The 141,814-nt window shown below is 37.2% G+C and overlaps 15 protein-coding genes and 2 long non-coding RNA genes across 20 annotated transcripts; 8 read left to right on the plus strand and 9 right to left on the minus strand.

The window, feature by feature from the left end:
• Window positions 1-2,504: 2,504 nt before the first annotated feature.
• On the plus strand, window positions 2,505-2,844 carry LOC141905144 (uncharacterized). Its single transcript, XR_012619243.1, has 3 exons — window positions 2,505-2,542; window positions 2,628-2,717; window positions 2,821-2,844. It is a non-coding gene; the product is annotated as an uncharacterized LOC141905144 (long non-coding RNA).
• Window positions 2,845-12,943: 10,099 nt separating this feature from the next.
• LOC141905693 (uncharacterized) lies at window positions 12,944-13,345 on the plus strand. The gene is made up of 3 exons (XR_012619272.1): window positions 12,944-13,023; window positions 13,111-13,206; window positions 13,289-13,345. It is a non-coding gene; the product is annotated as an uncharacterized LOC141905693 (long non-coding RNA).
• Window positions 13,346-14,271: 926 nt separating this feature from the next.
• On the minus strand, window positions 14,272-16,177 carry LOC141905692 (uncharacterized). Of its 2 annotated transcripts, none has more exons than XM_074794667.1 (5): window positions 16,069-16,177; window positions 15,830-15,984; window positions 15,510-15,595; window positions 15,338-15,425; window positions 14,272-15,218 (listed from the first exon to the last, which is right to left on the minus strand). In XM_074794667.1, exons 1-5 carry the CDS (start codon window positions 16,086-16,088, stop codon window positions 15,007-15,009), a joined length of 561 nt encoding a protein of 186 aa, XP_074650768.1. In that variant the 5' UTR covers window positions 16,089-16,177; the 3' UTR covers window positions 14,272-15,006. The 2 variants fall into 2 exon arrangements, with proteins under 2 accessions (XP_074650768.1, XP_074650769.1); XM_074794668.1 differs by having other exon boundaries at window positions 15,830-15,967; window positions 16,069-16,164.
• A 2,243-nt stretch (window positions 16,178-18,420) lies between these two features.
• On the minus strand, window positions 18,421-54,749 carry LOC141905310 (gamma-aminobutyric acid receptor subunit beta-like). Its single transcript, XM_074794147.1, has 9 exons — window positions 54,535-54,749; window positions 24,261-24,361; window positions 24,062-24,129; window positions 20,778-20,998; window positions 20,373-20,455; window positions 20,040-20,177; window positions 18,844-19,400; window positions 18,714-18,738; window positions 18,421-18,644 (listed from the first exon to the last, which is right to left on the minus strand). Exons 1-9 carry the CDS (start codon window positions 54,747-54,749, stop codon window positions 18,421-18,423), a joined length of 1,632 nt encoding a protein of 543 aa, XP_074650248.1.
• Window positions 54,750-56,998: 2,249 nt separating this feature from the next.
• On the minus strand, window positions 56,999-59,131 carry LOC141904966 (pyroglutamyl-peptidase 1-like). Of its 2 annotated transcripts, XM_074793618.1 has the most exons (5): window positions 59,092-59,130; window positions 58,918-59,007; window positions 58,332-58,507; window positions 57,789-58,027; window positions 56,999-57,573 (listed from the first exon to the last, which is right to left on the minus strand). In XM_074793618.1, the coding sequence occupies exons 2-5, from the start codon at window positions 58,949-58,951 to the stop codon at window positions 57,405-57,407; spliced, it is 618 nt and encodes a 205-aa protein (XP_074649719.1). In that variant the 5' UTR covers window positions 58,952-59,007; window positions 59,092-59,130; the 3' UTR covers window positions 56,999-57,404. The 2 variants fall into 2 exon arrangements, with proteins under 2 accessions (XP_074649719.1, XP_074649718.1); XM_074793617.1 differs by having other exon boundaries at window positions 58,918-59,131.
• Window positions 59,132-59,418: 287 nt separating this feature from the next.
• Window positions 59,419-73,008, plus strand: LOC141904965 (high affinity cAMP-specific and IBMX-insensitive 3',5'-cyclic phosphodiesterase 8B-like). The gene is made up of 21 exons (XM_074793616.1): window positions 59,419-59,543; window positions 60,355-60,721; window positions 66,991-67,047; window positions 67,166-67,356; window positions 67,805-67,864; window positions 67,952-68,009; window positions 68,145-68,312; window positions 68,615-68,755; window positions 68,968-69,056; window positions 69,135-69,226; window positions 69,611-69,690; window positions 70,025-70,192; window positions 70,276-70,330; window positions 70,410-70,545; window positions 70,661-70,859; window positions 70,946-71,076; window positions 71,267-71,353; window positions 71,435-71,576; window positions 71,666-71,839; window positions 71,932-72,061; window positions 72,499-73,008. Exons 2-21 carry the CDS (start codon window positions 60,569-60,571, stop codon window positions 72,663-72,665), a joined length of 2,478 nt encoding a protein of 825 aa, XP_074649717.1. The 5' UTR covers window positions 59,419-59,543; window positions 60,355-60,568; the 3' UTR covers window positions 72,666-73,008.
• Window positions 73,009-76,572: 3,564 nt separating this feature from the next.
• On the minus strand, window positions 76,573-83,105 carry LOC141905636 (ubiquilin-4-like). The gene is made up of 17 exons (XM_074794595.1): window positions 82,974-83,105; window positions 82,343-82,495; window positions 81,864-81,953; window positions 81,636-81,674; window positions 81,158-81,301; window positions 80,954-81,079; window positions 80,811-80,861; window positions 80,651-80,728; window positions 80,367-80,493; window positions 80,120-80,275; window positions 79,906-80,033; window positions 79,555-79,638; window positions 79,337-79,470; window positions 78,835-79,060; window positions 78,586-78,670; window positions 78,396-78,441; window positions 76,573-77,988 (listed from the first exon to the last, which is right to left on the minus strand). The coding sequence occupies exons 1-17, from the start codon at window positions 83,076-83,078 to the stop codon at window positions 77,943-77,945; spliced, it is 1,818 nt and encodes a 605-aa protein (XP_074650696.1). The 5' UTR covers window positions 83,079-83,105; the 3' UTR covers window positions 76,573-77,942.
• Window positions 83,106-83,996: 891 nt separating this feature from the next.
• LOC141905312 (uncharacterized) lies at window positions 83,997-88,931 on the plus strand. Its single transcript, XM_074794150.1, has 18 exons — window positions 83,997-84,051; window positions 84,140-84,236; window positions 84,385-84,526; window positions 84,837-84,948; window positions 85,027-85,115; window positions 85,198-85,297; window positions 85,390-85,540; window positions 85,631-85,760; window positions 85,837-85,983; window positions 86,060-86,123; window positions 86,289-86,545; window positions 86,633-86,713; window positions 86,834-86,969; window positions 87,059-87,158; window positions 87,235-87,335; window positions 87,416-87,498; window positions 87,591-87,669; window positions 87,759-88,931. Exons 1-18 carry the CDS (start codon window positions 83,997-83,999, stop codon window positions 88,802-88,804), a joined length of 2,970 nt encoding a protein of 989 aa, XP_074650251.1. The 3' UTR covers window positions 88,805-88,931.
• A 1,508-nt stretch (window positions 88,932-90,439) lies between these two features.
• Window positions 90,440-92,532, plus strand: LOC141905804 (leucine-rich repeat-containing protein 51-like). Its single transcript, XM_074794845.1, has 5 exons — window positions 90,440-90,562; window positions 90,688-90,824; window positions 91,050-91,297; window positions 91,673-91,813; window positions 91,902-92,532. Exons 2-5 carry the CDS (start codon window positions 90,716-90,718, stop codon window positions 92,046-92,048), a joined length of 645 nt encoding a protein of 214 aa, XP_074650946.1. The 5' UTR covers window positions 90,440-90,562; window positions 90,688-90,715; the 3' UTR covers window positions 92,049-92,532.
• Window positions 92,533-92,912: 380 nt separating this feature from the next.
• LOC141905125 (dolichyl-diphosphooligosaccharide--protein glycosyltransferase subunit KCP2-like) lies at window positions 92,913-94,068 on the plus strand. Its single transcript, XM_074793894.1, has 5 exons — window positions 92,913-93,027; window positions 93,177-93,331; window positions 93,557-93,620; window positions 93,698-93,764; window positions 93,848-94,068. The coding sequence occupies exons 1-5, from the start codon at window positions 93,024-93,026 to the stop codon at window positions 93,960-93,962; spliced, it is 405 nt and encodes a 134-aa protein (XP_074649995.1). The 5' UTR covers window positions 92,913-93,023; the 3' UTR covers window positions 93,963-94,068.
• Window positions 94,069-94,215: 147 nt separating this feature from the next.
• Window positions 94,216-95,622, minus strand: LOC141905123 (C-signal-like). Its single transcript, XM_074793892.1, has 5 exons — window positions 95,271-95,622; window positions 95,126-95,177; window positions 94,864-95,051; window positions 94,633-94,779; window positions 94,216-94,555 (listed from the first exon to the last, which is right to left on the minus strand). The coding sequence occupies exons 1-5, from the start codon at window positions 95,406-95,408 to the stop codon at window positions 94,331-94,333; spliced, it is 750 nt and encodes a 249-aa protein (XP_074649993.1). The 5' UTR covers window positions 95,409-95,622; the 3' UTR covers window positions 94,216-94,330.
• A 175-nt stretch (window positions 95,623-95,797) lies between these two features.
• On the minus strand, window positions 95,798-97,674 carry LOC141905313 (histamine H2 receptor-like). The gene is made up of 3 exons (XM_074794151.1): window positions 97,576-97,674; window positions 97,260-97,495; window positions 95,798-96,785 (listed from the first exon to the last, which is right to left on the minus strand). Exons 1-3 carry the CDS (start codon window positions 97,672-97,674, stop codon window positions 95,798-95,800), a joined length of 1,323 nt encoding a protein of 440 aa, XP_074650252.1.
• A 3,044-nt stretch (window positions 97,675-100,718) lies between these two features.
• On the plus strand, window positions 100,719-102,538 carry LOC141905821 (epoxide hydrolase 1-like). Its single transcript, XM_074794871.1, has 6 exons — window positions 100,719-100,990; window positions 101,103-101,227; window positions 101,323-101,435; window positions 101,505-101,673; window positions 101,770-101,945; window positions 102,044-102,538. Exons 1-6 carry the CDS (start codon window positions 100,799-100,801, stop codon window positions 102,298-102,300), a joined length of 1,032 nt encoding a protein of 343 aa, XP_074650972.1. The 5' UTR covers window positions 100,719-100,798; the 3' UTR covers window positions 102,301-102,538.
• Window positions 102,505-106,019, minus strand: LOC141905820 (small ribosomal subunit protein mS29-like). The gene is made up of 13 exons (XM_074794870.1): window positions 105,971-106,019; window positions 105,628-105,788; window positions 105,448-105,549; window positions 105,256-105,364; window positions 105,019-105,111; window positions 104,800-104,936; window positions 104,434-104,514; window positions 104,269-104,348; window positions 104,115-104,193; window positions 103,808-103,867; window positions 103,626-103,718; window positions 102,817-102,931; window positions 102,505-102,743 (listed from the first exon to the last, which is right to left on the minus strand). The coding sequence occupies exons 1-13, from the start codon at window positions 106,008-106,010 to the stop codon at window positions 102,655-102,657; spliced, it is 1,239 nt and encodes a 412-aa protein (XP_074650971.1). The 5' UTR covers window positions 106,011-106,019; the 3' UTR covers window positions 102,505-102,654.
• Window positions 106,020-106,305: 286 nt separating this feature from the next.
• On the minus strand, window positions 106,306-111,235 carry LOC141906035 (uncharacterized). Its single transcript, XM_074795184.1, has 9 exons — window positions 111,069-111,235; window positions 110,608-110,852; window positions 110,279-110,502; window positions 109,588-109,773; window positions 109,039-109,337; window positions 108,858-108,949; window positions 108,656-108,779; window positions 108,069-108,303; window positions 106,306-107,784 (listed from the first exon to the last, which is right to left on the minus strand). Exons 2-9 carry the CDS (start codon window positions 110,841-110,843, stop codon window positions 107,624-107,626), a joined length of 1,557 nt encoding a protein of 518 aa, XP_074651285.1. The 5' UTR covers window positions 110,844-110,852; window positions 111,069-111,235; the 3' UTR covers window positions 106,306-107,623.
• Window positions 111,236-114,399: 3,164 nt separating this feature from the next.
• Window positions 114,400-116,743, minus strand: LOC141905282 (folate receptor gamma-like). Of its 2 annotated transcripts, none has more exons than XM_074794112.1 (5): window positions 116,664-116,743; window positions 115,851-116,036; window positions 115,378-115,569; window positions 115,106-115,244; window positions 114,400-115,018 (listed from the first exon to the last, which is right to left on the minus strand). In XM_074794112.1, the coding sequence occupies exons 2-5, from the start codon at window positions 116,025-116,027 to the stop codon at window positions 114,720-114,722; spliced, it is 807 nt and encodes a 268-aa protein (XP_074650213.1). In that variant the 5' UTR covers window positions 116,028-116,036; window positions 116,664-116,743; the 3' UTR covers window positions 114,400-114,719. The 2 variants fall into 2 exon arrangements, with proteins under 2 accessions (XP_074650213.1, XP_074650212.1); XM_074794111.1 differs by lacking the exon at window positions 116,664-116,743 and adding an exon at window positions 116,174-116,297.
• Window positions 116,511-118,383, plus strand: LOC141905284 (RNA polymerase II transcriptional coactivator-like). Its single transcript, XM_074794113.1, has 4 exons — window positions 116,511-116,634; window positions 117,212-117,334; window positions 117,551-117,656; window positions 117,750-118,383. Exons 1-4 carry the CDS (start codon window positions 116,578-116,580, stop codon window positions 117,827-117,829), a joined length of 366 nt encoding a protein of 121 aa, XP_074650214.1. The 5' UTR covers window positions 116,511-116,577; the 3' UTR covers window positions 117,830-118,383.
• The last annotated feature ends 23,431 nt before the right edge of the window (window positions 118,384-141,814 follow it).

Genomic DNA, 141,814 nt, shown 5'->3' on the forward strand with positions numbered 1-141,814 from the left:
AGCTTGTAAATCAGTCAGATGCCCTAGTAGTTGCAAGCACGGCAAGATCAGAAAGCATAAATTTGGATGTCTCGTCCGCTGTAAATGCAGACGTAAGTCTTGAATAATTTTTCACTATTCAATATGTCTGATTATTACAATATTTGAAAGATTCAAAGCCTTTAGGGCATGTCAGTTGAATTTTGATTATAGGGATATGTAAATTTCATAAAACGCACTTAATGATGTTTCAGGATGCAGAAAGATTAGATGCTCTAAGCTTTGTCATCATGGATACAAGAAGAAATACAACAAACATGGCTGCCTCAAAGCATGTACTTGTAAGGGTAAGTAATAATCCATTATATACCAAATGTTTTGTTACATGTAAGTTGCCTGTTCCATATAAATCATGCATGCATTAAAATATTGTGTAGAATGTAAGAACCGTAGATGCCCAGGACGTTGCCCACATGGCAAAATAAGAAAGTATTTCCATGGCTGCTTAGTTCGCTGTAAATGCAGAGGTAAAGGCTATGATCTTATCTTTTTGGACTTGTCATTTTGCTTTCACTTCATGCATATAAAAATCATGAGATATTTTTTAGTTTGTGGACCAAGGCCACGATGTGGAAAGAGTGGAAAACGTTGCCATTTCGGACGTATTTACCGATACAACAAACACGGTTGCAGAGTCGGGTGCCGATGCAAACGTAAATAGTGATTTTAGAATCTAATATCATTAATCCTTTCATGTGAAAACATTATGTAAACACATCTTCGTTATCTGCGTTTCCTAGATAGATCTTAACATTTCTTTTAGCATGCTCGATCATTCGTAAGATCTGTCCACGATGCAGACATGGTGTAATCAGAAAAATGAAACATGGATGCCAAGTTGGATGCCGATGCAAGCCATGTCGCCCAGTCAAATGTCCATTGTGTCTGTGGGGAGCACCAAAGAAAAAGTATAGGAGAGGCTGCCTTATTTCATGCAAATGTCCAAGCTGTTTCCCAAGAAGATGTCCAAAGAACTGTAAACATGGCAAAATCAAGCGTTTCAAGCACAAGTGCTTGATTAGCTGTAAATGCAAACGTTAGTAGAGTGAGAATTTTCAGAAAGAAAATACCTCATAGAATTAGCCATAAACAACATAAACTATTTCATTTTAGCATGCAAACGAGCGAAATGTCCAAGACTCTGTTACTTTGGAAGGAAGAAGACCTATAGACATGGTTGCCGCATTCGCTGCCGTTGCAAGAGTAAGTGACTCGTGTACAGCAAATGTCAAAATCGTTTTCTTGATTTTTCGTAATGGGAAATCGGCAATATTGCTATTTATTGCTTCTAGAATGCAAACCAGCTCCATGTCCACGACGTTGCTACTGGGGACGTGTGAAGAAATTCCGACACGAATGCCGCATTCGCTGCAGTTGCAAACCATGTAGAGCAGCCAAATGTCCACGCCGTTGCCACTGGGGAAAGATAAGGAAGATCAAACACGGATGTGTCAGGAGCTGTAAATGCAAAGAATGTAAACCAGCTAACTGTCCAAGACGTTGCAGATACGGTCGAATCAGGAAATATAGACATAAATGTCGTGTTGCTTGCCGATGCAGAAGTAAGTTAGCATTAAGTATATTACAAATAATGCTCCAAGAAATACTGCTGATTCTGTCTTTAAATCAAATATATATGTATAATTCAATGGGTTCAAAAAATTAAGTATTTTACTTGAATATTATTTCAGTATGCCGAAAAGCTAAATGTCCAAAACGATGTCCATTCGGTTTCATGAAGAAACGAAGAAGAGGTTGCCTAATTGGGTGCAGATGCAGACGTAAGTCATTACACTCTCCATTTTTGAAATTTTGAAGTTTCTATAATCGGTATCATGTCCGCACCTATTCATATGTCAATCGTATTATATAGCATGCCGCATGGTGAGACGTCGTTGTCCACGGGGTTGTAAATATGGTACGATCAAACGATTCAGACATAAGTGTTTGATCAGATGTAAATGCAGACGTAAGTTAAAACGATTTCTTAATATCCACGTCAATACAAATATAGCAATGAATGATATGGTTAAATCGGTCAAATTCAAAATATTTTTAGCTTGCAAACCAGTACGATGTAAACGTTTCTGTCCACTTGGGTACATGTACAGACGCCGAAATGGATGTAAACTCTCATGTAAATGCAAAAGTAAGTATCACCAACATCATGCAACTCGTACATTAACGCTGGTTAAAAAGATTTCACTTCATGAATCACTATTTTTTCCAGAGTGTCACCACTTGAATGTCAGATGTCCGCGATTCTGTCCTCACGGATACAAGAAAACTAGAAAGAACAAATGTGTCACCAAATGTGTATGCAGACGTAAGTTAAATTCCCTTTTAAAACGTATTGTTCCATTAGCTCGAAATCCAATTCACTTTTAATCATCCATTTGATACACATGCTTAGGTTGTCGACCAGCAAGATGCCCAAGATATTGTCCATTCGGTTACAGGAAGAGACGCAGACACAGTTGTAGGGTCCATTGTAAATGCAAGGGTAAGTAACTCAATCCAATTCTGTCAGATGATCCCTTTGGCGCTATTTGAAATAATAAATGTATGTATCTTTTCCTCTTATTTAGGATGCAAACCAGCCAAATGTCCACGTGGTTGCAAGTACGGAAAATTGAGAACATTTAAACGCGGATGCTTGACAAGCTGCAAATGCAAGAGTGAGTTATTTTTAACACTGGAACATAAGTAAATTCATTGTAACATGCACATTGAAAGTTAAAAGAAATTTCCCTGATTAAATGAAATTTTATAATGTAATAGGATGTAGAAAGTCGCCATGCCCATTACGTTGTCCATGGGGATACAAAAAGCGGTACACTTATGGATGTCGCACAAGATGCAGCTGTAAATGTAAGTCACAGTACGATTGTTTTCCCGATTCTTTATTTCTATTCGGATGCCATTTGTTCAAGTAAGTACAATTTGTATTTTTCAGCCTGCAAACCTGCTTCATGCCCACGTCATTGTCCCTGGAATAGAATCAAGAAATTCAGATACAAGTGTCGCATCAGTTGTAAATGCAAGGAGTGTAGACCAGCCCGCTGTCCAAGGTTCTGTCCGTTTGGAAAGATCAAGCGACGCCGACATGGATGTCTCAGAAGCTGTAAATGCAAACGTACGCAAATCCTATGATAGCATTTTTCTATAGATTTCCTTAGTTTATTTAAAATTGAATTCACACCTAAATTCTTCTCTCTCAGCATGCAAACGAGTACGTTGCCCGAAAGGATGCAGATATGGTAAGACAAAAAAATACAGACATAAATGTCGCATCAGCTGTAGATGTAGACCATGTAGAATGGCCAGGTGTCCATCCAGACGTCATTGCGGTTACCGTGGATTCATCAAGAAACACAACAAACATGGATGTCGCAGAAGCTGTAGATGTAAACGTATGTATCTCAACAAAAAGACATTTAGTATAATACGTTCTTTATCAATAGAATTAGTGGTCGAATCATACGATTTAATTTGTAGCATGCAGGCCAGCTCGTTGTCCACGTCACTGCCCCTCGGGTCGTGTGAAAAAATACAGATACAGATGTCGCTACAGCTGTAAATGCAAAAGTAAGAATAAAATGCATATATATACAAATTGGTAAAAGCTTTGAGAGTTTTTAGAAATGTATAGGAATTTGATTTCAAGGAAGATTTCATTTTTCGTTTTCATTCAACATCATACATGTAAGTTGAACTTAACTGTATTTTCCTGTTATTCATAGAGTGTAAACCACGCAGATGTCCAAAGAACTGTCACTTCGGTGTAAAGAGAACGCGTAAATTTGGCTGCCGCATTCGATGCAGATGTAGACGTAAGGATAGATACGAACTAGTTTTTAACGGATGAAAGGATATAATCATACAAACGTGTATTTTATCTTTTTTTTGTAGCATGCTCTTATGTACGCAAATCGTGCCCACGTAACTGTAGACATGGATTTATCAAAACAAAGAAACATGGTTGCCAGATAGCATGCAGATGTCGACGATGCAAACCAGCGCTTTGTCCACCTCGCTGTCACTGGGGACGTGTCATGAAATACAAGCGAAGATGTCTTATCAAGTGTAGATGTAAATCATGTAAACCAGCACGCTGTCCTAGATTCTGTCCATGGGGCAAAATCAAGAAACGTAGATACGGATGCCTCAGAAAGTGCTCGTGTAAACCATGCAATCCAGCTCGTTGTCCAAAATCGTGTCGACATGGAAAGATTAAGAAATTCAAGTACAAATGTCGTGTCAGCTGCAAGTGTAGACCGTGCAGACGTGCTCCTTGTCCATCAAGACGTGCTTGTGGTGGTCGTGGTTACATCAAGAAATTCAACAAACATGGATGTCGCATCAGATGTAGATGCAAACGTATGTCTTCAATATACTAATATATCACTAAGATTTGATAACCACTTTTGCCTCGTAAAATTATCATCAATTACGTTTTTATTATGAATGATATTCTTCATACAGCTTGCAGACCTGCCCGTTGTCCAAGGCGCTGTCGATATGGCAAGGTCAAGAATTTCAAACGTGGTTGTCTTGTTCGATGCAGATGTAGAGGTAAGTTATTTTTATTTTCCTAATAATCTGTATATTGCTAACATGTTTGACTAACATCGCGTTTTATCCAACTGACAGTACCGAACTGTAGCCATCCAAAGAAAGTCGGACCAGGAAGAGCCAGTTTCAAACGCTATTACTATGACCATCGTCTGAAAGACTGTAAGAAGTTCCACTGGGGTGGATTGAAAGCAAATGGTAACAACTTCAGATCATTGAGAGCTTGTCGCAAGAAGTGTGTCCGTAAGTATAGAAAATTATTACAATTACAAGAATCTCGGGCCGCAAACTGATAAATAATATTTACCCTATTAATTATTTCTCGAAAACAGGTTGCAGACCAGCTTCTTGTCCAAGAAATTGCAGACATGGAAAGGTTCAGAAATACAAACGAAAATGCCGCTACAGCTGTCGTTGCAGAGTATGCAGACGGGTCAGATGTCCACGTAAATGCCACTGGGGAGTCCAGAAAAAACATAACAAATATGGCTGCGTTCGAAATTGCAAATGCAAACGTAAGGACGGATCCTTTATGTGTGGTGAAGTGTTTATGATTATTTGATTGATTTGGAGATTTATGCTGACATTCTTTGTTTTATTTTCAGCATGTCGTCCAAAACGATGTCCACGTTTCTGTCCATTTGGAGCACGAAGGAAATTCAAACACAACTGTATGACCGGCTGTCGATGCAAACGTACGTTCTATCAAATTAGTACTTATAGTAGTAATCTATGGAAGAGTCCGTTCCCTTAAATCAAGTTCATATTTTCATTCTGTCAGGTTGCAAACCAAAGAAATGTCCAACATTCTGTCCATTTGGCGTTAAGACGAAATACTATCACAAGTGCCTGTTCAAGTGTCACTGTATCAGTAAGTAACCTATGTATTACCTTGTATTGTTATTTATTGTGTTAACACAATTCATTGTAGTACGGAGGAATTGTTTTTACAAGGCACACATTTTTTCACAATGGTTATGGAATTGTACATTTTAGAATGTAAACCAGCTAGGTGCCCACGATACTGTAAACATGGTTACGTCAAGAAGATCTACCATGGATGCATGACCAAATGTCGTTGCAGACGTAAGTACATGAAATAATATTTGCTCATGAGACACTTACCCTTTGCATATGTTTAAGCGAGTTAAAGAATGTCCTTTTCTCTTCGACCAGGATGCTATCCAGCAACTTGTCCAAAGGGTTGTCATTGGGGACGTGTGAAACGTTACAATAAACACCGTTGCAGAAAGTCATGCAAGTGCAAGCGTAAGTATATTGTCCCTCTATCAGTTGGAATACTGGGTCTTTATCATGTGGTGCATCTAACTATCTTATATCAATAGGTTGTAAACCTGCTCCATGCCCTCGTCGATGTCGCTATGGCATGATCAAGCGTGTAAGATATGGCTGCAGAAGAAGCTGTAAATGCAGACGTAAGATGGATCTTCTGCAATTTTTTTAATACATATTCTAGGGTCATCCAAGATTATTTTTTATCTACCGTTTCCGTCAACTTTCTTACAGAATGCAAACCTGGAAGGTGTCCAAGTCGAATTGTATGCCGCTATGGTTACATTAAAATACGTAAACATGGATGTCCAGTCAAATGCAAGTGCAGACGTAAGTGCTAATTTTCGTTGGAATAAAGGTTTCTTTCATCCAGCATAGAATCGTTCAGCTCTGTGAAATTCTACATCTAATCAATCGTCCATTCATTAATCCGACAGGCTGTAGACCTGCCAAATGTCCAAAATGTTACTTTGGTTATAAGAAGAAACACAACAAACATGGATGTAGGACGTACTGTCGTTGTCGTCGTAAGTTATTTTATGATTCACCGTAGCTAAGTGATCTAAAACAACATATGTTTGTGAAGTCATGTCATTTTTTTATCTCATTCAATTATAGGTTGTAGACCAGCAAAATGCAACAAGAGATGCCATTTCGGCACCAAATACCATTACAAACATGGATGCAAGGTCGGATGTTCCTGTAAACGTAAGTTCTTTCAATATTTTCCAATTTTGATTCTTACTTCAGAAAAAAATTATCATCACTCATTTTAAACAATCTTTATTAGCATGTCCAAGGAGAAAGCCATGCAGACTCAGACCAGGCTGTTACAGAATGAAGAAAATCTTCCGCCATGGATGTCGTGTAGGTTGCAAATGTGTTGGATGTCCACGAATCCACTGTCCACGTCAATGTAAATTTGGACTGTTGCGTAAACACCGCAGGAAATGCGTTGTCAGTTGTAAATGTAAACGTATGTATCATTATTATTGGATTGGTTACGGAAAATCGCATACGATTTACATTTCAGCACAATGTCATGTCACATTTCTATGTCTATCTACTTACATAGGCTGCTCTCATGTCCGTAAATCATGTCCACGTAACTGTCGTTATGGAGTCAAGAAACGTATCGTCCGTGGCTGTCAACTTGGATGCAAGTGCAAACGTAAGAATCTTATCTCTTTCGCCATATACATTTTTGCGTTATCTTTATAACGTTTCATTTGTGTTATTTATGGCATAGCAAAATATTGAGATGTCTTAGAGCATATGACAATGCTTAGTGTGAAAATGTATGTTATTTTATAGACTGCAATCGAGCTAAATGCCCAAGACGTTGTGCATTCGGGCGAATCAAAAAATTCAAACGTGGATGTAGATATTCTTGTCGATGCAGACGTAAGTGTTACTTCCAAACTTATTGGGTTAACTAATAAAACTTTAGATTAGAATATGACTATGTCGTAAAAATTTAACTGAATTTAACGTATCCCCATTTTTCAGCATGTTCCAGTGTCAGAAAATCTTGTCCTCCGAGACGTGTCTGCAAACATGGTTATATAAGGAAGCGTAGACATGGCTGCCAGGTTGGATGTAGATGTAAACCATGCAGACCAGCTCGTTGTCCAAGTCGATGCTACCACGGAAAGATCAAGAAACTGAGACGAGGATGTCGAATCAGCTGTAAATGCAGACGTAAGCTACATATCATTGTTCATCGTTCTTTTGAATGGGATGGTGACTCTGTCAAAGGTAACAATATATTCTGCTTAATTTCCTAAGGATGCAAACCGAAGAAATGTAACTGTGGACCAAGACAATTTGCCGTCAAGAAGTACAACAAACACCGCTGCTTGATTCGTTGCCGTTGCAAAGACCGTAAGTGTGTCGTATGGAATATTTCTCAAATTTTGTGACATCGATATTACATCGAGTGATAAAGTTTACGACATTTTAAGGCAGTACTTTAATGCTTATCAAATATTACAGATTGTGGCCCACGCGCTCGCTGTCCGAAATTCTGTCCATGGGGATACAAGAAGCGTAGAACCGGTCGACATCGATGTCTTGTATCGTGCAAGTGTAAATGTAAGTTGAGATGAATTGATTTTGTATCCAGCTATTCTAGCAGAATGCAGTTAACATACTCTGGGTTCATGATTACAGCATGTAGACCAGCCCGCTGTCCGAAGTTCTGTCCTCTTGGAACGATGAAGAAACGAAAGTACAACTGTGTTGTCAAATGCAAATGTCGACGTAAGTATTGTACATTTAACTTTCACCTGATGTAACACAAGGAATAGCTGTATCTATCGATAAATTCAACTACAGGTTGCAGTCCAGCACGATGTCCCAGAAAGTGTAAATTCGGATATAAACGAAAATACAGACATAAGTGTCTTAGACATTGTAAATGTAAACGTAAGTATGAACATCCGTAATTGTTAGCCATCATTCCCCGACGATAGCAAGATCGATAAAAGGAATTTTCTTTTCTAGGCTGTAAACCTGCTAAGTGTCCGCGTAAATGCCGATTTGGTCGAGTTAAACATTACAAACGCAAATGCCGCGTGGCATGCAGATGCAGGAGTAAGTGAAACTATCTGATGACAAATAACGGGTAGTCACCATAATCTTCATACATTCATATCATATTCATATTCAATTATAGAATGTAAACCTGCCAAGTGTCCAAGACGTTGTAGATACGGTTTCGTGAAGATCCGCAAGCACCGTTGCCTTGTTGGATGCAAATGCAAACGTAAGCATACATTACGCTAGATTGTAATGATAATCAAGGTTGTTGCATTGGTAACCAATTTTCTATAATTTTGTGTAACTAACAGGTTGCAAGCCGGCTCGATGCCCAAGAAAATGTGCTCACGGCCGCGTCAAGAAATATAGAGGAAAATGTAGAATAAGCTGCAAATGTAAACGTATGTAGCAGCAGTGTTCTACTTAAAACAAAACAATTTTTGATTCATTTTTACGTAACTTGACTATTGAATGACCTTGATTACAGCATGCAAACCTGCTAAATGTCCACGATGTCTACATGGCTATAGAAAGAAGAAGGTCCGCGGTTGTCTCGTCAGATGTAAATGTAAACGTTGTAAGCGAGCTCGCTGTCCGCGTAACTGTCCATTCGGAAAGGTTAAGAAATACAGACGCAAATGTAGAGTATCTTGTAAATGCAAACGTAAGTGATCAGTATAAAAAACACTCTGAAATGAAACATTCCTAAATTTCTATTTAATTCTACGAACTATGAAGATGTCATCAGTAGGGTCAGATAATTGGTGAATGAGAACCCACCGCACTGAGTTCGTTTAAACAATAGCATCTTTTTCCGCATTTTACAAAGAAACTTCTGATTTAGAATAAAAATTGCAGTGAAATGATAAAAAATCAACTTCAACGAACTATGAAGATTTATCTAAGGGCCATATTTCATATGAATGAAAACCCATCACACTGAGTTCGTTGAGGTTCCTTATAAGTAGTATAAATCCTGATATGTAATAAGAGCACTATTAATAGCATATTTCTGATTCCAATTTTCTAGCATGTTCCTCGGTGCGAGTGAAATGCCCAAGACGTTGTTATACTCATCCGATTCGAAAGTATAAACATAGCTGTCTTGTTATGTGTAAATGTCCAAGTAAGTGATTAACAGTCTTGAATTAACATGTCTAGCACTGTTAACTAGTTTATATACATCTCATTACTGGCCTTTTTTCAATTGCCTCTAGGATGTCGCCCAGCCCGTTGTCCACGTGGTTGCAACTTCGGCTATCTGAAGAAATACAGAAAATGGTGTCGCATAGGTTGTAAATGCAGACGTAAGTACAAGCTATGTTACAAGCACATACAAAAAAGCGTGATATATTTCTAACATATATTTCTATCACATATTTATTTGTAAATTCAGCTTGTCGTAAAGCCAGATGTCCAAAACGTTGTCGTTATGGACGAATCATGAAACATAGACACGGATGCCGAGTCAGATGCAGATGCAAGAGTAAGTTCTTTTTTCATACAAAATGTGTTTGTATTATTGCCTTTTCAATGTAAGAAACTAAATGCTTATTATGCCTGTGTTAGGATGTCATCGTGCTGCCTGTCCAAAGAAATGCCGCTACGGAATGAAGAAGAGATTCATCGGTAAATGCCGTGTTAGCTGCAGATGTAGAAGTAAGTATGCAATTGTTATCTACCTGCATCAGATCAAATAAATAGATATCGTGAGAAGGAGCTACATGAAATGAGTCTTACAGTCGCTTAAACGATTGTAGTAGAATTTCTGCTAAAATGATTTATCTTTTATGATAGCGTGTAAGATGTTCAGATGTCGCCGTAAATGTCATCATGGAAAGACTAGAGTATTCAACAAACACGGTTGTCAAGTTGGCTGTAAATGCAAACGTAAGAATTTGATTCAGAATTAGTAAAACATGTTACTTTTGAATCATTTGATAAACCATAATTCATTATTACGTGTTAATAGCTTGTAAACCACAACGATGTCCGAGACACTGTAGATACGGATTGAAGAAGAAACACAGCTACAAATGTCGTGTCAATTGTCGCTGTAGACGTATGTCTCTTTATTCTTAAATCCCGCAATTTGGTTGATGTTTTCGATTGTTTTTATACATTATAGTCAATTCTTCCGTCTGATTTCAGAATGCCGACCAGCTAAATGCCCAACTCACTGTCGCCATGGACGATGGAAGAAAATAGACAGACATGGATGTCGCAGATCATGTGGTTGCAGAAGTACGTTAAATTCAACTCAATTTCATAATTCCAGTATTATCAGTATCATGTACAAGATACTCACCTATCTGTTTTTATATGCTCATCATAATTTACCATTTCCTTGTGATATTTCATCTAGAATGTAAGATGGCTAAATGTCCACATAGTTGTCCACATGGTCGTATGAAGAAATGGCGTGGCAAGTGCTTGGTTAAATGCAAGTGTAAACGTAAGGATTATTTCAATCAAAATCATTCATTCCATTGAAATTTCAAAAAAACATTCAACATTTGAAACACAATTTTTTCTACTTTGTTTTCATTAGGATGTCACAAAGCACCATGCCCTGCGTCGTGTCCGTACGGTTACATAAAACGATCCAAGCGAGGTTGCCGCAGAGTCTGTAAATGCAAACGTAAGTCGTATATACTCATTGAAATAATCAGAAAGTATTTACTGTAAGAAAACTTCAAATCTGTCATATTATATAACATTACTTTCTCTAGCATGTAAATCAGTTCGTTGTCCAAGAAGCTGTAAATATGGTCGCGTCAAGAAATATAAACACACTTGCAGAATCGCTTGCAGATGCAAAAGTAAGTTCTACAAAATATATAGATTAATGCAAAGTTCAGTCTAAATGGTGTTAGTCATCATCCTATCATAACGAAGCAGGCTGTTATCGAGCGAAAGAAAAGGGGCAATAAGTCTGAATGGGTCATAAAATACAATTTTAAAAGACAATGGCAAACAAAGAACTTTTTAGAGGCATCTACTACTGGATCAGATTTCACATTGTCGAAGTCTTATTCGTCATATGATGCTGTTCACCCCTACCAAAGTAAACCGAAGTTGTCAGAAGCAAGTATTCTGTCAGAAGAGAGCATTAAGGATTGAATCAATTATTTCAGAATGTCATCCAGCCAGATGCCCACGACGTTGTCGACATGGAAGAAAGAAGATATTCCACGATGGTTGCCTCAGGAAATGTAAATGCAAACGTAAGTTATTTGTTATCATGCGTGTATCCATGTTCATTTTGTATTCATATTTATTTGGGAGATACTTTATACGTGTTAACAAGGCGTCCAAATAGTATAAAGATAAATCTGATCGCTGATTGAAATAATCTATTACCATTTTAGGTTGTCATCAAGCTAAATGTCCTCGAAACTGTGCACATGGATTATTCAAGGCTTACAGAAAGAATTGTCGTATCAAATGCAGATGCAGAAGTAAATATGCCATTTTGGCGTCAATATTTAATCTTTGATTTGAAAGCCTTATCCATTTACCTAAACTCAGCTTAGTCGTGATATCGACTATAGAAAGATTATTTCTGGCGTGACCAATGATGATATTGTAGGCTAGAGTCATGAAGTTTAGATGTTGACTACATGAGACAAGTCAGAGATCATCCAGAAAATAATCCTAATTATTTGTGTTTTGTATATATTGAAAGGCTTTTCTCACAAATCATTAGCACCCGTTTAATTCGGAAATAATCGTCTGTGGGAACAATGAAGAACATTTACGGTGCCATAATTCATATTTGAATGACAACGCCATCCATTCTGAGTTCATCCTTCATAACATGCTTTAAAAACGGAAGAACATATAGAGTCAAACTAGCCGATAATTGATGAAAGACTTCGTTGTGATATAAACAAGAATCTAAAACATAACTATCTTAAAATATGATAAAGCTTATCTGAAATGGATAACAATTTATGTTTCATGTTTTTCAGCGTGCAGACCAGCTTCATGTCCACACAAATGTAGACACGGGTACAAGAAGAGAGTTAAGAACGGCTGCCTTATCAACTGTCGATGCAGAAGTGAGTCAGCTGATTTAGATCATAAAAAGAATCAGATTGAATGAATAACAAGATCTGAAACATGAAGAATAGTGTTTGCTAAATGATGAATTTGATTACAATTTATCACTGCTGCGGTCTGATTGGTTCTTGTCACAATACCGATGATGACTTAACCGCTTCAACATAAAAAAACTGATCTTATGATTTATCACAAATTACTTTTCAGAATGCCGCCCATCTGCCTGTCCAAAATGCAGACATGGAAAACTCATTAAACGTTACCGCAAAAAATGCAGAATCTCATGTAAATGCAAGCGAAAGAGTAAGTTAACAAGCTTTTTTTATAAATCACAGTTGTCGACCTGGTATTTTCTTCTAAGGGTTGATTTTAGATTTTAGATCTAATTTGTTGTTTTTAAAAAATTCTCTTCAACAGTCTGTAAGCCTGCCCGTTGTCCAAGACAGTGTCGCTTCTTCAAATGCCATAAAGTGTATCGCCGTGGTTGCCTTATCAAATGCAAGAAGACACGTAAGTCATTGTTAACTGTTGCATAAATGTTTTCAAATTAATGCAGCCAGTACCGACATCTATTCACGTGTGATTCCAATTCCATAGATTGTCCACTTGTCCGATGCCCAAGAAAATGTAGACACGGAACAGTGAAAAAGATCAGACGAGGTTGTGTCGTCAGTTGCAAGTGTAAACGTCCAAGTAAGTCCATTCTGAATGCATTGACTGTATGTGGTGTAAGTAACGATTAGCAGGATCGCTAATGGTCGGTATGCTCTTTCAGTTTGCAAACGTGTCAGGTGTCCACGAAGATGTAAACATGGTCATAAGAAGATCTACAAGAAGCATTCGAAATGCCCATACAAGTGTGTTTGCAGAAAGGGTAAGTATTGAATTTGAAATAAAAAAGCAGCATAACAGGCACGTGTTTCGATAACAAAGCGTTCATGCCATCCGGATAGAAAACTGAACAGTTACATTGATGTATATTGCAGGTTGTAGACGTAATGTTAGATGCCCAAGTTTCTGTCCACTTGGTTACCACAGGAAATGGAGCAAACATGGATGCTTGAAATCGTGTCGCTGCAAGAGAAGAAAGGGTGAGGGAATATATATGAAATACATTTGGTATTAATACACTCGGGAGATTGTTTAGAATAAGTGACAGGTGTCAGTGGATCTATGAGTTACAATGCGTTTACAATATCTATTCCATTCTTTTCCCGAAATAAGACAACGATAAGACAACGATTTAACCGTACAATATAACTTTCCTTTACAGACTGTCCAAAGATCAGATGCATGATGTACTGCAAGTTTGGCTTCAAACGAAACAAGTATGGCTGCGAAATATGCAAGTGCAAACGTAAGTTATTACATTCTAGCAGCCTGTGATGAAAAACCCTGAAATAAAGAATTCGAGTCTGTAACAAATGATCTTGTTTCCGTTTCAGGTCCACCAATTGCCTGGGTAATAAAGGAATTCGTCAAGAAGTTCGGTTACAACGTAGATATTGAGAAACTCACCAAGTGTGTCAAACGTGGTAAGTTTATTTCTTTACTAACTATATGTATGTTTCCATTCGTATTACATTATTTTGAATAAGTTCTTAATTATGCGTTCTTTCTCCAGCCATTATTTACAAGAAGAAACGCAAAATATACTGGAAAGTAAAAGGCGTTTGGAAGAGATGGTACGGAAGAGGCAAACCTCCCAAAGGAGCTAAACGTTACAACCCTGATAAACATGGACCACTTCCAGGCGGCCCCTAAAGGTAAATCGCCAATGTAAATACCTTTAATGATCTATTGACCATCGATTTTCTCCTAATGAATTGTAAACTTTTATTCTTAATTTTTCAGGATGAGAAACTGAAGCAGCCAACAACCACACAGTCAGCAGTCTTTTTAGATTAGATTAAGATTTTCTTCATAACTTTTTCTCTTTGTTGTAAAATACTGTCGTCATGTGGGCAATTAATGTGATAATAATAGAGGCCAGAATTATACTATATTACTGGGAATTCTAAGAGTTGCCCATTTTCTCTTATGACAGTTTAATGTTTATTGTTTATTCAACTTTCATCGTTCTATCATTAATCTACATTTTATCGATGCTGCTGCTACTATTACTGCTGCTGCCTTTCATTTCTGTAATGGTGGATACGCAAGAAAACGGACTTACGAATATCGACTCAATCTTACTTATTCCTAATTCTAATGTTCAACCCTCCTAAGCATAAATAAAATACAAAAAAAATATTTCATTAACAGCACATTGACTCTTTCTTTTACTCAATTCTCATTTGGCTTTCTTGTTTATTGGTCAAGAATCATTACATACTTCAATTGAATAATTGGATTCATAAGTTATTAGTAATTTCATAAGTTGGATCCATATGCCGCAAACACGGAGCCTGCGCATTTTATTTGTATCCGAGTAAGGATTCGAATGCACCAGCCACAGATGTAAATGTATTTACCGAAAAATTACTTATGCTGTTATGATTGATTAAAATGAATCGTAGCAATTGTAACTGTAAATATGGACAATGAGAATGTATTCAGAGCAGATCCACCACTTGCCCTAACTTCAGAACATGACTGCAATCCATCCAAGAGACTGAGAATGTCTTTCGGGATCAAAGAACTCTTTTCGACGAACGAGCGACATCTATGCGCGATGGCTGTACCGTTTTTCTTGTTGAACAGGCCTATAAACAAACGGATTAAATGGTTGAGCCTTGGTTGGCGTGGTTGATACAAAGCAGATAGCACTTAAAGGGATATTTTGACGAATCGAACTCTAGGATTGCAAAATATTCTGACATACCAGTGAGGATTACTCGAGTCCCGACGTAGTTACCGAGCGATTCCATTGGGCATCTTTCATCATCCAATACCGTATTGAAATAAGTTCCCTTCAAGGCAACAATATACAGTATTCTGTACGTCATACAACTGATTTTTTAACATACTCATCTGATGTCAAAATCAAGTGATACCTGGTATATTTTTGTGTCTGACGAAAGCAGATACATGAATTTTCCATTCGTTCCGGCGGCTCTATGCAGTAACGTACCAACTATAACTTAGAACAATTGATGAATTCCATTATCTAATTAGCAATTCATTTTCTTTTTATTACTTTCGGTTTGAATCCATAGATCCTTGTATATGTTACATCGATATAAATATATAGCAGAGTTGGTATATATTTGTCGGGTTCTTATGGAAATGCATACATTGTATTGACTATTATATGATATGATAATTTGTGATAAATCTAAAAATCTCATTCACATTTATCACATGAAATAAATACCGAAATGATCCGCTCGACAGAAACTCGATTGCAGCATCGGTCTTGTATCATTTCCACAGGAACAAGGAGCAGTCTGTCCTGCAGCCAGTGAACTGGCCAACAGTAATGTCATTAGTATCTTGAATGTCATAAAGAATACTTTAGGAAGAAAAGAACTGTAATGATAATGAATTAATAAACCAAAGGACTGAATGATATAGAAATAAACTCATCTATCAGATTAATTTGTTACTACTTACGCGATGTAGTTTAATCTCATCTGCTGATCGAATGATATTCTGCGCAGTATGAAAAACAGGAAGTTTCTTAATGTCAGAAAAAACAGGAAGTTTCTTAATGTCACCTCACTATACCTTTCATTGAAAATGTGAAGAATTTGTTTATTGTTGTGCCTGAATTGACCTTCACAAATATAAAACAGGAATTCTATTGAAAACATTCGCAGTAGTTCGTTGAATAAATTTTTTGTGTCATGTTATCCTGATTTGCCTGTTATATCTTATTTGAGATTCAAATCTACTGGCAGCTGAACGATGTGAATTTATTTGAAACCACGAAGAGAACGTATCTGCATCCGTAGAAAAAATATTTGATTAACGAAGATGCTGCTTTGGTTTGGCCTGAGCTTGGGCTATGATAGCGGCATGGAACGAGTTTTAACCAGAGATCTGTTAACCATAACGAAATAACTTCATGTGGAAATGTTTCCTCAATTTCTCCTTTCCTCGACGGAAATATTTATTCTTGATACAATCTTGCTGTCGTTTCCCCCACTGCAGAATGATGTGCTATCAGATTTGAGGTGTATTCGAGACGATCTTCTCGACAACAGACAAGAGGCGAAAACAATTTTTCATTGCAAAAAAGATCTTATTTTCTTCAATGAATGTACAGCTCTATACAATAAGTATGCATGGCGTCTTTGTTTTCCAGAAGTTATTGAAGCGAAAGCTAGTTGTGAATAGAATATCTTTTTCCTTCAGACATCATTTATTGCGAAATAGAATTACAACTACGTTGCTTAGACAGTTATATAACCCTTGACAAGTTCTTATTATGTGCAGGGAGTGCCCAGGAACTTGATTCCGACCAGGAACTTAATTCAGAAATCATTATTATTTTTGCTTGCTTTCTTAATGAATCATTTAGAAATATTGTATTCGCAGCTTCATCTACGAAATTAAACGAAATTAATCAACAGTTTCGTCATTCATCGCTACTCATCAAACACATAATCGCACTGTTAGCTAAAACAATTTGAAAGTATTTTCCTAGTTTGGGGTAATGCTGATTCAAATTACACGTTCACACAAACAACACTTCCTACTAGCATGCATTCAAATATTTATCCTGTTCGTAGACATAATATTGTAATCAATTTATGTCACAGCTTTTAAAATCTTTATGGCTTTTCATTTCAACGCTTCACTGAATATGAAACGACATAAACATTATATCTATACTGATCGTGTATTTTTCCCCAGAAAATCTATGACCTACTGAAAATAATTGCCATTTAATGATACCGAATTGTTTGATATTCGATATCTCAATGGAATATGCCTATCTCAATGATACCTTTCACAAACAACTCACTTCTCAATCACTCACAGCCACACTTATTAGCAATGCATAAAACTAGTAATTAGTAATGGAGTCGCCACTGATATGGGAAAAGCCAAAATACGAATAAAGAAAACATGAAACGAAAGATATATGATGTATGTATTTTTCCAAAATATTCTGTTGTTTTGAAATGATTAAGTAAAAATTTGATTAAGTTTTTTGGTGAATCTGAATATTTGTGTGGAAATTGTTGATTTATGTAATATATGAGAGCCAGTCATTATCACATGAATGTCAACCTAAGATTGATAATATGCAAATCGATTCTCAATATTTACATAAGTATATACATATTTACACGTAAAGCCGATTGACATACACGCATATATCAGGTGAGTAATATTTTGTACATTCATATTTGCAAATTACATGGCCACAATTGACATAAACAACCATATAAGGAATTCAACGATCGTTCGACGAAGTTGTTGCATTAGCTTTATCAAAACATTGGTGTATATTGCATTGACATCAATTTTTTTCAGACAAGATAGTCATGCCTTAGTAGAACAAGTCGGTATTGCTACTTAATGTTAATATGTATTTTTAGATTAATAGTCAATAAGCACACCGATTCACCAATGAAAGCTGTTATCTCAAGAGAAATTCGATCAATGTCACTCTAACGAACGAATACACATCGCTACGGTCAATTGATGTGGTCATCAAATATATCTCGAACCTTATCAAAACTTGTTACTTCTCCCGCATCACATATGGTTAATTATAAGTATGTACATCGATCTGAGAAAGAAAACGTTTTCAATTCGAAAAAGGAGCTCGGTTATGACCATCACTAACTTGAGCAGACATTTCACAAAGTTTACCCTTTTACCTCCTATCATAGAGCAGCAACGTATCTATAATTAGGAAGTAGATCAACGCTTTATTTTCATTGTCGATTGGCTGAAAGTATTCTCAAATATTAATGAATAATTAAGATGTAACGGGTTTTATGTTGCGTTCTACACGTGATGTCGATGTTCATCTTCGTTGAACAATTTCACCAAATACACGTAAGTGACCCAATACAAAACATTGAAACAAACGAACACAAGCGGAAAAGCTACGCGCGAATATTTGTCGATTGTACTCGGGCGAACGACGCAACATTCTCGACAAGACACTCGCCGTCTTCTGGGCTTCTCCGATCTAGGGTTAGGGTCAAGGTCACAGGCGTTCGCGTTATCTGCCAGCGAATCGTACGTACAAGACTGGGTAAGATTGGTGTTCACCAAGCTACATTCGGTTTGTAAACACTGAGGTGTTGTGAGACGTATTTCCTGAAAATAAACAGTGTTAGAATTACTTTTGTTTTTCGTTGGTAATTGTATATACTTTCAAAGCTTTCGGATTTAATTTTAAACAGTGCTTGATAAGATAGTTACCGTAGGAAAGTGTCTCAATTCGGGATTTGAATTTTTCCTCCTCCAGACCATTCCGTTACTATTATGCATTTCTTCCACAGTGCCGAATGTTCTACTTGTTGGAACGCGAATTTGGTTTGTAGCGCTATGCTGTAGATTATTCACAGATAGATTTATATTACTGTAATTATTCAGTTTTTCCTGTCTGGATTTTTGTCTGTTCAGTAATTCTTTGTTGGCGCAATTAGTGTTAGTGTTACACCGTTTCGCTATGTAACTGACGGCGGCGTATTCCAACAACGAAGCGAACACCATCACAAAACACGTTACTAGATAAACATCTATACTTTTGAGATAGGAGATTTTCGGCAAAGACGCGTTCGTGCTTGAGATTAGAGTTGTCATCGTAAGCACCGTGGTGATTCCGAGAGCGACACGGGCAGGTACAGCGCTGCGACATAACCAGAAACTTACCCACGATAACACGACGATAAGCGTCGACGGTATATAAATTTGTATCAAATAATAACCCATACTCCGTTCGAAGAATATCTCACATGAAAGACGCGAATAATTTCCTGTAAAACAAGCGTAGTCGTTATTCAAACGGAGAAAAAAAATGAATAAGATTTATACAAGATTCGGGTAATTTTTGCAAGCATATTTCTATCAAACAATTATATCCAACATTAAATCTAGAAGGTGAGACAAACTCGACAAACGTGATTTCGTATCGTTCGTAAATTATACTCTGACACGCGAATTTTGTGTGTTATATTTTTTCTGAGATGTTGATGGTTTTATAAATCAGTTGAAAAGTGTTTATTACCGGTAAGAGCACACTCTCTACCAGTTGGCGACACTTAAGTTAATTTACGCTGGCCGTCGACAAACAAAGAGACATCGAGCGCAAACACTTGATGACAATACCGCCGGTTTTCGGCTTACCGGATATATCGAAAAAAAACTTGTTTCTCAATTTGCAGTGAATCTCAGACGGCGGTAGAATTTAACACGCAATTTCGCGAAAGTAGCGTCATTAATTGAGTTGGAAAAAGTTGACGGAAACCCTATCATCTGCGAGTAGGCAGACCTCTGTCGGACTTAATGTTCACGTCTTTAAGCGGCAGCAGGACAAGTGGTGTGGCTATCAAAATATTGTAAGCAATTTATTTTCTCTTTAGCATTTGAGCTGTTTTTAGTATTCGACGACATACCCGTGCTAAGATTGACGACTCTTTCCACAGTTTTATGACCTCTTACTGTAAACTGCGGTAACTGCACATCTTGATCTACACCAACGGCATCGCTTCTCCTCACCCAATAATATTTTATATCTTTCGTCTTGTATCCGACTGAAAAACATATAGTATTCTAAATCACTTCTCTCTTGTTCAATTACATGTGATACCGGGCTTTATATGAATAAAATACATGACAGATATATGACAAAAATGCTTTCGTAGCTTAGACATAGATGCTCAACTCCGTGAAACGGAATTAGGCACTTTCGCGTGAGGCTAAATTGCCTGTAATAACAAAATACTTACAGCTTTCTACTTCTAATGTACATTTCTGACTATCCATCGGGAAATACGTCAGATCCATTGGACACGAAGAAGTTACGGTTAATCTATAAAGGCAAGAGCTGCAATAAGTTGGAATCGTCATGCGCAATTTCTTCGTAATAACTTGGCAATTGGCGATTATCTCATAACCTGAGTCTGACGTTAATGATAACGTCGTGAAGCCCATGGACCTAATTGAATATAAACATCCCCGCACAAATTTTGGTCAATTATGTTCAATATGGCTCTCGGGAATTACATCGCCAAAGCGGGCCTTTGCTGATCGTGCCGTTTTTAAATCACGCTCCCAGGAAGCGAGCGAAATTCTTTTCATGTCGCATTTTATCAAATAAAAGGAAATGTCAGCGGCAATCCATTTGAGCTTACCTAATGCTGTTAAACACATTTCCCTCTGGGTCTATGCGCAGGAAGATGTTCTTTGTGGTGGCCGTGTGAAATCGGGCAGTTTTCGCGTTGGCAAAAAATGTGTCGGGTAGCCATATTTTTTCCAGCATGTCAGCCGAGATCGACAGCTCCTCGTCGAAACCCTCGAACTTCAGTCGTGGGTCCAGCCACATTTGCCGAAAATATATATCAATTGTGACATCCTTGAAAGACAAAGAGACGATGCTTGATTCCTTAGGAAAGAATTGCATAAAATTCAATTGACCACAAATATAAATATGGTCACTGCTTTTTCTTAAAATTGTTTTTAGATTGGTGTCTATGCTTGTATGCTGATGTTTATTGACTGATAAGTAAAATTGTGACTTCAGCGACAGTTCATAACTGTCAACGCGAAGGCTACATACGTTCAGTGGAACTGGTCAGGCATGTAAACAAGTTAACAAGAATACTTGGCGATAAACCAGTGCACCGGTTCAGTGGTGACATTGTCTGGGATCCCTCGATGTCGAGACGCGGTTCAACAGATGCAGAAATCTTTGCTGGGGAATGCTCGGAAAGATTACCCACCGATAAGAAAATGCTGCGACGACGCATCAAATTTCTCGTTATTCGTGCGATAAACTGCGATAACAATAAATGTGAAAATAAATCCTATTTACTAATCTCATATTCCCATATGTCGTGTATATATCTAAGAGATGATATCACGAAACCTCAGACGGCGCAGTGTTTTCTACTAATCAATTGGGATATTGCGTGTCGACTGCGTTTTCAAACGCGACAGAATAGAAGACATATTCGGTATCAACAAAAGTCGCCGATTCAATAGTATTGTCTGCAGCTTTATCATTTTACCGATATCTTGGTAATTCGCGTCGATTGGAAAGCAAAAGCTTTCGAACATCTGTTCGATTCTCACGTCGTTCTTCCGATCACCAATGTCGCTACGCAGTAAAGATTGATATGAACAGTGTATTGCGCTCGTTGCTTCTTTACGATGCAGCTTTCTCGCCGTATTACGTGGATTTCCTGTTTGTTTCCACTAAGATAGCGCGCAACAGATCAGCGTTTAAAAAGTGTCAGATTAAACTTTTTTCGAGCGTTTAGAATGTCAACGGAGATTACATCTTTTTCACTTGACTGGGAAATGACGCGCACTGTCTCGAAGCTTTTGGCAATGTCGATTTAATCTTATTTCTAAATCAATATGTCTTTCGAACATTTCTCCGACGGCCAGAATATGAAAATGGAAGAAACTAATTGAATCGGAACTAATTGACGTTCCCCTTATTATCTAATGAGACAAAATTATCATGCGACAAAATAATATTTCCTCCATGAAAGCTGAAAGATGCGCGCGAGTAAATAGCTAAAAATAATGTAAGAGTCGTTTTTTGGGGAAAAGCATTTGACGACACTTCAGTTGAAAAGAAATATTATGAAACGCGATGGTATTGAATTATGTATGCGATCATTACACTGGGGATTTTACAATATTTGCCGTGTTTTTGTTTAAGAGAAGCACAATTGAATCCCTCGTGGTTTTCCGCCTTACTACGATCCGATTTCCATAATACGTCAAGTTGCGTTTGTCAAAAACTAAGCGAGTAAATCTTTATCGGATGTTTCCGATGAGTTTCTTACTGTATAATCAATTGATTTATTTCATGGTGAATTTCAAATGAAACAACGAAATAAGTGCAATAAGAATAGATTACGAATTTGTAGGAATAAATGTACTATTCACGGAACATACGGTGAATATTAGCTAGATAATTTCAAATATAATGAAATTGATTCCACTGTACGGAAAGCTGCACTTTATAGTAAAATGAAATGAGTTGACCAATTAAGTACTATTTGTCTCGACGGTAACTGATTCGACACGCTAAAACAGCTCCTTCACAACTCTCCTCTTGAAATTGATTGAAATGGTGGGTGAAATAGTTAATCATGAATGCTAAAATCAAGCGTTCCACTTAAGTAAATTAATATACGCATGACCCCGATTGGAAATGTATCCGATTTGACGCTTGAATTGAATCGTATCCGCAAATATGCAACTCAATCCTAGATTTAATAGCATTAATTGAGCTGCGATCGTATTTCAAAAAGACCTTTGCTCAAAACGCGTAACGAAATCACCCGAATGGCTGAAAAAAGCCTCCCCTACAACATCGATAGTACAACACCGCCTTAAATCAGAACCGGCGAGAAATATTCATTTCAGTCTATCTAATAAAACATTGATAGATTTATCGAGATCTACTTGCAACGCATCCCATGGGGAACATTGGTAACCCCTTCACGACGCAATCGAGCCACGAAACATAATTTCCAGTGATTACGGTTTTGAAAAAAAATCGTCGCAAATCGGAACTTCTGTTCACAGTTCTCGTGATGATAATGATTTCGATTTGTAATATTCAGGGGAATGTTACACGGAACGTGTAGTGAATACTGTAAAGAGCTGCTCGACTCACAAATAACACCTCCCGTTTTGACGATTACTAAACGTGATCATCTTCGACTTAAAACCGCTTGTCGGCCATTTTGAATGAAAGGTTCTTATCATAAACCCGTCGAAAATGAGAGGTCGTTCCCCAAAAGCCGGTAGATCACGAATACCTCTGTATATGTTAATCGGTTCTTCTCGTATCCTGATTTAGAACAGCGAGCAGTTCGGTGTTTTTAAACGATATTTGATGTCGACTTTTGAAAGAGAAAGCGTTAATAGAAACGAATTTCATTTTATGCATGTCAAACGGTTCCGGTATAATTCATCATACGGTATTAAAGGTATGATTTAAAATCCATTAGAATCCATTAAAACCTTTCAAATATTTGGATAATGTCTCTATTAGATCCGGGATACTATAGTTTGCCTACCCGCGGCTACAAAACTGAAAATGGTTCAATTTTCTGCTCATTATTGATTCTCAGTTGAGAAATGAAAAATAGAAGTACCTGCGTACACACGACGAAGGTATCGAAAAATTGCAAATGATGTAACATAAATTTCTCCTTTAAGTAGTTTTTCTGTGAAGCTGTTTGTCTAGCAGTTTTTCGAATAGAAGTCACATGCATGTTGCCTATATTTTTTTTTAATAAGAGAATACCGCGGTATGAAATACCATAAATACCATGAAATACCATAATACCATGAAATACCATAGCTCGATATAAATATCAATTTCCAGAGATTTGCGTAGTAAACTGGAGATTGGAATCTAAAGGTACCATAACTAACAATTGATACGTACCATGTCAACTTCAGATATTGAACTTACACCTTGTACCCACATGCTAACACCTATCTCGACTGGAGGACCTGATGAGATATCAAATATAAGAAAATATTTGAGGAGCCAATCAACTTCCTGACACCGTATAGCCAGGATTCTAGAATTCATTTTTAAACTCATAATTTTACGCTGTGCATTAGCTAATGGCCAATATTACCTTTGAAATGTGGTCGAAGTCTTTTATCATATCCGAGCAAAAATTTGTCCAAGAGCAAGCTGATATTTTTAGTCGATTCTTCGGCATAATATTTCTGTTGCCTGCAAGTAGGAAAATAGAACAATGCATTATAATTTTGGTACCCAGTGGGTGTCTTCTCGTAACCGTGGTTACTCAATTACTGTCAATATGTTTCATAAAATTGAGATGTATACATCTGATGAATTCTCTATGATTCTGATGTACCGATAAAAACCGCAGAAAATGAACGCTATTACAAGGGAAATTTGTTCGTAAATACCCTAGTTAGAATAGAATAAATCAATGTACAGAAATATCGAAACAGTTTTGATGAAAAATATCTGCTTCGTTTATGATTTGTTATTTTATATTTGGGATATTCCCGTGTAGTTTATGTACAGTAACAACTCAAGAAGCCACGCTTAACGGGCTACATTGAAACAACTTGTATTGAATAGATTCAGTGTGCAGGTGCGAGATATGTCTACCTGACAGGACAATTATTCTTCCGTAAATGAATTTCGCTGTTTTCTAACCTGCCAGAAATCTGCGCCAATCTTTCCAATTAGTTTCGTATTCGTCATATCGTCAAGAAACGATTAGTCGTTTATCATAACGAATTGACATACACATAATTTAATAAATAGATAAGCATCTTTCGCATTCAATTTACTCAGATTTAGAGTAAAAACCATCAGAAATCATTAAGGATGCCATGTCCGCGTTACGCAATCTATGTAAACTTAACATATGGAAAATGTTGGTTTCAAGAATTACATATATATTTGTTATTCCAGCTATGAACCTTGCGCAATATGCGCGAACCACAACTTCCGGTTGAATGACCTGGCACAGTTTGATACGGGATTGATCGGTAGCCGTAAGGCTGCCGGAGTACTGGCGCAGAAAACTGAACGACTCGATCGCTCAGGACATTTTTAAACGTTGTCGAGCATATTAATAACCTTCGCCAGTGGATACAAGAAAATAAGTATGCATAGATCAGAAACCTCTCTGCCGACAAGTTATCAATTACAAATCTTGTCAATAACAATATTCAGAAAGTACTATACTATATATTAAAGTCACCTCTGGTGCTTCTCTACAACGAAACGACACAAGTACGGAAATCATATTCACAGCCTAAACTTATCACCACGAATACTTATAACATCAGAGTTTTGCGCGCTCGAATTTTTCATTTTGTTCGAAGCGCTTGATCACCACTTAAAAACCGCAATGTGGCAATATACTCAAATACTAGTGTGAACTGTTACTGCGAAGGCGTCTCAGAATATTCTCTTGCGTAATCTTAGATATTTCAATTATTTGCGACATACATTCATAAACGAAATTTGTGGACAGCTAAGTACCATTGACCTAGTTCTGTAAGATATATTCAGTAAGTCAGATGAAGAAACTCTCTCTATTTGCCGATGGAGTAAATTGAGTAGTGATTTTTACGGGTAATTTCATTTCTGCGGCGCTGTGTCTCCGACGATGAAATTCAACGGTATTGGGTCACAGCGACTTCAGAAAGTTAATCTAAAATCACTTCACAGTTGATTAACAACTTATGGGTTACCAGAATCACGAATACTGAATTATCTCATCGATCTTTCATCAATGACATCTTATACTGGGAATCACGCCGTTTTAGCCATCAATAATATGTTGACACATTTAACGAAAAACGATTGCCATTATTGCTTCTACTTCACTTCTAATTGACTAAAACTACCGTCGAGAACAAACAAAAGGACGGAGAAACCTCGGGAAATTAAAGATAGCGCGTATTCCTTTCACTATATTTACGCGCTCTGAAAGAAAAATGCCGCTCGACGAAGTCGCAATTTCGGTAGCGATCACGCGGAGAATGATAAAACGATCGCGGATGAAATCACAAAGGTATTAGAAAGATTTCCATGCGTGGAAAGAACTAAATCCGTAAGAGAAATTCTCGTGAGTCTGAGAATAAAATGAAAGAGATAAGATGCGTTTGTTGTGTCGTGTTTGTGATGGCAAACACGATGCGTATACTGCTTTTAACTAATTACAAAGACGCCGTGTGATTTTTGGATTATTATGCAACAAGCGAACACGACGTCGATATTGGACCTCAAGTGAATGATTAACCTATCAAACTGTGTCTCCGAGGAGGAAGGTACGGTTTGTGATTAACACCGCCTACATAAAATGAAACACACTTTGTTGAATCCGATACATTTTCGGAGGTTCAGTCACGTACTTTTACAAATAACAAATGATGAAACGGAAGGTTCCCAAAGTGTCTGGTTCATCAAAGACAATGATGGACGAGTGGATAATGGATACGTATGTTCTGAACTCAGCGATGTAGTTCTATAATGAATATAAGTAAGCCCTGTCCATAAACAAATTCAGTCCTACCAAATGACGCTAGTTGCAGTGAAGTAATTATGTCTTAAAGGCAGCGGATTACATACTTATTCCAGACACGATGTAAAATTTGACAAGCAAATCATTGTTTATTATCACAAAACAATCAGCCTAGAAATATTTTTTCAGGAAACCGCACAAATATCAATTGAGTGAGCATATTTTCAGTAATCATATTTTCAGCAGAAATTCCATAATTCCTTTCCGAAAACTTCCTGAAGTTATGTAATCGCTGTTATCATATCAAAATGTAATGCGAAATAACAAGAGGTAGATGCGTTTGAAATGGATGGGAAAGAAAAATCATCCGAAAGGTATTGGCAGCGAATCCGTAATTTGCCGTAACGCGGCATCAGTCATAGCGGTCACGAATAGGAAATTATTATCTATGTATATATGAATTCCTTGCCTTAGTACAACAAACGATATCATGTCTCGATTTTCGTAACATAGCCCCGGTTCTGTAATACCATATAATTACATACAGTCTGAAGCCTACTCTGATTATTAGGGAGCATCCTTTCGTGCGGAAAGAAAATTCCTGCGGACATATCGCGCTTTATAACCAATCCTCATCCGAGCTCGGCGGGTAGCGACGTAGCTGCAAAAATGCACCCCGAATTCTTCGTAGGCTTCGTACCATTCCGGCTTGCTCATTCTCTCTCATTTGAGTGCGTTACTAGCTAAGTCATTTTCTCTCCGAGTCCTCGGAGATTGGGGACAAAATTGAGGCAATTACACCCGGTGAGTGGAAATATAACCAGGTCCCTGTAACTAGTCAGTTAACCTATCCCTTCATCACGATATATACGTATATATAGTTAGTGACCGAATGATAGAAAACCTTCATTAAAATTGCCGACAAAATACCAGACCCCGCCATCCTCTGTTCGTTATCCGTGCTGACTTAGGTAATAAGATGAATAAAATGAATCATTTATTCGATGAATAAGTCATACCGATGTCTGACCGTGTGGACTGAAAACGAAGGAAGTCAGTATTTTCTCTAGGGCGATGTCATTTTGTGGTGGGTGATATTTACGTGTGTAGCGATGGTCACTGATTAGTAATAAGGTTTTGTCTGATCGCATTGTGTTGTTGTTAGTTGAACAGAGGCCGCGGACCTTCATTCCATTATTCAGTTGCCCGACAGCGAAATATCGGTTGATGTGATAACACGTCATATTCGTATAAATCTGAGGCGGTAATTCGTCGCCTGGGTTCCTAACTTCCGCTAACAGGTAATACCTATGGGCATACCCCGCGAATACATTTAGATAATTGCCCCTCGATGACGTCAATTGTTGATTCAGCAGGAACCAAAGTTACGAAGTTCTATAGCGATATGAAATATTTATAAGCCACTTTCAAAATTGTCGGTGAGAATTCAACAGAAAAATCATTAGGAATCATCTTAAAAACTTCAACTCTTACGCACGATAAACAGAATAAGAATATTTTACCAAATTCATGTCAATTTCGAGTCATCTAATATGCAGTATGTAACTGTAATCTATTGATATTTTCTACGTTAACCCGTAATGCTGAACCGTCTGGCGTTTTGTCTCGACTTATGCGTGTTTGCCGTATGAGAAATAAACCATCTATCATGTTATATTTTAGCGGAAGAGAAGATGATGAATACTATCCGTACGCAATTCATCATACCTATACAAGTGCTGATTGAAAAAGCTCAGATTTTACTGGACGCCCTATGAACTGTGCTGATAACGGTTCTCATTCAGAATAAATCCGCCTTTTATCTGTATTCTGTTTTAATGTATTGGTGGATGATGATGAATATGTCTTAGGGTAAAGAATGTCTTAAGAAATCGGAAAACAGGATAAAAATGGCTGCATCAAAAACGAATGTGTGTAGATAGTGGTTTTTCATGCGGAGACCATTTATAAAATCTGATGAGAATAATGAGAATCATCAGATGATATTGTTGAATATTATCAAACCTTTTTTTATTACATCTGCTTCGAAATAGTCGGAAAAGTCATACATACGAAGAAAATCTATTGGGAACTTCTTTTGAATTCACACTAAACAGCCGTTCATTTTTCTGGAGAGATTTATCGCAAAAAGCAGCAATCCAATTTCCTGTACAAGTCTAAAAAGTGATTTCTATCATTCATAGAAGCCAGTTTCCGTGCAGTCATTTGGAAAACCAAGAACTCTTTAAGTAACACTTAACAAAACAGATCTTTGTCGGGGTCTTGATTGTAAATTACAAATTAATTCCGTTTTATATACGTGACTTTTGTTCGTGCCAATATTAATTGTTTGAAATATGCATGAGACACTGTTGGCGTTCCGTAACCTTTACAAGTAAAAATTTCCGCTCTTTCGGCTTCCCACGGCTCGCGGCACACAAAACGGCAATAGAAAATATTCCCGCTACGTTCTTAAGATGGAAATGCGTTCTTCCGGTGTGCATGCAGCCTTTCTGAAATTAGATTGACGCACAGAAAACACAATTACTGCGTTGCTTGTCAGTCAAATGATTTGATCGATGTTCGGGCCAATCCATCACTTTCCTCATCAGTGGCCAGGTTTTAATCTTGTTGATATTCCGGCTGACAGAAAACAAGACTGGTTATGAACAACCAAATTTAATGAAACATCTCTCTCATCGCGGTAGTCGCAGTGACCCGCACGTCAATCTCGCTACAATGACGCGTGATAAACACATTTGCCCCCAATTTGGAGGTCACTTTATTCAATATTCGATGTCTCCTCCGTCTTCATACATTAGTGAACTTAACTTCCAAATTCGTTATTTCCAACACTTCACTTCGTTGTTCTATAGTTTTCTTGCATTTATTCAAAAATTAGTTTTTTAATCATTTGAAAGATTTCTGTATAATTCAAATGTAATTGAGACCTCTAAAAGTCCTCACGTCGTTGATGTTTAACAACTTCAATTTGAATAGTCGCGTGGCATCATTTTCTTGTATACGAAAAAAATCCATTTTTTCCTGAATCTTAGAGTTCGAAAGGTTTCTATTTGAAATACGATGGAAACCTATCAAATCATCGATGCTGATGGCAAAGAACTCAAAGAACTGTGTTTCAGAATGAAGGCGAGCGGTGGATAAAGAAAGCTATTTATTTCTTAAATATCTCTGAAATAATCATGAAAACAACATATCAAATTGCTTCTGGTGTATCGTCTATACGACAGCAGTCTTATTATCGAAAATAAACCAATTACGTCAGAAGTAATTTTTCTCTTTGATAAAAACGCACTCGATTAATTTAGCTTTTCGGGTTAAAATAAATCATTCGTGAGATTTCGCTGTCGGCTGCCGGTGATCCTAATCATATTAAAACTTGTTGCTGAAAAGCGTCGTTATTTCACGCCTCCGGCTAAAGTAAAGACATCCAATTCAGTCGATGCAAATAAAATTCTTTTCAACGTAAAAACGTCCAATTTTCTTTCAACTTAAGGAAATCTACCGTAATTTGAGAGATCATCTCAAACCCGGCCATAACTGCATTGGAAACATTGATTAAGATTGCAGCAGGAGAATTTGGAATATCTCTGACTGCGATTATATGTTAGACATACGAAAGTCTGAATCTTGCGTCAATATCTATCAGGTAAATCAATGTAGATCGATAGGTCAATAGTGATCATCAGTACATATCAACAACAGCCAAGCACTGTCGTCCAATAGGTGATATATCTCAGAATATTTGTCGCGTTTTTAAAGTTGTGTGACACCGAATCGTGGATTAGACACGTACAATGGCGTTATCGTATGTTTGTCGAAGCAAAATATTCTCGACGCATGCTCCGAGTTGCGATGTGCGCATGGCTTATTTCCGCATTCATTAAGGACGAAAATTAGCAACACGACAGATATCTGTGCATGACGATACGTCTGTCGAGCGTCGGCTTTCCCGATATCAATCTAAAAATCATTTGTTGATAGCTGCGAGATCAGTGAACGAAGGCGTCAGAATCCCTAATACAACACGTCAATGATCTCAAAGTCTTCTCGACAAAATTAAGAACGTCTGTTGTTGCCTTGAATTAGAACATCGCCACCAGCATTCATATACAGCGCAGATGATCAATTTTGGCTTTTGGCGTTTTGGATTCGTGCTAACTTTAATCATATTCAATTCGGGAATATCAATCGGATTATATCGAAACGAATTAAGGTCCATCGATTTTACATAGTTATATCTGGTTTCAAGTTGAAGTTCTCGCTTTTCAGCAAGTACAGGGGAGTTATCGTAGAAATCGATGTTTTGATAAAAAACCTCATTCGAAAAATCCCGTGAAGTGTCTCCTATACTCATGTTTTATATATGCGTATCATTATTTCCATACACACGCGATTCATTAGCAGCAGCAACAGTCAATTCGAAGTGAACGGAAGAGAACTATTATTGAAATCGTCAATATTTCATGAAAGTAGGTACAGAAAAAGGAAATGCAGGAAAAATATTTTCCATGCAACTTTTCTGATTGAAGTAGAATCGAGCGATTGAAGGGGGAAGGGAAGTGTGTAATCTACTGTATTCTATATTCCGACAACATTTTCGATAGCTTTACGTATATTTTATTCATCGTCCAGAAAACTCCCATTGATTTTGCCCATTGCCAAAACATGAAAAGTTTGATACTGTTCTAAATGAAAAATAAGTTCAACGCTCCCCCTTCCACTTATTGTCTCGCATCATCGCTATCTAGAACATCGCATAGGGAGCTCGATACTTAAACATTCAAATGAGTGACTTATTATTATTTCAAGATTTATATAATTCATTTTTTAAGAGTGAATTTGAAGTAGACGTCTTTTTAGAAAACAAGATAGGGACTTCATTTTCCACTCGCAATAACATTGTTCAGCGCATCTATGCATTTATGTATGAAACATTCATTGTGAATTCACCGTCATCAATTTCAGCTTTTATTGTCTCATCTCAAGTAGAAATGTACGTGTAATGAAAGATATCGAAGACGGAGTGAAGTTACATCCGTCGCTTTTTATCATCTTGACAAAGGGAATAAGGAAAATGCTTTTAGCGTGTTTTTAGATGGGTAACCATCAGAAGAAAGATGCGGCTAAAAGGTAAGTATACTTAATGTATGAAACGCAAATGGATGCTACTTGAATCGTTCAACGGCGAATAAAATCACTTGACATGATTGCATTAAACATCTTTTATTTAACGATTGCTTTTTTCTAATCCTTTCAGTCGCAAAAAACAAATGAGTATGCTTTTCTCGATGATCCACAAAAAAGTTCGGAAACTGGTCAAAACCTGGAAGTTAGTTCTCTGAAAAAAATTTTAGAGAATGTCTAATAAATGATGCATCGAAGCTTTCTCTCTCCTTACCGCTTTTCTATTCGTATAACTTTTCTTTATCAAGTGATATGATATATGAACCTCGGGGATTATTCATAATTACGCGCGTAGAAGCTAAGAAAATATCTGGGGAGTGAAATTCAGAAGTTGTATCAACGCATGTTTTGTATACCGAAAATAAATATTCATCACACCCGAACAAATAGCAATAACACCCAGCGGTCAAACATACTCGCTGTATTTTTGACCCTTGCCAACAAATGCGATATAAGCAATGAGCCGGTAGCGTTACGCCACGCAGGAAATTATAGGCCTCCCTTTGAGGCCGACACTTATTGAAAATATCCATCGAGCAGTGCCACTCAGTCACCGATTCCTTCTATTTCCCATTATATTGGAGATGACACGAGCGATATGTCGACTGGCTCGTGATTTAATTGTGTTTTGGAAAGCCGGGTGCATTAGTGACCCCCGCAAGCTACGACAAGGAGAAGCTGTACTCTGAGATATACGTCATAGACACGTTAAGTGACAACCATGAATAGGCCATTACAGAAACAATAAGCCCACAATACCTGTGAGAAAATATAAAGCCCAATTTATCAGATGAATGTCATAAACTACACGGTAGATTCATCCATCAAATCGCTGTATATTCTTCGCACGAAAAATAAAGGACGATTTCTTTTCGTCCAGACACGAAAACTTTGATGGCATAGTAGAATATGATAGATAAAAAAAGATTAAGAAAAAGAAATCTTGATAAGGCTAGATATTTGATCATACCGAATAATGCGAAAACTGTGCCGATGGATTTCCTTAATCCACCGAGAGATACTTTCAACATTGACATTAATCTTAAAAAGCATAATCTGTATGCAATGAAGATTATGCAGATGACTGGTTTTCTAGAATACGGGTATTCATTCAACCTGCTGATGTTAGCGGGTATCTGTCTTCAGGGGTAATCAGGGAGCGTCGAAACTGTCCCCATTTCAGGTCACGGTCAGCTTCGGGAGACTAGCTTTAATTAAAACAGATATAATAGCTGCTGCGCGATCTTCGCTGCAGGCTTTTACATTCATCTCGTCGAATCTTAAAATCGATCAAAGGCTGTTTTAGTTTCATCAGAGAAAAGTGTTTTATAAAAAGTGTGAATGCGACAGAATACCTAATGATCGGACAGAAAGTAGTATATCTGTGAGACTTGACAAATGGAAATGAGTCTATTCTACAATTGTTTGACAGACATGAAGTATTGCAGTTACGATGTTAGAGTGCTTATTAGTCGCGTAAGAACAATGGCTATTCATGAATACAAAATGATAGATAGAGAAATGAGTTCTTGTCTCCTGTGACCTGTGAAAAATTGTTTTTCATTTTCTGTTCGCATGTTTCGATCAGACAGTGGACGGGGGGACTATGATTGTCTCAGACTTGATTGAATAATCAGCGTGCAACGGTGGAAAAAAACAGTGAGAATAGACGATTAAATATGATATGAATGAGTGTTTCTGGCAGTTTAAATCTTCCCTGTCATCCCAGATGAGTAAACCATCAGACAGTAGGTCTAAGTGGTTTAATTAAACCAAGCGTTATAAGGATTTTATATTACACTCTCAGTCAGACAAGAAGTTCAAGACGAACGCGTGGATGAAGAAAACAGTTTTTTTTGGAATAGTTTAAAAATTAAGAATTATGTATTTTATGTAATTCACTATACTAACACTGCGTTATGCGTATTCCGCAGCTATCGCTAAGATTTCCTGTGGATGGTTGTTAGTAAGTGTAATATTTGCGATCTCTTGGCTCTCAGTCGGACAGCATCAGAATTAGATTAGCCAGTTTCATTTCGGGGCGAAAATGAAAGGAAAAATTGAAGGACTTTTTTACCCGACATGAATTGCGTTGAGCTGATTTTTATTTTCACAGATCAGTTCGGAGTAAGTGCAGTTTACGCATTGGCGCTACTATACTCGATCTACAGTCGTTTATCATCGGCTGAGCAAATTTGAAAAGACGATTTTGCCAGAGACGACATCTCGACAGTACAGAAAGAATCGTTCACGTGATAAATCAATTACCGTTGAATCCCGTCGATAATACCATTCGCCGTTGTCGGTAACACAAAGAACGCAAACTCCAAAACAAATTTGACATTCGCAAACTGCGTGTGCTATTTTCGCTAACTACACTTGCTTTCAAGACTTACCGATAACTTTAAAGACTACGCCTATTATTTTCAGACTCACAATATAAATGAATTACGACCAAAACTTCGCGTATGGATTCGTTTATCAATTATTCAAACGAGAGAATACGTTTCAACTAGAATTTCAATTTCAGGACAAATTTCAACTAGAGAATACGTAAAATGCGATCATTTTTGTTGCTGTTTCGACTGAAAAATTTATATATTCTAAACCAAAGAAGCAAACGAGTGCGAGTATATTCCACTCGAGCTTAGACAGACATGTATAGATAAAAGGATACCGTTGGATGTTTTATCTGAAGAGGATGGTTTGTTTGTCGGAGAATATTGATCATGAGATTACTTTTTTAAGGCACGTTGTTAACGGTAATGTCACCAGTTCGTGCTACAAAATCAAATCAATGGCCTTATAACCCGCGCCATGTTGTCCTGATGCTACATAATCCCTGTGATTACAACAACTGCCTCCCGATAGCACTGCATCTATCTATTAGACGACTGAACGTAACTTTATTGGTTCCTGATCCGTGCACGGCCAGATGAAGGCCACGAGTTTGGATAATCAATTTTTTCAATCAAGATCTTCCGAAAAAATGATATCAGCAAGTATCGCATAATGCCTAATTATATTACAAGATATATATTACAATTTTTGTTAGATTTAATTGTGAAGTGGATTTTGTAGTCTATTTTCATTAGTGGACATTTCAATCGAATGTTGTCGCTGACTGAATTGGTTTCTGTTTTGGGCAATAGTCTCAGTGGTTATTAAGAAATCTATCCATAAATCCATCTCCTGTTTATAGTAAGTACATGTTCAGTAAGATTGGCTTCTCGTAAATTTGATACAGAAACAACGGTACGAATGATAAATGAATGAATAATTGATTGGTCTCACTCTTTATACAGATCCACAGTAAATTAGAATACACTGCATTCGTTTCCGAACTCCAATTTTCATGAAATGAATCCACAGTTGAATTGGAATTTACAACTGATAAATCACGAGATATTGTAAATATTCTATCATCACTCATTACTCGTGTATCCACTAACGTTTTGTAAGCTCCAGATTTATGTATGAACGTTCAGCTCAGTTTGAACTTGTCAGTTTGAACATGCTCTACGATTATCGTCGTATGCCCTTTATAAGTCAAAGATAATGAAAACAAGCTTTGTGTAATGACGACATCCTTCTCGATCGCTATTAAACAAATCTTAGATGTCATATCGTCATATCAACTACATGCCTTTGGAGCAAGTTATAATGACTCGCATGTGCGCCTACTAATATCCTTAACTCGCAGATTATCTTTTGTAAATCTACGGATTTCAGCTGGTAGCCAACAGGATGAAGCGATATACGGTTGTATTTAGCTGGAAATCCATTATCAATATCTTGGACCTCGGAAAAACGATACATAACCAAAGCGACAGTGGCAAAAACTGAAATAAGGTCCGTCGAAACGTTAGTGTTTTGTTCTGGTTTGGGTTTATAAGGTTTTTTATTTCATGTTAAGAGGAATATTCATCCCTCGGCGGCATATTGTAAAACCGATGTAAGATTGGGTTGTATACATGATTCCAGTCAGTGTAACCTGTCACTCGTCAAAGAACAAAAAGTCAAGAAAATGTCCTAATATTGTAGTGACGTTTTCCTGCTGCTAAAAAGCAATATAATTATCTCTCTACCATATTTTAGGAAGAATGTGAGATTCTCAGTCATTGGACATTTAGCTTTATTTCTATGATTTACAACACATGACAAATAATATTTTGGTAATAAAACTAGGAGCACCTTCGTCATTTAATCATTCATTGTCATATGAAGAGCGGGTGATTGATTGGTAGGTAGAGTATCTACTAGACTCGCGGGGAAATGTAAAAAGATTCTGAAAAGATTTATGAAACTATGTCAGCAGCACTTAAAGATGATTTTTTTAAATACCGCATAATGTGCAAATTACGTGCCCACGCAATTAAACAGCCACAACGTGTCCTTAAACCTGCAAATACATTACTGTCCAAATCGGATGGAATGAGTTGTTTCGACGTACTATATCAGTTGTAAAAACTGACGGAATAGGAAATTGAATCGCCAAGTCTTTTCTGACATCTGACACAATCGTGTGACATACCATCATGCCTTATCTTAAATGGATGTAATCCCACTATTTTTCTCAGCGACAATACCCCGACATTGGAGTACCCACAATAAGCTTCTCGATATCAGATACTCGTTAACCCTCTCTACAACAACTAGAGAACATTTGAAGATGTTATTTTGTTGAGATTATATGTAAATATATATGTGCACACACTTACAGAGTTGCTATTTACCGCAGAATCAGTTGCACACTTGACAATCGAGTTGATCTTAATTAATGGACTATCGTAATGGACACGTACTGATCGATGGGTAAGTAGTGGTTTATCCAACTTATCCATCGCATTGTGCAACGGCCGAACTAATTCCGCGTGAATTCGTAACGGCGTGACCCGCTTTTCTATGAACACGGCGACGTGACATCAGCTAACAAGTGTCGGATTAGTCCAATCAAGTGGTCATTAACATTCGCTCCTGTCAAGTTCTGTCGGATCGGCAGTTTTTTTTCTCGTGCTCGGTGTTTACGTCCGCACGGTTAGTTTTTCCGTGGGTTATGATTTATTAAGGTTTTCGGTTTTGTGGGATGCGAATTCCACTTGTACGTGGAGGGAGACAGAACCTCGGTGTGAGGCACTAATTCACTGCTCATCTTTCCTATTAGGTGAGAGCACTACAAAGATGTGCTATGTACGGATGGATCGGAGGAATTATCGAGAAATTGGCTGTTTTCATAAGATACACGTCTAGTTTATTGAATATCCTGTCAGTAGTCCTCGCTATTAGACAGTATCCTGGCATATTTGATGACAGTTATAGATGGGTTCGGAATAGAGCACATGGTTGATCGATACAATCTTAAGAAGCCGAGATTTTTTCGTCGGACAATAGGTTTATTACTGTTAGCGAGCGTCTGTTCCCCGGCACACCAGCTTACTAGTGGTATCCATCTAACAATATTAACAAAAGATTCCCATTCTTGAATATACTAGACCATTTTTGTGTGGACGCTGACATGATGACTGGATTTCTAAGAGACTTTATTAGACGCCGACAGGTCCGTGGTCCGTCTGCATTGAAACACGAACCGCTATGAACCTCGTGAATGGCGACCAGTCATATATAGGGGTATTCATAAGAGCTGTAATAAAGGCTGTGACTCGACTCAGAAAAAATGTATTTGTGTCATAGGGAGATTTTTTAAAGAAATTCCACCTGTGCTGTTATGGACGCAAGAATACAATCAAGGCTCGCATTTATCTGAATGTTATTAGCTAGAGAAAAAAGGAAAGTGCTCTAAACCGAAATGGAATTCTTCTGTCACGAACAATTCATGTATTGACCGAACGCGGAAACAACAACAGCAAAGTCGCGCAGCATCTGTATCAGTCTCTGGGTTTATTAGTAAATATTTTAGATTCTAAACTGCTCTGTATTCATAGCGTGGTATGATGAACTGTAGGTGTTCCGATTGGCGATGTTTGCCTGCAGCAGATATATCATATTGAGATATTACACATTGATATCATCGTTAATATTCAGGACAAAATCATTGAACAAAATAATATCCCGTGTAGAGATATTAAAGTATTTTCGTCTATATTCTGTGCGATGATGAACGCATACCAACTTATCATAGACACATTTTGAACATACATGAGTTCTATACAAGTGTAAGAAAAACAACCATTTTACAAAATGCCTGCGGCAAAAGTAACTAACAACTAAGAAAAGATTAAAATCTGATGAATTGGTAGACACCTATAGTTGTATTAACGCAAGTCATGATACGCCAATATTAGACATTACCAACACGCATCGCGCAGTGTACAAGATGCAATATTCAAAAGTGATCACCGAGATCACCGGTGATCACATATAATAATTTTAGGCATGTTTTCCTTATTAGCGAGGCAAAAGGAACTTGGTAGAAGGTTTTTATATGAAATATAGAGGTAATTGTTTTTTCAGTGCAAACGATTCATTTTGATGTAATAAGTGAAGATGATGATGTGGACGAATCAGACGACTCAAAAACTTCTCCGACGTCTACGCCGGATAATATCAGAGTCATCGTAGACGCTTCCCGGGCATGCGTGTCTCCGTTATTTCAACTGCTCGGTATATGTGGTAACACTTTATCTCTGGTTATATTTCCACGAATGAAAAGACGAGATATTTGACATTTCTGGCGGCCAGTGATCTGGTAAATATTTTGACGAATGGTCTCATTGATAGTTAGATGCACAATGTTCTTAAAGATTTCACCAACTCGAAAGTTTACGTTAATGTTTTAGGTTCGCTCATTATTTACTTTGTAAAACATTTCGTTACTTGTGGTACACTTCATCAGCGACTTCCACGTGGACTTTGATGATGTACAACATCGAGAAATGTATCGCTATAATGCTACCTTTCACTCGCGAAAGATTAATTACATCGGGCAGAAGAAAATGCGCGATTCTCGCCGCAATAATATTAGCCATGATGGCTAGGTCCCCGTTTGCTTACAGTTACGATATTTACAATCGCAATTGTAGATTAGTATTTGACAAACTTCCCGCAGCGGGAACAATGATTCTCATAGCTATTGAACTTTCGACGACATTTTCCGTTCCTTGTTTAATTAACTGTGATAGTTTGAAATATATTCATCGGGTTTTCTAAGACTAAATCCAACAAAATGAAAGCTACGATTGATAGACGTGGAACTGCGGTCGAGAAGGAGAAATCTTCTTGTTGAATCTTGTATCAGTATCAATGTTGTTTCTCATTACTGTTAAACCGGCCTGTGTTTTATGGAGTATATTTTGGATCCGTATTCTACTATTTACAGTATACGGACGGACAGTTTTGTACACAACCATCCATCCGAATAATAGACTATGCTTTGTGGACGACAAATATTCAAAATTTGATTTTTTGACTTAACTTTGTAGTTTATATCGCGTGCCTTGACTTCTGTCAAAAAGGGAATGCCATTTTGACAGCTTCGCGTTCAATTCACTTTTCTTTATTTTCTAGCTATATGAACTTTACTGGAACTTCGGTAAAGATGTATAATTCTGCACTGGTTTCCCTCTGCTGATGTCGTGATAAATGTAGTGATTATGACGCAAAGATCGACAAAGTGGCTTTTAGACGAAAAATCGACGAAAGACTTCCGATTCACGCCATCGCTGGATGTATAGTACATACTCAGTATCTTGAGATCTTTGAGATTTCGACTTGTCGGCTGTTCTGATTGGGTTATATACATTCATATAAATTATTCCGTATACGTTGCTATTTGTATTTATGTAATAATCACATTAAGCACTTCTTGTAGTGTGTGCCCTAGAGGAAGTAGTGGTAATAGTGATGTAGTGTATTTACCGGGTCTTCATTAATGCTGTCAGTATTTAATAAAGAACCGTCGATCGAATTATAACCATCACAGCCTCCAAGAAACCATAGATCGAATTTACTACATGACTCGATAGAATTAAATATTATCGAATTTTGATATATCGGTGCTACCTAATGAATTTATACTGATTGATATTTGATTATATATATATATATACATATAGACTGACAGAACTGCGTGAGGGACAGTCGTGTCAATACGTACCGATAATGAAACATCACCCCTTGAAATGGTAAAGGTCCCCGCCACCACAAATCCCAGTCAGTTCCACTGAGTAAACTTCGCCTTAAATCGTTATATTATTTATGACCCGAGTGGTTAGTTTCTTCCGCAAACCCAGATTATTTGACGCTTATCAAACGGAATCAAGATCAAATTGTTTCATGGCGTATATTGCGAATAAAACATTCATTCATTTTAGCTCGAGAAAAACATGATCGGCAAACCACTGCAACTATACAACCCTAGACAGGAAAGAAAAGCCATCCATTACCACGATGAGAAGGCTTAGATATTTCCGTATTTATGGCTGCTTTACGGTTGCATTAATTCACACAAGTACCAGCCTCACATTAGTTCACACGACAAAACCGATAGAAACCTAAAGATTTAGGTTTAGTTGTGTTTACTAATGTGACAATTACCATGCTGTTCAGTGGTGGACGCGAACGCATATGTTTCTGAAAATGTAATTTAACTGATGGATTCATTCTAATTTGAAAATTTATTCACATCGTATAGAAGTGTTAATCTGATTAAAGCATACCAAATTATATCTTTGATGAATTTCTGAAAAAAATGATTTTGATAGAAAGACATTGAAAGATAACGATGCGAAATGATAGAACACCGGAGACCTTCAGAAAAATATTAGACTTCGACATATCGACAATCCGATAAGAGCCATAAACATTAATTTCATCATAGATCTCTTATAGTTGTATAGATTCCAAGAGGGATCATGCTCACAACGACTTCAAAAATTAAGTTATGCGGCTCTGTATGTACTTTATGGAGTATGCAAATGCCAATGACTCGGTGGAGGACTAGGGTTTTCGCCGATAACTAAATGTAAAATTGTCACTGTGGAACGATATGTATAACACAGACAGTGTACCATTGGAAAAAATATTTCCCTCATACATTTCTACGTCTCATTATTGAAGAATTTTTAGCAGTTAAGTAATTTAATCTGCACCAGTTCAGACTAACACAGCAATAAATATTTGATTCTATGGCCATTTAATTTCTGTTCGTGCCCGCGGTAAAATTGGCTTCATTAAAGTAAACGCATGTAGAGATGGTGTGATGGAGTCCGATACCGGCGTGAAACATTTCTCTCATTACAATCAGGTTATTAACAATTAATCACGATTTTCCTGAAACTGCGCGTTTTAATTGCCCAATATTGACATTTCGAGGATGTATCAATATTCTAAACCGATCTATAAATATATGCCCACTTGACCAATATAATGATATTTATATAAGGCCTAAAAGAGCGATATTCGATGTGATGAAATGGAGAACTAATCACCTAGTTATAGCTGTTAGATATCGGATTCACATCATTAAGTAACTCTATTTTAGATTCTTTTATCACATCCATAATTGCTATACTCATATTCGGACACTTCTTACATTTTCCGACATCGTCCTTTTTATCATGAATATTTTGATTCGGCAGTCATTTATATTGTCCGAAAGCGACTAGTTTAGTCGGATGAACAGCTCTCAAGCCACGTCACTAACTATGATTTGATGAACACATATGATATTAGGATATCGATAGCGCTTGGCAGACGAACGAAGTAAAGTGGACCCAAGCGCTCTATTCCTATTTGATAACATGTCTCGTTTTAAACATCTCCGATGGAAGTGTTACTAACACCGATTTTTTAGCTCATACATGACGCAACTGCAAATCAAGGTTATTGCCCAACTCTTATCGACTGTTAAGAAATATGAAATATGACGTCAAATCGTTATCGACTAACGCGCATGTCATATAGACTAGCGGTAACGATAAGTTTTCGTTTGTCGTTTTCAATTTCCTTTTAGCAGGCGGATTTCGTAGGCGAAATGATGATTGTATCGTTATTTTGTTTCGTACGTCACTGAGAGATAAGCGAACGACAGAAAATTGATTTTTGCGACATTTTTCTGCTAATGAAATTAACATGTTGTCGGAACTAGAAGAAAATATGATAATGTGACATTTTTCTGAATGAAATTAACATATTTCTTCTTCCCTTCTCTATTTTACCGAAGATAAAAGAAATCTAAATACGTAAATTCAATACAAATAACATTCGAAACATAAAAATCAGAACCAGAAAAGAATTAGATTGGTGTGGAATCAATAGTATTAGAGTGTGGAAGAGCGCGTAAATTCATTAGATGTAAGGTTGGTTACACCGATGGTTGGCTACCCGAGTCCTCAATCAAATCCATCAACTTTTTGATGTCAATTCTCTGTCTTTGAAGTGTGATTGCATCATCAGTCCAGAGAAGTGACCGGTAAGACCGTCGATCAATCATTGTTCTGTCCATTTATCTTCTTTCTTATATCAAGTGCAAATCGTGGTTTGAATTCGGGTGATTTTACGACAGACTTTACTCAGAACTGTACCACGGACCCCCAGTGGTGTGCTCGGAGTTTTTTTAGGTTTAGCCGCACGAAACAGAGAACAATCATTGGATATGCGGATCGCTATAAAATCTGTGAACCACGACGACAAGACGTCGTTTCACGTCTACCCCTCTAGATTATTAATCATAGAATTTCAACCAATTCGCAGGTTGACTAAAACGATACGTTCTGTTTGAGAGAAAACCATCGCCATTTGTCAAGGTTCACTTCTGTCCGTTCAGTTATCGGCCATTAAAACAGATCGTCATCCGTCTTGACGATTCCCCGGTAAATAGTTTGTGTACAGAACGACTCGTCACCGCGTATCTCTTGAGATGGTAAGTCACTGGATGTTCAATCTTACTGCCTCATACGCTATTATATCTACTCAAGCGATCGATGGTCTTTCTTGCATGTTTTGTGACTAGCGTAGAATAAAACGCTGCCCCGATGAGATTTTCGCGTACTGAAATTCCTGGTGTGATTCAGCTGTGATTTGGTCTAGTTCTTTATGAAGTCATTCGGCATCATTAATCTATCGGAATAAACAGGTGGTTTTGAGAACCATATGAACGATTTTGCTAAGTTGTGGTTTTTCAGAGTTTTTTATGAATCTCTATTCGTATTTATCAAGGTTTCTATAGACTGGAACTTACACTTACCGAGTGAACATATGAAATGTATTCTAATATCTTACTATTATTCTTGTAGCTAGACAGGTCAAAAAGACATTGAAAGTTGATTAATGCATCTTGAAGGGTGTTGTATGAAGTGTTTATGATATTATTTCGTTATGAAATTATGTATTGTCATATATGATAAAGCGACTGCTCGGCTATTTCTAACGATTATTCACGGCGTATAATTGATCCTGGGAAACTAATTATTGCTTTCTGTTGCAAAAGCGCTTTATTTCCTGTTAATTACCGTAAATGATTTCTCACATCCAATAACAAATCTTCATGTGGCGTGTTCAAAATAACAAACAGTCTTTAGTGATCTTGGCTTCAGTCGATATCATTTCCGAAATTCAGATTATGTTCGACAAACAAATATATACTCATGGTAGATTGATCGTGATATTTTTCGTTTTGTAAGTTGTTACCTGATACAATTACAAGTAATAGAAATGAAAACAATAAAACCTGGGAATCAGGGCCAGTGATTCGCTCAGTATAACTCAATGTTTTTGAAATCGAAACTAACACAGTTTTAAGGCCTTGAATTCTTTAGCGAAAACGAGTTCCAGTTTCGTGACTTCTGGAATTAAATTTCATTGCTAAGGTAGTTGAATTTCAAATTTAAATGGAGTCACATTTAACTCACAGCTGCGTGAAACTGTACACATTTGTTTTGATCAATACACTGACAGTTGGTATTGCGTGTGTATGCGTGTATGATACGCTGGACAAATTGCGGTGAGGTGTGAATGATTCCACCCTCACACTTACAGGCCGCCACAATTCACTCGAGGATCTTCAGACTGATTTCTGTATCATTTAACATTATATATCCCTGGGACAACTGTACTTTTATTGAATTCCGAACACTTCGATTCGACGCGTGAAGCATAGGACATTATAATAGGGGAAATAGTTTACTGACGAATAATGGTGTAATAATCTTTGGTGTCACTCGATAAAACTGAGAAATTCATCTCTTTCCAGATATCATTTCTATCACATTCCTTTCCACTTGAGAATACTCTGGACCAGACGAGAGATGGGATCACGAAATTCGTTTTCCGAAACACTTGGCACGAAGGTTCTGGAAATATGAACACGCAACTGTAGAACCCTTGGATGTTGACAAGTTGAGAGGATGATATATTAAACGTTTGATATGCCAGAATTATGGCTGTAATGATACGAGTCAAGCGACATAAAACAAACAATTACTTTACGTAATGTTAATAACTCTCTGATGGAATCCGATCTGTAATAATGTACTAAGAATGTCCAAGGCCATGCGTGAGTGTATCGAAAATTATTTGCCACCGGCATTGCAATCATGCGTCAGTTTTAATCCTTCTCAGAGAATGCTTATTGACCGCCATCATTTCAACGTGTATCAGTTCATAATCTCGCAAATTCTCGATATAAATGTCGATAACAAACGTACACTAGGTTTTAATAAGCTCTCGTTGTGACGACGTTAGTTAGCCCTATAGGAAACGGTGAAAATTGATCGAAGCTTTTCGTAATACGGCGAAAATATTTTCGAGAATATTACATAAAGATCGGCGCAAGAGAATATCTGAAATGTGAAATGAATCGTGATTTCTCAGTAAAACGACTTTGAAGACAGATACGATGACAGGTGAAATTGCTGTTCAGCTGTCAACAACGATCGCTTCGTTTACTTTCTCTGAATGCGATTATAACGCACTTGAATGATCAAAGAGAATTTAATCGTTTAGAAATATATTAATCCAATAAATCCAACGAGTGATAGAAGACTCGACGAGCGGCAAATGAAAACGGTATCAATATTATAGAATTTTATGGTAGGAGACATCTTGATATCAACGAAGAATACACGACTGTCATCATTAATCTCAGTTTTAAATTCTCTTTTCTTGTTCAATCCAATTCTACTTTTGACAAAGATTCGAAGAACTTACAGCTGTCTTAAGCTAATAACAACACGTAAATAAACAAACAAAGCAGCATTTGATGATTCAAATAACTCCCATCAAAAGAAAATTGGTTGCAGGTTAAAGATAAGTAAAGCTTCATATCAAGCTCTTATTTCGTGAGTATTTACGAAGGTTGCAGAATTAGGGGCTTACATACAACACATCGACTGAAAATCGTGTGTCAGTAACCAATATACAGATAAATCCACGTGTATATCAGATAGGATATGATACTGATACATATCGGAAATATGTACGCATAAATATAGACAGGAGATATTTATTAATTCACCTGTTTCGGATAAAGACAACAGTTTCTGTCTCTCGTGTTCTTGTCCTTTTACATACACAGGATCTGATGATACGTCTGTGCTACATCTTCCGGTTAACTCTTTCTATTTGAGAGGTGGTAATTTCCAGAACGAATTCTATTGAATTGTTATATGAATGTTATATGTAGTATTTGTGTAGAAAAATATCTTTCATGAGGTTTGGAATTCCTTTCACGTCTAAGGGAGTTAAATTGAAGAATCAAATCTGAACCAACAAGAAACGTTGGTTTCATGGAGATAACTGTGATTTAAATCGGGTATATATGTACGTTTAATCACGTTTTGGGGATAGACAAAAAACAGGTTATAGACTGATGACAGTGATCGTGTGATGGCGGTGGGTCACTTCCTCTCATTAGCGAATAGGTTTCCGGTGAATCTCAGATCGTGAGAGAGGGGACTAATGTCTCCGCTTATAGTAGCCATTAGACCAGCCACCTGGAATGATACTTGATGCGAGACTGCTCGAGATAAAATAAAACCCTAGAAGATTACGGAAGGAACAAATGCGCCAAACTCGCAATAACTTCCACGTCACATCAGCTTCGACAAGATAAATCACATCTTCTCTTATATTTCCTGTATCTAGCAATTAGTGCATAAAATCATAAGCAAAATGAATTAAGAAAGTTGACAAAGAATGACAAATATTCACGTCTTCCGGAAACTAAGAAAAAAACAATTTTTCAGGACTCAATACTTCGTTGTTACCAACATTAATTTTCGAAGAAGATTTAGACATTTAAGAGCTAATCGAAAAAAAATGTTCGGTTCCTTGTCGTAGAATTTCTTTTACAAAATTTAGGCAAGTGATAGCAATTTACCCGCGTGTTTCCATGGTTACGAACACGAACGAAAAGTATCAAGCATAATTTGTAACCTTTCGCTGCGTGTCGTTCACCTTTTTAAAAGACGATGTTCAAACAAATGTTTACCCGTGGGCCACAAATCTCGATTTCATCCGAAACGGATGCGTCTTTAATACGATACGAATGAGGCAAATACGTTCTATTTCCCAGAACGCGATATTCGTTCATTTTTCTTAAACTCCGGATGAAGGAGTTTTAGCATGTGTTCAATATTACCATACTCTGAATTCGTGTTGTGACGATAATATAGAAAATCCCACATTTAGAAAGAAGAAAAGTCCGACGTGACTCCTTGAGCAAGTGTTCCCAATATTGACTATAGTCGAAACGTTAGATACTAATCTCAGGAAACATTTCCGACTTTTTCATTTTCATTCTGTCTCCTATTTATCATTCTGTATGCGGGATTTTCAATACTCGCGTACATTCCGAGCTGATAACAAAATAATGAATAGTACGTAACCACAAAAAAAGGTATTTGTAGATAGATTATTGTTGTTTCGTGAAAGTTTTGTTGGCGACTTGAGTCGATTTTCGCGATTGATATTAATTGATGCAAACAAATCGTAGATGATAAGAGCGCGGTGTTCACAGGAAATCATGTTTCCCATTGCGCACCGTGCCGACGAGTAATTACACACGACAGACTCACACAAGCGCGCATCTAACGGCCAGCATTCTCTCTGATTGCGGAAATTACTCAAGAAAAAAGGGAACATGGCACATCCCGCGAAACTTTCAAACGACTTGGTTGCTGTATCCTATACTCGTGATTTCTAAATTCTCCGGAATTTGCGGTGGAAACAAATCTTCGCGTGTAATTAACACGTAAATGACGAATTTAAATGGTACATTAGTGAAAAAAGAAATAACAAAGATCGATTGCCAAATATAGGTCGTGTATTTATACATGCGCGATACATAAAAAAAGCGTAGATCTATTGATGTTTGACTTTCAATCATCTATCACGACCAATACGTCGTAAGTACAGTTGGTTGAAAGCTTATCAGACGATGTGCTTTGCGGACTAACGCCTCACACCGAGATTTCTACAGACGCGTGTACATGAGATTTTACCGGATAGTAAAGATACTTAAGTCTATGAAATCGGATTACTAGAGCCCTAGAGCGTTCCCACCTGATCAATACATTATACCACGAAACTATAAAGACCTTTCATCGCCAAACAAAAAATATATTCTGATAAAAATAGAAAACCATTAACTGACGGATTGATAGCTTATTTTCTGATAAAATTTATACTGCCAACGATAATTTGTATAAAACAAGCAATAGAAAATCGGTCGACTGTTTAGCAGACGAATTGTTTTATAGATATTTATTTGCGATTATCGGAATTCAGATATGCGTTCGTCGTGAAATATACACACATATCTATATTGATTAATATCAAGTGAAATTCAAGATTGGCGACAGAAGGATCACTTGTTTCGTTCTTCACCTTATTCGATATCTGTACTAACCTTCTCTCGTATCTATACTTCATTAATAACAGTATTATCTATCAAAGATGAGTACGTTTTTGCGGAAATCGTATACAACCTGGTTAACTAGGTGCAACGCGCGTGTATCGGATCTCTGAGATTCGTCTACCGAAATTTGAAAATGCGGCGACGGCAGCAACACGTCTGCGTCTCCTCAATAATATTCGCATCACACATGGCACGCTGCGTGCGCCTCTTCGTTCGATTGTCATCTTTTATCTTTTTTGTTTTATGCTCGGGAATACTGGCGTGTTTTCCAATTAAACGACGGAAAATGAAAAACGTCTCATATACTTTCATTGTCCTGACGATGTTGAGATTAAGTTGATTAGTTTTTAGTACGTTTTGACGAATATTGATGAGGTATGCGAGATAATCTACTTCGTGTCAAAACCGTTCAATATTAAGAAGCACGAATTACAACCGGTAATAAAAACGACTCGTACGTTCTGGTTCATGTTATGATTTTTAAGCTCCTGTCTGAGTCTTATTCGGTGCTTTATCGGGTTAAAATAGGTGTGAATTATAGCGATTAAACCTGAACGATTGCGGTATGTGTTTCTTCCAGTATTTCCTCTCCGCGGTCGATACAATACTTTCACATTTCAAGAGTTGTTCGTCGTGTCTCTCTCGTAGTAACGTCGTCGATAAAATGATACTATCTCCGAGCGACGCAGTCTATCATCTCCATCACGGTTCAATACAACATGGCGCATATGATGCCTTTATCATTGCACGTACTGATTCCTGATTACTATTTATCGTAACGTATTTCTTTCTCAACGCAAGAGTTTCAGATGTGCCACTCGATACTGTCGTATATATATATATATATATATATATATATATATATATATATATATATATATATATATATATATATATATATATATATATATATATATATATATATATATATATATATATATATATATATATATATATATATACTAAAAAATTGCTTACTAAACGGCAGATAACGTAAAAATCCCCTCGGTACAAAAATATAGTTACCCGTAAAATCCGCGACAGACTAGTAGTACATAGGCGAAAGCTTGTGACAGATTTAGGCGAATTCTTTTTCGGCGAATTTATCTTCGCACCGAATTACCTAAATCTGTCCCGCCACGTCCATCAACAATACGAAAACATTTTCGAAAATCAATTTGCCGAGTAAAGCCTGTTACTTGGGCGAATTTCATAGGCGAATTTCGAAAGGTTTAAAAGCTTAAAAGATTTATCTGATACTTTATTTGAAAATTAGAAATATCGACCGAAAATAACGACCAAAAATACGCAAGATCAAAGTGAGAAAATAAAAGAAGAAATGTATCAACCATGGGAACAATATCATAATAGATACAAATAGTATATAATATCATAATAGTACAAAAAAGAGTAAAAAAGTATAAATGAGAGGATTTTGTTTATCTAAGTACTTGTAACGATAGAAATCTTACTGAACGTCGACACGGAGTCGGGCGAACTGTTTGTCTAATTTTTTCATACGCCGTTCAAAGGGCCGATGACTTTTACTAACACCCAGCCATAAAAAGAGTCATGAAAATTTGATATACTGGGAATCTTTGAGGCGTTTGTTGAGTACGGATTTTAATTACATTTTTCTCGTACCCTTGCATAAAAGAAACAGATTGTGAAGTGTGCAAAAAGTAAGAGAAATATACAATGTGTATATTTCAAGTTCCTGTCAATTGTGTATTTTTCGACCGTTTGATAACATATGAACAATTTTCATAAGTGTTTATTAAATAATGTATTTTCTTGAATGATTTCATTTAACTTCATTTTTATAATGTATAATGATATATTGTAATATTTAGTTGAAATAGAATATATTATATTATATTTGTTAATTGGTATATAAGTTATTTGAGTGCAAGATGCAAAATCAATCAGTTAAAGATAGGTAATGCGTTACAATTGAAAAAGAAAATATCAAATTCAGGCGATTTCTTTTTCAGATCGTTTGACAATCTGGAGATCAGTGGATTGAAAGCGACTGTTTATAATATGGCTTCGTGCGACTCAAACAATTCCTTATCAAACATTAAATCACTGCTTTCTAAAATCCGCTCAGTTTCGACTGGCTTCCGTTTCATCATATTCAGATGTAAATTTTGCATTGAAAACCGACTGAGAAAAATCACCGTTTTTTTCGTTCACTCTAAAGTGTATCTGATTTGAAATTAAATTACGGCGAGGCATTTTGTTCACTGAGGCGGCACCGATAAATCCCATTAATCCGAAGCAATTGGACGATCGGGTCGCTGATAAAAAAACTGGCTTAGCACCGCAGTTTCTTTGAGCTACTTGACGAATCTTCAGATGTGAAATTAAAACACGTTATCTCGGATGATTTGGGCGGATGTTCAATGTTGACACTTGCCGTACGGACGCGATAAATGGTATCTCTATAAGCAGCCGATATATACCGCATGCATGGTTATCAGCGTTCTGAAAGAGACATTGAGGAATCGTCTCCGAGCGAGCATAGACCTGCAACTGACAAATCTTGAATACTGTCGATAGTAGATTGCCCGGTTATTTATATTTTACCAATGATTTTTCCGATTTTCTTTGATACGGCGACTGACGGAATCAATACCGATAATTCACTGGATCCAGAAGGCTAAATTCCGCTCGTACAGATCAATATACGCCATTTTGATTTCGTATTTTGATTTTCTTCATCTAGAAGTTCATCAAACATAATTCTAATCTGTTTTATCTCGAATTCAGAGAAAACGTCTTTTAATGATCAAACGATGAACACTTTTAGATCTCTTCGATAAGTAACATGTAGCATTTCTGCGAGCATCGTTGACATACACACATGCGGTATAAATACATATAAAACACTCATATATATCACATGTAAGAATCGTATAGGATTAACGGTTGAATAATTCAGCTAAAGAAATCATGTCAAGTAAACTTATTGCACGGTTCATTTGAAAACTACGCATTAACTTCCCGTAAATATTTGTTAACGGTGTAATAAGAGTTGGTTTGAAATATTAGATATTATTGTGATCTTATATACCATTTACAGTAATTTCCGAATCTCGATTTATTAAATCAGGCAAGCAAAAAATGAACCCCAGTCAATTGTGGGTTCAGGCTGGACGGAAGATTGTTTGTACGAAGCCGAACCAAAATTTTCAATTATGATTCGATTTGAACAAAGAAATTCTATAGATTCGAATTCAAAATCAAACTTCCGGTTTCGTTCCCGGCTGTTGTGGTGGGTTTGTAAGCAAGACCAAATCAAATGAATTAATCCAATAAATGAGGGACAATTTCGATCCTATTTCAAGATCTCAAGTCTAAGATGTCATGCAGCAGGCCTACACGTAATAGTATGTTTCTAATTAGACATTCTGAAACTGAGGATATATATGTATACACACATGCTGTGATTAACTAATCAAATGTGACCAGACAGACTTCTAGACAAATTAAGATAAGATGTCGCTGTTTTGAATATGATCTGTTCTGAAATTACTTGAGCTGATTATCTGAATAACTAAAGCGGTCGAGTTTCAATAAATACGATACTTATTCAAAAATATAACGACAATCTCTTGATGACAAACTCTGTTTCATCAAATTGATTCATGGTCCCGAAAAATATGACTTCCACATAAGTTAGAAATATCTTCTTTCGTGCGTGATTCCCCGTAGAAAAAAGCCTATGCTTCAATGCCCGAAAGAATATTATGCAAACAGCAAAAAAACATTTCATACTTATGTCTACGAAGAAAGATTATATCACAAGTATATTTGCCATTCTTTCATACTGAAACGATATGCTACGAAGCGCTGGAAAGGCCATAAAATATTCACTCGGTAACCTTCGGTTTTAGGACACCAGATTTGAGTTGATTGATTTGAACCTTTGAACCATAGCTACGTATGCGTTAGGTCGATTTTCCGCTTATTTCATTTGGTAAATGTTGCAAACGTCAAACGGCGTTGGTTTCTATTTTCGTGATGTGCCTTGGCGGTTGATGATGATGGTGTTAATGAATTTAATTTGAATGGCACTCGATCAATAAATTCTGAAGATCGAGAGGGGATAGTAACCATCGTATGAGAGTCTAGGGGATTGAGAGAAATTTATCGTATCCTGGGCGAGTGTGTGTGCGGTGCGTCTTTACATGGCTGTGTAGACATTCGTCATGGCGGCGAATTTTTCGTGATCGTACACCATGCCGCGTGTATCGAGTTTTACAAGTGGTTCTTAATGAGTCGATGGTAGAATTCAAGAATTATGGCACTCTTCAGACGTTTGGGATTTACCGCGCCTCGTGTTGCTGCATATAGCAATACTGTATGTTTCACCGCATAAACTCGTTTTTATATGTCCCAGTAAACATAATCAAGTTGTATCCAATTGTTAATATTTGATACACAAAAATTGAGGAAAATTGTGATTCCCGTCTATTTCGCATCTCAAACGATGTCCCTCAACCCGATGAAATTCGTATATTCCGCTATGATTTCATTTCGAAAGGTTTTAATTCATTTTTCAATGTGAATTCTACTCCTAATGTACAAGTTCACGTGTTTCTAGAAAGCAGAGGAAAATCATGCGAAGAAAAATCTATCGTCAACTTTTAGAAGAATTGGTTGAAGTTTGGAAGCCATTTGTACATCTGATTGAAGGATTAGCTATTGTAAACAAGTGATACTCAGGGAGTAATTAGACTGAGATGTTTCCGTAGACCGTTAATGAAAGCTGAGATTACTTTCTACTTAGATTAGAAAGGTATGGTAAGGTAATCTCATTTCTCAAATACTTCAAAATGACGCCATTTTCAGTGTGTGAGACATGCGGAAGGAATCCAACCACTTCGAATTTCACGACTCATTAATAATGGTTCCGATTGTAATATACATTCAGTACGTACATACTTACTTAAAGTTATCGACGCCGTAACAAGTAATTAGAAGAAGATACATCCTCAATGGAAGAGATTAAGATCAATCACGTTAAAAGCATAATGCAACCTACTATCAGTTTCAAACATTTCTCAAATATGCCCGCGTCGATGTAGATCAAACAAAATCAGCTCAAACAGTTTCGATGAAACAAGCTCAAGTTACCTTTCGAAAACAATAACGAACTGCCGGAAAACGACGTAAGAAGCATGTGGATTTATCATCCGGAATTGCGAATAGAAAATTATCTATAGATCGTTACGCGTTTCTCAATTTTTTAATGATTTGAAATGCCCTTTGAATGTTAAATTCTGTAACAAAAATGAGATTGGTAAAAGCGAGGGTGAAGATCTTTAGATTTGTTAGTTCTGATTGAAATTTGATAAGTGACTTATGAGATTTCATTAACAGGAAAATTGTATCGCAAGATCTTTCCGCAATGGAATTCCGATAGAAGCGATCAGTTTGAAAAATTTGGTGTTGATTATTCTTAAGATGCCGTAGATTGCTTCATCGATATTCGACAACATTCGATATTCGAAGTCGATTAGATTTGAATAGATTGTAGATTATTATTCATCATTCTTTTATCACGGCAGTGCGACATCGGGTGGAGGCAGCTATTGCTACTGTAAATCTTGCCTTCCCCAAGGACGAAGCTTAATACACCGAATCTCAGGAATCATTACCGCAAAACCTGTACACGTATATCGGAAAATTAGCGGAATATCACCGCGAGAAGGAAGCAGCTTGCGGGCATTCGACCTGATAATACATTCGCATTTAACCTGAACTATGACGACAGTTTTTCTACTTATAAAATATCCGTTCGATTCCTAATATGAATATGAACTATACCCGCGATGAAATACCTAATCTATAGTTTCATAATTTACAGACATTTTGGACTAGATATATATTTACACATTTATTTCTTGATTTCGCCGTCACTCGGAAACTTTGTTCCCACTCGTTGTACGTAGGTTCAGTTTTATGGACAAGGCCCCGGTCTCAAAGACCCAGTTCCACATGCTCTAGGCTCATCTCCACATTTCCCGCGCCTCAAATTTCAAAATATTTTCTGCGGGAGGAGCCCCAAGCGCCCCGCTTTGAATGATGCAAACCTTGTCTGAAATTCTGATCCGCCGCTCTGACTCTAAAACATTGAAAATTGTTCGGAACTTGATTAGAAAATTTAAAGAAAAGAAACTGGACACCGATTTCCGGAAGAAAATTACCTATCTATAAACGATCTGACGGCGGCTTAAGATCTGGACGTCTTTAAGGGATTTTTCGGTCGTAATTAAACTATCAGGTGCGTATCTAGTGACATGTCAATTTGAAATCGAATAACTATACCCGATACAGCTAGTGTAGCATCGCGAACAATCAGTTTGCCGACATTTTTTTCTTTATACAAAAATTTGCAACTAACGCGCTATCGTATCGATTTAAACCTTAGGAAATTCTACCAATTATATATATATATATATATATATAATGTACTTATATATATTGAGTGTAACTGATATTTTAAAAGGTATTTTGATTTTCAGCACCGGAAACAGGAAGCACAACGTATTCTGTAAGTCAGCGTGAAGCGTAGGTTGAGTTTCTTTATTGTTGATGATCAAGAAAACGAATGGTAAGAAATTATAGTTATATTCGTAGAATATATTATTCCCTTATTAGATTCGTTCGTTGGATTTTTAAAGGGTACTTTAAACACAAACAGAGACTACGTTATGTATAAATTGGTTGTTTTAACGCATAATACAAAATACAAAAATGCATAAGTAAAGACATCTAGATCTAAAAGAGTAAATCTTCCATTACCTGTGAACATCTTGCGGACGAATATTTGCATAAGGGAAATCTACAGTTTGTGAATCATGGCCATCATTGGATTCATTTTCGGCGTCTTTTGCGATGGAATCAATGCGAACCATTCCTTTATAAGTTTTTTCAGCCGAGGCGGTTGCCGAAAGCTGGCCATACATCCAAAAAGTTACGATTAGAATCCAGAATTTTGCTAGCGTATTCGTATCCATGTTGGGATCGCGTAGACTATGCATATCAACTTCATGGCTCTAGCCCATCTTTTTTATTAAGTTCAAAACGGAGTTTGCTTATGAATCCCCAGCTTCGCGGCCAAAGTAGTTCGGTGCTCTTAAATGCGATGTCAAACGTTGTAACTGTAGTTTATGTTGTGGGATAACACGACGGAGCTCTCAACATGAATCGATTGCCGCGACTGAACGTATGTGGCGAGTTTAAAATGCCGTTTCGCATTTCGTCCTGCGCTATCGATGAACGAATTGAAGCAAACTCGATTTAGCGCAAAACTCAATTCTTGCCGCTCAGTGGGATTACATCCTGAGCCTTGATTAAGACTAAGGTGATGCTCGGTCAATTTTGACCATGGGATTATCATCACAATCCTTAGCTTCGACTTGCCGAGTTTCCGATCCAAACGTACGTATGCCCAGACAATATGAATTAACAAGTCGATTGAGAACTTGATTAAAATGCAACGTTTATCAAACAAAGAATATAGTTTCTCGCTATGAATTACCAGTTACTCTCCAGAATAATCCCGCGTCCTGGGATTTCGTTAGATTTCAATCCGAAGTAATCATTGACTGGTAATCGAACAATGCGCTCATCTGGAAGGCTAGCAGGTTCGGAAAGTAAACCAATATATCTGTGTTTACTAAGTTAAAAGTTTGGATAGCCAAGCATTGTATGATACGCTGATCATAAGTCCCTTGCTAATGTTCAGTCGGTTTGCTGAAGGCAGATTGAATTCCCTTCTTCGCAGTCGAAGATGCGACTCGCAATTCAATTGATTAAACGCAGTCTTGTTGGCCGCGTACTTAGAGGGCTGGAATGTAAAAACTAATTAGGGTTGACCGATACCCCGGTTACAGCAGTTGAACTAGAATCTCGATATTGCCACTGATATTTCTGAGTAGTCAATTAATTAAGAATAAACGCTTCGAAATTCGTTGATTATTGATAAATCGTTATTTGTCAGTTATTGTCCGATTAGCGCTGATTGTAGCATCGAAAATCGAAATCATCGAGAACAAAATTCTGAATGCATACAGGCGTAGGAATACTCGAACGAATTACTTTCAGTCCCCCGCAAAATTAATTACACAACTTCTTCTGAATTGAAGGCCAGTTCTTTCTGCCAATACGAGAACAAACACTCAACATAATCTGCAAACTTCGTTTATTAATAAACGTGACTGTTCTTAATATAAAAAGAGTCATTAATATTTTGTACATGAACCCCGCAATCCTTGATTAGCGCCGTGAACGTGAAGTTCACTCGACCTTTCTGTTCATTTGCTCCACTGTGCGTGCCTCGTAGAAAACACCAATAATGCAAAAAAGTCGAACCCGAAGAACGAACTTCATCACATGTTTTGTTATTACTTCAATCAATGTTGACAAATAAATGAATTCGAATTTCTAGAATTCGTTACGCGACAATTCTGCGAATAGGCCCTACGTACAGTTCATATCATTATAGGTTTTTAGATAATAAAATAACAAGTCAAAGTGGAAAAAGTGTGTTAATTGAAGTTTTCCGATGGTACCAACGTTTCGTTCTATTATCGAGATGTGTTATATTTGCTTAGAAATATTGGTGATATATACAGGCACTTGTCGCATATTTACCGATGCTGCTAAAGTTTTCCAATTTTCCGATTCTTCGAAATTTAAACGTTTTAAAACTAGGTCGTATATTGTACTGAACTCTTTCGAGCAAGAGAGGTACTTCTTACGTATAAAGCTACGTAAGTTTCCCGCAAGACGAATATTTCAACGCATACAGATAGAAGCGCCATCTATATGAATATCCAATTATGTACTACAATGATTGATGTTAAAATAGAGAATGACGCTGGTGTTTATGCAATTTCGTTTAAATCGAAGCACATGATTGGAAATTTCGGATCCGCATTGTCAGTGCATAGAGAATTTGACAAGTAATCCACACCTGACTTTTCACCATAACCGATTGGTCTCAACACTTGACTACTGGTTCAACAAAGTAAGCAATTTTCAGCACTTGTAGCGCAGAAAAAATAGCAATTTTGTCGGAATTGCCATTGACAACCTCCTGGCTGGGCCAACAAGTGTGAAATTCCGTGCAACTGCCAATTGTGAAACTGCGTCTGGAGAGTGCTCCTCTAAATCCAAAAGAAAAACAATAACATCTCAACCGAAAATTCTTATTACTATAAATTCATTCTTTTCAATAACATTAACAATTAAAATCATCACAGACATAAATTGATAGAAGCTTCAAATACTCAACACAGCATCAGATATACAGGCATTGTAAGAAAATGTTAGCTTTTTAAACATAGTTTTGAAGGATTATTATTTAAATTGTGCAAAACCACTACAATTTCCTTATTAAGTTGACTTATTCAAGATTTATAAATACATAAAAAGCTTTAAGAATTGGAGATTTTCAAAATCAGTATGATCGTTTTTCAAAATATTATATTGCAATTAATTCCAAACAAACAAAATCAATACAGCAAACATTGTAAGATTTTGATTCGTTTTGAATTATGTCCTTTGTGAGTTAGATTTTTCTAAATCTTAGAACTCCGAGAGATCTTTAAGAAATATTACATTCTCTTTCCTCAAACCTCAGTAAATTCTACTGTTGTGTAACAATGTTAGTGATCATTGTCACGTAATTGAGACAACATGGCTAAGATCGCTTTCTGTAAACCTAGCGCTAGTTCATGAGCTGAATATGGGTCGTTCAATGGTGGCACGTGTATGAATGCTGTCCTCGATCTATCAATGTTCAACGACGTAAAATATATAAAATCACAAAGATACCTAGAAAAATATAGAAAATATTGATAGTTAAACATCCATATACAATGTTCATAGTGAAGTTTACATGTGTATGAAAAATTGCACTGATTTTCATCCTCATGCCAGCAATTCTCACTCGTATAGACATTAAAACCAAAAACCATGGATAGTTTATACAAATGGAAGTAATTTCTGATTCTAACAGTTATATAACAGATTGAAGTAGCGGTATTTACCGTCCAGGGTCTAGTGACGTGACTGCGTTCACCGGTGTATTTGTATCATTGTTAATCTCAATGCACACTAAATCCATATCAATTCCTGACATCAGACAGTCGGTGGGTACAGTTGATACACATTTATAATCAGCTGGACACTGTCCAATAAAATCTTTTTTACAATAATTGTCATTATGGGCCTGTTGTTCTAAAGTGATCGCATTAGCTATTCCTGATACTCCCACATGCACCATCAACTAGAAAATGCAACAAAATCTATAAAAGTCAGAGAATTAGATTTATGAACAGTCTTTATCTCGCTTCTGTTACCAATCTAACAACTTGCATTTGGATATGAGAAGAGTTTTAAGTAGTCTTATTATTCAAAGACTGCTTTAAGCCATTATTAGCAGGTTTAAGGTTTCCTGATTTTGGAGACTTTTTACCAAGGAACCCTGCTGCCTCTGAGGAGTCAACTCTTCAACCCTAGAATGATGAAACTAGTGTGGTTAAGACCAATGGTTTTATGAACAAAAATAATAATGTGTGGAAGATACATACATCTGGTTTATGTTCATTCCACAATGTTGGAACTGTTTCTTTTACAGTCGTATATTCAACTGGAATTTCACACGTCACTAAATCAATATCATCTCTTGATGGAAAACCTATCGTCGCTAAAGTGCTTGCTGCTACCCAACTTGCGTTTACTGGATGATCTTTAAACGGACCAAACCCTGTAAATATGTTATTTACAACATTCATATACACAATTAAGCTTATACTTTCTGGCAGGAGATAATATTTATATAATAAGCAGAATAATAAAATTCAGTAATTCAAAAAGGCGATATTTGGCCGACACAGCATTATTCCTGGTAACGCTATTTAGCCGATAACTCGCTCTGATTGGCTAATTTACACAGTGTGCGCACCGCACTGATGTGTGCTACTTTTCAAAAATTCAAGAAAAATGTGAGAACAGAATTATTATAAATAGAGCAGTATTCGAACCTGGGCCAGCAGGGGGTATTGCTAAGCTAGTTCAGCATCATAGCCCACTGAGGCTCATTGAATCAAACTGAACTTTTTAGTAAAATAATGCCGCGTTTGGCAAAATGTTCACTTCATTGACATTAATAAATACCTGTCAAAACGACTTTGTTTTTATTATTAGGCATACCGCTGATAATACTGGAATCGACAGATAATTAAATGTTGACTCGTGAGTTGAGAACTGCGAAGTTGAAAGAAAGAGTCAAACTCACTCAACAAAAAATCGACAAGAAAAAGAAGAAATTTTAGAGAAATAAATAAGGACCAATAAATAAATAAGAATCAAGGCCAAGAATCAACAAACCCGGAAGTAAATTCTCGAGTCGACGGCGTATATCGCGTTACAGGTTCCAGCGGTTCCAGTGCCTTATACACAAATAATCAGCACGAATTTGATAATTTGCGCGCAAATCATTCTAAGTAAAAACCGTATCAACATTTCATATTTTTTCCGAATCAGCTAAAATGACTAAATCTGAAGCTTTTTATATATGAAAAATATGAATTTGTATATCGCGAGTCGATGTGGAGAGGTGTGTCTGGCAGGTTATCCTAGTCCCTTGCGGCCTTGTTTCGTGGTGCACTGTCTTCGGAAGCATTAACACGACCAGGAAGAACATTTTTTTTCATATTTCTGGTCGATATTATCTCTGTTTCTGCGCTTATGGTGCTAGTGTTCGTCGATTGAAATTTATAGATTGGTTAATGGTGATATGTGTAAGTGTAAGCTACTGATACTGGTTTACTGTGAGGTCTGAACGGTTCGAACTGAGGAGCATATCTTGTCATCATCGTCTACTTAAAAACTAAATTTAACTCATTATTCGGCCTAGCACTAGCAGGCCTAGGCCTACTGTCAAAACAAACGTCAACTCTTCGCATACACTGCTGGGCTGACCTGAATATTAGTAGATGTGACTCATTCGTTTCTATCACAGTCTAACGTGATGGATGGATTGATGGAATTCATATTATCTTGTTGATTTCAGGTAGGCCTAATCAATCAGATAGAGGCATCAGGGGTATGTGAAAGCCTGCTGCAGTACCGGCGGTCAGGGACTGTGAATGCCAATTTTCAAAATTGAAGACGCATTCATGTTTTCACACATTTTGAAAGCTTTTCGTGGGGCAGTGTTTTTAGAAGGCTATTTGTAACTGCCCCCACAACTTGCGCGATTAAATTTACAATAATTTTGAAAATTTGATTTATGTCGTCTTTTCAAAATAGTTATTGATTAACCCCCTGTCCGATTTCTAAACGCTGGATGGCCAACTTGACTTGCGAGTGCAATAGGCTGGTTCACTGGGGATTGAACTTACCACGTCTCGATTGCCAGTCAAACACGCCACTGAGCCATGGAACAGTCACAATATGATAACCTAGAAGAGAAATTGAAATAGGCCCCTAATTGAATTTTTATATCTGAATTAAAATGATTTAATAGGCCTTCTATCTAAGGTAAAATCTATCCGAGGCTGATGTGAATTCATTCCCAGTTTATTTAATTCTGCGTTAATTTGTTTTCAGGATGATGAAACGCTGATAAATAGTAGTTAGAGGAAGAATTAACAGTTGGATACTTAAAGTTCACTCGGGTCGTCACGGGATCATAAAATAAAACATAACACGCACAACACGGTACGTGGCAAAACTCATACAGAGAGACAGGATTAAGACAAATGTTGTCGTTAGTTTCGCGTCACTGTCAACGTGTTGTTGTTAGCTTCTCGTAACTGGAATAATGGGATGTACGCCTAGTCTTCATGTGTCTCGAGTAAATAGCGATGATTCCACCGCTGACGGTTCCACTCAACAAGCGAGCAAAAAACGCGGACTGCTAGCGGCCATGAGGAAATCAAAAGTATCCGATGATGAAGTTCATGATGGCAATAAGGTAAGCATCTGCTCATATATCCAGCAGTTCGGAGAGACTTTAATTTTGGGAAGAATCTATGTCAAAAGAGGCCCTTTAATCGCGGCCACTTTGCAGGTAATAACCTGAAAGTGCTTAAGTTTTGAACTGAATATCTTCACTTAATTTTGTAATGCCTAAAAGGCTTAGAAATTGTGTCTGAAGATGTCAAATTTAAGAAAAATTATTGGTAATGGACCCTTTAGTTAAACTGGGATATGGAAATTTAGTTGATGGGTACCTCGCGGATCCGCCCCTGGGAACTGTTCTCTGGATTCAGGGAATAGTGGTTACTTTTGACTTTGAAAAGTGCCTTAAACTAATAGCTTATTTTCGAGTGAATGTTACTGCCACGTCTCTCTCTCTCTGATTGATGTCCGGAGATATGTGTCGTAACACCACCACAGATCAAACATATTCCTAACTCGACGCTGCGAGTGGTTGATAAATTACATTAAACTTACTATGCCCCGTCTTACAAATGTGATTGTTCATTGCTTTATCGTCTCGTTCTTTCGGTGAATTTAATTTCGTTCTGTCCGTCGCGGGAGTCGCTCAGTTTCACATCAGATAAGAGTCGTCTTACCGTAATATTCGTGTAGTTCTCTTAGAAGGGGAGAAGGTGAATAATGAATACATCTGGAAACTGAATATATCGGTTTAAAATGCAGCCTCGTCAGTGATGAGAATCAGACTGACTGTTATCTACGCAATAGCAAAAAAAAAACTGGTTTCGTTTTAAGTCTACGAATAGCTATAATTAACTGCGATTATCTTATTGCGAGATTCGAAGACTGGTTTCTGTTGAAATTTTATCTGGACGAATGTTAATGAAATGATTGCAGTTTGTCTGCCAGTGCTGGTGACATTTAAAACGTCTGTGGTAGTTTATGAGAAATGCTTGAAGTACAATCGAATATTTAATAATAGCCGCTGAATTCATGGAATAATACTGCGTGCACATATATATACTATACCCACTTTTTGTTGACTATGCCAATTATAAGAACTTTTATTTAGACGTGATGTTATTTAGGCCTATATAAACAGTCCACGAGATTCTTAAGCAGAATTCGAGATATTTTGGTTTTTTATTCTCATTATTTCGTCGTTAAAAGTGGTCTAGTTACCGAAATGAGTTTTTATGAACTATAGGCAATCGAGCCGAGCGTTTTCAATGTACTGCTTTTCCTGTGCGGTATTTTCTTTTTTCTCGGGAACCTGTCGGTTTTTCAGGTTTGAAACGACTGCAATCGAGAATGCGGGGAACAATGACTCGGTGAAAGGTTTTTGTTAGCGTTTCATTCATTGCCGGCGGCGCTTTTAAAAAAGGGGTATAAAATATATAAGATCAGGTTGTATTATATTAAAACATATACACTAAGCAACCCTCAGGTGTTTGCCTGTTCCAGGTAAATTTACAAATCATGGCGAAATATTTACTTAAGAAGTCAGTTCGTAAAACTTGGGATTTATATGGATAACTGAACTATCTCATCTGATTGATTGATTTTACCTGACTGACCTCTGAATCGAGCAGTAAAATACAAACTAATCAAATACCGAGGCAATTATTCGCAATATCCTTTTTTCTGTATTTTTGCAAACATTTTTTTCTACCTAAAAGTAGAATATTGTTAATAATCAATTGGTGAATATCGAGTTCGGATATAGAGAAGATGAATTAATTTATTCTCGTACAAAGCATTAGATTTTGTGTTCAAAGGTTGTCGGAGGAAACTATCAATAAAAAACGCCGGAATATTTAAAGATGTTCCGACGTAATCGAGCTGGTTATTACTCTGATGACAGTAGACTTAATTCCTCGTCGGTGGTAAGCAAAAAAAAGAACAATCATATTAATAATATCTATAATAGCAACTCAGCAGGCATGTCGTTAAGGAGATGCCTGTTGAGTTCTGAGTTCAAGATTTCGCTCGAATTAAAACATCGATAATGAACTAATTTCAACCTAACTCACAGTTCGCTGGCTTTCTGGTGAAACATTGAAGAATATGCGATTTCTATCGAAAATCAGTGAATATACTATCGAAATCATCGTCTTTTAAAGTTTCATTCGAGCCTATTTGATATGGATCAGACCACTGATTCCTTAATTACTCAGGCTAATTATTTTGTTGAATAATTGCCAGAAAGCTAGCGAATTAAACCCCATATCACATTAGAACCGGATCCAGGGTTTTATCTGGGGCGGTTTTTATATTGGATTAATTTTTTTCCAAATATACTCACTCAACGGGGTGCTGTCTAAATCTATTCTTTCTTTTGACTCTCCGTAATCTGCGATCTAACAAAAACCTAACACATAACTGTCCTTAATACACTCTACAGCGTGGATAACTTTCTAAATACTTGAATCGGTAAAGATTATTTATGTAGGCTCTGTATTTAATTTCGTGGTTTAAACAGCTAATGATTTAATATTTGAATTAATATTTAAACTAGTAGAAACGTGTTTACGAAGAATAGTTGTTTGGTATGGAGTGAGTATATGAGTGAGTGAGGTATGGAGTGAGTATATGAGTGAGTGAGGTATGGAGTGAGTATATGAGTGAGTGAGGTATGGAGTGAGTATATGAGTGAGTGAGGTATGGAGTGAGTATATGAGTGAGTGAGGTATGGAGTGATAATATGAGTGAGTGAGGTATGGAGTGAGTATATGAGTGAGTGAGGTATGGAGTGAGTATATGAGTGAGTGAGGTATGGAGTGAGTATATGAGTGAGTGAGGTATGGAGTGAGTATATGAGTGAGTGAGGTATGGAGTGAGTATATGAGTGAGTGAGGTATGGAGTGAGTGTATGAGTGAGTGAGGTATGGAGTGAGTATATGAGTGAGTGAGGTATGGAGTGAGTATATGAGTGAGTGAGGTATGGAGTGAGTATATGAGTGAGTGAGGTATGGAGTGAGTATATGAGTGAGTGAGGTATGGAGTGAGTATATGAGTGAGTGAGGTATGGAGTGAGTGTATGAGTGAGTGAGGTATGGAGTGAGTATATGAGTGAGTGAGGTATGGAATGAGTATATGAGTGAGTGAGGTATGGAGTGAGTATATGAGTGAGTGAGGTATGGAGTGAGTGTATGAGTGAGTGAGGTATGGAGTGAGTATATGAGTGAGTGAGGTATGGAATGAGTATATGAGTGAGTGAGGTATGGAGTGAGTATATGAGTGAGTGAGGTATGGAGTGAGTATATGAGTGAGTGAGGTATGGAGTGAGTATATGAGTGAGTGAGGTATGGAGTGAGTATATGAGTGAGTGAGGTATGGAGTGAGTATATGAGTGAGTGAGGTATGGAGTGAGTATATGAGTGAGTGAGGTATGGAGTGAGTATATGAGTGAGTGAGGTATGGAATGAGTATATGAGTGAGTGAGGTATGGAGTGAGTATATGAGTGAGTGAGGTATGGAGTGAGTATATGAGTGAGTGAGGTATGGAGTGAGTATATGAGTGAGTGAGGTGTATATAGTGGTTGTAGTTGCGGTTGTTGTATGATGAATAGATGGATAATTTCACTGATATATGATGTTAGTTACTGCTGCTGTATGAAGTGATAAGTGTGATTCTGCGTGTGTCTGTCTGTCGTCAATGTCTCACAGATTACTGGTCGACCACGTATCTCCGCTATAAGTCTCCTCTATAATCCCCGTTGATCGTGATGAATTATGAATCGCGGTCCTCGTGAAAAAGTCGATGGTCAGATGAAACCCGCGTCGTTCGCAGTTTTGAATTCTTACCAACCCCCAGGGCTAGCCGGAACCTTCGTCAAGGTCATCGATATGCCCGAATTCTAGAGGGGCTGCGTTCATCGTTAAAATGTATAGACAATCCGCGGCTGTTGAAGTAAAGCTTTCGGTTTTCCCAAAATTTTGAAAATTAAGCTTGATTTTTGTGCAATCCGCTGTTTTTAACCCTAGTTCAAAACTATACGTAGTAATTCATAGTCGTTAAGCATATCAACTTAATATGTAGCGGTGGCAAGTTATTTCAGTAGGGGTAGCTGAATTTCACGGGGGATGTGAAAATGACAGGTGTGCCGTGGCTGTCTCTTTAACCCCTCGTCGAGCGAGAACGCTGTCGCTCAAAATGCGTCAATGATTTTCGACTATTTCAAATCTGTCGTTGACCGATTTAAATATAATCTGTTCGCATTAAATGCACAATGAAATAAATCTCTGTAACTAATATTTAGCGATGATTATCAGTTAATAGAATCGAGTGTCTGTATTAACCTGTCAGGCTTCAGTTGTTCAATACATAATCATATGTCTGAACTTTACACCTTTTATTAGTATAATATATAATTCGTCACACAATAAGGCCTACTACGTCACGATGCTATGCACACGCACAGTATTATTAACACCTAGTTATTCAAACATTTACCAAAAAAACCATAGATAACACATATACATTGAGCGAGAGAAGTGGAATAGAATTTTTAAATGAACAGAGGGAAAAATAATGCAGGTAAAATAACAGTTGTGTAGTAGTGGGTACGAGGCGTCAGGAGTTATTATTTGTTCAGTATTAGTCGATAGTCACTTATCATATCATATCGCTATAATCAATAATCACATTCGAAATACTGCATCATCGTTTATCAACATGAAAAAACTGATAACATTTTCCGATTGTCACATTTGAAGTAATTTATGGACGAGAACGGAAGCCTTGATGCGTGTGAACTACGCGAGTATTTCGTGGTGAAAGTTTAGAAAAATTGAAAAATAGAAATCTAGTTACAATTCGATTAAAAGCTCTTTCTGTGAAGTTTAGTCGCTACTGGGATACGGTATTATTATTATTGTATAGAGGTTGTTTGTCAGGTTTTTAAAGCCTGGAGCATTCATTCATCCAGTCTCACTCAGTGTGTTGATAGTTATTACTGTTTGTCTATGATCAGTTGATATAACTAGCTGCCGGTTAGTACTGATTGTCAGTACAGATTGACCAATCTATTTTCATAATTGGCATGTAGTATATTCCCCGAGGCATCGAGCTTCTATGACAGATGTGTGGTATGGTCTACGTAGGATGGTGGTGGTTGTGGGCTGCAGGATGGTGGTGGTGGTTGTGGGCTGCAGGATGGTGGTGGTTGTGGGCTGCAGGATGGTGGTGGTGGTTGTGGGCTGCAGGATGGTGGTGGTTGTGGGCTGCAGGATGGTGGTGGTGGTTGTGGGCTGCAGGATGGTGGTGGTCGTTGTGGTTTGCAGGATGGTGGTGGTGGTTGTGGGCTGCAGGATGGTGGTGGTGGTTGTGGGCTGCAGGATGATGGTGGTGGTTGTGGGCTGCAGGATGGTCGTGGCTGTGGGCTACAGGATGGTGGTGGCTGTGGGCTGGTCAGGGCACATTCTGTGTCAGACTTATTATGAACTGATTTGTTATGTGTTTAGGTGTAGAGACTCTCTTCTCTATATCAGGCCTGTTATAAAATCGGCTCTGAGTCTATTATGGGGTCAACATTGTGAATTTTAAGTGCTCCCACCTTGATTTTATTTAGTTTTCTCAATTAAACGGTACACATTATTATAGAAGCATTATTAAACTAGGTTAATTTCTCTCCTGAAAGAACTGTACGGTATTAAACCATGTCGTTGAAGGCAGGTAGAATTTCTGTCTGTTTTTTAATGGTTCGATGAATAGAAGAATATAGATATCACTTCGTTATTTTATTGTCTAATGTTAGAATGTTTACTGAAGTAATGCTGTTCCTTTTCACGACATATGTCCTAGTGCAATCCAATAGTAGTATATCTACAGTTGAAAAAACCTGTTGATTTCCACACAAATTAACAACCTGTCTATCGAACTGGTTGCGTGTTTGGAGGGAATTATCGGGATCCAATAGATTCTCAGTTTGCTAGATGTTGATATGATTTACATTATAAGCAGTTGGTGTTGGGAAGTGTTTAGCTCACGCATTCCTTGTTTAAATGTTATGCGTTTTGACTTTGAAAGGTTAACTAGTTTACTGTGAATACCTCGACTCAGCGGGCGATGAAAATCTGTTCAAATATTACCGCTAATTGCTCTGGCAATATTTCATGAAATATGTGAAAGCTGTAATTCTAAATGAATTATCGTTGAAATGTATTTTCAATAGACATTTTTTTCAACACAAAAAAACATTGACTGACATACGCCAAATTGACCTAGAATCTGAGATGTAGGTAGATTGGCCTCTTTTTACGAGACGCATTTAACTTGAAAATAAATCTGACATTTTTTAGGATCCAGAAGGTTGTACAATTTATGGTCCTATGAAACTGAAATCCAAGCTTATGTCAGTAAGTAGTTTTTGATAACTTTCATTTGTATCTTTTCCAAAAAAATTTGACTAAATTAAGGTTTAGTTAACTTTAATATCTAGACTAAGTTTTTAATGTTAGTGATGAATTGTTTTAGGTTCTGCTGGTTTTCGGGAAAGATGACGCGCAGAGCGAATGTTTCAAATTAGCAGCTACGAAACTCGATTACAAGTTTGATTACGCGAAAAGCTCTGATGCAGCGCTGGAAAAATATCTCGAAAATCATCATGAATTGGTGATAATTGATCACCGGCAAACGAAGCATTTCGATGCTGATGCTCTCTGCAGGTTAGTCGTCAAATCAGTCATAGTTCATTGGGCAAATCAGACCAACAGCAAGATTGCGATGGGTTGCTTTAAGCCACCCTCGGCAATTTTTCAAAGACCAACAACATTTTTGAAACTCAAATTTAACGCAGCAAATTACTAACTCAATGTACAAAATCACCATCACTTCATTTTTTCGAAGATAATTAAGATAAAGAAAAGTGCTCTCTTATATAGGAAACCACAGTCATATTACTTGTAGTTAATTTGATCATCTACGCCTATGACAAGTTTTCAATTTTGGGCGATAAATTCATAAATTCCACACGATGAAGACCATAGGCAATGTATATGAAAGTATCCGTATATTTCATAACATTTCACTGCCTCAGTAAGGGTTCAAACCTGCTGCTGCTGCTTCAATCAAGCATCGGTTCAGCTGTAGGCTTTTCTATTTAACACTACGTAGGTCTATACGAGCGACGAGATCCAGTGAATACACAGTAATTGTAGCAATAACGAAAAAAAAGTAAGTAAACATTGAAATATAAATACGATTATGATTCTACTATTTAAAATTTGAACAGGACTAAGCGTTTTTTGATTTATGTTTCAGTTCAGTGGATAAAGAAGAACAATCAATTTTACCGTTACTCAATTCAGGGTTTAATAAAGTAAGTATCGTTTCATTCATAAATGCCGCATAGTTAATAAATCAAATGGCCAATCCAGATGTTTCCAAACATCTGAAAGAAACTGAAATGCAATGACTATATATGAATTTTGTTCTTTTATTTTCATCTCCACAGCGATATTTAGAAAACACAAATATAGGCACATGTATAAATGAATTATTGACTCTTGAACACAATGATGTTTTAACTCAGAGGAAACTACAGGCCGGAATAGCTCTGTTCACTGCACTAGAACACGTTTCAGATGCCATCGAAATAACCAATCAAGATCTAGAAATTGAAGTACGTAAAAAGTGTTTAATCTGAAGAAATATTTCTCTTAAATGACAATTAAAAATGATATTGATATATTATATATGATATTTATGATATATTAGAATTGAAATGTATATATCACTATTATAGTTTGACCTTCAGTTCATAATAAGGTCAGCTTTTCATTGCTTTAGTAGTTGATCCTCTAACACCTGGGGGTTAACCGAAAAGCACTATTATTATGATCCTGAAATAACTGTCATATCTATATATACAGGTTTTTACTGGTTATATATATATATGTATATTTGTTTACTTATATTTTGAAGTTTGTCAACCCGGCTCATGAAAAGATGCTCGGTTTTACTTCCGATGAAGTCGTAGGTAAAGATGTAAGGCAGCTACCAACCAGTGATCGTAATTCTGACGATCTTCTAGAAACAATAATGTCACAAATAAAGAAAGGAAAGGTGATTACTACAGAAAACATACGTGAAAACTCTTATTGAATTACGGTCAATTTCGCTCGTTTAGTTGTCAGAGCTGAGGGGGGGTGATTATGTTTATTACTTGTCCAAATAACGACTTGCACTTATGAAAGAAATATTATCAGAGTCTAGATCTATATTCGTCAAGATTTCCGGTAGTCATTTATTCATTATATTGATTAATATTTTAACAGCCTTGGCGCGGTTCTTATTTCGCGAAACGGAAGAACAGTGAAAACTTACAGCATAATTGCCACATAATACCAGTACCTGGTCCTGAAGGGTAAATTTCTCGAATCTGTTGAGATTATGCGGAGATTTCCAGAATCAATAATCAGATGTTTGATATTTTCTATTGTAGAAATATCAATAGATTTGTATCGGTGAAAAATATACGACAGGATATGTCTTTAGAACGTCTGAAAGATGGTGATATCAACCAGGTTACAAACGGTATGAACCCCTGTATTCATTCACTTAGTGAGAAGAGAGATTCACTATCCGCATGTGTCACTTTATACTCTACGTATATTCTATTGTTTTGTTCAATATTTATTGTCCTGTGTTTGATTGCCGCTGGTTGATGGCTATATCTTTAACGGAGCTGCCAAGTTTCCCTGATTTTCAGTATTGCGTGACTATTTTGTCCCGACAAAAACAGATGTGATTGGTTTGATGTACTAAAATGTGAAAGACGTTACCGAGGGCCCTGCAGCCCAGCTAAAAAAACAACGTCAATTGCCAAAATAACAGAATCTCTCCGGGAAGTTCACGGGGATTCTTTTCACCTTGTAATTACAGTTTTTTCATGTAGTTAGTTCCGGAATTTCCTTCTAGGTGGCGTCATTTACCATTCACGTAGAAAAGAATCTATAGCAAGAATTCACTCTATGACTATAGAAGCACCGATCACTAAAGTAAGTCAGAGTCCAACTCGAAATTCCATCGCATAGAATGAAAACAGAGAAAACGATCCCAATTTCAACCGTATTTCAACCTAAACCAGAAAAGATAAGATTAGAATTTTGTTTGAAATTGGTCCATATTTACAAACTAGCAGCGTATCTTCATATCACACGTGTACAACATGGAATTGAATGCTTGTTATACACAGTTGAAATGTTTTGTGGTTTGCAGTGATTTATCATCACAGTAATTACTTTTCGTGAATTTGTGAAATCGTCGAAGTCTGTAGTTTCCTTCAACGCAAACATCATATTTACTTAATAAACGAATTACTCTTTATTTCAGGTAATAAATATAATAAATGCAGCTCAAGAAAACAGTCCATTTACCGTATCAGAGGCATTGGATAAGGTACTGGAAATACTAAGGTCAACAGAACTGTACACACCGCTGATTAATACTCAGAAAGGGGATGATCAGATTGCTAGTGATTTAGTTGATGGACTCATGTCGGTAAGATGTCCTGTTGTATTCCAATATATGTGATCATGTAGGAAATACATCTGATATTGTTGGAATTGGCTTTGGTTTTTCAGCAAGGAAAAATAAAACGAAGGATTTCAGGGACAGAGATCGGCCCACATCGGCATTGTAAGTTACATTACACATATGTTAAACTTCCAGTGTACTGTAACCGCCAGTAATTGTATGTAACATGATAATTTTACAGCACATCATCACATTCCATCTAGTCCAACCGCAGATAATTGTCTGTCTCCAGTTCCTGACGAAATACAAGCATTACTAGACAACGAACCGAACTGGGATTTTGATATTGTAGAATTAGAACGGTTGTCCAATTACAGGTTAGTCATGAACAATCAGTCGTTTAAACTTTGAATTTTGAGTTACTGCGCGATCCGAAGCCTATCTTCACCTAGCTTGGAGTTTTCTAATATATGAATATCTGCAATTTGACAGACCACTGATGTACCTGGGACTGAAAATCTTTCGCCGTTTTGGTGTCTGTGAGTTTCTGCAGATCAGTGAATCGGTGATGTTGAACTGGTTACGTTTGATCGAAGCTAATTATCACGCTAACAATCCATACCATAACTCCACCCACGCGGCTGATGTACTACAGGCGTCGGCTTACTTCCTCAACAGAGAACGAATAAAGGTAAAAATAAAACAAGTAATTTCCGAATGAAAGATATCCGTTCGCTTAGGATGAAATTCACTAGAGTTTTCTATTGAATGTTATAGAATATGTTTGATCAAACCGATGAAGTAGGATCGCTGATAGCCGCCGTTGTTCATGATGTAGATCATCCTGGTAGAACTAACGCATTCCTTGTTAATTCCGGGAATGAATTCGCCGTACTTTATAATGACTTGTAAGTATTTATTTACCCTGTTGTGTACTGCCGATGGAAATAGTGCTCGCTGCATTGCGCTATTGTTAACTGTTAAGCATTTGAACCCAGGCACTCAAAAGTTGACTTAAAGTAGCCATTGGAAAAACAAACCAACTTTTGACCGACTGGCCAGTGATTGGTAATTCTTCGTTTTCATTTATTTCTGCAGAGCTGTTTTAGAAAGTCACCATGTTTCACTTGCATTTCAACTTACTGCCAAAGATGACAGGGTAAACATATTCAAAAATCTTGAAAGGTAATTCTAATGCTACGATACAGTTTACAGTCGGTGAAAGTTAGTGATTTTTCTATCGCGCTGATTTGTTGTTATTTACAGAGATGACTTCCGCAGTTTAAGACAGGTTATTATAGACATGGTCCTCGCTACAGAAATGACGAAACATTTCGAACATCTGTCCAAATATTGTAATAACATCGTAAAAGTTTTCTGCCAAACGGAAGAAGATACAGAGTCGATGGTGTGTAATGCGTCATATGAATCATAGCATTAACTTGTGATATTCACTAAAACCATTTGACGAATGACTATTTTGATTTTTAATTGAAGGGTGGCAGTGGTGCAGATACTTCTACATCGCAGATTTCTTTGCTTACATCCCCCGAAAATCGATTATTAGTAAAACGAATGTTGATAAAATGTGCCGATATTTCAAACCCTGTTCGACCTCTCGGTTTGTGTAAAGAATGGGCTAAACGTATCTCAGAGGAATATTTCCAACAGGTATTCATTCAATTATTCATTTGGTGAATCTTTCTGCCGGATTCATTTTGAATTGATTATTTATAATCGCTGAGTCGTTGCTGCTGTTTTAGACTGATGATGAAAAGAGTAAAGGTCTTCCCGTTATGATGGCAATGTTTGATCGTAAAACATGCAGTATCCCGAAATCACAAATGAGCTTCATTGATCTCTTCCTGTCTGACATGTTCGCCGCATGGGATGGTAAGTATCAAAAGCCCCGACAATTTATGCGTTGAAATGGGCTTGTTCCGAGGGCATCCCCCGGGGAAAATTATTTGGTGGTTCTTTTGAAAATAAACTGAAATAGCTAGAGAAACACTTGTACCAATTGGAATTCATAAAACAAAGCCTTTCGAGCGGTACCAGATGTTTACTGAAAATTATGGCTACAGCCGTGGAAATCAGGGTAAAGTCATGAATTTTGTTTCAAAAAATTGCTAAAAATTGGTCAAAGGTCAAGGACATTTGTTGAGACATTGGTGCATAATCAATGCGTTTCTGTCTTTGTTTTATGTATTTGATGAATGTGTTTATGGATTGGATTCTTAGCAAGTAAGGGAAAACAACTTACATGTCAGGGGAATCGTAGTCAGATCAAATAAAAGCGACTTACTCTAATAATGTTTTTTCACTTTCAGAGTTCACAGACGTGCCTGAACTGATGCAAATGTTACAAAGTAACTACGATTATTGGCAGCGAGAACAACTGAAAGTAGACGTCGCAGCAGCGGCTATTACTGAAACAGAGGAAGAGGAAGATCAGGAGAAAGAAGAAGGAAAAGAACAAGAAAAATCGAATGAATAAACCGCAGAATAGTGTTAACCGATTGATGAGCCGTCTTGTAATTATATCTATATACCGTACATACATATAAATACACTGTGTTAAAAAAAGGCTTAAACAAATCTAAACGAGTTTTAACAATTAGAATCGTTTGTGTAAATCAAATGTCGAAATCCATTTTGTAAATAAGCTTATTTTAAAAAAGACGAATGCGAACATTATTATCAATAATATTGATAGTACTAACAAATGAATATTGTATATATTATGTAAATTATATGTTTACACGTTATTCTCCTAATCATCTCTGGTAAACATGCAAACCGTAGTCTCTATTAGAACGATGACCACACTCAAACGTGGTGAACGGATAATAAGATAAAATCCCACTATCTACAGATTAAAAGAATTTAAAAACAAGAATTTATTTATTAAATCTAAAATATTTAAAAGACACGACGTTTCGATCTCACCCTAGAGATCATCGTCAGGTGTTTACACAAACGATTCACCTGACGATGATCTCTAGGGTGAGATCGAAACGTCGTGTCTTTTAAATATTTTAGATTTAATAAATAAATTCTTGTTTTTAAATTCTTTTAATCTGTAAATAGTGGGATTTTATCTTATTACGTAGTCTCTATATATTTGTTATGATATAACGAATACTTCCTAGAGAAGGAGGTATATACGTTGACTTGATAGATAGAGCTGCACATAATTGAAGGGATTGATGCAACACTAGGTTCAGTCATTTTTTGAAGAATTTTCAAAAGTTATTTTGATAGTTTTATAGCAGTTCATGGAATTACCCTGTGTTAACTCGCCTTAATATAGGAATATTAGGTGATAACGATGCTACCAGCCTGTTCTAGATCCGCCGGAAAATAGATGTCAACTGGACATACCCCTGCATGAAATGATCTAACATAGTGTTCCACAGATCCCTTCAATTGATTTTGTGCTACTATTCGAATCATAAGATACATTTCATAAATGTGGTGTATTTTATAATGGTTTTACAGATTTTACAAATCTCTGACACCGGTTTCATAGATTATTTGAAAAACATTTCTAAAAAACTATAGTATTTAATTTTTACGGTAGAAATTGATATTATCTAAGGGCAATGATCTATGAAACAGATCCGTTCAATTGAAAGCGGGGATAGGCCCTATACTTGTACTACTGAAAGGCCTTTTAAAGCAAACTTTTTTTGAAAACATCTGTTGCTAAATTATAGACAAATTTGTAGGTAATATGTAGTTTGGGATTTTCGTGGTTTCGAAAACGTTTTGTCTACGGTACTTAGAAGAATAATTGACGCGGTTGTGATTAAGAATAGAATTCAAAGGGAGCTATATTAAGTTCTTGTGTTGTGATCATCCAAAATGAATCAGATGCATTATGTTCCAATAATATTATGCATTATGTATTATATACTAGTTCATTCATTCATTCACCGTATATTGTGTACATTATTCATATTTAATAACTATTATCCACACTTTTGGATACTTGATATTTTATGAAATATTTTGGTGCTAGGATAACTCTCAACATCGTTGATATAGTATTCCTTTTCCAAAGATGCCCTCAGGTCCTGTCTACTACTAACTAGGCATCATTGTGTATGCCATACCTCTTAAATTGGTTGGGTTGTTAATCCCCATTTCCTATATGTTTCTCCTTGTTGTTTTTTTTTTTTCACTCCTCTAAAACGGCAAAGTTTTAGAAAAAGAAAACAGGATTAGCTGTGGACCATTAATCTCTGTCTCTCCTGAAGAAAACTCTAGGGTAATATATATGGTACGAATGAAGGCAGGCAGTTTATTACTGAGGAAACAAATTCCAATAAGCCATGATATCAATAACTGAAAGTAAATTATTATTTACACTGGAAAAATTGTTAGATGAAAGATGGCCAGTTGGAGGGAAACAAGGTTTTATTCATTTTGATGTATTGTTAATGTTGTTTTATTGTATATGAATGTTAAAGTATACCAATCACACTAAATTGTGCAAAATTTTGGGCATTCTGAGTATATTTCGGTCAGTAATCTATTGATTCTCCAGTCATTGGTAGCAAAATATTTGGCACCTTTTTATGGTCCTTCAAAATTATCAGTGCAATACTTTTGACTTATTTATTTTTGACTTATTTAAGAAAGCACTGTTAAAATCTTGGGAGAATGAGTTATTTCATCCACGGCCTTATTAGGGTCGGTCAGCAATGCTCTACCATTTAGTGCCAAATGTAAGGACAATACTCTCTAAGTGTTTGAATATGCCATCAAATTGCGAAATATCTACGAAATTGAAATTGTAGAATATGGATGTGATTTTTACATCGTATGGCAAGTACGAGTTTTATGTATAAAGTAATTGTAGATAATATTGATAATAAGTAGAGATATGATAGAAAGTTCTTCCCCGGGTTCCATGATAAAATATATGTGATTTGTATGAATTCCTGCTGTTAGCTTTTTGTGATGCAGTTTGTGGCGAACCCCTTCCCTTGTGCCAGATAGATATTGTTCAAACAGTCAAGATATATGGTACATCGTTAGAGCTGGCGAGTGAATTCTTTGAGGTCTAGATGTTGAATTCTAAATATCATTATTAGGTTTCTTAGGAATTTTGTTGTTGTCATTGTAGCATATGAAAAAATATACTGTTGTAGACTCATTGTATTAAACAATGTTTCTGGTATTTGATTGTGGAACTGACACAGTTCGTTGTGAACTATCATTTGTTGAATAGGTTAGAACATGGACAATCGAAAAGATAATCTATGGTTAGAAGTAGAAAGTGTGCATATACAACAATTTCCTTTTGTTTCATATCAGGGGTAAGGTGCCAATTGAACAAACAGTTTGTTTCGAATATTGATCTTCCAACTGCAAAACTTTAAAATTGATACAATTATTTGTTCAGTCATGAAAATGTCACTCACATATGTTTATAATATCTAAGTTCATCAGTTGGCTTCCGTTAGCGAATGTAAATTGTTTGTATGTGAATTCAGCTGATTTGATAAACAGTACACAGTTGTTTTAGGGATCTAATAAACTAGGAATGAATGAGGAATGTCATTCTCTGCCAATCGTACAAATAATCAATTCTGTCTCATTACGTGCTGTATTATCGATATATTTTCACATTCTAAGTTATTTGTTAACCCTTTTACTTAACAATAAATTTGTTTGACCAACAAAAATTTTAAAGTAGATAATAAATGATAACAATCACGAAAACCTATTGTTGAGTTGGCTTTATGATTGACCGCGACAAAAGATCACCGGTCTCTTGTTTTCTTGTGGCAATGGAACTTGCTCATAAATGGATGAGTTTTTGCTGAAATAGAATTAAAAATATGGAAATATCATTTGAATAGATCCGATTGATAGTATCTCGGTGCGAAACAGGAAATTACGGCGGTAAATATGTATGTCTACTATTTAGTTCACTGATATATTCTGCAATCATTATTCATAGGGGCAGAACGGTATAGAGAACTAACTGTGGCATGTGAGGAATACAGCTATCTTATTAGTCAGATTTCATACACCATTCAACACTATTTGTTTTGATTTAATAATTGTATCAACAAGAACGCTTTATTTCAGGATCATCTGCTTTTGAAATCAATTTTCATGCGACTTATCACGACTTTCTCAGTTAATCTTTAAACATCCGTTTTATTTCCCATGATTTTCAGACCATAAATTATGAATAACACCGTAGACTGAGTTATCACTTTCTTAGGATCTCACCGGACAAATTGATTTCACTAATGTCACTGATGGCATAGTAATAAGTTGTTTCCAAAAAGTAGCACTTGGTAGACTTGCTACAAACCATGAGTGAAGTGACTTCCAGAGACCAGCAAACACAAATTAAGAGACAGAACAGGTATTTATCATGATTGAAGTTAGTTGGCTATATTCATATCTCAAATATGACATGTTTTTATTATTTCATGTGGTGAAATACAGTTTTATCAAATCAGTGAAAGATGAAGAAGAGAATTAAATTCAGACACAAATCGTCATTAGTTTAGTTTTTAACATCGTGTTTTACATTGGAGATAAACAGGAAAAAATAAACAGTTTTTTGTAAGCTCTTTGAAGGCCATATGATCATACAGTGTTATTGAAATGCCGAGAATGCTTTTTTGTATATAACATATTTTCAAGGCTGTACTCATCATTGATTCTAAAAACATACACGTACCATATATTATTATAGTTATTATTTACATTTTCAACTATTTTTTTGAATTTTTTTTCAGAAACGACAATTACCTACATGCATGAGTACCCATATGAACCCTGCAACCACCATGTGTCTGACTGTTTATGGTCCAACAAATCACCCCATAGTCCGACAAGTAATACCTAGTAGTCTCATTAGAACACAGGTTTGTCATAATCTTTTCAATTATTCTGAATGAATGGAATGCAGAGTTAAAATATGACACTTAACATTACTAATACCGGTAAATGATTCGTACTATCCTTCACAAACCAGATCGTATGGACATTCGAAATTACATGTTCATAACAATAGATCATTTTAAGATTTGGCTAATGATTTGTAGTGGACCTCCCTGGTTGAAACAATTCATCCGCTCTGTAAGCTTATATCCGGTTACAATCGGGTTACAAGTGTGAACAAATTAGAATCCATAGGTCAGCGACCTATCATAACTAAAACTCAATTATTGACAATAGATTAACCATAAATTATATATAGCAAATATAAATTCTTACTAATGTAGAACTAATAAATTGCAACTGAATTTTGAATGAAATGTCGACTCTAGTCATTGATGTCGTGTACAGTGTATTCATAGTGATAAATAAAGCTTATTTACATGAAATAAACAATTGGCTCTGCTAGTGATTGAAGTATGAACTTAATTTCAAGGTAGAATGCAATCTTTCAATTACAGAAACAAACAGGATCAAGTTTGAAAATACCCTTTTATCGAGAAATTTCACTACTGTACATTTGGCCTACTACACATATTATATTCACAGCTAACATTACAAAAATGTGGCACCATTCGTTTTGAAAATCCCGACACAACTCGTTACATCCGCACCGAGTAAGCATGCATACAGTACTCAATCATCACGACCTGGTTCCGCAGATGTTGATTTGGCTCTAGGATTTAAACGTTAGAAATGCTCTAGTTTTGAATCTAGAGTCAAACTCATCTGCGGAACTAGATCCATAAATACATGCAATTCTATATCAAGCACTGCACAGCAATTGAGAAAGCAAGATCTCTTAACATTCATTTACTAGAGTAATTGATAGCGTAGAAGCCGATATTCTTTGAAGGAACTGATTTGAGAGATATGAACAACGCGGGTTCATACAAACAGTCATAGAATTCCTGTCATTCCTTCCTCGTGTGCTACTGCTGCCATTAACCGACAATACTTCAGTTTGATTTTCAACTGTTTCAAACGTACACAAGAATCTTCCATTTAATACCCGAAATGTTTGTATGAATCCATTCTTGAGCGAAAAATGAACGTTCTGTTCTGCACAATGATGAGAATATAATAGTCGTACGTTAATATCTATAGTAGAACTAGCTCGATAGATGACGCACGGTAAATTCTTTTAAAAACACATATTATAACCAACAAAATCACTTTTTATATCATTGGCGCATGATAAGAAAATAGAGTCCTGTTACTATTCTTATAGAATCACATTCGCTATGGGCCTAACAGTCGTTCAATTGCGGAGTTTACATCACCACCAGTTGAAATAAGCGCTGAAAAAAATCGATCTAATCATCATGAATAATAATAATGTGTAATTATATCGGAAGAAAAAATTAATGAATTTTTTATTGAATTCACTGACTCTTTAAACACAGTCAGTCTCGATACTACAGAGAACTTTTCTCTATCCATACCTTGTATATTAGCAGCATTATCCAAAAATCCCATACTTCGTAACTGTTCTAATTGTGAAGCGTATCTTTGCTCTGGAGGGTCATTCTACAATAAATACATTTACCGGTAAGCCCTATAAACTCCAGGTTCCAAATTAGACTTTAGGCTCAAATCATTGGAAATTAAATGATCTTAATGACTCCTGATTTATAATAAGCCGATATCTATGGAACCCCAGTGAAGAATTTGAATAATGTATAACAACGAACCGATTGATTTTGAGGAGTTCCCATTTGTGATAGCATTTGAGACAGTAAGCCAGCCAATGCTTGATTGTTTTCCGGCGTTGGGGTTGGGGTACTCGTCGTTGATGATGTTGATCCTACAGATGGAGTTGTTGATGATGTAGTAGTTGTTGTAGTAGTAGATGTCGTATTACTAGGAGTAGTAGTAGTTGAATTCGGCACCGGTGGTGTCATACCCGGCATATTAAACCTACAAATCAAAATTCCTGTTATTTAGAATAGAAACTACGTCGTTTATAACTAAATTGAATGATTTAAGACTTTTCCGAGGTTGGTGCTCTATGTGTTGTTTTGACAACTGTTATTAACAACTCCTTATAGATGACAAACCATGCAAAGCAAGCTATTGCGCATGCTCTATGCATGTCTAGGCATGACAAGACTTACACAAAGTGTATGGCTTGGGGCTACCGATGGGTAACAAGGGCCACCAAAAGGTTCAAGGGGAATAGTTCACCGTACATACCCTCCTAATCCAGCAGCACCGGGTAAAACTCCGGGAGCTTCTTGTTGTAATGTTTGCATGGCTTGTTGTATCTGTAGAATGGCTTCCATCGCTCTGGGATTCGTCATTAAACGTTGAACTTCCGGATTCTGCATCTATCAATTACAAACGATCTAAACTACAGAACAAGCAAAATCGAATAAACTATCAGAAATGAAAGCAAGGTGAAGAACACAAACCTGTTGTACAAAATACGGGATCTGTTCACGAATTTGTTCTTGAAGTTGTGGATTTCCGGCAAATAAAGGATTATTCATTAGGATCTGAAATAGAACATACCGAAATTATCTCCTTTAACTTGTTCATTACCAACACTAAGTGATTGTTTGAACTATTTCATTCATCAAAGCTTTTAAAATATCCTAATTAGTTACCTTCAGGCATACTATAAATCAACATACAGTCAAAACGTCCAATAAAATAAGAACTGAAGGAAACATTTTGGTCTTGCTTTTTTTTCTTGTTGTGGAATCTTATATTTTGTAATTACAACAAGGACAGAGTGTTTTCGGTAGTTTCTGTTACTGTACCTCAGGATTAGTAGATAAGCTCTGTAACATCGGCTGCATGTACGGTGCCTGCAACATATTCTGCATTAACTGTGGATTCTGTTGTATTTGTTGCAGTAAACTCTGCATCATCGGAGAATTCATGCCACCTACAATAATTTATACCGGTAACATCGAAATATGCTTTTATAAAAACCAAAATTGCAATAATAGAAGACTAATCATAATGACTAACCAGATCCGAGTCCCAGTCCACCAAGTCCAGCCGTGGTAGAAGTTGTATTGGTAGTTGTGGTTGAGTCAGTGCTGGTCGTAGATGAACTATTTCGTGGCGCCCAAGGGTTCGGTAATGGATCCGTATTTTCTCTACCCTGCTGACCATTGCCTTCACCTGAAATAACAAACGAAAAATCAGTTCCATTTATACAAACCAAAAATATCTTCCGCAACGTTTAAAATTCTTCGTGATGCTGATAATTTACCCTGATTTCCACCAGCTAATGTAGCGAATGGATTTCCACCCCCGATGCTTTCCTGCGCTGCGTTCATCATTGGTTCCTGTATATCGTGGTACATACGTTGTAACGCATTAAACCCACCGGGAATACTCTGAAAATTAAACCATTCAAACAAACACAGGGTCAGTCATTTCTGGATATAAATAGTTTTCAAGAAGTTCCCAAAGGAGAAAATTTCAAATTTTGAAGAAGTGTCTGCATCACTTTTGTATCCCAATCACAGAAGACGTTCGAAATGCATTACAAACCTCGAGATTGCTCATCGCGCGATCCTGACTTCTCATCAATTCCTGCATCATTGCTGGATGACGGGCAAGCTCCATTGTCTATTAATATAACAATTAACAGACATTAGAATGGCTTATAAATTACAGATTTATAAACATGCAAGGATTATCATTAACTAACCTGTCTCATTAATTCAGGATTATTGAGCATGTGACCGATTTCAGGATTTCTCTATAAAAAAAAATCCAAAAAGTCATAATTTTCAATTTTCAAGATTTATCTCGAGTCGAGACTTAAAAAGCTTCACGACATAATCAACATACCTCGACTAGATTATTCATTTGCGGATTACTCATGATCATATCCCTCATTACTGCAGGATTACTGATGATGCGTTGTACAAGTGGATTCTCCATCATTTGACGAAGAAAATCTGGATTTGACATCAACTATAAAACAGCACACACACAGACATACATACCGTAGAACTATACCGGTATTCCATTTTACAATCGATTCCATTTTACCTCATTCTGCATTCTTGTCTGTATATCTCCAAAATTACCCCCTCCTAGTCCCATACTACCGAGACCAGCGAGATTCTCCAGACCAGCCAGACCAAATGGATTAGCGGTAGGATTAGGAGTCGGGTTCGATGGCTGCGTGCTCACCTAGGGGAATATATAATGGAATCCGTGAGCCACTAACACTAATATATTGAACAAATTCACAATGTTTACAATGAACAATTGTTAAATTCTTTTTGAATTAGCTGAAACTTGAATGTATTTAAGCCATACATTGTACATTTTACCCACTAAGCAAGTGTAGACATACAATACAAACAATGAATTCCTATGAATTTACAAAATCTGGCGACTTTTGAAAAATGGAATCAAGCTGATGTAACGTGAATGTAGAATGATGAAGGGATAATAGTGAGCTTTGAGGTGATGTAAACAGACACTGCTGTAAAAACAACCAACAACAGTTTTTGATTCTCACCTCAGAAGTCGTTGAAGGAGCTGGACTCGCATCATTCGACTGAAATCATTATATCTTATCAAGTAAGATTCGGCTTTCACTTGAAATATTCCAAACATCTGTCTATATTTCATTTCGGTTTGAGAACATTCGACCGTACAAAAGCCATGTGAATATGGCAAAATATGGCAAAATTCTTGTAATTTTAGCAGCGGCTTGAGTAGGATTATTGAAAAGTTTATAAGTTACCTGGGGAGAACTGGTAGTGGATGATCTACTGTTTGATGTAGTAGTAGTTGATCCAGATCCGGAGGTCGAATTAGTCGTGGATGTCGCAACCTAAAATATTCATTTATTCAACATCTAATGGGGCTATTAAAGAAAACAAAGTTCCATCAGAATCCACCAAGCGTGGCTTATGTACAGACATCAACGCTGGATTTCTTCTTTAACTCTAAGTTAACAGTAATTTCTCGCAAATCTTGATACCTTGTTTCTCCGCAGCGGCCGGGTCATTTTCGTAAAATATGATAAAATTTATGAACAGTTCATTTCTATAGCGGCCGGGTCTGTTATGGTAAAATTGATCACGATTTAAAAAAAAGTAATGTATAGGGTAGATAGGCGGCCGGCCGGGTCAACATTTAAGCTCAGCAGAGCGGAGAAACAAGGTATCAATTTTTTTTAGCCTTATGATGAAAACCTCTCCATCATGACAGAAACTGTACCTTAGCTGACTTGATAACGAGATGAACGACGAGTCCATCCTTGATTCCGTGCGTCGTTAATTTATCGTCGTCTTTCAATATTTTGCCAGCGAAAATCAGACACAGTTGTTCAACTGGGACTTTTCCAAATTTTTCCGATACAAGAGCTTTAAACTGTAAAGTAAGACACACTATATTAGTAAATTACATAAGACTCCTTGATATGATGACGATTAAAACAAAGCCCAACATAATTTTCGTTACTACTATTCTAGGGTATATGTTTTTTCTAGGAAACTGAAGGTTGGGAAATGCATAATCTGTGATAGGGAACTAATTGGCAATGGACGGGATCCAGATTTCGGTGTCATACATTTGACATTTCTTCGTTCTGCTAATCTCATGTTTAAAAGAGTATCAGCCAAGATACACAGTTAATGTGAACTAAACATTGACTGGTACAAAAACATGCCACACGACAATTGACTGACTGATACCCTAGCAGCTTCAGAGAGCTCGCCACGCCAGCCAGTCGACTCGAACGAGCGAGATGACGGGAAAATTGACAAGTCACCATCAGTAAAATGTAAATAACACCAGAAATAAACAACAGAAAATAATGAAAATCAACACAGTCATCAATAACAATAACCTCTTTCACTCCAGCGCTCTGATTTATCTGAATTTCTTGTTTTTCTTTAGGAGTTTTCACTACAACGGTGATCATTTCCGCGTTCGACTTATCGCAGTCGGCCATCTTGATTCGCAGTCACCGACCTCCGTAGATTCTCTATAAGAAACGTCGACTATTCAGACTATTTTACTGGCATCTTATCTTGAAAAATATCTTACACATACTGAGATATTATATCGAATATATAAAATATTGATTCAACGGATCTTAAAACGAATAACACTCTAAGATATATCATATTTTCTTTAATCATCGTTTCGTAAACGATACGTTGCGTAAGCTTACCTCGTTGAAGATGGCGCTATTGTACGGTGCCCTAGAAATTTCTGGAAAATGCTCGCGGCCCTAATTGATTTCCCTCTTTTGATCCATATCGAACATTTTGAGATAAAACAGCTTCATCGCAGCAAACAGAAACACATTCTTCATATCTCACGAAGTGCTCGCTTATTCTTAGAATAATCGAGAATTTACCCGCACCCACTCCAAAACTACAGTCAAGATCAAAATGTAGTGATGCCATGACATAGTCGTCAGAGACGTAGACATTATTTCATCTTTTTTATAACATAAAATTATATTTTCTAAATGTTACAGAGCTTAGTATGTCCTGTACTCCTCGAGACATAAACACAAACCCTGGCAAGTGGCGATAGCGACACTAGCGCCACTAAAAGACAGCTCCGGGAACTTTCGATCATCAACTTGCGGGATGTTTGAATAAAAATCTTCCGTTTACCAAAGACAGTCAGTCCATTTGTTATCATGGTTATTGCGTTAGAAAACTGGAAAGAAGTTCTCATTTTTCCGGCCAAAGATAGTCCTTAGCCTTTCTAAATAATTCCCTTTAGTCGGGATACATGTCACAACGTCTCTACCACAAACACACACCGTACCACACGGCCACACCATAATCTATTTGTCTGAAGAAAACTTTCATGTGTAATCTAATTGTATAGGCCCTACGACTGATGACGAATGATGGCTGCTTCATTGTATGATAATATATCTGAACAAGATGCACAGAATTATACAGGTTTATTTCCTAATTATCGAACATGCGAATGCAGGCCACAAATATTTTTAGCAAACTTCATTTGATTTATTTCTTGATATATTTACAGAGTTTTTTGTGAATTTTCTATTGGAAAACCATCGCGAGGAACTGGAACTGATTCTAGCTGAAGAAGATGATTTAGATCATTATTCTATTGTTATAAAGTAAGATTATCAATTTGACATAGACAGCGTCTTCTGCTGCAGATTGTAAAAGCTATTATTTCTGATATCTATTTTTTTCGATACAATAATCTGATACTTTTTGTGCAGATCTTTTCATGTGGATCTTTTCAATGTTCTTTCCTTTCAGTGGATTAAGTGTTTTTGAAAAGGATTCAAGTATTTTTCACTTGTTGGTGTTTCAACCTGGTCAGGTTTTACCTTTACTCGATCAAGCTCTTCGTCGTGGCCAGTCAAAACTACTCCAACTCCAACCTAACAATAATAACATGGTGAATATCGTTTATTCATAGTTTATAATATAAAAGTTTATACAATGTCTCTGTCTGGTGTTGTTATTATAAATTTCCCACAATGAGAAAGAAAATCAAAATCTGAAATGTTTCCTTGAGCTAAATATTTAAAACAATTGAAATTGATTGATTTGACATTTTGACCATGCTAATAGTCTGTCCAGGAAAACTCGGGATCCATTTCAGTCCTGAATTAGATATTAGCCTTTGTGAAGGAAACATTTTGGACTCGTTTTTCTTGTTGGAGCTGATTTCATGTTTGTGTTTATTTCAATTCGATATTTTTCAGCTTTTGAAGTCAAATGTACATTGTCGTGTCACTGGGTTACCACTTGTTCCAGAATTGACAAGAGAAACTTTACCAAAAACTGCAGATCTCGGGCGCCTTTTACTCATCACAGGTGAGGGAGTAACAGTTCATAATTCATTTATTTGATATTCTGATCTGAGTTGAAAAATATCTTTTTATTGAATACTAGGAACTGTCATCAGGGCGGGACCAGTTAAAATGCTCGAGAATGAAAAAGAATTTGTGTGTAAAAAATGTAAACATATTTTTACAGTCATGGTATGTAGGCGTCAATTTGACACTTCAAGCAAATATCTTACTAGCTTTTGACATGCATCTGATGTTGTTGGTATCATTTCAGGCATCATTTGAACAGCATTTTACATTTCCTAAACCAACAAAGTGTCCAAATACAGAGGGAGAATGCCCATCAACAAATTTTTCTCATCTCAGTGATAAAGGTACAGTTTACAAGCTGTAATAAGTGCAGCTAATTTGTCATATTCAAATCTGAATTTAAAAAAAACATGAAATGATGAATAATTTTCTTCAGGTCAACCATCAAAGTGTCAAAACTATCAAGAGATAAAAATTCAGGAACAAGTGCAGAATCTATCAGTGGGAACGATACCTAGATCAATGTGGGTGGCTCTAGAAGATGATCTTGTCGATTCATGTCAACCTGGAGATGATGTGATGATTTGGTGAGTTGTTCTTGAGCTGTGAATGTTAATTCAAGCGAAATAAGTTATAGAAATTCGATCAGATTTTCTGTAATGTTGTGTATTTTGTAGCGGTATTGTATGTTCGAGATGGAAGACACTTTCACCTGAGAATGTCTGCGATATTGAGATTGTAGCCAGAGCTAACAATGTTGAAGTTATGAATAAGGATGGATTAAACAGTGTTTTAACACAAGAATTGGTCCGTGTCTTCATATTACCATATCGTAATCTAATTCTATCAATTTGCATCATTATTTCAATCAATTTAATTCCAGAAAGATGAATTTGCGCAGTATTGGAAAGATAACGCGTTCTGTCCACTCACCGCTAGAAATGTCATCCTCGCGAGTCTTTGTCCTCAAGTTTATGGATTATACGTAGTTAAACTAGCCGTGGCAATGGTTCTCGCCGGAGGAGTCAAAGTAGGTTTGAAAAATGAACTCCTTCTTTCGAGAATTTGATGAGTGTTTTGTGATATGATTTTTGTGATGTTTTCAGAGAGATTGTGAAGGTGGAACCAGAATTCGAGGAGAATCACATTTATTACTCGTCGGAGATCCAGGTACTGTACCCGCATGCTGGAAATAAAACTTTTCCTTTGGAAAATTGAATTAGATACTTTAACCTTGCAAAAGTCGTCATATTGTGACGATATATTGATGACTTATCCAAATGATGACCTACACTTATTTAAATTTAATTTGAATACTGTCATGAAATTCAACAGGTACTGGAAAATCTCAGTTTCTTAAATACGCCACAAAAATAACGCCGAGATCTGTTCTGACTACTGGTATTGGTAGCACTAGTGCAGGTTTGACAGTAACCGCGGTGAAAGATTCCGGAGAATGGCAGTTAGAGGCGGGTGCATTAGTCTTAGCAGACGGAGGGCTCTGTTGTATCGATGAATTCAACAGCATCAGAGAACATGATCGCTCTTCCATACATGAAGCAATGGAACAACAAACAATCAGTGTGGCTAAGGTTAGTCTCAGGTGAAATCTATATCAGTATCTTACTCCAAGAGATTCCTATGTAGAGTCAAAGCCTTATTTTCATATGTTTTTTTAGGCAGGTTTAGTTTGTAAATTGAATACACGTGCCACAATATTAGCAGCAACCAACCCTAAGGGACAGTATGACCCCACAGAGGTAATAATGACAATTCCCAATAAAAACACATCATCCTAATGAGCAAATTTTATCTTTCTGGTCCCATGTGGTATTTAACAATGTTTCGCTGTTTGTGGACGAGGTATTAATTCATTTCAGTCGTTGAGTGTAAATATAGCTTTAGCTAGTCCTCTATTGAGCCGGTTTGATTTAGTGCTCGTATTACTCGATACTCAGAACGATGAATGGGATGAAATTGTATCTTCTTATATCCTCGAGGGTAAAAGACCGGCTGGTACGTCTGCATAATAAGTGAATCATGAACATATATTGTTAGATCTTTTGTAAATTTCCCTTATCTTTTTTGTATCTGATCTTGTTTAGACGGTGTGGCTGCTAAAGACTTATGGAGTATGGATAAAATGAAGGCCTATTTTTGTTATATCAAGACCGTGATGCCTGCTATGACTGATGATGCAGCCAGGTAAAGAAAATGATCAGTAATTCGTCTGTTGTTGTTTTGAATAGTTGTTAAACTTTGATTTTTAATGTTATTCCAGAGTTTTACAGAACTACTATCGAGCTCAGCGCGGTGCTGATTATAGAAATGCTGCTAGAACAACAATGAGACTTCTGGAGAGTATGATCCGTTTATCACAGGGTAAGAGTTGGTCGAAACGGTTTCGTAAAGTTTGACATGGTTCCTTTGGGTTTTAGCTTTTGTCTGCTATTGTATTGTAGCTCATGCCAGATTAGTTTGTCACTCGGAGGTTACAGTTTTAGACGCAATTACTGCTGTGTTACTGATGGAATCTTCCATGCAGGTAAGAATTTCTATCAGTGTGAATTTGTATCAATTTTTTTCACATGGAAACTCATGATTTTACAGCGAAGATAAACCTTTCTGTTAATAAAGGGAACTGCTTTGCTCGGGGGAGTCAATGCTTTACATACATCATTTCCAGAAGATGCAGAGGCTGAATATATTAAACAGGGTAGGTTTACCAAAAAAAACGGTTCAAAATCTCTGTTCAAATTTACTTACAAACGTGGGGTGTACACTATCTTTTGTTCTCATTTGCAGCTGAAATTATCTTGATGCGTCTTGAGCTGCATGATATTTGGGAGCAAGAATCGCGTCGGTTAGCCGAGGAATCGAAAAGAAAGCCAAAGAGTGGTGATCGCCCTGATAATCCAGTCGATGTGCCGGCACCAAATAAAGAAGACATCAGACACTCGCAAACTGTGAATGATATAAGCGATGATGAATCTTCTACTCTAGGTTCAGTAATGTCACCTGAAAACACTGATTCTAGTGCTAACGATTTAGAAATTCAATCCGTGTCTACTTTATTAAATCAGAGATCTGACCTCAGTTTACTGAATGAAACTTCTATTTTATCACCTGAAACAAAGGAGAATATTGTCGATAATTTCGTAAACCGTAGAAATAAGAATTCAACCGTTGGATATGTAACTGAGAGTAGACCTTCTCTTCCTTCTACGAACTCAGTATTGTCGAATATAGTGTCGTCTAAACAGACCGACTCATCTACAGAGTCAGAAGAAAAGAATTTCAATTCTGACTCGATGTTTCATGGAGGCTGGGGTGATTGTACTCCATCACAGAGACCGATCAAAGTTAACGAGGACAAGATGAATAAGCTATTGGAAATATTGCGAACTAAGAACTCGAATGCAAAACTGTCGAGTACTCCGAAACCGAAAACTAATTCCGAGTCATTGCCTGCTGGAATTCATATATCTCCGCAACCTCCGTCTAAACTCCAGTCAGAAGATCGATTACCTTTTGGTATTTATTCAACAACGGTTAAAAGATCGGATTCCGGTTCGTCCGTCTCGAAATCTACTCTGAATAAACTGAGTAAATTTTCGTTCGTCGAAAATTCGAAATCGTCTGAAAAAACACAAAACACAGAAAAAACAACGTCACATACGAAAGAAAGCGTGAACGAAAAACGAGATTTATTATCACAACAAAATGAAAAATATCGAGCGAAGAATAAGAAAAATAGCGGCTTAGATTTTACAACCAGTGATGATGACTTCTTAGATTTTGAACTTGATTTTGATTTCCTTTTGCCGGATACAAAAAAACCTAAGTTGTGATCAAATGTGCATAAACGAGTTGATTTCACAATTGTATATCTTTCAAATATCGATATCGCTTTTTATCCACAGTTAATGAGAAATCCTTATTAGAAATCAGTGTTTAATCTTACGGTTGGAAAAAACAAAGAGTGAAACAAATTTGAAATCATTTTCTTGTATTGCTTTAAATATGATATCATTTTCAAGTGATTGTTTGAAACTTCTATATTATCTTTGTGTATGAGTCCATTGGTCGTCAGGAACATCCCCAGTTTTACTGATGCTTTTTGTATTAATCACATACAGTACATGCTCAACATAATGAGAAGTGAACTGATTGAAATCAGTTTGACTGGTGACGTTATGATCTTATTTGCTGTGTTACATTGATCACCAACACAACAAGATACATAAGAATGAGCAGCTGTCAATTTCTGCGGACATTTGATCTCATCGACTCCCTTCTCTCCGCACATACGAGCTGTGTATTCAAAATCTGTCAATTTATATGACATTTTCTGAAAAAGCAAACAATTCATTTCAAATAATTCATTGTATAGCGTTATAGAGCTGGTTATTGTACATATTGTATTAACTTAATTATTGTTTGTGGGGACGCGCAACAAAAGACTTCTCTTTACTTGATACTGGTCGCTCAATTTATTGAATTTTGCTAAAATCTATTTCGAAAATGCAATGATTTCTTTGATTCTCAGAGCTCAGTATTCACTGAATTCCCACTGCTACAGAGGAAGGCAGAATTTACTTAAGAGTTTTTGATTTTTGAAGTTTCAAGAATCTTTAATATTTGACTTACAGCACAGGCCTTCGTTCCAGAGCAGACTTTGGTCGGTACTTTTCGAAAATCCCCACCATCTTTACATTTATTTGTACTGTTAATAACGATTTTATCAATCCGTCCAGCTAAAATATCTTTCAGTTCTCGAGCGTTCATTGCTGGCAAAATTCCTTCTTCACCTTCTTTCAATGTACTGTCATAGATACACGTGTAACAACGTACTGCCAGACCTGTTTAAGTATACACATTATTTACAATTAATTCACTTTGATTAACCATTTGATAATTTACTCTAAAACATTTAACTTTTTGGCAGAAAAATTAGCGCTTTAATTACTTTTCGAATTACGCTTTTGTAAGGCTTGTTTGATAGTCCGTCAATTTAGAAAATTAATTCAATAATTACCTTTGTTGAAAAATGATGCAAAAATTGCCAAAATTATCCAATGTTTCGTCATTTTGAGCAATAACACTGGATATTGTTTGAATTTCGAAAATTTGCTTTCAACCAAAGTGCAACTTTGTATTCATTGTGCATGATTTTTGATCAATATGAATTTTCTAACCACAACCAATTAGGAAAGTTGAAAAATAATTGGTGCATGTAAAGGAAATCAATTCCAACAGGTGGTATTCAAACAAATTACTAATCACAATGTTTACAGAGAACGATGATATTGATAGATATATTTGATAAATAGTAAGGAACATTTATTTTTCATAAAAATCAACCATATAAATGTAATGGATATTTTTAATATTTTCTCATTTCTTTTCACTTAGAGGAAATTGCAAAAAAGAACGGTGCGCGTGGGATTCGAACCCGTCATTACTGGCGATTGTTTACGTCTCTATAGGAACTGAACCCGGAAGTAATGTAACTGAAGAAAATTATTGGAGTCAAAAATGAAATACGTTAATTTGTTGCTTCAGGGGACGCATTAACTTTTTGATTAGTTGACATATGATAGAGAAAGGTTTGAATATATCTCTTTATGTGAATAGTTGCTTTGTGTTGCGATTTAATCGTGTTTAAGTAATGCATTCTTTTAGAACAAGTAAAATTCAAATAGATTTTATTATTAATATTATTGCACTTCAGGTTGATTCAAAAGTAATAATAGACGATAATGTCGATGATTAAAGCGAAACCGACTCCTCGAACACCAGCAGTTGATTGCACAAATGAAATAATTCCCCCGTTGGACTTTTCATTTTGCCGTCTTACTGCAGTAGAGGGTAAGTTTGATCTGCCACAGATAGTACTGTAGTGTAGTGTAGAGTAGTAGTACTGAGTGAGAATAATTATAAATCTATAGGCCTATTGGCAAAATATTCATCTTCATAAATGTTAATTTAAAACTGACAGTAAACTGGGCCCGGTTTTATATACGGGTATTACCTTTAGCCCGGGGGCTAACTCAAATTGATAATGAATTGAGTTGTTGATTATGTTGTTTATAGATGCGTTGGAAGAAGAGCCGCGTATTGTTTCACCAATCAGAGAAAAACCACGGAAATTAGAAGAAGAATTACTGAATGAATCCAGCGAGGAGGATAGGAGGAAATCGAAAAGTCGATGTTTACGGCTTCATAATAACGCTATAGCTGATTTATCTACACTGATTAGTTCAGCGGATAAACTGTTTGAACATCCGAAAGAGATCGGCTGGCTTGATCTGTCCTTTAATGAATTAACATCAATTGATGATGTAAGTAGTCTTACAGTTCAGTCTGATGAACGGTAGATTTGTTCAAGATTCAGATGTTATCCTCATTGAAAACATCAAGTGACCAAAAGTCATTAAATCAAAACATTCATTATACCCCGGTATTCACTTTTTAATATCTTGCGTCTATAACTGCAATCAATTAAAGACAAGTCGCAGTTTAGATTAGTGTATATAAAAGACCCACTATATTGGAGATTTAACTACAAAAATTCTGTTACAAAGACATTTAAGATAAAAAGTTTCTACCCATCTTCACAGATTTATTCAACATACTTGAATATTGTGGGTCATTCAGACCTTAGGGTTACTCAAGTTATATTGCTGTTTTTTGTAACGGTTTTTGATTTATCGTAGGCAATACTCGATTTTGAAAATTTGAGAATACTCTACCTTCACGGAAACGCAATAGCAAACATTGACGACGTTAAGAAATTAGCGAATCTACCGCATCTACGAAAACTCTGTCTCCATGGCAACCAGATTGAGAGCATCAAGGTGAAGATGAGAAAAAGCAAAACCAGAAATAGATAATGAATTTAGATATGTTAGTCATGAAGGTTCTTTATGTTTTTTTGTTTTTTAGGGATACAGACAATTCGTATTGGCTCACATCCCACAGCTGCTTGAATTTGACTTCAGTAATGTTACTAAGACTGATCGAGCTTCTGCTTCTGCCTGGGCTCGAATAATGAGCACGAAAAAGAAAGGGAAAAAATCTCGCGAGGATTGAGAAAAACTTCATGGAACAAACTGTCAATGATTATATAAACTATCAATGATCTAGAATGACTTTTAGATATTGTATTCATCATGTGTAAAAGTTAGATATCTATTGGTATTGGTTACGTATGCTGAATTATTCATACATTCAAATATGTGGGACATTTTTACTGAGCTGAATATGTGTAATATTCAAACTGAAAAATCACAAACTGCAACATATACTAATCGTCATTTACTGTATTTTCTGCTGTGTACTGCTGATTACCATAGTATCCAATCACTTCCTTCAAAATATGGTTTATTTTTTCAGTGCCAATTAAGCTATTAACATTCTATTCTACAATGAGATTATGGGTTTCATTTTATTGTTATGATAAAATTTTTTTCATAATTTGTTGATATTCAGTACATTCTCTTAATCCGTCCAATGTTTGAATTGTTTTCTTTATAATTTTTTGTAATGTTTAAATGTAAAATAAAATGGATGAATGTGTGCAAATATGTGGCTTTTTTGGATAATTTTCGCTTCTGTCCTTGGGTGAATCTCCCATACTCAGTCAGTCAATAGTTCGTGTGATGGATGTTGAATAAAACCCATGCGCAATTGAAGAAAAGTCTATGATGTTTCGACGTAAGTCTATAAAGTTTATTCGAATCGTCTAAATCCTTACAATTTTTTTATCTGCCATTGTGGATTTTATTGAAAAAAACTAATTCGTGTGGGATTCGAACCTGGATCATCCAGGGACTTGGGAACGCCAGCCACAATACCAATCGGCAGGTTCGAATCCCGGCCGATGTCTGTGACATACCTCGGTAAGCGAGTATCACTTGGAAGGTGCGCCCTCTACTCTGACACTTTGGCGTCCTGTGATTGGCCAATAACCCGGAAGTATTGTTTGTACTGTTTGCGGTGGCTGAAATTGTTTATAAATTTCTCTTTTTTTTGTCATAAATATTTTATACGTCATTAATTTTCACAATGGGTAAGTTTTTAGTATTAAATTATTATTATTTGACAAGTTCACATGCATTTATTCCACGAATTGCGCTCATATTTTTTTGCAAATGAACCGATTTGTGAGTTACATGACAGTCAAAATCAATTCAAATCAATATATTCACTATTTTTTAGGTGGTTCGACGACAACATCGTTTCTCTTATCAGCGACAATCAGCATCTTACTGTTCGCTGGGATGCAGATGTACAGACAACAACTAGCATCGAAACAATACCTGACGATCTTGGGCGGCTTTCTCGGTTCAAATCTTTTCATCTTCCTATTAACTGTATCCTTTGAATAATTGCGCAGTTTGTCAGTTAACGTTTAGCTTCAGAGTTTAGAGTTAAATTTGTACATTTCCAATGTTTTACTCTACAGAATCCAGTTACACAGTTGTAAGTAGAGTTCATTTTCAATTAGTTAACTTAAAACTCAAATTCATTCATGAATGTGGAACTGGGTGCTGCCTCATCTAATTATATCGACATTTCCTTGATGGTGTTAATCTCAGGCTGTAAATAATCTCGAGAATGCAATGTTTGGTGAAGGATTTCAAGCTAAACTTTTACCTGAAGGTAATAATTATTATTCAAATAATGTAAAAACCTCCTGTCCTTAATTTAGATGATGCACGTTTGATTTTCCATTTCAGTGATTGGTTGTTTGATGATGGCTTTATTCGCCTCCAGTTTAATCCACAGAGTTTGCGTCACTACTTGGTATGTGTCATCTTCTCCGCTGAAATCTACTTCATGATTTATGCGAATCTCAAAAGGAAATGTTGTCGTTATTTTTTTTTCAGTCTGATATTTTCTTTAGTCGCCTTATACTACATCAACAGGATATCGCAGAATATCTACGCTGCACCAGTTACTTATAAACCAGTCGCGAAGTCCGGCCGTAAAAAGAGAAATTAGAAATGCAAACTAATGATCTTTTCTAGAAAAAAACTTTATTTGTTATTGGATGCAGTCTTTAGATTTAGACCAGCCATAATGTGAACACCTTCTTATAAAATGGGATCTTTATATTACATGTTTTGATGCTTGGTCACATTTTCTACTTAAAATTATTAACATAAGAGGATGTTCATGACGAACGTACGTTAAATATTTCTCCTGCAATCATATCAAAGACTGTATCTTATGCATTTAAAAATAAAAAAACTATTTATTACTCTATATGCGAACTTTTATTGTTTTTCCATTTTGGGGATTTGAGATCAGCAATGGATAGCGATTTTAATACAAAATTTTATTTTCACTCCATGATGTATTTATTAGTCCTAAAACGGCATTTCGTTGCCATCATTGTCGAGCATGTGTCCAGCTTTAGCCATGGTTAGATTCTGAATTACGTCCATTGATTTTGTGACACTTTCTTCAATAGATAACTGAGCCTTTGGTCCACCCATATCGGTTTTCACCCAGCCAGGATGCAGAGCTACCGTTAAAATACCATACGATTTCAATTCACTAGCTAGAGTCTTCGTTACCATATTTCCTCCAGCCTACAATGGGTTAAAATAACAATATACCACGTATATAATCAATTATTTCTTCTTACGATGGACGGTGGTGAAGTTACCTTAGAAACTCTGTAGGAATAAAAACCACCGTTCGATTTAGCAATCGATCCTAGAATACCGGTTACATTCAAAATGACCGACCCAAACGGTGTTTTGTTCGCTTTCTTTTCCTGGACGGCATGTTTTTTCAATACAGGCAAAAACGACTGAAAGAAGTAATTGACAAAATGAGATTGTGTTTTATGTGTCAAGTTTGAAAAACTGACAATCAATTAGATGAAAATTCTCACCTTTGACATGAATAGTGGTCCACACGTGTTAGTTTTGTAAGATTCAATCATTGATTCCATAGTAACCTGTCTCAATGCGGTAACTATGTTAATTCCAGCGTTATTGACTAATAAACCTAATCCTTTATCACCGAGAATATTACTAGCTTCAACTGCACATTCTTCTATACTCTCCATTCGTGATACATCTGAATAAAAACAAAAGTAAATCTCATAATTCAAATCCATTCAAAGTAAGACGATATTATAGTCAAAAATTTACCTAGTTTTAGAACCTTAACGTTTGCATTTTGTTCGGCGACATGATTTAATTCCTGCAAAAAATGAAACATGGAATCGTGGCTGATAGAATGATCGAACTGCACGTATATAATTTGATAGTACAAATGCAAACATAGCGAACTAACCGTGGCTTCTGCTGGATTTCTGCAAGTTGCCAGAATAATTTCGGGAGCCGCCGGTTTCAACCCCGCGAACTGTTTGATAAATTCCAATCCCAGCCCTCGATTGGCACCGGTAACAAGAACTGTTTTTGCTCGAATCATCTTCTCGGGTGTCCGTCGTCGTGCGCTATGCTATAATACTGAAATGATTTTATATAAGCTCCCTACGCCGGGTTATCTAAAGTACACGTCCCCTTGTTAACCTCGCGGAGAGCGCCGGCACGCGGCATGAAGCCCGCGCGAATATTTGAAATGACATGGGCGAGTTTCAAGGAATTGAAGATAATGAATCAATTACGTACACCGAGTGTAAACATCCATCCTCGCTTGCCAGGGGTCCGGTATCACTCCCGAACTCGCGGAACAGCTTTAGCGTAGTGGGTTCGAATCCCTTGACAGGTGAAGATGGTAAACATCATGATCATCGCTTTTTAAATTCGATAAAACCACTGAAAAGCTTAATTAATCATGCTTCTATAAGTATTTCAAGATTATTTCATTATTCTCAAATTAGTATCGGAGGCAGATTTATCGATGCGTGAAAATCGTCTTTCCATATTCCAATCTTCAGGTATAACTGAAATTATTTTCAACGGCCCGACGACCGCAGTCTTGATGTTACGCGACACGCGACAACTGCTCGGGGTAACTGCAGTAGCAGCAGCAGCAGACCGCGGCGGTGGAGTCGTGCACGTGAATTTATCCACGAGTCCAGGTCGCAACAGTTGAATTCTCGGTTTCTTCTCATCGCTTTTTGCGCTCAATGACGACTGATCTCGACTGAAATGCGCCACTTGAAACGAAGCTCGAGATCGACCGTTTTTCTCGTAATCAGAAACCATTCCGAAGTTTTTCGGTTTACAAAAAAGTAAATTCAGGAAAGTTCGACGAAATTTCTTGTTCATTATTCCGTATAAGAAGGGATTGCAGGCCGAATTCGCGAACGATATCAAACATGAAGCGCTTAATGCGTTTGATATCATAATGTCTCGCTCGGTACTCGAAGTATAAACGCTCCAAATATTTATAACTTGATAAGGAGTTATACAAATACAGAAAACTCCAAAAACTATAAAAATCGTAAAAGACGATCTCTTCTCTAGGCGATAACTGATATAGTGACCGAAACCGCGGTGTCGACTTTTGTCGTCCGGGACGTGGACGTCCCAAGTCCGGGTCAACGCGTGGATCTTCCGCTGTTGTTGCCAGGCGACGTGAAATATTCTTATGTAGCAGAAAGTGAGGATGAAAAACGGAACAACGAAGCAAACGACGAAAGAAGTGAAACTATAAGCTTCACTGGCGGCCCACTCTATAGAACAGATTGACCGCACTGCCGTGAACACGTATCCTTGTTGGTTTAGCAGTGGAATCGTCGCATCAATTAAAGCTATGACCCAAACTACGACTATCATAGCGACTGCTTTTCTTGATGTCATCGTTTGGTAGTATTGGAGCGGTTGAGTTATTGCCAAATACCTGAAACGAATAAATCAATTTATTCTTTGAATGGTAATTACCATTCACAAAGACGTGTGTCTATTTCACGAATGGCATCAGAAAAAAAGTCGACCCGACAAAACTGGGAAGCGGGCAAAAGGACGCGTTTTCTGAACCACGAGGGACAATTAGATTGTGGTTCATGAAAATGATTAGACTTAGGTTCTGCGTTCATCGGATGATAAAATAGATTACAATATAATGAAACACTAGAGAATAATTAGAGAGAGCCACGCAGACGGGTGGACGACGTCTTCATCATTTTTTTCCTACCAGACATTAGAGGAAGGCAGTATCATTATTAACCCTTTAGGTTTCCTGGGCTTTATAATCAGATTTCGGAAAGCTTGTACAAAATCTGTTGGCGAAAAGCTCGAATTCGATGAAGTTACTTTTTCATTTGGTAATCTTAGACTTTCTTTTTTGTAAGATTATTTTGTCCTCGTGACCTACCGATCTATAGATACAGCGGAAAGAGTCAATAATCCAGCGCTAAGAAACAACGTATTTGTGAAACCAAATAAGTTACACAGCGAAGTATCGGGAAGTAAATGTCCTAATCGGAACGATGCGACCAGTGTAAACGGCATGACCAGAATTCCTCGCATTAGATCAGCGATTGCTAGAGATAATATGAATAATCCCGTGGCTGTGTTAACGCTACCCGTTTTGTACACCACTATACACGCCTATGTAAAAAAATGGAAAAAATTAATTCAAAATTTAAAAACCTACGAAAGCTGCACAATGTGCGGAATGCCAGACCTACCAATGAATTCCCGAATGTTGCAAAAAATACGATCACCATCAAAAGTACTCCTTGCGCAACATAATATTCATCACTTGGAGTTTGATGGCGATTCGCCATAGTCTCAGAGAGAGAGAGTTTTAAACCACTAAAACCAAATCAATATACACCTAAACTTGATGTTAGTTTTTACGGTATTTTTCGCTGACTTAGTAATCACATGAATTTCGAACTTTTTTTATTCGAATAAGAAACAAGATAACAATAACTTCTAAAATCTATCTTACCTTTCACATTATGAATAATAAACGCCTACCATAAATTTTCAGTGATCGGATACATTTGTTTCACACTTTCTCCTTGAATTGTGGAACGCAGTTTTAAATGATTTCTCTTTCATCACGATTTATATTTATCTCATCAAATATACTGACCAATTAACAACAAATAAGTTGAATCGATCGTCGCCGCCGCACGTGACACGACTGTATTGCCGCTGATCCGGTTATCGGGCTGATGCAGGTTTGCTGCGCCAGCATCGCAATCCTCGATCGTTTCAGGTCGATACGCCTTCGTCAATTGGACAAAAATCGTCAGGCCTATGTATACATTTTTAAGTTGTGACAGAGTCAGAAAAATTCATCCCAATCAGTCGCTTGCCGGTTCAGACTGAATGGAAGATTGTTTGGATGAACCGGAACCGAATTTCCAATTATGTACTTCGATTTTAAAATATTCTGTTATTTCGACCGCCGATCACACATCTATATCTGTACTTCGATTTCCGATTTCAAAATCAAACCCCCTGTTTCGCTCCCGGCAGGTGTGGTGGGTCTGTAAGGGACACTCAATCGAAAAATCAAACAAAATTTACCAGCCAAATAAATAAATAATGGGGACAATCCCTATTTTAAGATAAAAAAATAATGCTCAAAACGCCCCGGTTCTGCTGCCCATGGTATGGCAACAGAGTCTGTAGTCCCTGTGAAAATTCAAGAGAGCACTCTGCTGCATTTGCAAGCTCTTAGGATTGTCAATTTCTGCACTCAACACCGCTGAGACCCGGCCGCGTGGTACATGGACGTTTTCAGTTTAGTTTTGACGAAGCTCATAGACAGCATGGTAGATTTGAACCGGGAGCTCCTTGTATAAGAAATAATAAAACTAAACACGGAAATGAATAAGAAATAATAAGACTAAAAATATTTCCAAATCTTTTCGTGTTTCCCAACCTCTTGAGATCTTTTCTGTTGTTGTTTTAAGCATTCTATCGGCTCAGTAATAAACAAAACAAATAACCAAAAACCTTATCTAAATCAAACACACAAATATCTGATTTGATGGAATGCTCCAAATAACTGATGAAAGATCACACGCCATTTTACCTATGGCACACCCTATCACTGCTGTAACTGTTAATTGTTTTAGGGCTAATATCTGGGAGATACATTTTACTCTTTTCTAGAAACAATGTTAAACAGCTATAAACGTGATTAGTTATCGATAGTAAAATTATTGTCATGTTTTCCCTGAAATAGCGTTGTATTAAATGAGCGAACTGATAATGTTTGAAGACAAAGTGCTGCGAAAATTCTAGTTTTCTAGTAAAAATGATGTTAACGAAAATGAAATATAGAACGTTAAGTTAATACTAAGCTTTGTGGGATGACTTTGTAGGATTTGTCTCTAGTTTGAATGCTTTTATGTCGAGCTGTTTTTAGAATACAGTTCACTTGTTAACAAGGAACTAGCATGATAATTCCTCGAGTACATACCTGTCATTTAGCGAGGTATAATTTTTGTCATGAGAATAAAATAGACGTTTCTGTTTTAAAGAGTCTATGGTTTGACCATCGATGTATAAACTATAGTTTATAGTTTAAACGTCCATGATTGGATTGTTTTTGAAATCAGTCCACGTGTTTGGGGATCTTATATTATAATTCCTCGAGCACAACCTGGCATTTTGTATGAGAGTAAATATAATTGAAGTCTCTTTTTGTTAAGTTAATTAGCTTCTCTGAACTTTGTTAGTTCACCAGTCAGTGGCTTTCATTATCTTGCAATCCACCCTTTTTTCAACCATATTCCCACCAACATGGTGCGGAGACGAGTATCTCCCCAAAATATGATAATCGATTATATCATTGGCAATACAGTACAGCACCACTTTATACCGGACACACTGACACTTGTTGACCGATTAGAAGCGAGTGTTGAGCTGCCGAACAGTAATTGCGAAATTAACAATCTTTTTTGATCGTCACTATAGCCATCACAGGGGTGGATCCAGACCGTAGCCGTATTGTCCAATACGGTCTTAGATTTAACGCACCCTTCGAAATTCCTCGGCAATATTTTTTGACGGCATATATATTACACCGCCTGCTAATTTCATATGTGCACTGATTATCGGTTTTATTTTTATATGCAGGAGCAAAGTCCTGAATAGTAAACTTTGCAGGGGCGGATCTAAGGGGGGGGAGGTGGCTCGCCGTTGCTGCGTACCGGGCCGCTTGGGAGAGACACTGCTACTCTGTGGTTTCTTCCTAACAGACGCAGCTTGATAAGTTCGACATTCAGGGTTATAAGCCTGAGCACTAGTTCGTCGGGTGTGACTCCGGCGGCCCCCTCAGTCCGGGGCCGTCGATTATTTAGGATTGACTTTCCGGCGAAGACCTCAAAATTCCGCCGGATATCCGGCCACTGAAAATCATACAGTAAGTATGACTCAAGAGTTCTATTGAATTTCTTAAATACTTCCTCTTAAGCACAGGGGCTCGTATCAGAGTCGGTGTAATGTAAAAACGATAATCTGATAATCCAATGTATATAGTATATAAAATAACTTTATTTATTTTACATATACTATATACATTGGATTAATAGATTATCGTTTTTGAAACAACTCTGATACGAGCCCCTGTGCTCATAAGAGTTGATTGAATCATACGTTTTGAAACCGTAAGATTGACCCGCGACAGTATAGTCTCAGCTATCGACCGTCAGGTGCTGCCGCTGTGTATATCATTGACGGTGTATATATGAACTAAATCTGGTCCTGCAAGTCCTCAACCGTCTTTTAACTGGTTGTTAGCCACCTACAGGTAGTGAAATCCAACATGCGGAAGTAAATTGTGACATGCGGGAAAATAGTTGACATACATGAGGAAATGATTAATGGTCACAAGTTCGCCTTGTAGTACAGTACAGTCCCTGGGTTGACACAGCGGCATCTTCTAAAATGTCGAAAAATCCAATCTTATTGCGGCTTATTGCTTACTGCATAGGCGCATTCTGGAGTGTATTTGTATGTTTGCATACGTGTGTTCGATTCATCAAAAATCCAACTGGGTTGTTTAGAAAAGTCGATCACAAGAAATCAAAAGATTTGTATGATACAACAGAATGGTCTCACAAGTACCTAAAGTTGAACGTATGTCAGATTTTTGTAGGAGATTTCTTTTAATAATAAAAGAATCGGTTGAATATCTACAATCGTCTTAAACATACTTTCAATGTCGATTGTCCGCTCATTTCATTTTCAGGAGGTGAAAATTCACTATGTTGAAGCTGGAGATGCTGAAAAACCATTAATGCTTTTTGTTCATGGCTTCCCTGAATTCTGGTATTCTTGGCGTTATCAACTCCGTAAATTCAAGGAGAATTACAGGTAACATAATGAATACCAAATATTTCATTGTGAAGACTATACATACAATTCAATACGAGACAAATGTTAATTATTTTCTGATATGATTCATATAGAGTTGTTGCACTTGATCAAAGAGGATATGGTGAATCAGATAAACCTAATGACATCGACAGTTACAATATTCGTAAATTGACTGGTGATTTGAAGGAACTAATCGAGGGTTTAGGTAAGCATTGGATGAAGCTTTATTTAACTTTATGAAATATCAGTATAACTTGTCTATTTTATACTTCAGGCAGTGAGAAGTGTTATCTTGTTGGGCACGACTGGGGTGGTGCAGTAGCATGGGCTTTCACTTATCAATATCCTCAAATGGTTGAAAAACTAATCATCATGAATTGTCCACATTCTGCGGTATTCCAAAAACACATGATGCAAAATCTTTCCCAGTTCCTCAAATCTTGGTGAGAATTAAACACAATTGTAGATTGATCCTACCAACAAACGAATTCAATCGCATCAATCTTTGAGCTTCTGAAATGATTTGTTAATTATTTTAGGTACATGTTCTTCTTTCAAATGCCCTGGATTCCGGAATTTCTGCTGAGTACAAACGATTATGGGTTCATTAGACAGAATTTCGCGGCTGCAACTCCTCAAAGGAAAATGGGAATGAGAATAAATCCTTTGAATAATGAGGAAATAGAAAACTACAAATACACTTTCAGTCAACCGGGTAAACAAGCAATATACAGCTGCAGTCACTAACAAAACTATATTACCAATATACCCAGTTCTGGGACAAATACATTGATGTGGTTGATTTCGTTTCAGGAGCACTGGTTGGACCTTTGAATTACTACCGTGCAGCATTTCAAACAGCACCTCTGTTAGTGAAGAAAATTGAACGACCCGTGCTGGTGATCTGGGGAGATAGCGATGGAGCGTTAGAAACTCAACTAGCTGTGAAATCATTAGAATTCTGTGAAGAGGGAAGACTAAAGATTATTGAAGGATGCAGTCACTGGGTTCAACAGGATGCATGGCAAACTGTCAACTCACAGATGGAAGACTTCTTATCCATTCAGTAGTTGCGATGAATTATTATTATTACTTATTCTTAAATGCCTTTGCTGTGACCTACTATCACCACATTACATTGTTTTTTGTATTATAATTACATTAAGTTGCTTTCAAATATTTTGCAAACTAAATAACGAATAAATTTGAAAATGTGTTTGACATTAGTTATAGAAAGGAGGATTTAAAGCACCGAATATTATTCTCGAAGAATCGAATAAAAAACAAAATATCATGAAATATCTACATATTATTCTTACACATATAAAACTTCAACTCTCGCGACAAAATCTGTCCATAAATTTTCCAATCGTTTTCTGTCTTTAAATTCATGCTTCTGTTAATGTCTATTTATTGAAATGAAATCAAGCACACGATGCACAAACTTGATTCAATGCTAATGGATTATGGTCACTGAGGAATACAAGTTGTTGTCTACCATCAGTCGTTTTGCCTAAAAGAAATAAACTCCTTAGTTATATTCATTTCAAGTGATCTATTTCTAATAGTAAATTCAATGATTTTACCTTCAGGATGTTGTATCCACAGTCGATCTTCATAGTAATCCATACAACTGTGAATCTCTTTTTCAGAATACTTCTGAACTTCTATCGGAATAAATGGATCCAACCATTCAAATCCCTGAAAACCGCAGATAAACACTTTAAATCCAATCTGCTACCTGTACCCATCCCTTCAGATATGAAGTCCGGATGATCTGTTTTTCCATACAAGGTACTTAGTCTATTATCTACGGGGCTGGTAAAAATCTGCATCTGTCGATTTTGTAGGGATGGCATTTTGAGGTGTGTTGATCACCCACTACGCTAAAGCTGTTCCCCTGGAACCCCTTGACCTCACGAGTCGTTGGAGTCGTTACTAGCCGACCAGAATCCGGTCGTACCAATCACAGCGCTTGTAACAAACCGACATTAGACTTCTGTTTCTTTTCTCGTTAAATGGACCAATCTGCGAACGTTTTACCGATCAAGGAAGTATTTTGCAAATCGATATATGACGTCATACGCAACAGCGCCAGTAATGTAATCACGCTTCGTGAGGCCAGGGGGCTGGTGGAAGCGAGTTCCGGAGTGATACTGGACCCCTGGCAAGCGAGGATGGTTGGTCACAGCCAGCAGATTTTCTGAGGGGTGGTCACTGATGGCTGATTATTCGAGGGGTGGCCACTGATGGCTGATTATTCGAGGGGTGGCCACTGATGGCTGATTATTCGAGGGGTATATGGAACAGACAGCTGTAATCTGTAGAACTAATCCGTAATACATGTACACGATTGATAACTAACAAGTATCAGAATTCATTGTATATTTCTGACCTCTTTAGCCAATAGATACTTTGGCAGCCACGATTCCCTTCGTTCTAATGATTGAGCTTTCACATCCACGGTTGCGACTACAGCGCCACCATTCTGTAAAATACGACAAGCGTCTTTAATGATTGATTAATCAGATTGCTGTAGAAAAAGTATAAACTGAATCTTGCTCGGATCATACTAACCCAGTTGGCTTGTAATGCTTTCTTGAAATGATGAAGAAGGGTAAAACATTCAGTCGGGACCTGTATTAAATATAATAATATGAATGTAGTTAAGTGAAATTCACACTAAAATCCTAATACAAGGTGGCCACTTTGCTTTTTCCCTGACATGTATGTTGTATCTGCGTAGAATCCAATCAATTAACAAAGCCAGATTCATAAGACACAGACGGAAAATGTTTGATTTCATGATTTTTTAAAAAGAAATCCCTGGCTTTCCCTGATCTCCACGTAAGTGACCACCCAGTGATACACTAAACACACTTACAATTTTTCCTTGTTCATCCTTAATTTGAGCTGTTCCCCACAAAGCATTCACACCATCTATGGCTACCAACGTTTTAAACCTATCGACGAAAGAAATATCATAAGAGTCTCATTCATTAAGTTTCATAAAACTTTCTTGTTCTAAATGCACCTACCCTCGTTTTGTAGTTTGTTCACGAAGTTCTTTCATTATAACACCGATACAGTCTGACGCATATTTCGGTCGATTGATTCCCTGAATTTGATAGATAAAATGATCGAAGACATTTCTACGGAATCTTTTAAATTTGTAGATCACAAAACTGATCATCGATACAAACCTGATCAATGATTGCATTTATATCAGATCCTTCTTCTGTCATTTCACGTTTACTCCATGTATATTGTTTACTTGTTTTCAACTGTAAAAATTCATTATATTATAGCAGGGCCCCTACAGATCAATCATTCCTGGATATACAGGGCCCCTACAGATCAATCATTCCTGGATATACAGGGCGCCTACAGATCTACTGGAGTTTTAAAGGAGAAAATTTCTAATTTTGAGGAATCACTTTCATATCCCAATTAAGTACGATCCTACTAAATTGTACCGTTTATCTCGGTAAACCGTTAATTTAAGCAAATTTTTATCATTTACACTACCTAAACTTGGTTTCTAATTCAGTAACCTCCTGTAGATGTACCTGTAGTTGTTTAAGCAGCGTTCCGTTCCAAATCCTGAACTGTTTTAACCATTCGACCGATTGAATAGGAAGATCAACGCGTCCAGGTTTATACGTCGAAACGCTTATATCTTTACATCGCCATAACCAAGTAGCAGCTAAACGTACATTGTCGAAGAGATAAGAGCTGTAGATTTAGCATCAGTAAAGAGAGACAAGAGTCTAGTGTTTAATACATACGCGAGCTGGCTGTCAGAATAATCCAATTGTTCACCGCGCAGTAATGTATTACATGAGCTAGTGACAGAGATTTACCAGTTCCGTGATTACCATCTAATCATTCATAATCATAAATGAAAACAACGAACAAACATTTCTAAGTTTAATTATCGGCATTGAGGAATCTGATTTAGTTAGGTTTAAGTTGAAGATAAAGGTTATAACCAGGTAAGGAAGAACTATGATGATAAAGGATACAGAGTATATAACGTATTACAGGTACATCATAGTTAGCATTCTTCATGTAATGAATGGTTTCTAAAGCTGGTTTTCGCACCATTAAACAACACTCCTGAAAAGTCTTCACCTGGAAAACCATATTGAAATAAGTTAATTATCAAGTGTGCATTCTAGTTAATCACATTCATGAATTCATGATCTCAGTCTTACGTCTTTAGTGAAATCAACTGGCATAAAATGATGAAGCCATGTTTCGTAATGTTGGTTTGGAACAGTATAAAATTGACCTTCTTGATGTAAACTATGTTGACTCTACAAAATCACAAGACACATAATTATCAAAGCGAATTCTTTTCATTATTCTATAGACATCGACCTTCCCTAACTTACAGGATCTGTGTAATTTGTTCTGAAGGCTGGACGACGCTCTGCTGTTTTTACATGACTAGCTTCTTCAGACATTAACTGTTCTATAACGCTTGGGCCCGGTTTCTGCGATGGTTCATTCTGTTCAGTTGTTCCGGTACTATACCGATAAACTCGCCCGCAGACTGTTGTATAAATAAATAAAAATTGGAATTGAATTGCCGTTCGTCAATCAGGCCTAAATCAGTTTTGTTCAACTGAATATGAGTGAGATTGGGGGAATACTAAGGGGTTTTAGGAATAAATATGCTCCTTCAAATGGTGAAAGTGATTGAGTCTCATTCGAGGCATCATGAGAGGTATTTACCGGAATTTAAACGAGAAATCCTGAAAATCCGTGAAATCATGGGCGCTGCCATCTTGTCTGACTAATTACCACCCGGAACCGCGTGGTTCACTACTGACGGTTATTGCACTGACCCGGCGCCGGTCTCTAATTGCATTTCCTTTTTGCGGTATCTTTGGTTTCAAATTGACCAATTTTACGAACAATAGCATCAATTGTGTTTAGATCCTGCCAACCCCATCCGTTCCGACCCTCAGAAAGTTTTGTGGAGGACATGCTGTGACCGCTCCATAGCACCTCTTGCCGCAGTCGATGAGAAAAGACAATAACAGGCAGAGGTCTAGTTGAATAGAAATAAATTTTATTTGAATAGTTCTCAAATATTTGCAAAATAATTGAAAGATCAAGATGGACGGATTATAACTACCAGTTATATACAGATTGACAAAATGTATCTCAGTAATCGAAGCGGTGCATGAAGAATAATTATTGTTTTGCCTATTATTCAATAAGTATTGACACAGTAACTGAAACCGTTTCCTCCATCTACGAAACATCCTTCCAACACAATCAGCTGCATCTATAGCGGCCACATAAACACACATCATGATACATACATACATACAACAGGCAAAATCAAACACTATCCATATACAAATATAGAGCAGTATCCACAAAATAATGGAATCTTAATTCAGTTCAATAGTTCAATATGAAAGTTCACATTTACTCCAATTACTGGAAACTGGCTCTAAAAAACAATACACGTCGAGCAGCATGAAACATACAACAATCACTCTCAACTCACTCCCAGCAATGAATACTGCGTGGTGTGTCTTAACAATTTAAAATAACTTCTCACAAGTCTGTAAGCCACATATCAAGTTCAAAGAACATTTTAGTGATCGCGTTTATCGTGAGATTGACATCGTACAGAAGTTATTTTATCTTATTCCGACGTCCGATAACATAGCTTTTATCAAATTTATGGTAAAACAGTTGTAGTTGATCTGTCTATCAGGGTCTCGTCAAAATATGTAATCGGCTAAATTAAGGATTTCTATTCAGAGAATCCCGTCTCAATACAGTTTCAGTTACAGTATCAAATCATATTGGAAAATTATGTGTAAGAACCTGTGTTACTTCACTTCATGTTATTTTTAAATTTTTTTACATTTTCACAGAATCAATTTCTATATGATTTTCCACGTTGTTTTAAATTTTCATGTTTCAGCCGTCAAATACATTTAAACTAACACGCACAATATACAAAATGTTACAACATTTATTGCAGTTTTAAGAGAAATTATCACATTGATGATTTTCCACTGGCATGTGGTTGTTTTTTATCAGCAGTTTCTTAGTGCTTTTAAGAGCAAGGACAGCAGATCGAAAATTTTAAGGGAGAGCATCATGACACATAGTCGTGGGTTACATTTTGACCCTTTTTTGAATACATGTAACTGATTCTAGGGTAATGAAAACTACCAGTTATATTCTTTCTGTAAGTACTCACAAAATACTCAATGAAAAACAGAAATCAATTAAAATTCTAGACAAAGCAAACATCATACATGGAACTTATAGATAAATCTGTAACTAAATTGTGTATTAATCTAGGTTTGCTATACAAAAACAACATAAAACGAAAAACTAAACAATTTACAATTTTAATTACTGTTCTGATAATTCTTGTTCCTGTGTCGACTCTTCTACTGTCACTGGTTCCTCCACTATTTCCTCTTTATTCTCTATTTTTTCCTCATTTTCATTATCATTCACATTAGCATCCTCAGTTTCGGGCTCAGTAACATTTTCCTCTGGTTTTACTTCATCTAAAATCAATAATTCATTCAAATGATAATACACGATAATCCCTGATTCACATTAGAATTCGCAGCCCTGAACCAACTCTCTTCAAACACCATTCAAGTGTTTCGACAATCACTTTTGCAATACAGTAAGTCCATTATTTTAAGTTGGATCTTTCTGGAAATTAGATGCAGAATTATGTAGAAATTTGGCTTATAAAATCTGACTCAAATGGGCTCGACTGTACATATAACTGTATTTGTAGAGCGAACATTGCCTAAGTTTAAGCAGCAGATTGAACGCCTACCGGTTGCCGGAATCGGACTATCGAATGAAGAATTGCGGTTGTTTTTCCAGTCGACTAAACGTTCCATACACGGTCTGTTCGCGTGATTGACATGCTTCGATACTCGATACATCATTTTATGAGCCATCGCTATACCGTACTGTACTCTAGACGAACTGATCGCTTCTTTATCGTTCATAGCTCGAGCAATGTCGTACGCCTTCGTGAAATACATCGCAGCTTCCTCGTATTGACTCTACAGTGAATATATACATGCACACATTTTCACAGAATATTCCGATAGATAATGCTGTTAAATTTGATGCATCACCCCCACAAAATGATTATATTGTAACTTTTAATTATTCGGACGATCCCCAGATTTATCAAAATCTCTCTTTAAAAAAAAAAAAACAGTAAGGAATGTTATTTTTCAAAAATATGATTGAAAATAACATTCATGAAGCGTGTTTCTCTTAAAACGAGATCTAGAAAAATCTCGAATAACATAAGAAAAATTAACGTACGATCATCGGGATCATTCTATGCCGTGAGTACAGCAGTTTATTATTCATCGAGCTGTTCTGTGTTTTAGATGAATTACTTACAAGTGAATTGAAAACTGCCCCTAAATCGCTACAAGCTCGACTGACAGCTTTCTTATTTTCACTTCGTTCGGCAACTTCCACAAACATTTTCAGATACTTGATCGTTTCGTCAATTTTTTCTTGTCTGAAAATTCAAGAATGAACATGATTCCAGACGACATAAGACTATATGTGCTGTAGTATTAGTAATATAACACTTTACCTTTGATAAGCCTGAGCCAGAGCCTCACACGCTAATCCTAAACCATCATCATCTTTTAATTCTTGGCACATTTCAAAGAACCTCATCAGATACTGAAAATACAAGAAAACTAAGGTATTCATTTATTCTACATTTCAAGGGCGAAGCATTTCATCGTAATGTACCAGAACGAAATACTTACAACTAATGCAGTTTCAGCGTCTGCGGTTTTCTCATAACCCTGACCCAATCTATAACTGGCTTCACCTTCAAGTTTCTTATCTCCACCTTCCTGCGCCATGTTGTATGCCTTCAGTAGATATTCCAAACACTGCGATTCATCGGTTGGTTCCAGTTTATACGCGATTGTTGTATATATTCGAACAAGATGATTACAAGCCTCCGCGTGTAAAGTTTGATCGTTATTATTCAACCAATCGTCATGATTTAACGTTAGTTCGTGATAAGATTCGAAATGTTCAGCAGCGTTGGAATAATCTCCTGAAATTAAACGGACTGACTCTTATTAATCGATGAATTATGAAACAGTTGACGTAACTTAACGTACATAAAACTTCTAAATAAAATAACTCAATTGAAAAACACATTATATCCTCAAATAAACCAAAATCTTTCTAGAAATTTCTTTAATTTGGCAAACAGTGGACTCTTTTCGATTCGGATCCAATCAACTTTGAAATTGTCTAAATTGTCTTTTTTTCTCATTCGATACATTTTCACTGATACGTACCATTTTCCTCTACGGCTAAACCCATGTTACAGTGACCCTCAGATAATGTGAGATTGTCGTCATCTGTTACTTGTGAACTGATTGATAAACACTGACTGAAGAAATGATCCGACAGCCATTTATCGGATGTCTGTTGGAAATAACGAGCGAGCTCGTGCAAAGATTTATAAACTACTTTCGGGTTTCCTGCAAGAAATTAAAAGAAAATGTTCAAATATCTTAGAGTACGGTGAAAATGATGAAAACGCTTTGTAAATTGAATTGAAAATATAAATTGGGACTCCAAAAAGTATTAATGTGAAAACTCATTCGATGACTTCCCCAAGTTAGATTACTGCATGATGATTCCTTACTAGTGAAGACAGGGATCCTAGAGACATGACCCTAGAGTTTGATAGCCTCCGACCGAAACTTAGGACGATCAGATGCATTGTTTTTCACCGGAAGATTTGCTCTATAAACGCAATGCATCTGATTGGCTAGACTGGTGGTCGCTGAGTGGCAACCTGTCTGCCTAAGAAATCTTGGCCCATCTTCATTTGTGTTAGCGTGAGTATCGGCGGGAGGCAATCAAACCCTGGCAAGCGAGGGTGGAGCTTATGTGTAACATCGTTTCTTATGAATTATTATTATGCATTTTTGGTGTCGAACAGCCAGTATGTTACGGACCCAGGGGAGATCGCAGACAAACCTCTTCGACCGCCAGATTCAGCTTCAGTTAAATATTGCTGTAATACATTCAATTTGTCATGTTCATCTTCGAGTAGAACTTGATTCCACGTGATTGAATCGGGTCCGGCTCGTTCGCGATCAGCTCTCTGTTGATTCACTAACGCAAACAGCTCCGAAAATGAACGATGAAATCCTTTTTCCAACATATCTAAACATAAATTATGCAGATACGAGTTTCGGTATCTGAAACATAGAAGACAGAGAAAAATTCAACCCCAAATTTGAACCTACTCTTAACGAATGACCCAGAACATAACGTCATCTAGTGGGGATTAATTGAAATCTTACATCGATGTGTCCGGTTTTGTTAACATCGGTTGCTGAGCTCGTAGATATTGATGTTTTAGTTCTCGCTCTCGGTCGGCTTTGCCTTGAGCTCTTTTTATCGGTTTTAAATAGATTTTGTTCGGTGTTTTAATCGTATTTACTGGAATCATCTCTTCCATCATCATCGGAGTTCCTGATGCTGCTCCTCCAGCAGGGCTCCCAGCCGCCGAGTGACTCATTGCTGTCGCCGCCGCCATTTTTATTCACTATAGAGTAAAAATAAATAATTAGGTTACATTCAATACTTTCCACAGTAAAACCACCTCAGCATTTTTGACTGAACCAGACACTTCTATAGTAATTGGTGCCGTGGGTGACTTTAATAAAATGACGACAGGTCAGGGAGCCAAGAATGAAAGAAAACAGGCAAAGGCCAGGGGCTGAAAGAAATTTGTCCGTCAGTTGTCACTCAATTTCAATACCTGTTTGATAATCAAATTAGTTTTTGCTTGATATTGTTGAAGATCCTTTCCTATTTTTCCTGCTAAGTTATGAATTTACGCCGAAACTTGTGACCAAACATCTTTTAAAGGCACACTAGGCCCAATAAACAAGTAAACTGAATACTAACGAAACAAAATGGTGAAAAATTGTTTCCGCAGTTACTAAGCAACGGACAGAATTGACTCGTGTCTACCGTAAATCTACTGCCGCCGCAGTAAGGTGTATAAAACAAAATATCCCGAAAATACGTGTAGATGTAATATTCAGAAGTTAATTATTGATAAGTGTGTTGAGATAAATATATCATATAGATAGCTATTCATCTAACGTTCACTGTCTCTGTAATTGTGGGGTTCGAACTCAATATATTATCCTGCGTTATTATCTGTATACGGATGCAATAATTTTTTGAATTGGAATTTGAATTGAATTGTATAACCCGCATGCCACAGTATGAATATAGACCGATGTCAAATTAACCTGTTATGTGCTGCCCTCGACGGTGAATATGCTGTATTTGTGGGATCCTCGCTTCCCTCGGCGTGCTATCAATCATAACTCGTTCAAAAGTAACTCAAAGAGGTTTTTCGATGCCTGATCAAAATTGAATGCCATATGATTATGGCGGAAAATAGAATTGCGGTGGGCGGAAGGAATAAATGAGCCCTGTCAGGCTAAAACGCCAAAAAGTCGACTGGTCGGGGGATGGACCCGGTAACAGACGACGGGCGCCGCGGCAGTGCGGAGTCGTTCAACCATCATTGTTAGGCGCACACCTACTACAATTCTACAACTACTACATCCAAAGGTCCGCACTTCATGATTTCATTCAATACTTTTGTTACCTCAAATTCCAGTAAAATACGATTGTTTTCAGAATATTAAGTTAATGTGTGGCTCTATAGACTGATTTTTTGTTGGGGCTCTCTTTTACTCAATTTTTGTCACACAGGTTTCGCATCTGCGGTATGTTTAACGAGTTTAGCTTGTCCGTCGGACTTCAATCGTCAAACTTAAGTTTTAAATGTTACAACTCGCAAAGGCCCATCGATAGCATCGAAAACTTTCTCGCATGGAACATTAAGTAAGTTAGGCCTATGCATTATCTGGAATGAAACAAACTCTTTAAAACGGATCAATATGGACTTCTAACTCAAACTCTTACAGTTAAAAGTCAGTCTTACAGTTTTTCGGTTTCGGGTTCGGTTTGATTTATGTATCCGACATTAACTGACAGATAGGCCTACATGCAGTGCAGAATGGGTTCATTTTAATAGAGAACCGCAGTTTATGGTGCGAAGATGGAAAGGACAAGTTTAGTGACCCAACGTTGAGATGATAGCTCGTAGCCAATAGTATCTCGACCATTCTTTGTGTTGCTCACGTATGTCTCCCGTAGAGATCAGAATCATACCCACCTCTGGCGAATATAATGTAGTCTGATTGTTCGAATTTCTTATTCTATCCTTCAGGATTTATTCGGAATGGAATTGCGCTGAAACTAATTCAGGATTTATACAAATTGTTCTCAAGGACTGAACTGTTGTTAAAAACACACAGATTAAAATGAATAATTGACTTTGAATCTCGGGATAATCACTGGATTCTACATACACACAGAGGATTGGTTAAACTGTGAGTTAGAAAAGATTAACAGCTGAAATTATGTTTTATAGTTAGCTACTAGGAACTTACTTGGTGAGTTAGTAAGTTATAGAAATGCATGGAAATCAATACAATTTCAAATAGAATGCACTGAATTAATGTGGGCTCTTTTAGTGAGGGTCCTGGAGGGTCTGATGGAGAAAGCGGTTTATACCTAACATCTTTGTTTTAGGGCCTGTATTTCATGCTTCTTTTTCCAGGGTTTCTCTCTATTTTCAGGTGTTTTTCTTTTATTTCCGAATTTCTAAATCATTAATTTTCAAAACATTGTTATACTAGACAACGACTATGTAAATAAATTAGTTGAAATAAACATGACAATTTCAGGGTCATCGCCGAGACAAGACCCCCTAGGCCGCAGAACGCCGGTTCAAAGTCTACACCCCAACACAGAAGCTTGAAAAACAAGAGTGGCCTGAAACAGGTGCGGCTTGTATGTTCTATTTCAGTGAGAAGAACAAGACCCCCGAGTCACAGAAGATTGAACCTTAAAGATGACAGAGTGACTTGAAAATTTCAGTGTGAGCTGTTAAGATTCATATTCTATTTCAGTATCCCCTCACACCTACCCTCACCCTAAAACACCAAAATATGATCGTAGGTTCACTTAGAATAGATAGTGATAATTCGTAAATTAGAACATAATTTCAGCTGTTAATATAAAATACAGTACTAATTTCAAGTGGAACTCTGAAAATAAATGTTTCTTTTCAAGTGGACCCGATTGAAAATGTTTGACGTGGGTTATGTGTGATTTGAGTAAGATGAGGAGTTGAACTCTACTTCTTATAGAATACAAGTTACACAAACTGGTTTCAGGTTTAGATAGGACCCCCAGTTTTATAACTCCTTACCAGAGAGGTATTCTTAACTCGTATCAGTGAAAACATTATCTATTGCGAGCATAAATTTATCACAGAATTGAGATTCAACAATTTATTACAATCATTCTATAGTTATAAATGTTGAATGTGGCTGCGACATTTGTAAGGCATCATTTTGAAGTCATTTCGTGCCCTTCTATTTGAAGTCCGTGGCTCTTTTTAAGTCATTTCGTGCCGTTTTATTTTGAAGTCATCTTGCTTATGGCATTTTTTCTGCCTGTTTACGATTCTAGGTAAGGGAGGTCTAAAAATCGCGCGAGTAATATTATAATTTTGCTGTGTTCAATTTATCAACCTTCTCGTCGCCGTAGCTGTGACGATCATCTGATGGACGTATCCGAGTAACGACCTACACGTAGCGAGTTAGAAATAGGCCAACAAATCGGAACTCAAGACATGACTTCAATGTGAATGAAACGACTTAACACAAGTTTGAATTTAATCCACTTCAAAAATCTTTCAGGTTTTGGTGTTTGTGTTGGCTTCCTCGTAAGATGGCGGATGTTCATCTGTTTGACATCGCTGTATCAGAGGATCATACACCGTTATAGGATTGGATTTAGGCTGTAGGTAAGACACGGTACTTGGGGGTTGATTCCTTCTTAAAATCTCTTTATTTCATTTATGTGCACAGGTTCCATCAGCGCGGTACATTCCAGGCTTCAACGGACTATTAACTCGGTGAATCATTTGAAATCACAATATCCATGATGTAGTGTAAAATTTAAGGTTTATTTTTAGCACAATTTCTACAAAATATTGGCGCTTAATTCTAAAAGCTATCTCCATGCTTTCAGTGTTAATTTAACATATCATATAAAAGCTTAAACATCAACGTGAAAGGTAACACATAACTTAGGATGAACTAGATCTCAAAGTAAGTATTGTGGTTTCAAGTATACGTAACTTAAGTAAATGCAAATGAAAGAGTTGCACACATAAGGAGAGCTGCACATAGACACTGAAAGAACTCAACTACTGGCAGTTTTCATATTCAACGTTGCTGCTGGTACTGTCTTAGGAATGTTTTTTTTTTCTGGCCAAATCAAAAACAAGTAATCTTGGTAATCAAATCATAACTCATGATGAAAAAGAGTTCAGGAAAAATGTTACAATGCTCATTAATGATACAATATATATAGAAATTGAAAATTTGTGACTGTGATTAAGAAGCATTTGAAGTCTAGCTGCTTCGAGAGATGCTACTTTGTCATTTGGATTTGGTGTCGAACTTCCATTGAACCACATACGAAAACACATTTCATCATCACTAGCAACGACGTATGACTGATCCCAGATTTGTTCGCAGAACTTTTTAGCTGTTTTGAAGTGATACGTAAAAGTCTTACACATTGAACCTTCTGGACAGCGGTTAGTTCCTGGAAAACATATCGGTGAAATAACTATCATTACCAAATCTTCTTAATGGAAGTTACTTCTATAGATTGTCAGTAGACTAGCATTACCTGTAGTCCAATTAAATCCATAAGCCCAATTAGACCGGCAAGTGTATTCATCTTTACAATCATTCCACCAGCTATCGCACTCACTCTTGCACAGAGGAACTTTCACGAATCGTTCATTTCTAATTTTAGACTGGGATACCTAGAACACAAAATGTTGAAATCAATTAAGACCTTCAATATTGTGAATCTAATATCCGTAGAGGTTGATATCAAAGTTTTACAATCAGGAAAAAGATTAAGGAAGAAGAATTGATAAAAGTGTAGCTAATTACCTTCACAAGCCAAGGACCAACGTTTGGTGAACACTCATAAAAACAGAGATCTCTAAGAAAATGCCTTTTACATTTAGCGGACATGTGATGACCAGGGCAGTGGTTATAATTGAAGTTATACATCACATGCTGTTTAGTAATATTTTCTGATATGTCCGTCGTACAGCACGACCGTTTCTGCCAATCACTGCACTGAATGAACAAAAATAACACAATTTTCTTGAATATAAATTTGAATATTCATTCAGATTAATAATGAAGGTGCATTAACCCTTTCGGTGCATCTGCATTGCAGTGCGGTGTGTAAATCAGTCATAATGACTTAGCTACCTGTTAAACATAGTGAAATATAAGTAACTAACGATACATACACCGTGCGTTATGCATCGCACTGGGGTGAATTGTTTAAAACTTATCTCCAGCACTTTCAGGTATTTAATTAGTCAGCACTGAAAGGGTTTAATAATACTTACCGGTCCATGTAAAACGCTTTCTTCAGTCGGCACTTGTTTGTGGTGGTTTCCGCGAGGACATATATTCAAAAAATCACCGGCACTTTTTAGATATTTCAATCTATTTTCTGTATTGACATCAGTAAACAGTAATGCACTGATGATTACAAGTAGCAGTAATGATGATGTTGATGACATCACTGAATTCTACAGAAAACAAACAGAAAAAAATTACAAACAAGACACCGAATTTCTGGTGTTGAAAGTCGTGAGCCCACAGCAAAATTCACATTACAAATCTTGTCTTTGAACTTCATAAAGACAAGATCAAACACTAAACATACCAGTTGTTTTTCGATCATATTATTATAAGGAAAAATCAACGATTTACGAAGAATTATTCTTTAGTAGGCACACTATTAGGTTACAATTTAAATGTTTAAGTCGTCGTATCGTGTCTAACATTTTTGAGTCAATAAAGTTTTATTGAATTGTATTGTATTGTTACGAAGAAGACGCGTGAATGCAACAGTATTTTCCAATTGATAAAGTAAAGTTATAATGTGCGATGAAGTACAAATTATATTTTCAATTTTTCTGCATTGTAAAATTTCATCGGAATTTCACATAACACAGAGTTATGTGATTTGCAACGATTGTGGAGGCGCTAATTTACGCAACATTTTAGTACAGCCGGTTCGCAACATATTAGTTTGCTAAATTTTTTCTCGCGGAACAAGAACGAAAGATGCCGAAAACAAAGGAATTCATCAGTTCTTCCGAAGATTCAGATTCTGAAGTTGAGGTGAGTGATAAATAAAACGATCCACGAACTACTGCTATTTGTCTTCAGTTGTCACTCGGTTCCGTTTGAATCGGGATTCTCTATGTACCCTCCTCGCACCAGCTTCCCTCGCCTCGCTCCCTAAAATTTAAAAACGCATTTCTAGAGCTACGGCGTCGTATCGGAAAAACAAAATGGCGGCTTTTTGAACCGCAAAAACTTCCATAGAGGATTGATTTGTGGGATGTTATCTTATGCAGCATTATCTAATTTAGTGTGCAAGATGTCAGTAAGGTCAAGATGTGAACCAAATTCAGATTGGTGCCAGCATTTCAATCTGGCTTTGTTGGGAGAGTGCTGTGCACGCTACCGTGTCTGGTGCTTTTGTGTTGGGATACCAATATTCGCCTTTTATTACTTCAAGTTTTCTAAATACAGCGGATTCGCACATGCATATGGATTGTTTCTGGGATGCTCTAAATTTAAAACATTACACAAATAACACTGGCCTCATCTTTTTCCATTATGTTATACATGAATGTTTGTCATCTGGAAAAATACCTATAAGACGTTATAATGATTATTTCTGTCTGAATAGCAACCAAAGAAGAAAAAGTCGAAGAGTGAAGATAAGAAAGCTAAGAAGAAGGCATCTTCCCCACCCCCAGCTGATGAGGATGATGGAACAATGAAGGGTGAATCAGGAGAGACTATGTATAAGGTAGGTTAATTCCAATCAGTTTAATTATTTCTAACAAGTCAATAATTAGTTGATAATGATATCTTTAGATGTCATGACCATTCAGTAACTGGCGGAGTATACTAAGCTAGACACCCCTAGATGTCAGCACTGTACCTGTATTGTTCAACTGATTTAACCTTCATCATTTATTAAGATTAAACTGTATTTTAAACTGTATTTTCTCTGATTTCGTAGCTCTCTAAAATGAGATTTGTTTCTGTGTCGGAATTTCGTGGTAAACCGCTGGTGAATATCAGAGAATATTACGATAAAGATGGAGATCTGAAACCGGGAAGAAAAGGTAAAATTCGATTAATTCTGATCTGATTCAGTGACTCGCGACAAAATTCCTGAATTACTTTTTATATTTTGATCTCCTGTATTTTTACTATAGGAATATCACTATCGATTGACCAGTGGAACATGTTGAAACAGAATATGGATGCAATTGATAAAGACGTCAAGAAATTGTAGGCAGAAAAAAAGGATGTGAGTGGATGGTAAAAGTACCCTCGCAGATTCCCGTCTGGCCCTGTCTCTGCGTCACTGTAGTTTATTTTATCACACAGCAGGGAAAACTGATTATTGTAGTGAAATAATGTTGTAAAGAATTTGTCAGGGTTCGTACTGAGAATCATTTAGTAATAATTTTTTCAAGGCTTCGAAATATTGTGAAATTTTAAGTTTTGTGTCTGAAACTATGGAATTTTTGAAATGTGGTATTAATTACTCATGGTTTTAGTAACGAAGCCAAGCATTTATTTTCATAAACTTTCATTTCTGTCTTAGTGAGTCTCACATTTAGTAGCATTAAGAAATTTTCATTTTTGGCCCTCTCAAATATCAGAGACTGTAAATAGTACGAACCCTCGGAGAGGAAATTTTTATACTAAGATAATAAAATGGGACTGTCCGAGATGTTCAATAGATACATTATATCTCGGGGCTAAGCATTTTTGAAACGTAATGAAAAAACCATTTTTGACCCTGATAGATGTCAACGAATGTAATTGATTGATATTTGTGTATTTTCTGTAATAAAAACATTTGTCTTAAGTTTGATCTTGAATTTTTCAATTTATGGATGGAATTTTTTAGGATACATTTTTCTCGACTGACTACGGCCGGAAGACGATGCAATATTCAAAACGTTTTAATCGGTTTCGAGGATGTGCCCCGATGATGCTGCTGCTATAAATATGAAAAGGATAGCGATTTAGTTGATATCGTGTCCCACCAGATGGTGCGACCGGGCATCGTTCGTACTCAGCCGCGTTCCTAATGACCCTTCATCATAGAAAACAATCGAGCGCCATATAAAATAATACACGATGAAATGATTATGAATTCTAAACACATCTATAACGGACGTAAAGTTCCTCTGAACATATTGCAACATCCGGAGTCATGCATTAATTAATCTACTTGTAGAAATGGCCTGACGACTCAATAATGGCAAAATGACTTTTGAGTCCTAACTGAGAGTGCTTAGCCTAGATTTATATGTCTTTCGGAGCAGCTTAACCTGTACTTTTCCGTAACTTTATTTGCTGCTGATCTCGCTGGCAAATATACTTCACATCAGATTTCTTTGTTTCTATATAAACAATGATGTTTAATAAGTTATCAAATTTGTGTCCATGAATTGGTCTATCGTCGTACGGGTTCTCGCCGCGAGGAGATAGAAAGACCGTATTCACAAAAATGATAGTTGGTTGAAATGAGGTAAAATATTCTAGTCAGTTTCATTCTAATAACGCGCAGCTCTATTTCAATCTTCTCTCAAACAAGAAGACGCACCAAAAACGAAAAACCCACGAAAATTGACTGAATAATAATAAGTGTAGATATATTTCGGGCCGGGTTCTCAGTCAAAAAGTCGCATGATTTCAACATTTCGGACTAGTCAATTATTTCATTATTTTAATGTCGTGCCGTGGGCTGATAATAGCGCTCTCAGACCACGGTCCGTCTTTGTTGATAGCTGCTGAAAGTATAATCTGATTGGCGCGGATGACGACAGTACCGCGAGCTCTCAAATAAATCCTCATTATTATATAACCGAAGCTAATCGCGATATACTGGAAACATCGAGCCGGAATATTGTGTGAAAAATCGCTGATGGCGACGTCATCAAAGGCTTTACTTTAAAGGTATTATCGTCGCTAATATGCTTTATTATCGTAATAACAGGATTCTTTGCACAACATAGAAATATAATCCAACGGTAACGTCGCGTTATAATGATAAGTAATCTGATTGGTGGGGTAGGGGTTAATCAGCTTTGATGTTTTCTGGTTGATTAGTCAGTTTGCATACAGCCTGCAGATATTATTTGTTGAAAAAAGAGGTATTTTCATTGAACACGAGTGGTGGAGTTTCGATGGAATGTCAGTTTCGTGTGGATGATTTCTAGATGTAACATAAACGAGTGTTCTCAAGTTCATCGCGTGTTTCTCATTTCAAATAGTGTCTAGTTGTTCTTGGGCGTTAAAGCTTTTTAAAAATATCATCAATTTCCATCACCTGCGGTTGTTTATCGTTTCTTTTCATCTCCAACAATCAAAACGTCCTCAGAAAGGGCTAGAAACTGTTCAGATCGGATATATTTAGATTGCGCAATGTTTTATATTCGAGGGGTTTATATGAATACATATATATGATTAGTTTGCGAAGTGTGTTTTTGATTAACGAACGAAGCTTTAATGAGACTCAGCTGTTTTATAGGAAGGAATCTCTCATGCCTGACTCTTGTATCTCTGGAATATATGGGCATTGATTACTGCTTTCTGAAGCACGGACAGTGGACAGCTGTTTAATAAGCAGAAATAATGAGAACTTGTGGCTAATTGGTCTTATAATAGATACTCGGACACTGGGATATCATATCTCCTTTCGGAAAATGCCATCACTTCGCCAGACTTCGGATATAAAATGTTCTATTTTTGTATATATCGGAAATGTCAAAGTTGCTGACATAGAAAACTCACAAAAAGAAAAGTCATCCAAAACACGAATAACCAATGGGAGACTAATTTACCGTCAGTAAGAAATGTGTATTGAGTATAGGAATAGTTGATAACGGTCACATAACCTGTTTTTACACCTCTCGATGTCTGCCAAACATAAACCGTGTAAAAACAAAATTAGATTTCATCAAAATCAAACTTTGTCAACCATGGATCCAGTTTCTCGCACCTCCAGTTCATCGGTCCTGAGTAAGGCTTAATATAACTCATTTGAAATGGAATAATTTGGCATAACTTTCTTTCTTACTCACAACTTTGCAACTGGATGCTGTAGGAAACTCGTCCGGCTAATCTCGTGACTTCATAGTCGGCGGAGATATTAACTATTTCATTTAATCAGGAGAGATATGGTGTACTGCACTGATACTCGATACTGCCTCAATATACACTGTCTACTCGAGCAGCTTCATAAACCGATTATCAATATGATTCTACCTGCACGCACGACATAACGATAATAAAACAGATCAATGCTTATGATCAGTAGCAGATTTTCAATCACGACTAATCGATAGTCTATAAAAATGATTATATCGCGGTGAATTGAGTTGATTGCGTGCTGTATGTGCCACACACGTAGCCGGTGCAATCTGGTGCTCGCAGCAGCAGCAGCAGCAGCAGCCACATTCGTAATCCTAATCACCTGGGGCCAGTTGCACAGTCGTGACTTAAGTCCAAAAGTCTTCTTAAATCTTAAGACTGGTCTTACGTTGTTAGATTGGCTTTAGAACTAAGTTGGTCTTGGACTGGTCTTAAGTCTAAGCTTGACAGTGTTTAATCTCAGTTCTAAAGTTCCTGGTTAAATTCCGAAGTTAAATTTGACTCAATGTGGCGAAAGATCAGAAATAGCTACAACTTCGAAAAATAAAACTGATTACTGGAGGAAATTATATAACATGCACTGCATCGAAATACGTTACTTTTTCATGAATTACACATTAACGCATTTCTTCATACTGCAAGTTTTCATGAAAATAAAAATCGCGTGAACAGAACTTATGATATATTTTTCTGCCGTGATATTCGCGTTTGTTCATTTAGAAGAGAGACGAGTAATCGGAAATCAATTGCAAACATATTCTTTTAATTTCACCCCGTATGTTCTTCTCTTCACACGAAAGTGCACATTGTATCGACCATTTTCAAACGGTTTACATCAGAAATATACATAGAAATTGGATGTATTATTGGTTATCAATATGAAAACAAGATTTAGAGAAACTTGAATCATGCGGAGGATGAGGATTCAGTACAAAACAATTTGCGGGTGTGTATCTGTTTCACAAAACTGGATATAACCGATACTGAATAATGAATATACTTAAATATATTGAATATAGCCGCAAAGCAGCGATGATAGGTTTTCTGCATATTTGCAATAGCAACTGCGAGAAAAACGTATTACACACATATACATATTTTATATGTCTGGGATTCGTGCATTATCGGCTTTTAGGCTGATTTTCTATGACTAATATCTTATATTTTCCTTCGGGATGTTGCTTTGAAAACAATCATAATTGACAATCAATTTTATGGTTGAGAGGGGTATAAATTGATAACATGTTTTTTACCTGCCACAGAGCCGTTTGTAACTACTATTCTACATTAGAAAGCAGATCGTGGGCAGTTTTATGGAGCCAAATTGTCTTGCGAAACTGAATTTTCTTTCCATCCCTCGCAATTTATGGTCATCAGTTTCCAATGAATCATTAAATTGTTTGCGATGTTCTGCAGTGAAAAGACTCAATATCTGGCGAAATAATTCATTTTGTCATGATGATTACAGCCATTATCCTTTCTCATCGAAATCTGCCCGGTTAAGAGCGCTGGCCGTGTGCAATGACTTATCGTAGGGAGGCCTAATCAACCTAACTACCAGTCGCTCGGATCCGCCCAACGTAGCTTACAACGTCTTTAACGTGAAGATAGTCCCCGTGCATTCTTTCTTCTCCTTCGAAAGCTTTTACTTATAACGAAGTGCGCGACGCGAACTGTATACGCACGCACGGTGGAACTTTCATGAATAATTGATTGTGAGTTACGGCTCTAAAGCGAGTAGATAGTAAAATAGCGATGTGAAATTCGAAACTCGGAGATAATTGATTTCAATGAATGAAGTTGCATCTTATGTTATACCAATACATCGAAATTCTTAGCGTAAAATATTTCCAAGTGCTTCACTTATACGTCTCACGTGCGTCAGACGATACTGTTTTAACTCGTCTCGGAATCCCTTATATCTTCATACAAGACTGACACGATTTGAAACGTAGATCTTGCTTTTAAACGGTGCCCAATATTCTGAAATATAAGACTTTCAGAAACGAAACTGTTGGCTACGTCATCAATATTCGATACACAATATGAAGTCATCTCAGCGGTTTTGATAGGTTAAAAGTTATCGGTGTCGTCTTATGAATGTTTATCTGTTCACGGGAGCCGTCAGAGGAGTATTTCTGGTATGACGAACACTAAACGTCCATTGGTTGCTGATATATCCAGTTAATCAAATGATATAAAAGGATATCGCGTATGAATCCGCAGAAAATGATTATATTTTCTCGTCGAGTAATAACATGTTTATGTCCACCACGCGCGCAGTGGTTGTCCGGTAATCTGAAAGCATCATTTCTCTCGGTTTATCAATAAATGAATTCCGTGCTGTGGTCAATAATAACATCATCGTATATCACACATAGATATAAGACTCGTACAGCGCGATAAAACAATATAGAGATCGTTTACGATTGTATTTTCTGTTTTTACGAGGACGGCAGCTCGTCATCAAATAACTTTACATCGAGTCACGTGTTATTACCAAAAACAAAACCTAGGAATGCAGAACTTCATGTTATAGACATAAAAACCTATCGGATAGATTGTGGAAAGGTAGTGTGTCTATAGTAGAACACACTTTTTGGAAAGGGAGTTAGCCTGGCCCTTGGGGTTAGTCCTGACGGCTGGTACGAGAGTGAAGACTCACTACTAGGCAGGCTCCGTATTAGCAAAGCGCTGGTAGGTCTGAGGTGCCCGCAAAGTATGGATTGAAACATTTGAGATGATTTCGTTATTTGGATACGAATACAGCCCCTGCAAGTATATTCTACTGTGGTATATGCCGTGTTTTACCACCTACATCAATCTACATTTACTCAAGTCTATTACACATGCAATGGCCGCTGATGCTGGCTTAATTTTTTCCCCATTTCGCTGACCTCATCGGCTTCGGTTCGTACAATTAACCTCTATCTCCATAACCTCAGCGTGTCCGCCGAGACTTATGATTTAGCTAGTTAATACCAAACGACCTGCGCACCATTTACTAGCGGTAATTTGCTAGATCTTGTCCGTGTAACCTTGTTTTGTCTATGCGATATACATTACCACGGGAAATAAAACTAATTGCTCCGTCGTGTCACTTAATTTCATCTCGTGTCGTGAAGCGAACGTATTGGTGGCTGACCACGCTTCTAGTGCGTTGTTTATAGGTTGCAGGTATATGAAAGGTTTTGCTGTAGCTGGGGCCGACAACAGAACGATTTCAGGTACCTAGATATTAATGTCCGTGACGATTGCTATAAAGAATGAACAAAACCGTATTTTCATTAATGAAGATAAAAGGTTCTCGACATTCTAGAAATGCGGCGGGATATTGAGCGATTTACGGACTTATGTTGAGAAAGTCAGACGCTTAGTTCAACCTCTTCTCCAAACCCCTTCCCAACCCGAACTCAACATTTCAATCTCCCACTGAAACCACTACTTCATGCACGTGTGTAGATTCGATTGTACTGTACGTTTCAAGGGTTTTATGCCTATAACATACAATCCTGTACACGTTGTTATTAGAAAAAGCCATCACTATCCATCTCCCGTTCCTATGTCTCATCGTTCTTCAATGGTTTTACCCATGCATTCTTTTTTCCAAATATCCAGATTTATCACGAGAGTCCATTCTCGCCATAGTCAATTTTACCAGTCGACGATGTATTTCTATTATTGCCCGAGACAAAGATAAAAACTTGAGAATTTTCTACCTGAAGAGATCATCATGTTTGAGAGATGCCTACAACAGTGACAATCGATACTAGCATTGTCCTTCACTAATAGATTGAAAGACGATTTACTAACGGAAGACATCACGAACAATGACTCGAGGATTACCCAGTGAAGTAACATTAAAAACAATAGATAGCCTTCACATGACCCTTACATCACCTTGTCGTAGCTCTGAACGCTGGGGCTGCTGCTGCTGCTGCTGATGTCGTCGCTAAAACAATCTTTTGTTTCAGAAATAAATTCACCGCGCATCGACATCGCCCGTAGACCGAACTAAATGGATTTATTGGAAAGCTTGGCATATGAATCTCTCCGGAGACGTTTAAAGAGTCTCAGCTCCGAACATCTAAAAACTACAGCATTGATTTAATAATTCCCAGATGTTTGGTTGTATCCGAATTTGTACATGTTTTGCATTATGAGATTATCGTAAGATTTGCCAGCTCGTCGCGTCCGTGAAAGAAAGGGAAGACCACGGAAATTTCCATCTAGAAAAAATTGTAATTGGGAACGGGTATCATATCGAAGGGTTAAACGTGAAAAAGACTTAGCGATTATAGCTCAGCACACCTGTGTGGTTATGTTTGTTCGGTCTTAGCGATGATAGGAAGATTGTTTGATTATGAGGGAGACTGTCATCTAATCCTCTCGAGGTGAACGTGGTTAATTCCAGTACGGCAGATGTCGGGTAATGACCGAGTCAAATTGTTGTTTGTCTCAAGGTTGCGGAGGCCGAAGACAACAAGTTCTCACAAACAACCTCTCATCATCAGGGGCTACAGTGTCTATCTATCTATACCTATTGACGTATATTTAAAGTGTTAATCTAAATCTGATGATCGCTTTACGATGATTAATGGTTGCTACATGGTCTGTCAGCTGTCGATGCTGTAACTATTACAAATTGTTCCCTCTGGATACTTGTTTTCCAATCTGTCACATTCCCATTGCCCAGTTTCTGGAATTGACCGTCTGTAAGGCAGTATTGGGACGTCTGATCGACTCAAATTAAAACGAACATATCAGATGAGACCCGCTCTAGACTATGCCTATAGCAATATAGGTACTTCGTTTCCATTGGTGAATGTTTTGCTCAACAATGACGTTTAGAATAGTACTCCCATCTGGCTTTATTTACTGATATTCTGTCTTCAACAGCTTCATTACAACGAATCACCATTATTTTCATACACTTCAGCATTTCTATTTGCTGTCTATGTTTTGTGTGACGTGTAGAACTCTTATCATCCGGCCGGATGCCATTCGTGTCCTAAACCTGTCGAAATATAAAAGAACACGAAAAATTCATAAAAATGAAGACGACGCCGATGGTTCATCTCGTAAATGTTAAATGATTGTCTATTTGCATAACGAACAGGGTGTAATGTGATTAACTTACGACTAATGATAGTTGGAAAGGGTCTAATATCGTGCGGAGATGTCATCATGTGAGCGACAATGTCATCGCCATTTACTTACAGTCATGATTCTTTCTCATTTCCCTGTTGGTCTAACAACCCGGTGCAACTCGGCCGAGATGCCTGATGACAAATTAACAGGGTCGCGACGGCATTTTCTAATTTCCTTTCTAAGACCTGACGCGTAATTACACATATTACCTATATATCATTAATGACTGGGCAAAACAGGTTTTACGTCATCAGGTTTTTTTTTCTAATTAGGTGCTGGCTTTTTGCGCTCAAGGTTGTTGTTGACATAATAAAGGTTGTTTTTCGTGGACTGAAAAAATTGGCGCTATCAAGCGAACACTCTTCCGAGAAATTTAAGGCTTGGTTAACCTTCCCTCGACTGATCTTACCAATCTATTCATAGGAAAATCTCAAGCAAAAAGCTCGCATGAGGCACTCAACCTCTTGAGATCAATGATACGAAATGTGGATGATTATTTATCCGGATAAACCGCAGCTTTTCTTCAGGTATTGGACATAGTGTTAGGGTGTCGTGCGGGGGTCTAGGCGGTGCGACCAGTTAAGATACGTGTTGTGGTTTCAACGGGAATCAATCACTCACTAAATCAGTCGCAATAAACAGCGAAAACATGGCCGCGTATTATCATCAGGATCATGATTAGAATACGTGATTATGTACACATTTTCATTAGCGCTGAGACGTGTACCGGTATGTGAGTAGATCGACACTCCTGTGTTCTATTAAACGAGCAGTTGTGTAGGAAAATGTTTCCTTATTTGTTCGTCACAGCCTTGCGATTTTTTCCAACATTTTAAAGGTCTATTGAATATTCGTCATTTTCAGGATGGTGCTGGTGATATTACGGTGTATTTCGGTGTACGGACTGGAGTCAGGAGCCAGTATCACACTTAGATTAAACACCATTCTCTGTTTTCTAGTAAATCCAACAACCCTGTCTTAAGATGTAAGACCACTTTTGGACTTGAATCACGACTGTGTACCGGACTCCTCGGAAGGTCGTACAGTGTATTACCATCGTTGCTTTTCGTGTCGGCGGCAAAGTCTAAAAAGAATCACATCACGATTTGGTTTCGTGCAGACGTCTGGCCGCGTGAAGCTGTCAGAGATCTGTATCAGGCGTAATTGTGTTGGACCTGTTGGATATTTGGCAAAATCCTGAAAAATCACGAATCCACTACGAAGTAGCCGACATTGCGAGATGGCAGAAAACATTAAAGGTATATTTGCTATTCCAATTTTTTGCTGTTGGGTCATATCGAAAACAATTCCGTTAAGGACGCGGAAACAGTATATTTTTTTCGCTCTGTTTCTTTAGTGTGACAGGAAATGTAGATTTCGCTGTAAATTGAACCCACAAATAGCCAGTGGTCGCCGCCGTATATGGGTCCAGTTGTTTCACGGCTCATGAAAAATTCAATACATTCTTGTATCATCGCGTCTCTTCTGGTCGCGTTATTTCCCGACATCAAAGAACTTTTTTCTTGTGACTCACATGAAACACTGCATCGAGTCGGTGTGGTAATCTTCACGTCGAACTTCTTTTTAATGCGCGACGCTTCAAAACAAACAGCATACGCAGGTTCTTCCAGATATATTCTTGTTTTTCGTTTGATCAAAGCTGTAATTCTATATTTAGAAATTTAGATACGAGAGAATTCAGTAACTGAATCTGTCATCAAGAGCTACGCAGTGTAAGCTGTGAAATCGCGTGTTTTATTTATCGATGACTTCTGAAGTTGAAATCGAAACCGCACGTTTTTCTTCCAATTTTTCTCACGAATCGATGAAGAATTCTGGTCCCGTTATTTTCATCTGTGACGCGTGACAACGATTTAGAATTTATGACTAAATTCTATATACGTTGAACTGAAATCGATGCCGAAAAGCGATTTCATATTTAACCAGTATTGATAACACCCGAGACTAAACCATCGCTTCGTAATTCGAAATCATTATTTGACAAAAAATTAAAAAGCACGTTTAAATGGCCTTTGATGATCAGAGCGCAGAAATCTTTTATAGATTTGTGAAAGCGTTTCAGCTGATTTAGGGTCATGGATGTATAATTTAGATTATATCTAGTTAACGTGTATCGAAGCTTCCAACACTATATCTGTAATGTTGATAGCAGTTATCTTTGTGTTTTTTTGATGAAATCGATTAGCATCCGTCAATCGCCGAACACGAATATTGAACAAATACATGAGATATTCATTCGAATATTGAATTTATTAATTGTCAATTTCCGTGTTTTCAGGTCTATATACCGTCGATATTGGCTAGTGATTCTCACGTGCTCTGATGTCTCTAATCCCTCCGTATTCCTCATACACACATACACATTTCATCCTCCCGGCCGAGATCATTTTTACCTGTGACATGTTTTTGGCTTGTTTTACGGTTGCACAATCCTTGTGAACCTACTCGACCGTGTTGAAATTATACCGGAAAACAACCGGCCACAGAATAATACTGGTAAAAGTGCAGAATACCCATCATTTTCTCCGCAGTTGAAACCAAAGAACGGAATTCAGTAATGCTATATTGATACATCAGTCAGTTTCTGAATTGAATTCGAATATTCAGTTAAGACTCGGTAACTTAAGATATAGTTAATTGAATTTCCTCAAAACTGTGCCTAGAATTACATATTCGACATAACTATAAATTAATTATGCCTCAGACACTCGGTGAATAAATTGCTTACTCATAACTGTCGCAATTCATTGACTGCGAGACTTTTAGTAAAAAAGTGCATTTATCCCTCTGTTCAATATGGCTGACCATTACTGGTCACTGGCATCAGATTACGGCTATTCGCGTGTGCAGCCCAGCGGCGCATAAACTTTGACGATCCCATTCTTTTACATCAAGTCATGCCGCAAATTCGTCGGAAAATTGTCGTGCACTTGTACGGATAATAAAGCTTGTCAAATAAATGCCGCCTGTGGCCTCAAACATCGCGACGTTTAATTTCATGCAGAATGCATCGTGTCTTTCCGTTCTATCGGGCTGATATTGGAAAATTGAGCTTATCTCACGATAATAGTCGTTAAAACATCGTCTCAGCCACATCACATGTACAAAGGATGAATACTGAAACTCTATGTGATTTCACTACAATACGATGTAGTGTAAGTATTTATTTACAAACTGAAAATAAGGGAGATTAGAAATAAACATTCTACATATGCTTGTTGTTAAAAGAATTCGACGTTTCGGGAATTTCGAAGTATATATGTATATAACCACATTTTGAAATTGATTGAGAGATTTTCAAAGTCTTCATTTTGAATCTTTCAAACTGTAATAGTCTCCGCCGAACCAATATTTATCGACTCTTTATTATCTGCTTAGAAGTTCGAAAGTAATTGTCTTCTTGGTTCATCTGAACATTTTTACGCTGTCAGTTTAAATGTATTCTACATAATTCCGTATTGAAGACAGTTGTAGTTCAATTATTATTTAACTGCACAGTCCATGTTTCATTTTTGACTGAAGGCGAAGTCAATTGATAGTTGATACAGATAGATGTTCTCTGCGTTTTAATTCATCGTCCACGTTGTGTAATTTTTGTAAAGTTACCGAAACACGGAGAAATTTGGATAAATTAAAGTGACGATCCGTGTTTTACGAAATGAAAAGGATCTGGATCTGTTTGGATTACTTTGAACTGAACGCGTGGTTTATCGATCGTGTCCATTATTATCACTTCATTAACATAATGTCAATGTCAACGATTAAAAAAGATTCAAAATTAGAATCGCTTATCGTATTGGCTATAACAATAACTGGGACAAGTTTCGTGTACTCAAAGAGGAGGACACTCCTATTGATTCTATAGGTTCTAACTGTAATGTCAGCCACGGACTCGAAAACTCTTTTCGTTTCAGAGTCCGTTCGTTAACCTAGACGATTTATAGCTGGATCCCGTAAGAACTGTCGTTTCATTGATAGGTTCTTGTGTGTGTACAGAAAAGCCAACTGAGTTCCGTATCGTTACAATAACGTCACCTATTGTCGCACATGTCAAACTGGTTCGGACCAGAACGATCTAATTTTTGGGGATTCTGATGTATCCAGAGATGAAGAATTACCTCAACAACTTGGTTATGTTGTTGTTGAGCTCAGGTACTACTGAACCTCCGCACTCCGCAGTAATACGACTGGTGCTTTCTGTTAATATATTGTAGCAAATTGTTTCGTTCGAAAATTGCTATTCGATGCAATAAACGCCTTCCCGCAATGATAAGACCTGTACACAAAAATGCATCAAATAATCAACACTTTGGTTTGGATTATGGTGTATTTATGAGGTGGTTGGAACATGGCTTCATTCTCCGCTATAGTATCAGTAGAATAATGACGGCGCCGGGTAAACAGACGAGAGACGTGGTCGCGCATACTGTTCCAATCAAACTCCCAATCACTGCGTATAATTGCGTATGAAAAGTCGTCCGGATTAAATTGCTGACGCAAACAATCGGTGATCATCATCGGTAATTTGTAGGCGAGGAGTCGCGTCATCCACAACTCCACAATCGATTCCGATATGAATTTTTCAGCCGGTAAATTGTGATAAGATTGAGTATTAATGATGCCCGCTCTCCCTTCTCCCCGTTCCCCTTCCCTCTCCCTCTCTCACTCCCTTCTCTTTTTCTACCCTCACTTGCCTCTCTCCATTCTCCCCCTCTTCCTCCTTTTCTCTCTCTAGCTCTCCCTTTCTCACCTCTCTCCCTTCTCCCCTCTTTCCATTCGGCTCCTCTCCCTCTTCTGTCTTCCTACCCTATTCTCTGTCCCTCACTCTCCCTTCTCTCTCCTCTTTGACTGTTGCAACCGGATGACTCAACCATAATCCTACAATTTTGGTTGACTTTCACATTTTCAAAAATGCTTGGATTTCTATTCCCTTGAATATCACCACATTCTACTCTCAGAATCTTTAGATTTGTTTTTAAATGAAAGGCGAAGTTGATCTTTTACCCAACACAGTTTTGAAGTTGTTCCGTAGAGTCTCTTAACATCGCACAAATTGATTCCCGTGTCTAGAAATATTTCACGTTTTGATGACTCAAATTCACCCTTTCTGATGTTGAGGCCACGTAACATTTAGGAGATACAGATCAAATTCAAGTGAATTGATTAGAAATAAACTGCTCCAAGTTATATTTCCCTTTCATCCACTGGGACTGGTTGGAGTCTAAACAGTTTATGCCGTAGTTTACATTCTGAATTAACAGACATTTCAATAAAACCCATTTGGGGAAATTCTACAAAGCTGCAATAGATTTTAGAGAGAATGAACTTCGTTAATAGAATTTCCATTCCTTTTGTTTTGTTTCTATCAGCCGGTTCCATTATCACCTAAATGTGGTATAATTAATTCTACGCATTAAATTCCCTTTGGAATCGTAGTAAAACTCGAATATCTTGAAGCTTTTCAACTCGAATGAAAGGTTCCACTAATGTTCCGATGCCGTTTTGTTTTTTACAAATCTTCCAACAAAGGGAATTTCCATCGATCGGTGATGCGATACTTGACATTAAAAAGAAGTTTTGCCGAAGAATTTTTTGCAGCTAATCAAATCCGATCGAACGGGTGCATTAGATTTCAAACTGGTTTGAATTTATTCGCAATGAAATTTCCATTTTCCAACTTGCATCAGACCCGAATTGACTGTCAGCAGTTAAAGATAGCCGTCAGTCAGCATTTATTATTGATGATTGATGAAAATCCATCGCGACGCAGCAGTTGGGTTGAAACCGACGGCGGACGGATACAACTGTAAAAACGGTCAAATCGTATAAATCCTAGGAGGCAGTCGAGGTATTTGAGTCTTCGGTGACAAATTGATTGATCTGTCATAAATCGCTCAGATTTGTTGTCGTAGTAACGTGCACGTGAAATCTTTCGATTCTCGGTGAAAATGTCCCCAGATTTTCGCGCGCGCGCGGAAAATACCGCCGAAAATACTGGATATTCTAATCATCTTTGATCCCGCGAGAATTCACGTTCGGTATCTCTCTCCGTCTCTTTTCTCTGCGTGCGTTAACTATTATGCTTGAGTTGTGTCACTTGACAAATTCCCTTACACGACAAGCAGCTCGAACACATATAACAAGCACCGTGAGGCATTATACCGCTGCACCAGCACTGCAGCCAACTTAATTCCCTTATTAAATATTTGATTAGCTCAACGGAAGTTTTGAAAAATCGGTCTTTGTTTCCGCTTATAATTATCTCGACATGGGAACCCCCTTAAGCAAATTGATTCTTCGAAATTGAAAATGATGATCGCGAAAAACAAATCCATGAAATAATTGTTAGTCGTGTAACTGATCTCAGTGGTATGGAATGTCTTCGTTGTTGGATCCCGTGGAAGTATAATCTAATATAAGTTCCGACCTTCGTGGGTAAGTTAAGGAAGAAAACCGCGCCGCGACACACGACCCGATAACGGTAGGACGCGCGGACACCGCTGCGAGTATAGGGGCCGACAGTAAAGGATTATTATGGTCCTGGTAATAATAGTGGAAATATGAGAAGGACCTTGGTAAAGCGTAATTGAAAGTGATAGCAGGGAGTAGCGACAGAACTCAAAGCTAACAGCAATCACATTCTAGAAAGCTCCCCAAATAATTGAAGGTCTTTTCCTTTTTTGCCGAAACTGTAGCTGCCAGTAAGAGCGAAGAGCTTAATATGTTCAGTGCACCTTGATTAAGGCAATATTTGAGTTTCAGCGGCTCCTGGCATATTTGTTAAATATCCACTTCTGAAGGAAGATGTCCAAAGCGATGAGTCAACTTCGGGTAGAGCAATTATTGCAGTAAATAAATATCGTGGATCTCAACTAATTGGGCTAATGTCATGGATATTGCGCAATATACTTAATCACGCGTTTTGCTGGCTGTATGAGGTCGATCAGTGCCACGAGTCCCAGTAAACCGTGGCTCTCATAGGTTTACAGATTATCAGAGTGCAATCATTCTTATTGTTCTCTATTTCCATGGGGACAAATACTGTGAGTGACCACAGCAGCAGCGGCGGCGGCGGTGCTGAAATTATTAAAAGTGCAGTAATGATGAAGACCACCCCTGGTGAGCGAGGTTTCCGTACGAATGAACATTGTGATGTACAAGATCATTGTCAAAACTGGTTGAGTTTCCCGGATAGGATCTGATTCTAGGTACACATGTAAGGAGGTGTGGGAGACCTTTCTTGGTTCTCACTACGCGCAAACTTCAGATAGATCTTGAACTTGTGATAAGATTGAAAGGACAGGTTTTTTTCATTAAAATGTTGAACAATTTTAACTGACGTCATTACTAACTGTTGGTGAACTGAGTAATTTGCATATTAATTGACGCAATGGAGAAAATTGGGAGGTATTTTCTTTTATCCGCGTGAGGTGGGAATCGGATTAGACGAACTACACCTGCAATCAAAATATATTTCACAATGTGGTGCAGATAAGTCAGAGCCTCGAATATTCAACTCCCTTAATGAATAACAGATTTCTACTTGCATGAACGCATCACCTCTGATTTATGCAGTTAATGGTATTTTTTATCTGCTCTTGAGGTTCAATAATATGAAGGACACTCGGTGCATTTGTATCGCTAACCACAACGTTGAATTTCATTAGAATTTTCTCCCCGGACAACAACAAGATAGATTGATATCATATAGTTTGATTGACAGTTACACCTCCAGGCTAGAGCACGGGCTAGAGCACGGCAGTTGTCACCAGTAATGTACTGTATCAACATTGCACTTAATATATTATCATCTGATCGCGAACTGGAAAAATGTATCGATGTCCTTAACTTCAGGACCTGAGTGATGATTCACGCTGTAGCACTACCGACTCGAGTTTTCCTCTATCCACAATTGGATTACTGATGTCCACGTAGAGCCAGGCCGCATATTGTTCTTTCCTTTGTCTCCTGATTGATTTAATAAATGAATCGAGCGACACAAATATCAACGATTTAAAACAACTGTGAAAAAGGGTAGAAATTGTTTCTTTTGATGGGACAGGAGCCTCGATACCATCAGGTACGATCGTTGCCGAGTGAGGATGGACTTTCCCCATGGTTTCTTTGGAATATGGTTCAGACGGCCACATTCAGAATGCAGCTCCAGGGTTGTTGGAATTGAGTTTAGAGTTGACAATGACGCAATTTGAAATTTTGATTATGGATTTCGTTTTAGAGTCCATGCTTTGATCGCTGAGTCTATAGACCTTATTCACGTGACGTCATCGAGCGTCATATCGACCGTCCAGCGCAAGCGGAAAACTGAAGTAAAACTTCGGTTGGCTGCCATGTGATGGACACCATGACGCATCTGAACAATACAAGTGATGCCAGTGAACAAGGTCTATAGCTCTATAGCTCACAGAACTAAACTTCCAGTTTTATTTACCATGACTAATGAAACCTGAAGATGTCCTGTGAACCAGTTCCACGTTGTCTAAATGTATTTGTTTTAACTATTAAACGGTGTAAAAACGTGTTAATCGAGCGCTGTTGGTTACGAATTAATACGCAATGTCACACGATCCACTGTGGAGAGACCGACCGAGATGTTTTTGACAATATATTATTTTTCGTCGCGATTCAATTTATAATTCATGTCGCGTCGGTGCCGGCGAATGTAGTTGAAGTCTCCTCGAGTCGAACCATAAGGCAATCTGAGGCTTGAATTACACGCTCATAAGAGCCGCAGTCACAGATAAAGTGTCATAATTCCCGTTCGTATCAAGTTTTAAATCGGTGAAAAGGTGCTCTGTCCTAAAGTGATTCTGAAATGGTATGTGTTTATTTTGAAGTAGCGCCTCGTGCTACTTCAAATACATTTTTATATGACTTTGATCATGGAATGTTCGACACAATTTCAGAAAAACCATTTGGAAATTAGGAATGGCGGGGAATCTAAATCTATATGAATCTATATAGACGACGAAAAGTCCGTTGTAATATCTAAATGATCCTATCGTATACGGTACATTGTATTTATGATTATACGCGGTAATGATTAACATTTGGACGAAAACTTCGTAGAGAAAAAATCAAGCATTATTCACATTTCCTAGGAAAAATAACCTTCCACCCGGCGTTTCATTGTTAAGTTCTCGTGTACAGAACTGAGCCCACAGCTGTCATCGCGTAACAATACAGTCACCCATTTTCGTACATGCCAAACTGGTTTGTACCAGAACGATCCAACATCCGACCTGTTTGGTCGATCTAAAGATTGCGCATGAGTAGGTCGTGGAATGCTTGGGTACCATCTCGATCTGAAAATGGTCTCACAGACTGTGGTCATGTAAAATGATATGACCAAATCACAGAAAGTGCCACGACCACAATATTGGGCATAATACCAGTAGGCTCTCATAAACCAGCTCAAATCTTTAAACTAATTCTAAGTTAATTCTAACGGATTCAAAGAGATGTTTTAAACGATATGAATTCACTGTCAGAACCGGTATTTGCGACAATATTTTAAACGGCTGTTTACAGTAGACAGCTGATCGCGAGAGGTGTCATCAGTTCAACAGTAGAATTGAACTCCAATAAGACTTGTCATCACTGCTATGATAGTTGCTTATTCGTGCTAAAAACGATTATCAATCTATGACGACCACCGAGGGGGCATCCGATATATCGTATTGCCTCTAAAGATAAGACATTCTGATCTATAAGTGTCATATATTGGGTTATTGGATATTGATATTGTCCCGTGCTGCTGCTGCTGCTGCTGCTGCTGCTGCTGCCGCTGCCGCCGCCGCCGCTGCTGCTGCTGCTGGTCTATGCAGGAATCATCTCTCCTCCGATTTATTGATAAAATCGCCGCGTTTTTCATCGCGGATTCTTCGAGTGCATGTATCTGAGTTCCCGAGAGTGGCAGTTGATCTGTTTTAAAAATTACTCGATCGAGTTCGATGGCCCTGAACTGGTCTAGTGTTTATACTGGGCTAGTGTTTATTTTGAATCCAGAAGAATCTCCTTCCATTTTGTAAATCGATCAAAAAAGAGGTAGTTTGATTCTCGTCACCGGCTGTGCTAATGGATGAAACCCTTGTTGATATAAGATGGCAAAAAATCCTAATATCCCAATAAGCGATGCATGCGATAGCGTAGTAGAAATCATCAGTGGAGGTTGTTAGGGTATTTAGATTAATACCTAGCCGTTATGATAGGCAGGCAATATCTGAAATCCGTTTAGACGTTATAGTTAGATTTCGGTCTCATTTCCCGCACTTTCCTCTTATATAATTGTGCTCGTGCAATAAATGTAACTGCCCGAGCTTTAACGAATAACTGGCATTATTGGCCGCGAGCAAATATCTTTAATTGATCTACGGTGGTCATCATATCGGCTAACCTCCTCTGTATAACTGTGATTAAGCCGCCTAAGCCATTCAATTACCAGCGCCATTCGAAATCTAATTGAAAGGTCCAGCATTTCGCGTCCTATGTGCTGACGGCCGGAAAGGTCTTCGAGCGCTGTATAATTTCACGGACATTCTATCGTAAAAACAAACCACTCAGTAGTTACTAGAATCTTTACGGGTAAACATCCAAACCTTGCACTGAAATTACTGTCATTAAGATATCAGAGATCAGAGGGGCTTATTCTACCAGTTCCTACAACTGACTGAGAATTGTGACTTAATACTCAAAAGCAATATCCCATGACCTACGACCCAAGAGTGGAACCTGATTTCGATATCCTGCTCATCTAAGCTACTTCGGGGTTTATTTCACATACAATCACATCTGTCTTCGTTATTGCGACTTAGACTCAAAACTGCAAACATTCAACTTAAATCCAATGGCCAGACACCGATCTAAGGAGTTTTGGAGATTTTGATATTCTGCTCGTGATAGCGGCACAGATATGTATGCATCTCTTATGGTCCTTCATAAAGGTGACTCATACATACTAATAACAGTCTTTTTTTTCTTGTCTGATATCGGGTCGGGTGCGCAGTTTTTCTTATCGTGGACAATAAGACGACGTTTCCACAGGAGCAGTAGCAGCGGTGGTGGCAGTGCACGCAGCACCGTCACGATGACACCGTTAGATTTTTTTTTGTGTAAACTTTAATCCTGATTCGGCGTGTGAAGGATTATGTGAGGGGATTTGAGGGAGAAGTTGATGTATTACATGGTAATAAATAATGTTGAGTCGCTCCAATCCACGCACCACGCGCCACGCACCACGCGACACGCACCAAGCACTTGCAGATGTAAATATTTCGAACGATTCCAAGTTTGATGAGTAAGTTTAGAGCCCCTTCGTGTTTTGTTTTCTTTTATCTTGGAATCGTTCAGAATTCGATGCCCGTTGAAAAGTAGTATCGTTAGAGTCAGTCAGAGTTAGTTGTGTGTTGGCGCTCTATTGGAAAGTGACGACACGACTTAACGCTAGTGTTAATGAAATATTTGAAATATAGCCGAAGACGCGGCAGCACTCAAACGAGTTCAATCAGTGATTCAGTTAAAGTCTAATCTACTCAGATTTGTCCCTTCCATAAAGGTTTATTACGAAACAGTTCAGGTTGACGTGGAGAACCTTCGCTGACTTGTCACTGCAATAATTTCGCAATGGGGATACGCAGCAATCCGATTATACGTTTGGACTTTACACAGAAAATAATCAAATTATACACTTCGCATTTACATACCTTTGAGGTATTTACGAACAACATCGATTTATGCGAGCAACAACTTGAAACGTTACCGAACACGAACAGATAGAGAGACATCAGTAGAATACTAAAACAGGGTCTCATGCGGTAGATAGACACAAATCTATACATACGTAGCTCGCTGTTTGTTTGACTTAACTTCTTTTTGTTCATGTGCAGTTTTGAATCAAAATGTATAGAAATTGATTTCATCGGTTCCGAAGCGGTTTGGGAGAAAAAAATGTGTATGCAACTACTTCATCAACACCACTGCATGCCGCTATTTCTACAATGAACAAATCTTCAAAAGATTGAATGAAAAGACTCCGTATGATGTACGCCTGTCTCTTATTTTGCCCCGAGCTCGTAAGAAGATTTTTCTCAATTCACTGTCCCCTGCTTTCATCTATTTCTCTATATGTACGAATCTTCTTTTCGCAAAAACTTGAAAAGTCAACATTCCTGATCCTGGCTGTCGTCAATTCTATCAAAATGATGACACGTTAATACCGTGTTTCTAGGTAAGTATTCAGTAGTTAGCATGTATAGGCGGATTTTTGTTCATCGCCGCCGAGGACACAAGACAATAAGTGTAAGTTCAGCACGCACACACACACTGCTGAGACGACTGAACTAACGCTGAAAGTGAATTGTATGTAAGACATGTTTGAAGAATGTTGATTGAATTGACACGATAAGAAAATCTTTCCCTGGAAAATATACAAAGGGACATGCGTTTAGTTCTTGGAGGTCAGTCTTTTTGCGAAACATTGACACATCCGCAATCACTGGTCTTGCTTTAACCATTTCGCTAACGATTTTTGAGAAATGTTGTTGAAGCGAGTAAGAGAAAAGCAAATTAGTGCCTTTTAGTTTGTTTAATTTCTTCCGCAAATCTCTCAGATTTAAGCGACATAATCCGTAATTTATGATAGTTAATAGTAGTAGATAATCTATTCATCATCATAACCAAATAACACGATTGTCAATGATGATAATATTAATAATATTATGAATGGTATGAGGTATCTTACCATCATTTGTATCCAAAATGCGAGTTTTATTTTTCTTGCAGGATTTTGATTTGCAGTGGCACGAAAAATGACCGGTTTTTTAAGTTTTGAAATGATTTCATGCGACGACCATACCGCAGTCTATATGGGGAGAACGTTTTCAAACAATGGCAACGGTTTTGTTGAACCGTCGGTTAACGAGCAATTTCCTCTGATTTCCTTCGAGTATGGCATTTACATCGTTCTGTCAGTTTTTCCATTTTGTGAAATTGAATTTAGAAAGGGAACTGATGTGAACACATTTATTGCATGTCTGTCTTCAATCAGCTCAACTCAGACAGCTCGATCTACAATTGAGTTGTTTCATTTCAGTTCTGCAGCCTCTTTTTGTACGACGAGTTATCCGCTGAGACAGGGTTTATTCTCCCGGGACCCGAACGGAATATCATCAATGACATTTATGAATACATATACACACGTAACCGTGTAGAAAGTTTAAACTTTCATAATTTGCTTTTAGACAAAAATCCCTAAATAGATCAATATAAGTATGAATATAAGGGCGGAATATAGGTATGACCTGTCTTTGAATAATTTGGAAAAAGTTTTCTGACATCGAGTTTGCCTGCTCCTCGGTGGTTTTTTTTGGCAAGTGCCGGAGAACGTGGCGTCTCCGATTGGTAGCATTGGTCGTTAGTAATCAACGATTACCCACACAAAACGACAATGCCCACTAATTACTACCTGACTTGTTACCAATATTTCGACTCAAATGAAGCACTAACAAAATAATCACTATCAGTCAATTACTATATTAATGTATAATTATCAATTCCCTATCAATTACTAAATGAATAAATTGCCCTGTGCATAGTTACTCGCTTGGAAGCTATGATGACAATTAGTTGAAGACTTTGATATTTGGCTTTACACTTAAACTGTTTTTGTATCAATTCAGATTTTCGGAGATAAAAAGATCAAGAGTCATTCTCTCGCACTCTGCTCACTGTTACTAGTCGCTGAAAACAAGAAAGGTAAGATATTTCTCGCTATCATTTCGGACTAAATTGATAGATTGCCTTTAGATATACATTCTAAGATATCTAACTTTCATTAGAATAAATGTGTTCTCGACTCGTCCGAAAAATTGTCAAATAACTGAAGAGAAAAGATCATACAATTACTTTACATAATTGAGTATCGTTTACATTACATGATATTATGGAGGCTGATTCCGACCATCGCGTAAAATTCCTGAGATACAAATCAGGGCGCCTAACTTGAGAAACGAAAAAAACGACGTTTTGAATAGAAATAGTCCCCAGCGAAAGGGTTTTAAGATATGTATTGTTAGAAGCCCTTTTCTTGACTTAAACATGTCCGAGTTTTCCCTTACGAGTCCGTGCTTAAACATTAATACATATATCTATCATGGCGACCTTGTTGTAATGTAATCTCGCGACAGTTGAATGCGGTTCGCGGTTCATCTCGAGAAGGTGCGCTCGTTGTTGTTCCTCTATTTAGCGGTTCATAATCTCGAGAACATCAATGAATACATAATGATTCCGTTTTACCGCGATGCATTGCTGCATTTGCCGTGATATTACACCACCGAGGCGATCGTTTGTCCTCCCGTAATGTCACCGGAGTAAAAAATCAGGTACTTTTTTTCGTGGAATCACCTCAGTCAAAGGTTCATGTCCTATCGTTAGGCCCGTTGAATTGAACCATTGACATCTCCCCTGCAAAAATCCTATCGAAAGGGATACCCCAAATGAGCATTAATCAAATAAAGTATCTCCCCTTCGTTTTAAGAGTCAATGATTGAATGTATTTATTTCTAATGTTACGAGTCGCTGTTTCAAGTCGGCGTTGTCGCTGTTTCACTGTCGCACTTTCAAATTAAACCGAACGCTGCGTAATCATGTAGTACTCATTTTCTACCTCACTGATCTTCATCTTATGTCCCTCCTCTTTCCCTCCCTCTCACTCTCCCTCCCTCCTCTCTCCCTCCCTTGCACAGGTCGGTTATTTCTCTAGTTTGATTTAAGTCTGCCACTCCATAGTTAATGGAACGGGACGCGTGAAAACATCAATGTCTATTTGTTTTTAGAGCGTTAGATTGTTTTTACAATTTCTTCTATGCAGTCTTTGTTTCACTCGATACAAGAAAGGGACTCTGTGATGATTTGTAAAATATTCTGTCACACTTCCATTTCAATTTCATTCACTATACGCATATCATCTTCAGATTATTTCAAACTTTGGTGAAAATCTAAATTTCCAGGGTCCGGTTGGAAAAGCGGTACAAAATTCCAAAAGCGGTCGCAATCCTAAAAGCAATTTTGTTAGAATGGCTATAGAACCAAGATGGTTTAAGACCGGTTTTAAATCAAAGACATGACTGCACAACTGGCCGCGTTATCACTTTGAAAACCGCATCCACTTGTGTCACATAAATATGTCCAGTCATCGTCTATTTATTAGATTCAATGTCATTAGGCCAGTTGTATACTAGAATCATAAAACGTTTTGGCAATGAATTCTATTTCATTTCATCTCTCGGAATTCTTGTCGAGTACAATGTCTTGACGAGTAGCTTATTGTAAACGCGTCAATTTGTTTAATCAGAAATTCTATAGCGCTATTCAGCGGAGTAGAGAAGCCTTCTCCACAGGCTGCTATTTACTGAATTGTGTCGCATGCCCGTGAAGAGCCGGTCTACACGGAGTTGCATAATTCATTAACTATAACTATTGAGTTATCCATCTATTAAACTTCTAAATTGTGGGATCTCGGGAACCCGTCGAGAATTCGCGAGGTAATTTATTCGACTGCACGAAGACGATGTAGTTTGAGGATGGAATGTGGTTTACGAACACGATGTGAATGTCTCGACAGTTGACGCGCTAGTAACGACACTTGCTACTGAGCTCTGGCGCGACTCGCTGTATCACCGGCAGCCAATCAGCTAGCGGCTGGTCACATGGTTGTCAGTTTTGAGCCGCGAGGAGTCTGACTGTGTCAAACGTGTTTTACCTGCGCTGTGGAATACACACACGTGCGCTTTCTCTTCGCGTCTCATCGTGTGTATTTTAACGCGTAATAAAAAAACCGGATTTTGCGGCTTCGTTCAGATATTTGGATTATACTGATTCGTGTTGCTTACTTTGTCGGTGACTTTTTTATCAGGTAAAGTCT

Source organism: Tubulanus polymorphus, chromosome 5 (genome assembly GCF_964204645.1).
Source record: "Tubulanus polymorphus chromosome 5, tnTubPoly1.2, whole genome shotgun sequence".
Lineage (NCBI taxonomy): Eukaryota > Metazoa > Nemertea > Palaeonemertea > Tubulaniformes > Tubulanidae > Tubulanus > Tubulanus polymorphus.

Coding starts and splice junctions, on each gene's coding strand:
- LOC141905692 (XM_074794667.1), bottom strand. CDS start 16,088: ATGAGATTAAACTACATCGC. Junction 15,985..16,068: donor ATGAGATTAAACTACATCGC/GTAAGTAGTAAC, acceptor TTATCATTACAG/TTCTTTTCTTCCTAAAGTAT. Junction 15,596..15,829: donor CTGTCGAGCGGATCATTTCG/GTATTTATTTCA, acceptor AATTGTTCTAAG/TTATAGTTGGTACGTTACTG.
- LOC141905310 (XM_074794147.1), bottom strand. CDS start 54,749: ATGGATACGAATACGCTAGCAAAATTCTGGATTCTAATCGTAACTTTT. Junction 20,999..24,061: donor CAATATCTGAAGTTGACATG/GTACGTATCAAT, acceptor TTGTCTTTCAAG/GATGTCACAATTGATATATA. Junction 18,645..18,713: donor ACGTCTCACAACACCTCAGT/GTTTACAAACCG, acceptor ATTCGCTGGCAG/ATAACGCGAACGCCTGTGAC.
- LOC141904966 (XM_074793617.1), bottom strand. CDS start 58,951: ATGCCTAATAATAAAAACAAAGTCGTTTTGACAG. Junction 58,508..58,917: donor AAACAAAGTCGTTTTGACAG/GTATTTATTAAT, acceptor ACATATTTACAG/GGTTTGGTCCGTTTAAAGAT. Junction 57,574..57,788: donor ACGTCACTAGACCCTGGACG/GTAAATACCGCT, acceptor ATATTTTTCTAG/GTATCTTTGTGATTTTATAT.
- LOC141904965 (XM_074793616.1), top strand. CDS start 60,569: ATGGGATGTACGCCTAGTCTTCATGTGTCTCGAGTAAATAGCGATGAT. Junction 67,357..67,804: donor GATGCTGATGCTCTCTGCAG/GTTAGTCGTCAA, acceptor AACACTACGTAG/GTCTATACGAGCGACGAGAT. Junction 71,354..71,434: donor ATATTCAAAAATCTTGAAAG/GTAATTCTAATG, acceptor TGTTATTTACAG/AGATGACTTCCGCAGTTTAA.
- LOC141905636 (XM_074794595.1), bottom strand. CDS start 83,078: ATGGCCGACTGCGATAAGTCGAACGCGGAAATGATCACCGTTGTAGTG. Junction 81,080..81,157: donor AGACAAGAATGCAGAATGAG/GTAAAATGGAAT, acceptor GCTGTTTTATAG/TTGATGTCAAATCCAGATTT. Junction 79,471..79,554: donor TCCCGTATTTTGTACAACAG/GTTTGTGTTCTT, acceptor TGTAATTGATAG/ATGCAGAATCCGGAAGTTCA.
- LOC141905312 (XM_074794150.1), top strand. CDS start 83,997: ATGGCTGCTTCATTGTATGATAATATATCTGAACAAGATGCACAGAAT. Junction 85,761..85,836: donor GTGTTTTAACACAAGAATTG/GTCCGTGTCTTC, acceptor ATTTAATTCCAG/AAAGATGAATTTGCGCAGTA. Junction 86,546..86,632: donor AAACAATCAGTGTGGCTAAG/GTTAGTCTCAGG, acceptor ATGTTTTTTTAG/GCAGGTTTAGTTTGTAAATT.
- LOC141905804 (XM_074794845.1), top strand. CDS start 90,716: ATGTCGATGATTAAAGCGAAACCGACTCCTCGAACACCAGCAGTTGAT. Junction 90,825..91,049: donor CCGTCTTACTGCAGTAGAGG/GTAAGTTTGATC, acceptor TGTTGTTTATAG/ATGCGTTGGAAGAAGAGCCG. Junction 91,814..91,901: donor ACCAGATTGAGAGCATCAAG/GTGAAGATGAGA, acceptor TTTGTTTTTTAG/GGATACAGACAATTCGTATT.
- LOC141905125 (XM_074793894.1), top strand. Junction 93,332..93,556: donor TTTTCATCTTCCTATTAACT/GTATCCTTTGAA, acceptor TGTTAATCTCAG/GCTGTAAATAATCTCGAGAA. Junction 93,765..93,847: donor AGAGTTTGCGTCACTACTTG/GTATGTGTCATC, acceptor TTTTTTTTTCAG/TCTGATATTTTCTTTAGTCG.
- LOC141905123 (XM_074793892.1), bottom strand. CDS start 95,408: ATGATTCGAGCAAAAACAGTTCTTGTTACCGGTGCCAATCGAGGGCTG. Junction 95,178..95,270: donor GAAATCCAGCAGAAGCCACG/GTTAGTTCGCTA, acceptor CATTTTTTGCAG/GAATTAAATCATGTCGCCGA. Junction 94,780..94,863: donor GACCACTATTCATGTCAAAG/GTGAGAATTTTC, acceptor TACTTCTTTCAG/TCGTTTTTGCCTGTATTGAA.
- LOC141905313 (XM_074794151.1), bottom strand. CDS start 97,674: ATGGCGAATCGCCATCAAACTCCAAGTGATGAATATTATGTTGCGCAA. Junction 97,496..97,575: donor CAACATTCGGGAATTCATTG/GTAGGTCTGGCA, acceptor TTTTTTACATAG/GCGTGTATAGTGGTGTACAA. Junction 96,786..97,259: donor TCCGCTGTATCTATAGATCG/GTAGGTCACGAG, acceptor TATTCGTTTCAG/GTATTTGGCAATAACTCAAC.
- LOC141905821 (XM_074794871.1), top strand. CDS start 100,799: ATGTCGAAAAATCCAATCTTATTGCGGCTTATTGCTTACTGCATAGGC. Junction 100,991..101,102: donor ACAAGTACCTAAAGTTGAAC/GTATGTCAGATT, acceptor TTTCATTTTCAG/GAGGTGAAAATTCACTATGT. Junction 101,436..101,504: donor GGAACTAATCGAGGGTTTAG/GTAAGCATTGGA, acceptor TTTATACTTCAG/GCAGTGAGAAGTGTTATCTT.
- LOC141905820 (XM_074794870.1), bottom strand. CDS start 106,010: ATGATTTCACGGATTTTCAGGATTTCTCGTTTAAATTCCG. Junction 104,937..105,018: donor TATTCTGACAGCCAGCTCGC/GTATGTATTAAA, acceptor ATGTACGTTTAG/CTGCTACTTGGTTATGGCGA. Junction 104,515..104,799: donor CGCTGCTTAAACAACTACAG/GTACATCTACAG, acceptor GAATTTTTACAG/TTGAAAACAAGTAAACAATA.
- LOC141906035 (XM_074795184.1), bottom strand. CDS start 110,843: ATGGCGGCGGCGACAGCAATGAGTCACTCGGCGGCTGGGAGCCCTGCT. Junction 110,503..110,607: donor ACAAAACCGGACACATCGAT/GTAAGATTTCAA, acceptor TCTATGTTTCAG/ATACCGAAACTCGTATCTGC. Junction 109,774..110,278: donor TGAATCTGGCGGTCGAAGAG/GTTTGTCTGCGA, acceptor AATTTCTTGCAG/GAAACCCGAAAGTAGTTTAT.
- LOC141905282 (XM_074794111.1), bottom strand. Junction 115,570..115,850: donor AAAGCGTTTTACATGGACCG/GTAAGTATTATT, acceptor TTGTTCATTCAG/TGCAGTGATTGGCAGAAACG. Junction 115,245..115,377: donor TTGGTCCTTGGCTTGTGAAG/GTAATTAGCTAC, acceptor TTTGTGTTCTAG/GTATCCCAGTCTAAAATTAG.
- LOC141905284 (XM_074794113.1), top strand. CDS start 116,578: ATGCCGAAAACAAAGGAATTCATCAGTTCTTCCGAAGATTCAGATTCT. Junction 117,335..117,550: donor CAGGAGAGACTATGTATAAG/GTAGGTTAATTC, acceptor CTGATTTCGTAG/CTCTCTAAAATGAGATTTGT. Junction 117,657..117,749: donor TCTGAAACCGGGAAGAAAAG/GTAAAATTCGAT, acceptor TTTTTACTATAG/GAATATCACTATCGATTGAC.